Source organism: Xiphophorus maculatus, chromosome 1 (assembly GCF_002775205.1).
Source record: "Xiphophorus maculatus strain JP 163 A chromosome 1, X_maculatus-5.0-male, whole genome shotgun sequence".
Lineage (NCBI taxonomy): Eukaryota > Metazoa > Chordata > Actinopteri > Cyprinodontiformes > Poeciliidae > Xiphophorus > Xiphophorus maculatus.
The window spans coordinates 2,035,121-2,150,145 of record NC_036443.1 but is presented as its reverse complement, the minus strand read 5'-3'; the positions used below and the strand labels follow the sequence as shown (position 1 = coordinate 2,150,145).

The window sequence follows — 115,025 nt, the reverse complement described above, 5'->3', positions numbered from 1 at the left end:
CACCTCAACTGCTCAACAAGTTACCACCTTAACATTTTACCTGCATTCAACCATAAATAGCTAATGCAAAGTTCCTCATAAACTTTAAGGTGTATTTAAATGAGCCAGCAGATAAGTGTTGCTTCATGGTCACCAATGGCAACCACAGAGAGAAAAGTAAAAAAAAAAATTCACAAGACAGAAATCGGTATGAGTAAGGGGTAGAGTATAATATAAATATAAATATAAATAATATAAAAAAAATTGGCATCCACAGTAGTGGTGCAACAAAAGTTACACATTACAGATCTGACTAAAGTTACACACCGCCACAAGCATTTGAGGAGGCCAATGACACGCTCCACAGTGGTGTGGTATTAGGTATTAGGGGCCAGCGCCTGAGGGAGAAGCCATTGTCCACTCCAGGTTAAATGATGAGTATTATTGTGATGATGTGCTGAAGGCCTGTGATGGACTGGTGACCTGTCCACGGTGACCCCGCATCTTGCCTGAAATGTCTCGCTGGAAATAGGCACCAGCAGCCCTCCAGACCCCACTAGGGACAAAATGGATGAATGGATGGATGTGCTTAAGGCTGCATGTCGGAGAGCTGGATCATCTTAAAGAGACAAAGGCGTCAAATTGTAAAGTCTTCAAAATGACCGTACACATGGCTCAAAGTTTGCGTGAGGGACTGCGCATTCTCCTGTCATGTTTGTTTTTTCTAGATCACAACCTATCTGATTAAAGTGATTTATACCAGTTTCAGACTCTGTTTTGTGTGTATGGAAACATTGTAAATTGAGATTAACTACTTTTAACCACAAATATTAATTGATGAAGGTGATGTATTTCAGATCAAACTCTCTACTGCAGATGCAGCATGATTACAAAAACAGAAGAATGTTTGAGCTTTACATTCAATGCTCAATGGTAGAACATGTCTTATTGTTTATTTTCCATTTTGTTTGTTTTAAAAAAAAATTCAGTTCAAGCCTAATATTTATTCATATAGTCTAAAAAACAATAAATTTTTTTTATTAAAAGTAATAATAATATAATAGATAAAAATGGTCAGCTTTATCCTGCTCGGCTGTTCCTGTCAAGGTCAAGTTTAAAGTCCAATATGAAAATGTTTCGGAAACAAGCAGAGAGTCCGAGCAGAGGCTATGTCTGAGCACGAGGAGAAGTTTTGAGAAGAAAGACATGAAGTCCTGCTTTCAAAATAACAATGTAAGCAAAAGTATTAAAAGTTTTGAGAACAAAAGACATGAAATCCTGTTTTCAGACTGAACATGTGTGCTCTTGGATTATGCCAGGAAAATTCCTCCATATAAAGAGGGTTTAACAATAAGGCAAGAAAGTCTAACAATAAGCTACTTTCACAAAGAACAAATTGCAAGAATAAACTAAGAAACTAAATACAGAGGAATTAACTAGTATGGCAAGATTTTTGAGCAATAATTATTACAGAGCATTAAACAGAATACGGCAAACACCTGAACTGAAGTAAAAACACAGTAGAAAATGATAGAAAAAATTCTAATGAGAATAATATTCATGATGAGGAAAACAATAATCCATGACAACAAACCTCACTGACAGAACTAATATGGCACAAAATATGAAGCATAAATTACCCACAGGAAATAATCAAACCAAAAGTCAATAATCCAAGAATTGTGACACCAGTGTATTCAAGATAACATTAACCTTTTATCTGGTAAATATTGTAGATACCACAAGTTGGAGCTTGTGGGTTTAAAGAAAAATTATATCTAGAATACAGCAAGTTATAACTGTGATATTTCACACAATCTGGGGAAGATGGGGAATAAAAGAGTCATTTTCAGTGTCTTTAAATGTCACCTTCTTTGTCATTCTGTGTACAAAATATATCTATTCTGTTGTTTATAAAGCCAAAAGGCTGGATATTGGATGGTAGTGTATTTGAATTTTATGCAGTTTCAAACATAAAGACAGATTCCTTTGCAGATTTCCTTTTGACTTTTAAAAGCCCAGCGATGGTGGTGCTGAGTTGTGAAGCCTCAGTGAGAGAGGGGGCAGGGCAATGCCTTGCTTTGGAGGAAATCTGGAACCAATAAACTTGAGCAGCTTCTGGGACAAGGAGGCAAACGTCACAACATTTAGATCTGGTTGGCTGTGCAACAGATCTCTCTCTCCGCCTCGTCGCTTCGACTGGACCAATCAGTTAGGACTCACTCCTCTTGCGTCCTGAAGCTTCACTGTCCTAAAATCCATTTCAGGCCAATCAGGGAACTGAGTGGGAGGGCAGCTGAAACATTCACAGTTGCCTGCCTTTAAAAATGTACACTCACTATGCTCTTGTTTCACATGCTGCTTTAGGAGAATAACGTGAGAGAGTTTGTGCCTCATAATGCATTCTTACAGAGACTGGAAGAGATTATTGTCGGGTTTTCATATGTGTGGATGAAGGAGATGACACTGAGTGCTTGCTCTTCCACTTTGGCTTGATTAAATATTCCCCAGGGAGAAGCTGTAAGGAAAAGGACAACAGCAGAAGAAAGACAAAGCAGAGAAGCAGAGGGAGGATCTCAAGAAGAACAGAACAGAGAAAAAAGACAATACACTTGAAAAAACTAGGTAAGCACAAGAGCGGAGCACATAGAGCAATTGAAATAACTAAAGGGGAGGAAGAGTGTGTCAAAGTATGAGAGAGGATGAACTGTCCAGAGATGATCACCCTAAAGGAAGGGTGGTTCCCAAAGAGAAGTTGGCAAGACCACTTTCTAATGCCTGTCCTGTTGTTGTAGCCACTCCAGGCATTACCGGACGTAAACGTCAGATTGGCTCACACACAGAGGATCACCTTACTCCACTCACCCCTACCTCATCGGACAACAGCAACAAAGTCACACCAGAGGGCAACATTCAGATATACACCTCAACAGGCCCCAAAAAACTCAAACAGAGCCCTCAGCATCGGCCGCCTTCTTCCAGCCCCTCGCTTTCTCCCCTGCCAGGTCACAGTCCTGGAGGACTCCCAGCCCTTGAAGACCCACAAGCTCAACGGGCCATCGCCAACATCCGTGAACGCCAGCGGACTCAGTCGCTAAACGAAGCGTTTGCCTCGCTGCGCAAGATCATTCCAACACTTCCCTCGGACAAATTGAGCAAAATTCAGACTCTCAAGTTGGCATCCCGCTATATTGACTTTCTGTACCAGGTTCTGCAAAGTAACGAGATGGACAGCAAGCTTGCCGGGTGCAACTACCTGGCACATGAGAGACTGAGCTATGCCTTCTCTGTGTGGCGGATGGAAGGGGCATGGTCAACTATGTCTGCAGGTCACTAGCTGGGTCTGAAAGGTCAACAAAGTTCACAGGGAAGCATTCAAATATAAAGAGAGATTCCTTTTCAGATTTCCTTTTGACTTTTAAAAGACCAGCGATGCTGAGGGCTTTCTGTAAGCCACATTAGCCTTAAACCTCTTCAGGCTTGTGAATCAGATAGCCTCTGGACTGTTATTTAAATGTTTCAAGTGATTATTGGGGAGGGACACTAGAACACACTCAAAGTAAGACCTCCGTATGAATGTGTATTCTGTTTACATTGTATCTAATTAAGCTTAGAAAACTGGTCTTCATTGAAGAAGTTCAAAGACTATCTCTCCAAACGTTTCTCCACATGAGAAGAAATAATTTTACTTAAGGTCTTTTAATCTATTTGTTTTCTTTGGATCTGAAGTCAGACTGCTGTTTAAATATAGCTGCTCTCCCCTAATTTTATCACTGCATCCATAAGCCTAATTTAAACTTTACGTTGAGTATTTTTCTGTGTGTCTGCTATATCTTGGGTTAGCAAGAGGAAATTTGTGTGAGATATATAAAACCCAGCAGCTGTAGGGTTTAGATGAAACTCTTAAAACTGATCCTGGACCTTTGCCTTACCCAAATCCTTTCAACTTTTAATTTTCCAGCCCTTGAAATCCCTTGGCCACCTCAGAACTCGAGTAACAGCGGAAAATGTAGCCATGGGCAGTTGCCTCTTTTAAAACAAAACCAAGCCCCTTTGTGTTTTCTCCTGGTTCTAAAGAGAAACTCCTGTTGAAATATTTTCCTCCAGTTCTGGCTCAAATTTAGCTTGCATGGCACAAATCTCTGATACAGCTACAGTTCGAGGACGAGGAGGCGTAATGAAAACAAACAGTCTTTTTACAGCCATTAATCATGTGTGTCATCATCAAAGGGGAGGCTGATGTGGCTCCCCACTGGGCTTAGCATAAACCATGGGCAGTGATGGAGGAGGTGAGAGCTGATTTATGCACACAAACGTGGACGTGTGCATAGGTGTAGCCGTTTGCATGTACGCATTCCCTGCAAATTGCATGTTCTTCATGTATTAGGTTCTAAAAATACCTCTGCAGTATATGTTTAAAGTCAGAAGTATTACCAGAGTAAAGTTCACTTTTTTGCCCCATTGAAGCACCATGGTTATTATTCTTACTGTTGCTTTTATTTTAACAAGAGAAGTACAAAGAGAAATGAGCAGGCAGGTTGTTAGCTTCCAAAACAAACCAATGACAAACCTGACAAACCACTTCTTACTTCAGTGCCAGCATGCAAAAAGATCAGCAACCTATCATTTGTCACAAGGAAAAGTTTCCAACCGAGATGAATAATTGTAATTTTTTTTAGCCCTGCAGTCAGTCCAGTGTGGTCTCAGAAGGCTTAAGGTCTCTGGCATATTAGAAGATGCTTGACTTTTCAAAATGACTCATCATCCAGGAGAGATAATATTGAATAACTTGCAAAAGAGCTGCTAAAATGTTCCAAATTACTTTTCTATATTTTTTAAGTATATTTGTTAAAGCAAATTGTATGTCAATTTCCTTTGCGGATTTGCAGAGGGTTTCTGATGTGTATGGCCCCATTTGTATCTGGGTTACCTCGAAACAGGTATTTGCATGAATTAAAACTGTTCATCTCGATTCTTGAATATATAGAACAGCATCTGTAAACTTTACAGATTCTAAAAATCCATATTTGTGTTCCTTCCATAACATTTTGCCGTTTTTTTTTACTTCAAGCTGATAAATAAAGTCTGATGTTTCAAATTATTTGGCAAAAAGTGGCACTTCATTACAGGCTGGTAAGAAATGTGTGTCTTTTTACCTCTGCTGTCAAGTTATCTCCATTATTGCCTCTTTACCATGATTTGCTGCAATAGTAAATATTGTGCTAATTTCAGCTTGCTTATATTAATACAGCTATAAAAACACAAAAATATCTTTGGAATTAGATATGCATTCACCTAATTTGTATGAAGACTAAAAATTTTGGGATATTTCTTTAAACCAAATACATGTTATTGAGGGCAGAAACATAAATTTAAATATCCTGCTCACACCTGACAGTAACATTTTTGGATATATTAGAGAAAAGACTAGAAGACGATTTGTCATTCATTTCTGGATGAAATAATGAATTGTAAAATAGTAAAATGATTTTAATGCTAGTGGGATGTATTTATGACTTCAAATCGCAATAGAAAACCTGGTTCACTTAAGTCAGTGGTTCCCAAAGTGTGTGGCACGCCCCCTAGGAGGGGTGCCGTGCCATTGCAGGGTGGGCGCGGGAAGCGGTTTGGATGAATGAAAAAAACAAAACAGTTACACAAAAGTGTTTCACTGTACAGATGGTTTGTAGTGTGTTTTGTTGCAACTTAAAGTGTGAAATAAACTTCAGCGGAGGTTGAACACAAAATATGTGTATAGGTTTATGTCTGATGTGTGTGCCCAGTTGATTTTTTTTGGGTGGATTTTATTGTAATTCATAGGGGGGCCCAGAAAATCTTTGGGAACCACTGGGGGGGCCCAGAAGAAAATCTTTGGGAACCACTGACTTAAGCTAACATTCCCTGTCAAGCTGCTAGTTAGCATAAACTAGCGTTAGCCATATTCAACATTCACACTTTGACCGAAGAACTGATCAAGAAGCTAAGGAAAGCTATATCAAAAGTGTGCTAAATGGAAGATGTATTTTGTTGTCCAAATTCTATTATTTATGACTAAAAGACGTAATACTTTAGTTTATGGTTTTGAATTCAAAATAACCTACCCTCTTAAAACTGCATGGTGAAATCAATCTTCAACAATCTTCTGCACTTCTATTCTTTGACGATAAACCCTGTAAATATTTATTCGGCCACTATGCCCTCTCTGTCTCCTGGTTCTCTTGTTAAACCGTCTCCCTCTGTTCCTGGTCTGCTCTCCCTGGTCTCTTTTTTTAACGAGGTCCCGGTGCCTTTGCCTGGTCAATCACGAACAGTTAATAACTCTACAAAAGAACAAGGTAGTGTGCAATTACAGCGTGCCGAACATTTATAGCCTGCTTGGTCCTGAGTATGTTATTCTTGCATTATATGTTTTCATTGAAGCAGCAGTGACCTGCTTGACACTTTTACAAAAACTGAATTTTGAGATTGACGAGACTAGAAAGTAAAAAATAAAAAGTAAAGTTACAAAGGATTCTGCATTAGAAATATGAAAGCAGGGTATGTTTTGTGTAGTAAAAGTTATAACAATCATAATTTTAAAGTTTCTAATTTAAACATATGACTGCAACATTTCTCCATCAAGGACATTTATTTTCAGTCCACCTTTTCGTTTTAACTATATTTCATTATGAGAGGTGATAAAAGCTGCAGCCACCTCAGTTTAAGTAATACAACATTTTTGCTGTAAGAAATTTATGTTCATGGCCTAAAAGTTTTGGCAGTGGTATAAAAAACTTGCAAACTCTGTAGTTTAGAGTTTTTCTGCTGACAGTTATTGTTTCTAGGTTACTGTTCATCATGATGAGAGGCATGATAATACACTGCTGAACAGGGTTTTGGGGGACTTAAAAAGTTTATTTTCAAGCAAAAAAATATGATTTGAATTTGCGACACACAGTTTGTTCACTTTATTTCAGTCACATCACAGATGGAGCTACAAAAAAGTCCAACTAAAATCACTAGCAATCTAATTAGCAGATTCTATATACAAGAGGTGTAGATGTCAGCAGTATATACCTCTAAAGAAAAGACTGCTGCTTTTGTTCTTCTACTAAGATCTTTAAAAAGTTCACTGGCAGCGAAAATGTTTTACAAGAAAAAAATGATTTTCTACTGAGAGAGAGCTCCCCACCAGCGCAAAGTTAAGCAGGTTGGTTACTTACTAAAAAAACATAATCTCACAGTATGATGCTGCCACAACCACATTTAACCAAAAGAATATTTTGTTCAGGGTGATGTCCCCCCAATACGCCTTGTAGCAAACTGTAAACAGGAGCTTTTACATCTGTCTTTTAACAATGGCTTTCTTCTTGCCTCTTTTCCACAAAGTCTGGATTTCATGAAATGCACAGCTTATAGTTGAGCTCTTCCACCGAGTCATAGAAAAACCACAAAGGGCAAAGTTCTGCAGAAAATACCAGGACGAACACTAATAAGCAGGTGTAAGATTGTTTGCTCTAAAGAAATGAATCCCCCTTCTGATTGCTTTGGACATTTTGGAAAATCAGGGAACAAGCCAGGGCTACCAAGAGCCCCGTGTTATGATGCAACCCATGTGTCACGCTGCTTCTCATCCAACGGAGACGGCTGACTCCCAGTTCTACCCCAAAATCTCTGCCATCAATAAAAAGTGGGATCAAAACATCCTCCAAAAACAACCATTTCCAACGATGACGGTCAGGGAGTGTTTCCATATGATGGAGCACAATATCACAATGTAATACTGATAAAGTAGAAGATGAAAAGATTTAAGCTTTTGACTCTGCTGAAAATTTCAAATTTTTGAACTCAGTTTAAAACTTCTACACTGTAGAACCTTAATTAGTTCTCCTAATTTTGGTACATGTAGATAAACCCAAAGATTTCTAAAGGCACTTTTTTAAAACTTGAAACTATTTACATAAAAAGAAATTACATGATCGAAACGGTTCCTGGCTCCTGCTTTTTATTTGTTTCTTCTACTCAAACTTTGACAAAAAATACAGAAATCGGTTGCTCGCTTTTTCCAGTAAAACAAACACAATAGTAGGCTGAGTGGGGTACTAATGAGGACCAACAAACAACTCACTCGTAGTTCTATATATGCAGATAAGACTGAGCTCTGAAAGAGACTCAGTCTTGATGATTCCATGAATGAAGCTTTTCACTTTAAACATCTTAAAACTAATTCTTGTGACAAAAAAGTGGTTAGCTGCTGCTGGCACAATGCATTGTGGGATACCTTGCTGGCCAATTCTGACTGTCATATACTCCTTGATATAACTTCAAATTAAGTAAGTTAATTTTTAAAACATTTTTACCTCAAAAAGCCCTCAGTGTATTTAAATTAAGTGCTTAGTATAACAATGTAAAAAAATAAAATAAAATAAATTCACTCAACTTCACTAATTCACCATACACCCAAAGGTTCACTGGACATCGAGTGTTACCAAACCTTGACCAAAGTCAAGTTATAATCACTAATCTTTTTCAATTAAATACAGTGTTACAGTTTACAGTGTAAGTCAAAGCAGTAAGTCAAGACAGAGAGCATAGAGCATGTTTGTACAAGAATTAACACAAAAATAAGCCTTAGAGCAGAGAATTTTTTTAATCAAGAAAAGGCAAAAAGTATAAAATAGACAATCTTTCTATACATACACATGGTAGGAAATGTGAATGAAAAATACAAGTTAAGTAAGAATGAAAAAGATTTCAATGTCATGTTTTGAGATACAAAGTTACTGTAAGTCCAGTTAGTTTAAAAACTACCAATACACATGCTACTGAATGCGTCAAGGCACACGTGTGACGTGTATTTTGGTCTCAGTTTCTATTTACAGCGTCTTTCTTTAAGAAGAATGTACAAATTACATCAGTAATGAAAGGAATGAAGAGCTGAGGCAGAACCGGCCTCTTCGTAAGACAAATACAAGGGGGGAACTATCATACAAAGGTCATTTACAGTATTCGACGGACGCACTCGGACACTTTAATACTTGCCAACGCATGCACAAAACACATGAGAAGTGCACACACAATCACAGACAACATTTTACCTCACAGACGACACGCAGGCAGCTGCTGGCCACGCTGGATGAGACAGACGCAGCGCTTTGTTTCAATGCTGACACCTCCCACCGAGAAAATTACGAACAAATTCCAACCAGACTCACCATGACAGAAAACAGACTTATCTCAGTTCTGCAGAAATAGTCCAACCTTTGCTGGGAAGAAAATCTGCAGGATTTGATTGTAAAAAAGGCCGGCACAGTTTTCTGTCTGAGTGACAAACCCATATTTCCTTCAGTACAAGTCTCCTTCATCTCTAAACACGGAAGGAGTTTAAAAAAACAAAATAATAATAATAAAAAAAACAATACTCCGAGTATACTGTCAAACTGTGAGAAAAGATTAAAAGTAGAATTTCTGAGTAAAAAAAAATCGCAAAGAGAAACTATGAAGCCACATTTGCTTTTAATTAGTATAAGTTTTAGGAGGTTAGTGTCTAGAAGTATGAGAAGTTTGAACCATTTTCATCCAGAAATTACACTCAGCCAACCAGAGCTCTCGTCTAAAACAACATTAGCACGACTCATCCAAACCCAACGTAGGATGCATAGAACAAAGTCTGACAATCTCCGTTTTGTGATACAACACTAACAAACACAATCTTGCTTTCCATAGATTTGGAATGCAAAGTCCTGAACAGATTCGATTGCTCACCATCAGCTTCTGTGGTAAACTGTAGCTGTTTGATAAGAGGAGTTGCTACAAATACACAGAAGATTCTCACATGGAGATACAGCTACCAACATTGTTTTTCTTCAACAAACAAAAACCGTTTTCTTAATTAAAACAAGACTCGTTTCTTAAAAAAATCTAAACAGAGTGAGTCATTATAGTCACAAGCAAAAAGTTTAGAAAAGACTGTATATGTGACGTGAGCCTTAGTCCAAAAGTTAGAATATTATGTTCCAAAGTTTAGACCTGTTCTCATGTCACTTCCATACAGCAGCAGGTTGCTTTAAGGCAGATTTTTCTTTGGGTTGCGTTTAGAGATGCACCAGAAAATCGGCCTGTGGCTGGAATCTTCCCAAGTTCAGCTTGATCCCCCCACCACACCTGGTGCTAATTACAACTCTCTTTGGTGTGGAACTTGTTTCTTAAGAGTAGAATCCTCAAAGTTAACAACTTCTGATCTCTGTGAAGTGTTTAAAATGTAAGAAAAATGAAGAACAAAAGTAGGAGCTGGATTGATTGTTTACCAATGCTAGTCATGCTAATTGCTAATACAGGATGCTACAAGCTAAATAACAATTCTGAAATTATTTCGTCATTGTTTTAAAATAGTAAAAAGCCCATATTACAGCGAGTGTTCTCTCACCCAGGCAGGCTTTTAATTACAGGTTCTAGAAGCTTCATTATGCCGAGGCTAACCTGAGCTTACCTTCACCGTCCTCCTGGAGTGATAAGTGTGATTCAACTGAAGAGGTCCTCCTGCACCATCATCCAAAGCTAAATGCAATTTTTTCCTCACAAGAATATAATACTCAATATATTCAAAAGAAGAAGAAGCTTGGGAAGCTGAAATTGGCTGTTTTTTGTAACAGCCGATCCAGGAGTTGCATTTCTTTTTTGTGATGCTAATTGGATGAAACCCCAAAGGGTGGAAATAAGGAGGACTGCAATATTAGCTTCTAAGATGGTTTCCGATGTATATTATATGATGTACATTACGATATATTTGATGTTTCAGTTATTAAAATAGGCAGCTATAGGCATGTTTAGAAGGCGTCTCATGTGTTCATGGTCCTTAACCCCAGGAAACACCCGGGGTCGGCCGTACAGATTGACTGAAAGTGTTGATGCTTTTCTAGTTCATTGTTTCACAGAACCTCATCTACAAAGTTTATGCCTCCATATTCCATTTCAGTATCATCTTATATAACCCTTTGTTTAAAGACTTTAGAGATTTATTTATGGTCCCAACGTCAGCAATGTCATGTCAACACTATGCTTTCATTTTTGGGGTTTTTGTGGTTGGTCCTTTAGATCTTGCAGCCAACATGTCTGCTTGCGTTTGCTGATTTTGTCTTGCTTTGCTGTACTGAATGCACAAAATATTTCAAAACTAATAAAAGAGGTTTTAAACAGAAATTGGGTCACATTGACATTAGTAGGTGGGAGCTTTACATAAAACTGGATATCGGAAATTGGCCACAGAAATCTGATCGGTGCATCTCTAGTCATCATAAGTGCTTCAACAGTACTGCTTATATAGAACAATACAATATAGTCTTCAGTGGTGCCAGGGTGGAATGATCACGCCTTTAGTCTCAAAAATAAAACATCAACATATAGCATTCAATACTAGTGGTACAATAACAGTTTGTCTTTGCTTTGTACATGTCGGAATGAGTTTTATGTCTGTATGCAAGACAGAATAAGACGCTGAACAGCAGTGAAAAAAGATATTCTTGCCTACTTTTATGGTTTGGTTGGCAGGAAATACAACTCTACAGTATTTCGGCCAGCATAAAAAGAGTGAGAAAGGAGAAAAAAAGAATTTGGAAACAATATAACAAACACTATTTTATCCAAATTTTCGGGGAAAAAAACTACAAAGAGGAATTGTGTGATCCCAGAGCTTTGGAATTTCTTATGGTTCACATTAAGGACTGAACAGTGCAATAAAACAACAAAGGACAATTGTCCTTTTTTTCCCCCTAAAAACCACAGTTGTCCATTTTGTGTCTTCATTCACTCTCTTTCCTTGAGTTCTTTACCGTCATGGTCTAGTGGTTAAACTGTCTCAGCACGCTTCTCTTTGTCGCCGTCTTCGTTGCGATGCTGTCGTGTATTGACCGGTCGGGCATCCGACGCGGTGTGTCCATTCATCGTCCCGTTTGGTCAGCGTTTGCTCAGCGTTTGCTCAGCATTTGCTCCAGCTCTCACATGTGAAGTCCTCCTCACTGTGAAACCTGATGCTGGGGCTTTACAAAGAAAAAAAAAACACGAGGGTGAAGTTAAGGCATCAAATCAGCTGCTGGTGCACAGTGCTTCAAGGAGAATCCCAGCTGATCTCCAAAACTGTTTATTTATTTATTTTTTTGTGTTCCATAGCTCTTTGAGTGGCTGTCAGTCAGGAGAGATGAGGAGTCTGTCAGAGTGAACTTGTATTGCTCTTTGGTGAGGTTTCCCAAGGTTTCTCAGCTGCAGGTAGTGCTACAAGTGGTTACCAGCTCTGAGGTTCGATCTTGTGTGTCGGCTGGTGTGGTTGAGTGTGAAGAAGGCTAACTGGTGTGAGGAGGAAGGGGAAGGGCTCAGTGGCATTGCAAAAAACCCAGACAGCGCCATGGAGAACCCATGGTTGTTGAGGCACATGTTTTTCTTGAATTTCTGCGAGTTTTCCTACATGGAGTTGCTTTCGTGATCCATCGGCTCGTCCAGGAGCCTGGAGGGAATCAGCGCGTGTTAGTTGGATGGCATTGTGTGTGAGTGTGTTTTTGGTGTGTTGGGAGGAATGTGTACCTCTTGTTGGAGATGACTCCCACAGAGAGCGAGGCCAAAGCGTTTACGGCGTCCGTCTCCTCGCAGTCCTTACTCTGAGCGGCAGCGTACGACCTGCCCACCGATCCGCTGTGGGCCTTCACACTCTGCCAGTACTGACCTGCAGCACGAACACGCACACACACACATCTCAGTGTTAACTCATCCTTTAAAGTAGAAGTGCCCAAACTTTTTGTCAAAATCGTCAGCTTAAAAGTACTCAAATATATAATTTTTACAAACTAAAATCAACAAAAATGTTGATTTTTTGGGACCTACTCACCAGTGAACAAAGCATGAACTATTTCAATTAAACAAATAAACTAATCAGATTTTCTTTTGTAGGAATGGGATTACAGATCCAAAACTTCAAATGGTTCTTCCTTATTCAATGAAAGGCAGTTAAATATTAGTTTGCTTATTAGTTCATGTAACAATTCAAATTCAGTTAATTTATATAGCGCCAATTCACAACAAATGTGGTCTGATGGCATTTACAACAAAGTCCTTTAAATTTAATCACACATACATTTCAGTTGATCCTCGTTATTAAACAGTAAGCTCAATTAATTATTCAAAGTAGGTTATTAAAGTTTCTATCGAAGGAAACTCAGGAGATTACATCGAGTCGATGACTTGCAGAATTCACTCTTCGTGTTTCAGGTTTAACTGAAGAAATCAGAAAAAAATATGTTGTCTATTCTCAGCAATAAACACAGGTTCTAGGTCAGTCTTTATTTGAAAAGACTTGTTGTATTGAGATACATTTCAAAACAACAATTAACAGCAGATTTAGGTGCACCAATGTAAACGTCGTAGTGTAAGTAAATGAGAAGATACTTTGTGCTGAACCTAACATCTTATAGGTAGATTTTAACTCTATATGTCATAGTTTATTAAATTTTTAAAATCAGGTCAGGGACTGTAGATGGCCCCCAGGCCTCACTTTGAACACTCCTGCTTTAAACGAAGGGGCAGCTGTTAATTGTTAATGCAAGAAAAAGGCAGAGAGTGGATAAGTTAAAGTTAAAGTGTTGCTGCTGCTCACTTTGTATTTCTATCACAGTCTGGAGGGAGCGCACTGCGTTGGCGTTGGGTTTTTGGAGCAGAACATCCTCTGACATTGCATCCTGCAAGACACAGACAAAGCCACGACAGAAAAAAATCTGTTAAATCAGAGAAAATAGCAGCATACTTACATCACTGCACTAGACCTAAAAAAGTAGTTTTAGGACATAAGTTAGTTACTTTAAAAAAATTAAATTACCCAGGATGCCTTACCTGTATACCCAGTAGTTCACTGACGCAGGCTTCAGAGGCGTCACAGATGGCTGTGAGGTCATGACCTCCCTCAAGGGCCAGAATCAGACGGCCTCCAGCGAGGGACATGAGCTGGCGGGTCAGGAAGCCAAAGCCTGAAGCAAACACAGAAACATTCACAGGAGGAATGGCTTAGCTCAAACATGAGGAGCAGTAAGGCTGGCAGGTGAGCTATAGTTACAACACCAACAGCTACAAAAACTGTTACGGAAACAGTGAGAAAGCTAAAGTTGCGATGAAAGGAGCCACTTCAAGTGTTTTCCAACAACATAGAATCAGTTTGTAGCACAATTAAGTAGTTCTGTTACCTTCAGTTGTTATAAAAGAAATATGACGTAGAAATTTAACGCCTTTAAATTAGGTCTCTGTCTCTTTAAGAAGCTCTTGTTCTTTCTAAAACTCTGTCTTCAGAAAGTCATCACAACAACTTTTTTACCAGCGTTCTGAGAAGTAACTCACTTAATGAGCTCATCAGGAGTTTGCTAATTGCAGCTGGCTAGTCTGAAGGAGCTGACTGGCGTTTTTTGTTTTTTTTTCTTTTTTTAGTTGAATGGTTGTCATGGAGATTAAGAGGTATGTTTTTGATGAGGGAATAACATTATAACATGATGTTAAGCTTAAAAAAGTAAACTTTACATGATACTGCCTCTTTAGTTTCAAATAGAAAGTACACCAGAGCTTTCATGTTTGCAGTGTCTTGCTTAATTAATGTTACCACCATGTCTCAGACGTTATAAATAAAAATGTATGTTTCATACATGGTGGCATAGCAACAAAGTTAAACTATGAATTAACCACATAATAAATGAGGTGAGATGTGGTCCTGCTCTTTGCCCCACACTGGACACGAGACGCAACTATCAATTTTGTCCCAAGGACTGTAATAAATATCAGGCAATTCAAGTTTCAAAGAAGACAAGACCACACTGGCTGTGGTTGGAGAGCTGTGCTTACACTTGGCAGAGACTTTGTACCCGCCCAGAGGAGCAGGGTTTCCCTCAGCTGCGTCAAACCCGGCCGACACCAAAACCACATCTGGAGAGAATTCCTGAGCGATGGGCATCACCACAGACCTGCAGGGACACAAACAGGTGATCCGTCACCCCATGGAGCAAAGACAGGATGATGCTAGCACCAACCCAAAAGGTTCCTAACTTCAACATTAAATCCTGTTCTAAAGAATTTGAGGACGCCTTGTTTTATTTTTGGCCTTTTCAACTAATAAAAAGTAAATACAATGTTTGCACCATGTTGTTTGATTGCATTGTTGTTTTTATGTAATATTAGTGTACTATCGGAGTAATTTTTACTAAAGGAATCATAGGAATAAAGAATTCTACCCTGGCCTGTAACGATAACCAATTTTGCTTGATGATAAATTGACGTTATTACAATAAACGATAACATTGTTTTGTTTTTTTACCATTTTCAATTATTATAATATTATGACATAATAATCTCATAAAAGTGCAAGAACGGATTCTCAAAGATCCATAAACTTTCAATTCTAACAAACATTTAACACTGGAACAGGACGACATTTTAAATATCCAAAATAAATAAACAAAAACAACAGAAACAACAAATAAAATAAATTATGAAGTCTCTAAATGAAATTGTTATTCAGAAAAAGGGCAAGTTGAGACCAAAGCACCAAACTGAAGACTTTTATCATCCAGTTTATAAAAGAAAGAGACGACAGGAAACAAACATAAATCATGAAAATTGAAATTACTAAACTCATTTTAATTTTTCATGCGATCAATTCTGTTACTGTTTATTGAAACAGGCCTAATTCTACCTTTACATTTTGTCTGATTATGACCACAACGTTCAATGTTTTTGGCATTGATCATCACGAAGTAGAGCATATTTCTAAAGTGGAAAGAGAATTTTATCAAAATGTTCATCAAAATTGAATAAATCTAAGTTCATCATTCATTTGTTCATAGCATCCTTTACTTTGATATCTTTAAATAAAAATTCTGTGCAACAAATTGACTTTGGAAGCCACTTTATTACTTAATCCAAGTGCACATGTGTAATTTGAAGCCAGCATAAACAAAACAACTTAATTGTGCACTTCACAAATGTGGTCTTTATACAAGAGAAGGTTGAAAGGGTTTCCCAAATAACAATGCAGATTACAATAAACACAGCATCCCCATGGTGAAACGTGGTCCTGCCAGTTTTTCTGCCTCTTGCAGCTGCAACAGCAGCAAAATGTGATTTTAACAAAGTGCTAACTCATGAGGGGTGAATACAAGCCGCACTCATCATAAAAACTTTTAGAAATCATCTAAGTACCTCCTTTATTGCAAACGCACAATTATCTTTGGACAGGTTCACAATCATGCACTGCTTTGCCTTGTTCTACCCTCAGATAGAAAGACCTTAAAGCTCATGGGTGTAAGCACTTCAGTGAGTATATTTATCTAGTCTCAAGAATAGAAAGATGTTCTACAAGGTAGAAGATAAAAATAATAGAGGGACCATTACTTTCTTCAAAACAAAATGTATTTCAAATATTTAAACAGTCAATCTTTTCAAATAAATGTAAAACAGGAGTAACTATTGCAGTACTTTTATGTATTTCTAACATTTACGCCTCGTATCCACTGAGCGGTATGGCCCGGGTCTGTACTCTATTTTGTTTGTTTCTATTGAAACAGACAAAGTAGTGCCCCCTATCACAGCATTTCAGGCCACATTCAGTTGTAAATGTATATGAAAACGGGGCATCTGTGACATGTACTTTGTAAATCCTGTTTTGCTTTGATTCTATCTACTGGTTGTAGTTTTTGTTTTTGCCAGCATGTGGTGCTGTTATTACATAGAGAGTTGTGGAGATACAGGAAGTTGAAAAAAAATACTCATGTTTTTGCTGGTTAGGAGCTTCAAACTAGATGGCAATTCACATAATAAATTACTTTTAATCTGTATATTTAACTTCAATTTTCCGTCTACCCATTGAGAGTCCAATGGCGGTGGAAATACTCTCCTGAATACGCCGGACCACATTTTTAACTGAAATAAATAACGTCAATCAATAGGGAAAAACTATCACTAACTGGAATTATATTGTGCATTTATAAAATTAACTTAAACATACAAAAGTTATAGATGTAATCTTCTTCATTTTCTTGTTTATGAGTCCATATATTAGCCTTTTGAACTGATGTAAAATAGATTTTTTCCCCCCCTGCACAAGCAGTTTACGTCAGCTGTTGGCAAATTATGGCACTCCATAATCCTCCCAGTCGCAAAATGGCGGCAGCAAAAGTTGTGAGAAAACACGGGTCAGTTGATAATTTAATACGCTTCTTCACAATGAGATCTTCTGTTGAGTGTTCATGACCCAACTCAATGTATACAAAATAAAAAGAATACTTTGACCTTTTTGAATTCTGCACGTAAAAATAAAGCAAAGTATCTAAAACTAAAACAATCTAAAACTATTACTGTGACTAATAAAAACTAAACTAAAACTAAACACTATTTAACTAAAAATAACTAATAAAAACTAGCAAACACACTCTAAAAACTAATTAAAGCTATCTAATTAAGACAAAAGAGGCCACAATGAAATAAAACTAAACTATGATGAAAAAATCCAAACTATTGTAAGTCCGTACGGATCCGACACATGTTGTACCACTCAGTGTAAATAAGGCATTAGATTAAAGTGAAGTGTTGTGGGAGAACAATTTAAGAATGAAGAATATAAACACATTAAAGGAGTTATTATGTGCCTAATTGAAAAGCTACAACTACAATGAGTCTCTTCAACTGTAAGTCAGCTCAACAGTAAATAATGATATAAATAAAAGACATATAAATAAAGCTATATCTTCTGATTTATCAGCATTTTACCTGGACAGCCTCATAAAGATAACAAATACTTATGATCCAATGTAAAGACTCATTAACTTGACAAGTGACACAAACTGTGGCAGATCCCAAACTCAGCAGCTCAAACTGCGTTGACAAAGGACTATTGTTTCTCTGTTGGACGAGCTGCAGCGCCTGTGAGACAGGTCCGCTTGACGGAGTGGGTTTGCTGTCAGCTCTTATGCACGATGCATATTTCCTCAACGCTGTTGTTGTTACGAGGAAAAAAAAAATTAAAAACCACATTGGGGCTAAGAGGTGGAAAGAGGCTCGACTAATGCAGCCCCACGCTGCAGGTCGGTGAAGTTCAAAGCCGCGGAACACGGGTCTGTTTCCCATTAGAGGCTTGTCACTCTCTTCACGTCATTGGACACAGAAAGAGAGAGAGGAAAATCAGTCCATCTGGGATCCATTTACTTTCATTATTCTGCCTGGGGACTAAGTAGACCTCCCTTCCCCTTCATACCACCGTGCAAACGGACAACATGAGCTCAGAGGATGCAAAGAGTCAAAAAGTACAAACGAGTTTCAGAATTTGCATAGAAACGTAAACACAAATCGTACAAACACAGAAAGATTTTGATTCCCACAAGGATTCCTTGAAGCAAAGAGCATGAGCCCACTCTTCACTCGCTCTCGTAAACAACAGTAAACCGCAAAAAAACCAACCCCACCTCCTCTGTAGGCCCATTAAAAACTAGCACAGTCCCCCCAGAGTGCGTAACTACAGGCATCCTGATGGGAACAGGGAGGGGTGAGGTTAAAGGAGAGGAGGGGATGCTTATTAAAGATCAATAAGGAGAGAGGACAGGAAGGGGGAGAACGTGCCGGTTATTGGCGAGGCTTGGCGTGATGGAAACTGAGGGGGTGGGGAGGCAGGAGTGCAGGGAAACGGTGAAAAGGCAGCAAAGCAGCCTCTTTCAAGCATGAATGCACACAAACTTTTCCTTGTAAAACACATTTTGGTAAAGATTTTTTTTCATTCAAACCATAAAATGTTTGAAAGCGTTGTATGCTACAAACCGGCTCTAAGAAGTGGTGGTGAAGAGTTAGGGGACTTTAAAGCACCTTGTTAGGGTCTAGCACAATAAATATACTTTGAAGATCAGAATGCATATCTTAAAATCTTAAACTGTAACTAAGTGTGTTATGATTAAATGCTATAAACTAAATACAGGGCAATTCCAGGAGGAAATCTGTTTGCAGCTACAAGGTTGAGACTAGGGTGGAAGTCCATCCTCCAACAGGAGGGCAAAAAGCTGCTCACTGATGATGATTAGCTAGCACTGGTTTTAGCCGTGAAGTTGTCAATATAACACGCCAAATCTTAAATGTGTGTATCATATATAAAAGAAAAAGGGACACAATGTGTTGCTGCTAATTGTCAACACTACGACAACTGGAAAACAACGTCAAGGGTATCACAATTTCACAGGTAGATAAAAAGTTGTAATTAAAAAAATAGTGAGGGAGAGGGAAGTGCGTCAGTTATGCTAGCTTGACTTTGACAACCTTAACATGCAGATGTGCTACTGAATTCAGTTTCTTTTCAATTAAAACAAAAGTGAGCCACAACTCTACTCTCTAGCAGAACATCAGAAGAGCAGGTGTTTAAATTAGCTAATCAGCCATCGCTGTGATCATACCATCACTTATTAATAATTGCAAAATAAACGCAGAGCCTGAAAATACTGTAACGGATTTTTCTGTTCTTTGTGCAGTAAATGTTTGTGTGTCTTTTTGGTGTTGAACACTGATACGCTAGTGAAACTTTTGTCAGTTGGTTGCTATGGTAACAGGCCTATGTGTAGCACATCCGACCCAGAGAACGAGAGAAAAAGAATACGAGTGGTTTTGAGTTATCCTTCCGTTTGCTGTGGGATACTGCGATACATTAGTAATAGCCACATGTACAGATTTCATTTAGGTAACGAAATTGTTCTACAGAGGCAGCGCAGTTACGGTTAGCATGTTAAAAAATTGGCTTTTTTCCCTCCGGCGTTATGCCCGTGTGCATAATTTTTGGATGTAAACAATAACATGCAACGTGTCTAAAAACTGGACACTTATTGTTTACTGTCATTAAACATGACCTGCTTTGTCTCAGAAACACTCTAGAGTGGGAACGCCGTCACACTGAACATCTCTATCTTTCTACCGGTGCAGTCAGCAGAAACGCCAGCGGTCAGGTTCATACTAAACAGGGTCAGTCTTAACAGAATACGGTTCAGTTTTTCTTAAAACTAGCTTTAAGAGTAATATAAAAGCTATTACATCTACAGGATCGACACATTTCAAGCAGATTGTCAGCAGACATTCAACTGTTTTCTATTCATTTTGATCCATTCCTTAGAAGAATCATAGAAAAGTGGATTTGGTTTGTTTCTATGCGAAAACAAGTAAGCAGGTGTGTGTCTGTCAACTCTCTGCTGCAGCCCTTTTTCCCATAACAACACAGTTTCCCCATGTTTCCTCGAGGTTTAATATCGCAGACGACCAAAACGACCACACGACTGAATCTTTATTGGTGCTAAACACCCACCAATGACAATTACCCAACCCACCATCAGGAAGTCAGACATCCGCAGTCTATCAAAAACGAGACCTGGAGAGTAGTTACAGCATAACATCTGAGGCTGCTGGAAAAACCAGGGAGCAGCCAACACATGCTCTCCAAATGACAAATATTCTGAATTACGCCAGAAGTGCGTCAGAGACAATGTGGAGCCAAGACGGTGATCGGCCAGGCTGTTTGTTGTGGCTCGGTGTGAAGGAAACGAGGGGAAATTTTCTAATTAAGGCTTGTGTGGATGATTCTAGTGCTAATCAATAAAAATGTCAAACCAATTAACTGAGATAAATGTCCCTTGTTTCAGTGAGTTGCGGTGAAACAAAAAGGAGCCGCTTGTACCTGAACGCAGCAAGATACTCAGCATCTCCCATGGGTGGCTCCAAGCCTCCGGTCCAGGCTATGTTCACATTGAAGCCCTCACCGGCTCCAGAACCAACCTAAAACCCAGAAAACAGAGTCAGACCCAGTGTTTCTCTGACGCTTTGCTTTTCACTAAAGATACGACCGATTTTCACCCAACCTCTGTTGGTGAACCGCTGCCAGGGAAGAAGTTTGCGTCATCATAGCGATGAAGTGAAATGTACAGAACGCTGGGGTCGCTGTAGAACACCTCCTGGGTGCCGTTACCATGGTGAACATCCTATAGAAAGAATATCCACTAATTAAATAAATAAAACACAGAGAGGATATAAATTTTTATTAAGGCTTTGCTGACAGAGTTAAAACTGGGCGACATCTCACCCAGTCGACGATGAGGATCTTGCTGACATTGAGCTTCTGCTGGAGCTGCTTGGCAGCTATGGCAACAGAGTTAAAATAACAGAAACCCCTAAAACACAAACACAGAAAATTAAAAGCTAAATAAAAACATGAAAAATAACAAGCTTAGTTAGAACAGAAATCCTAAAATTATGAACTAATTTGTGTTACTATTTCCTTTTGCTTGTTTGATTATTTTTATAATTCATGTTTGATGAAAGCATTAAAATGTTTTTATTAAGACGTTGTTAGTAATAGATGGTACAGAATCAGTTTTATTGGAAAATTAAAGAAATTAAATATATGACTTTTTCTTGATTGAAATGTAAAATTGGATCAGATCAAGGGAAGATTAAAAATTAGAAATAAATTATGGTTTGTTGGTTTTAAAGCCAAACATAAATTATAAAATGCATAAAAAGATGAATATATCTAATATCCATATTTTTTTATCAAAGCAATATTCTAAGCCTAAATTAGATGGACTGTTGTCATAAGGCCCTGCTAAAATTAGTAATATCTTACATTCACTTCTGTAAATTCTGATCACAGACACATTTCTCAAAATATTACCTAAAGGTTTATTGCATTGGTTTCTATTGCTTTGTCAAGTTTCTATTACTAAGAAATGGTTTTGTAGTATTTTCAAAGGAAAAGTTGTTGAAAATAGTCTCAAAACAAATAAAGAGTATTCCAAAAAAGGTTTTCAAAGAAAAAAACCCCATAAATGAACAACAACAAAAGAAAGAGTGGTGCTGCATAAACGACAAGAAAGAAAAAAAAGTACATTTACTGTGGTTGTATAAAACACAGAGCATATATTCACACTCACATTGGGTTGGAGGGGTCGGCGTGATGTCCTGGCGGTCTGACCACAGCAAAGCCGTTCTGTGCAGCAGATAAAGACGTGTTAACCTGCGTCTCATTAATTATGATGCTACTGTTAGCATGATGCATTCTAACCTGCCATATCAAATCTAATATTAAATGATTTGTTTTAGTTTTCCATCTGTAATATTCTTTACTACTAACAGTAAAACAAATCTTTTATGAACAATTAAGATCACCTGAAGTAGTCATGGCAAAAACAGATGTGATTCTTTCTACCAGTGACAAACTTGTTCTTCCACTAAACAACCTAGCTCCTGCAAAGAAGTAAATTAATATATGTGCAAATTAAAAACGGGCATCTATTGTGTCCTTAATGGGAAAAACATTTATCCTGGAAAGAAATGTGACTTCTGATGATAAAAATAAATGGCTATGATTGTTAATTTTGTGTTTAAACTATAATTTTCTCTACTTTGATTCCATAAAAGCATGCATATTAAAACTAAACAAAGGCAATAAAATGTTAATTTCATATCATCCGTCCAAATTTATAGGCTAATTTTACATTGAAGGACACTGATTCTGATTGGATTGTAACTGCTGCTTCCTCCTGCTTATTGTTCTGCTACAGTTATTTTATGTTCAACAAACAGAAAAAATACATAGCAGAGCAGGTAATCCATGCCTTAATCTGGATTGTAGATGTACTTTACATCAAGTTTCAACATTAATTGTAACTGAAGGAAACATTTTTATCCGACTTCAGCAACGGTTTAGTACGGCTGCTCTCTGGTTTCTGACCTTGAGCTCTCCTTTGGCCACCCTGAATGACAGCTCAACGACGCTGCCCGCCGCCATGCGTGATGCTGTGGAAGTATGTGACTCATTCCAGATGGTGTCATTGTCCACCTGTCCATCACAACAAACATATCAACATTTAGACACACACAAAAAAATTAAATTATACCTTTAATGTCATCATTTTATGTTTCCACATTCCATAATTCTATTTTTGTTTTCTCCTTTTCTGTCCATCTGGCTGACAATAAAAATCCAAAGCATATTTTTCATCGCTGGTCACGGACATGCTGCTTTCATTAGTCTGAACTGTCACGATTCGACACAGGCTGTCAGGAGGACCAAGTCCACTTGCTTTCTTTCTCACTTTGATGTCTTTCCTGTCATCTTTCTTTTGCTCATTTTTTCCGTCTTTCTTTAAAACAATATCACCTTTCATCAAAACAACAATCTGGACGTATTAAGCAGCTTCTACTAAAAGATGAGCGTTTCCTCTTACCCCGACTCCGCCGCATGGCAACATGACAAACATCCTTTGCGAGAGAATTCCTGCATTACAGAAACAGTTGAATCTATTTTTAGCATATTTTATCTTCAATGTAGATTTGATGGCTCTGAATAGAGAACACATTTCTAAAACGTTTGGATCTATTGGTGCAGGGCGTGACCTACCAGCCAGTTTGCGGTTGTCCAGTTTCAGCCTGTTGAGGGGGTTTGTGCCGTAAAGCAACACGTGGCGCTCCGTGTGGACTGACTGCAGCTCCTCTAGGTTGGCCTTCCGACCGCGGATACTCTGCAAGAGCAAAACATGAAGGCTTCTCTGAAAACTCTGCAGATTTACATTAAATTCTACAAGGAGGGGGAAGTGGTAGAACACAGATATTTGTACACAGTACCCTGCAAAGTCATTCCTTAAATGCTAACTGTGAGTATGAGTGTGTGTTTTACCTCACACTGCCCTCTCAGGCCTCTCTCTTGCAGTCGTGACCAGATGCTCTGTATTCTCCCAGCATGCTCTGGGTGACTGCTGTTGTCTCCACATGTGCATTGGTGTTTTAGCATCTGAGAGTCATAAACCAGCCCTGAAGAAAACGAAAAATAGACAACAAAATAATGATTAATATTCAGTAACATGTTCAATACACTCATATCCAGGAAAGGTCCAGGCCTGAAGTAAAAATCTTATCACTGTACAGAAAATCTTTTTAAAAAATTCTGTCACTTCCAAAAAGAATCCTATATTTACATCTACCCTGTCTGATGTTTAAAACAAGGAATATTCAGATATTATGAAAATTAAAAGTGTTACAAATAGGGATGCATTTGATTTCTGATACCAATGCCGATATCTGAGGTTCAGCATTCGTTGATACTGATCCGATACAGAAAAACTGTGGCTAAATTGACTTTAAATGTTTTTTGGGGGGGGGTTAATATAGACAAAAATGTACTGACTTATGATTCTGCACCAGAACAGCAAAATGAAATACATCAATAGCTTAACAAACTCAGTCAAGCATGTAAAGGCAAATTTAATGTGTGCAGTAGTAAATTTGGGCCTGTCAAAATAACTTTTTCTGAACAATCAATTGCTCCAGAAATTATTGCAAAAAACGACACTATAATGTCAAGTAGATTTTCTCAAAGATCAATAAAATTTTTAAACAACACTTAACACTAGAACTTTTAAATATCTCAAATAAACAAAAACAATAAATAAAATAGTAATAAAGTCACTCACAATGGAAAGCATTAATAAAATGGACTATATAGTCTCAATAAACAAAATCATCCTTCAAAAAATATTAATCATTATGAAAAACAACCAAAACTGCCAGTTAAGCATCGGAGTGACGCCTTTTGTCATCCGGTCCATTTGGAAGTGAATGAGACTCATAAGGAAAATAAACAATTGTGTGACTGGAAATTAATGAGCTAACTTTGATTTATCACATAAGCAAAAATGTGATAAATGATCAACTGATTTTTTGCTTATTGTGACAGGCTTATCTGTATCCTACCTGTCAACAAATTTACTATAATGTGGCCAGAATATGAGTTAAAATATCAATCAACCTTATTTGAGTATCTAATTTCAGCAGCAAGGCAGGTCAAAGTGCTTTACATCTTAAAAACACAAAATAAAAAGTGATAAAAACATCATACAGTAACTAAATGAGAAAACCAGTAACAAACATGTTGGTCAATGTTTCATTTATTAGGATTCAAAGCAACACTAAGCAGGTGGGTTTTTAGTTTAGATTTAAAGATACTCAGTGTTTCAGCTGTTTTTCAGTTTTCTGGATGTTTGTTCCAGATTAGTGGTGCATAGAAGCTGAATGCTGCTTCTACAGAACCAGAAGACCTGAGAGGTCTGGAAGGTTGAAACAACAGCCACCTCAATATGATTATATATAATTAAATCAACTATTATTTTCAACTCTAATATTATTTTAGTTCATAGAATAATAGTCTGTGAGGTTGGTGTAAAATATGGACTGTATTGCTTGAAAGCATGACATTTTGCACAAATGCTAGCAGAGCCACAAAAATATTCTAATTATCTTACCAATGTTTACTAGGAAATAATTTCATTATAGTGATTGGTTATTTACAGTCATATTTTGATGTAGAAGATGTTTTTATTACCCTGAACATTATTTTAAAAGTGGAATTTGTCCATTTGGTTGCTGTTTGAGAAATGTACTATCCTGTTTGCCTCCTGGGGGCTGAGCCCCTCTTTTCCTTAAAATCTAGTGACGCCCCTGCTGAAGAGAAATGAGATTTGTGTCCTCTCATATTTACGTCAGCACCTTTGGGACACGTGACTCACCGGTGGTGAAGCGGGGTTTGCTGACAGTGTCCTGCGGCGTCAGGCTCAGGGTGTTCTCAGGCGGAGTGAGCGAGGTGGAGGCCGGCAACGAGCGTGTACGCGACAGCGCCCGATGAACGCCAGGCCCGCAGGCCGGCCCGCCGCCGCGGAACACAGGCACAGCCAGGGTTTCCATCTGCTGATGCATCTGCTGCAGCTGCTTCTGCTGTTCATATAGCAACGACTGGTCGGAGGGAAAGACACAGAGCAGCGTCAAGGAGAGACACAACAGAGAATCTGCTTTTTAAAGAGTTATGTCGCCATCTAGAGGACTAAAGATAAACAGCAGACGATCTGCCTGCTTCTTCTGAACTCTCTGTGGAGGAATGTTTGTGATTTTTTCCCCCAAACCTGGTTGAGTATGAGAGCATGCTGTAGGTTGATTTGCTCTTGGGCTTTGGATCCGGTTGGCTCCGCCTCCCTCAGTGACTCCGCCCGCACTCTGCTCTGGTAGCTGGTCTCCGTGGGTGAAGCTCCACCGCCATCCTCAGAATCCATATCCTCAGATGGGATCTGATGCAGTCTGGGCTTCTCGCTGGACTTGGACATCAGCTGCAGACAGATGGAACGCCGAGATCATTCAGGATGTGAAAAAGACGATGAATTAAGAGACAGAGGGGAGAACTAAATCACATTTTTGTGGGAAAGTACACCTCTGATGTACTACTAATAATAATGAAACTGTATTTTTATTTTATTTTTTTTAATCAACTGTCACACTGGAGTCATCGCTGTAGTGCTAAAAACATAGCAGTGAAACTACATGTGAAACTGAAACTGAGGTGCACAGATTTAAAACTGCAACCTTAAGATTGTCAGAACATCCTGAATGTTGCTTATTATTTTTTAAAAGCATACACAACACAGCACAGCACAGCACTTCTCACTGAATATTTAAGGCTGTTTCTTTTGTATATTCCTGACATGGTGCAGGTCTTAGATTTTATTCATAATTGTCTTAAAAGGTATGAAATTTGAGTTGATGAAACTTGCAGAAACTCTATATGCAAACATATGTAACATGTCTGTTAAAGTTCTGTTATAACACCAACAAAAGCAGGATTTAAACTCATATTTTATAACTTTTGAATTTTTTATTTTAAAATAAAAAGATTTGTAACGCTTTTAAACTTCAACTGAAAGTATTGATAACCATTAAATCTTGACATACTTACAAAGAAATACTCCTGTTTAGAGACACTATTCCTCCCAGTCTGATAGATTCTGAACCATTTTGCAAAGATTACGCAGCAAAAAGCTCTAAAACTGCAGCAGAACGTGATTCTACAGAGCACTGACTTAGAAAAGGCTGAATATATTAACTCATATATATTTTTATTTAAAAACATATTTTCTTTTCACTCCACTTTATGTTAATCAACCATAAACATGCTGCATATACATATAAAACACACAGAACTCTGTGGTTGATAAAACATTAAATAATTCAGGGTCCTACATAAATCCTTTATACACTGCAAAACCACAAAATTCTACCAAGTATTTTTGGTCTAGTTTCTAGACTTAGTACACTTGAAATGAGACAAAGCTAACTTATAAGTAACTTTTCAGCAAAAAAAGTGAGTTTAAGTCAATAATTCCTTGATAGTGATGAAAAATACAGTTCCCCAGTCAAATTATTTCACATATAACTAAAACTTTTTCATCCATAGTATGAATTATTGACTTAAAACAAGCTCACATTTCTTGCTGAAAATCTACTTCTAAGTTAGTTTTGTCTTGTTTCATCTGTAATGATATGTTTGCACTAGAAACCAGACCAAAACTACTTGGTAGGACTTTGTATTTTTTCTTGAACAGATTTTATGAAACGTGGCTCAGAATGTGTCGGTACCTTTCCCAGGTGCGTCTGCTGCTTGAGCCTCTCCAGCAGCTGCGCGTTGTGCTGCTGCTGGAGGAGATGGTTGTGGAGGGCCCGGGGGCTCTGAGGAAGGGGTTCCGAGCGGGTTCTGCTCAGCGGCTTGTGGGCCTGAACGCCCCCTGGAGACAGACGGTCTAACTGTGGCGCGAACTGCAAAGGGACGGGGTCGAGGCCCGGCACTGTTGAGAGGCAAGTGGAGAGAGGAAAATGGCAAATTTATGCAATATGGATCAGATTAGCACATATATGTGCAAAACTGCACCTACAGTTGCAGTTTTTAAAGTAATTCATAAAATTACTTTATGAATTTTACAGCATATAATTTGACAACCTATTAATTCAGTTTAAAGAATTTTAAGATGGGTGTATTAATTCAGATGTTATTTGCTGTAGGAGAAACATTTTCAAAGGTAAGCAGTTGGTGATGCTCTAACTTGTCAGAAAGTGAAACTTTGTGGAAACAGTCCATTTACAAATCATAGATGCACAAGTTAAAAATGGAACTAGAAGTGAGAATAAAATAGCTCATTTATTATGCGACTTCTGCAACTGAGGTTGCAAAGCTTTGCAGCTTGAGATGCGTTTGAGGAAGTGTATGAAATAAAGATACAGACTAATATTTAGGCAGCCCTGGGACTGATGTGTAAAAAGCCTTAAAATAAAAATGATCTCTTATTTTAGAAACATGGCTTCACATTAAAAATGCATAAAAGATTCATATTTAGCCCAGAGTTAAAGTGCTGCAGATGTACTGCTGATCTGCATGTCAGGATAAAGGAGCAGCCGCTCAGCTCAGAAACTAAACTATTGGAGAAAAAGAAAGTCTGAACAGGATGACAGGAAGAGAACTGCAGCATGGACGGGGATCTTGAAGGTCACTGAATCGCCATGACAACTATCAGATGCTAGCTATATGCCGAGAAGTTGTTCGAGAAAGATGAGAGAAAAAGTACAAACTAGTTTCCATGTAAGTCTTTTCTTACTTTGTACTATTACCTATCCTGAGTTTGTGAACCTTATGTTCACTTTAATATATTAAATAGTAATGTTCACTATGAAATTATGGTGGATGATTCTATAGTGGGTTTGATTTGGAGAAACAGGAAGAAAGGAAAGAAAGAAGCAAAGAAGGAAGGAAGGAAGAAAGAAAGAGAGAAAGAAAATGAAAGGCACAAAGAAAGAAGGAAGAGCAGAGATGTAATGGAGGTAGAACAACAAAAGGAATGAAAAAAAGAAGGAAGGAAGGAAGAACAGCAGGAAAGAAGGACTTGAGGGATGGAGGAAAAACAGAAAAGGAAGGCAACAAACAAATATGGAGTAAGGATAACTAATAAATATCTTTCTTTCTTCATAATGATCCAACCCAGAAAAATATTGCAGTGAAACGATATATTTTTACAGGAACCTGTTGCCACTGAAGACATAAACACTGAGGCGAACAAAAACAAGATAACTCATGAAAGCATCAAATGGCCGCAAAGAACGTGTGACCTGGTTCTGTTCTGAGACATGAATATGAACCCTAAAAACAACAAGACATCTTAAATGAACTGTTACAGTAACAAGAGCTTTTAAGGAATCTACATATCTTTACCAGAGGTGTCAACAAATAGGTGTGTGTGAGTGTGTTTGTCTCACCACCCAGAGTATGCATGAGTCCAGAAGGCTCCAGGATGATGACAGGCAGGTGTGGGTTCATCTGGCCCGCCTGGTCGTCTCTGCTGAGCGGCAGGAAGACAGGCGAGCCCCCGGCAGTGACCACGGGAATATGGCTGACCTTCAGCGAGGAGAGCTCCACCTCAGCCTGAAACACAGAACAGAAACCTAGAGTTCAGCACTGACTGGAGCTAGAGGTAAAAACTGACTAGATCACAAAGCCTGCAACAATGAGCTGATTAAAAAAAAACGTACAACAAAAAAAAAACCCTCAGTGAGTTTAACAACATCAACAATGCTCCCGTCAACCCGTCGACTTCCCTTTTCAAAAACAAGATATTGGAGAGCTAAGTTTCATATGTATTTATGAGCTACAATGAGATTTTCAATGACAGTTCAAGGACGGGCTTTACTGCTGCACAGCCAACGCACATAAACACAACATCCTCCACACTTATTAAAATCCCAGATGAAGACGAGCAAAAACTAATTCAGTTATGAATGTTACCCTGAAAAAAATGAGAGTTACGTTTTTACTAAATCACCTGAACTGTAAAACTTGCAATACGTTGGAAAATACAGAGAGGGAAATCTCTGACTATGTTTATTAGGCCAGATGTTTTGAATTATTATCCTGTTAAATATCATGAGCAGAGGGCACCAAAACAAATCTACATCTATTTTTGTTTCAAAGTGTCTTGGGAACCATGCGTATATATAAACCTGAATTATGAACCTTTAATAAAAAACATGTTTTTTTGTTTGGTTTTTTTTTTTTCTTTTTACATATTTGTTAAAACTATCACCATGTTGTGACAGTATAATATGAGACAGATAATCTATAAAAGATGGAGCTCTTCCAGAAATAAACTGCTAGGTCAAAAACAACCAATTAGAGCAAGGAGGAGGGTCTTCGTCACGCAAATCATGGTTGTGTACATGCTGCTCAGACCTTCCCCCTTGCTTTCTGCTACACTACAGCTGGTTCACTAGTTAGCTAGTTAGCATGGCCTCGATGTCAGCAGATGAATGCTAAATGGTCTCCCACCATTACGACATGTAGCAGCATACATGAGGATGATTGACAGCTCTAACACCCTCCTCCACGCTCTGATTGCTAGTTTCCAACTACATCTATATATTAACAAATATGTGAAAGCCATGTTGTTTATAAAAGTTACATACTGAAGCTTTAAACCATGTTCCAAGGACTGGGAGAAAAACAGGCCCACAGAACTACAGATCCTCCACTGTACTTTCCAACACATTTATCCTTTTCGATCTCCATCTTACGTGTGAAAGGTGCTGTTAGGGTTGGCATATATGGACTTAAAGTTTTATCACAATAATGTGTGGTACTGTTATGGTCACAATTAATGTGATAATAACTATTTATTGCTTCTTTCTTAGGGAACTGTATGACTCTGACCACATGACAGCACACATATTTTAAACTGTATTGACATCTATACAAACTTTCATTTAAAAAAAGCATGTTTAAAATAGTAAAACTAACAATCCTGACAGTTTTGAGGAATTTCAAACATTAACTGGAATTTATTGTGATAACGATAAATCAAAATTCTTATCATTTTAAGAAATTTATTGCAATAAATGATAAAAGAAGGAGGTAATCTGAATAAAGGCTACATAAACCAAACATGCGCTTACCCTGGGGTTGACTGGCAGTCCCAGTGTGATGGTGGGCAGAGTGGATGGATTCTGGATGGTGAAGTTAGACAAGGTCCCATCTCTGAGCAGCAACTTCTGAGCCTGGCAACACCAAAGAGGTACTGCTAAAGTAATCAACATGAACTCAACACTTCTTTTTAACATGATTAATACTGCATTTACTTTATTTTTTATCTGTTCACAAGGCGGACAGTTTGTCCTGACAATATCTCCAGAGTTGTTCAGTAGTTAGTATTCAGTAGTCTGAGGACTGGCAGTGCAGGCTGATGAAAACCTCCGTCTCTGATTTAACCGACCCGACACCCGACACGGCAGCCCATGAGTCAAACAGTGAGGCAGGTGTAACAGAGGCCGACTTTCCATGATTAAATGAATTATGCGCAACCAGCTGACAAACAAGCTCCTGTGTCGCTGCTTTAAACATGTCATTACTCAAAGTCCTGACAAAGTTAATGTTTGCAGAGAAGCTTCTCACCTCAATCAAGGTATGTTTACTTTTTTTTCTGGCTTTGACACTTAAAAATGAGCCAGTGTGAAGATTCTAGATCAGAGATGTTCAAACGTTTTGTAACATTGACCAAAATCCTCAACAAGACAGTAATTGCAGACCAAAAAATCCCAACATTTTAAAAAAATTAAATTCACAAATTAATCAATTTTATTAAACAGTAAACCTACCATAAAATAAATGAACAAACAAATAAAATATATTTTTCATAGGAAAGGAATGTGTAAAGCTTTCTATATCCAAAACTTAATATTTTTCTTATTTATAAAAACAGAAGGCCGCCACATTCAAAATTTATTTTGGAATCAGCTGAAAAAAACGGAAAAACATTTTGTCTATTTCCAGCAATAAAAACACAAATTAGATCACTCTTTTTTTTGAAACTCTGTGTTCAGCTGAGTTTTAAGTATTGTAATTAAAAGCAGGTTTGGGTACACTAAGGTCTGCTTCCGTGTTTACGGGTCATATTTCCCATGAAATTAAAGGGAAAAGTAGGAAGCTTGATTTTTAAAAGATGAATACTTTTAATAGAATGTTGTATATGACATTTTTGTGATAAGATTTTAATTAGTGGGTCATAGTTTTATCCTAATTTTAAAAAAGTCTTCATGTGCATTGACCCATCAACCCTAATGGCTCCCAACCTTTGTTCCACAAAAGCTCATTAATTCATCTTCATATTTTAGTTTTTCTTCTTCTATCAACAACTTAAAATATTGGCATATCTTTGAATCAGTTTCCTATCAAATCTGTGAAAACCCTAAAAACACAGCAGCTTGGTATAAATCATTGGGAATGTTTGATATTTTTAATGAAGTTTTTGCTAACCTCATGCAGAGGCCCGCCTGCAGAGGGCAGCAGTCCATTCTCATTGGGCAGACTGTCATTAGGAGAACTACAGCCAGAGACCGGAGTGCTGCTGCTGCTGGGGGAAGAGTCTAGTGAAACACACACACACACACCCACACACACACCCACGCACACAGCAGCTGAGTTGGAGATCTGATCATCAGTTACGTATAAGATAAACAAATCTTCATCAAACTCGCAGATTAAAGCAGCAATGTGGCATGATGCGCTCCCTCTGCTGCATTTGCCTGTGCGGGGTTTACCTAGCACGTCCGATGCTCGGTGCTTGATGGTGGGCGGGGCGCTTTCCTTGCGGGTGAGTGGACTCTTTCGTGTTTTCAGGTGGTCCTTCAGCTTGTTCTTCACCTTCAGGTTGGGCTCAGATGCTGACAAATTAAACATGTGCAAGTCATTAAAGCTATGTAGTATGTAACTTTTACAAAAATATGCTTTTACCATATTTTTTAAAACTGCCTCCATGTCGTGACAGTGTGGTATCATACAGATAATCTGTTACAAATATCAAACTTCTCCACCTCCCTGTGCTACTATTGCTATCTAGAGAACTGCTGGTCAAAAACAATGAGAATCAGGATGAGGGTCTTAGCGCTGTCAATCAATCTCGTGAACACACTGCTAAATGTGCTAAAGGAAATGACTGACGGTGAATAAACGGAAAACCGCTTATCCACTGCCATCTGTGCCTATGCTCTATTTTTTTCAGTAAGAATTTTAATCTGCTCTGAAATAGCAAAGAAAGTTTAACTTTCAAATCTATGTTGTTAAAATCTCACCACTTTCTCTAGAGGTTATAAATGTATAATTAAGTAGTTGATTATTCTGACTTTATTGTGTAGAGTCAAATTGCTGCTGAACTCTTTATCTCTGTATTTTTTTTAATTGAGGAAATAACTTTAACTATTTCACTTCGTAATCTCATACATCCTCTGCAGAAAGGTTTTATTGGTTATTTAGGACATGGGACATGTAGCTGGTGTGTTACCTGCTCTGCGCAGCGGCGTCCCCTCCAGGCCGTCAGATGGAGGTTGTGGTGGAGATGAGACCAGAGGCTGGGCGGGGACGTTGGGGTCTGGACCAAGCTTTCTGTAAAAACACAGCACAGAAAAATGCACACAATTACTACAGTAATTAATGACATCACATTCAAGTAATGAATACTTGACAGAAGATCAGTTTTGAAAAATATATTATGTACAGTATATACGGTACATATGATATATACATAATATATTATGTATAAATAGATTTAGAAAAATACATTATGTATATATGCATAATATATGTATATAGTTGAACTGGAGCTGGTGTCTTATGTCAATTTTTGCTATCGTCATCTTGCTGACTAGCGTTAGCTCCGATGTAATTTGCCAACAGCTGATGGTCAGGGGAACAAATGAATTTCACTTAAGGCTGTTGAACAGATTCATAAACACAAAAACATTGGATATTATACTTGAAATTTCAGTATGTTTTATTTTTAGAAGTCTATGATTTAGTTCTAGTTACTTATAGTTTTTCCCCATTTTTTACCATTTATATTTATTTCAGCTAACAAAAATATTTTCTCAATTTCAGTGTTTGTTATTTCTTTCATTTTAGTTAACTATAATAAACTTTGTCTGGACTGATTATTTTTATAATTTTATTAATGTGTTAACTCGGAATTGAAAGCCTGTAGTTTTCTTTTTATCCCGAATCTATGTTAGAACTATTTCAGAATTTAAGATTTTTCTGTGGCAGAGATAAGTTGATGAAAACAAATGCAGCACGATAAATAAGTTGAGAATGATTTCGTCACCTGTAAGGTACAGGATGTGCATTCAAGGCGTTTGAGTTTGTTCTTTCAAGCGCTGCCTGTTTCTGCTTCTTGAGAATCACCTCCTGGAGTTTCTGTTTCACCGCCGAACTCGCTACAGCGCCTGCAGATCGACAGCAGCGACCAGTTACACACACACACACACACGCACGCCCCCACAAAACAACACACAGATGGAAAAATTACAACATAAAGTAAGCAGTCCAATCCACATGACTCATGTTAGTGTTTTACGTCGGGATATAATTAGTCACATCAATAAAAAGTGTTTTAAAAAAACAACAATGGTTTCGGCCAACAAAAGCACACTTTTCATACGTGTTTTTGAGAGTCAGTCTTTTCTGTGGGTGTGTTTGCTGTCATTTGGGTGTGTTTTCAGTGCAAAAGCAAATGTGTGCACACACAGGTGACAGCAGGTGCTAGAAGCGATCAAGTCAATATTGACCCACTGACTTTATGCGCCCAGACCCAACTCTATATTTAACTCCCCTGGTGTAGCTCCACTTGTCAGGTTATATTTAGCCGTTGTTTCAAAGCAAACAGCTCTGAGAAGTGAAGTGACGCAGTTCTGTCACTATTCAAAGCCACAGATCTCCTGTGGGGACTTTCCTCTACGGCCACGATTAGCACTCTGAGAAATGCTTATTTTTAAAGATCAGATGAAGAACGGCAGTTTGGAACCTTAATTTAAACTTGCAGAAACATGTCATTAAAGTAAAGGCTTGAGAGAGAGAGAGAGAGAGAGAGAGAGAGAGAGAGAGAGAGAGAGAGAGAGAGAGAGAGAGAGAGAGAGAGAGAGTGTGTGTGTGTGTGTGTGTATGTGTGTGTACAGACTCACTCTGCTGGCTTCTGTCTTTGTGCATTAGCTGTTGCAGTTCCTGATGTTTCTCATGGTGCTCCTGCTCCCGTCTCCTCTGCTCCATGTTAAACTGCAGCCGAAAACACACACACGAAGAAAAATCTTGGGTTATTACCTTGAAGAAGTTCGTCTATCTATGCTTTTCAGAGTTACAACACATTTTTTAATTTCAAAATTCCATATTTTCCTTTTTTTCCCCCAAAGTTAAATGGATGGATGGATACATAAGTTGCTGGTTGGATGGATGGATGGATGGATGGATGGATGGATGAACATTCTGAAGAATGTAACATCCTTAACAAATATTTTTCCTTTCTATTTTTCTGTTTTAAACTCACGCTGCCCCTGATTGGTCAGAAACTCTTGGCATTGCAGTGATCTTTACCCTGATTTGCTGATGCAGCTGCTGCTGCTGGGAGAAGGTGCTGCGGCCTTGTGAGGAGAAGGGTGTGAGGAGCAGTGGCTGGTGCAGCGGGGTCCCCCGCTCTCCCACCCGGAGGTCCATGGGAAGGAACGCGGCGCAGGACGCTGACAGGGCGCTGGAAAAACCTGGAAGAGACGGACAACAGAAAGAGCATATTCTCCTCACTAACAACATCCAATACATAAAACAAGGCTCTGATAAAAAGAAGCATTATAGACATATCAGAGAAGTTGTAATAGAAAGCAGTTTTTTATGTAATCTTTAGGTAAAATTGGAACTCTTGGATTCAGTAATGTCACAATGGAAAGTCAGAAAACAAAAGGAATCTACCATTTGTTCTGCTTCGAGACCAGGCTACCTAGCATTAGCGTTCCAAACCAATAATGATGAATTCTCTAGATTTTATCCATTTGAACGTTCAAATATAATTGTGTGCCAATGATTGTTTCAGACGCAAATGATCAGAAGTTGGTGCTTGTGACTACTGCAATGTGTTACACATGTGGCAGGCATGTTGGATTTGAACTTTGATGAACTTTGATGTAAATTTCCCACTACATAACTCTAGTTTTTATTATATATAAACTGAATGTTCTGCAGTCTAAGACTTGGAAAGAGTAAATACTTTTAAACTCTAAATTATTTTAATAAAATTAAATATTTTTGAAAACTTAGGCAGAAAAAAATGTTAGAATTTGGGGCTTTTAAGCAAAACCATGAGAGAAAACTCAATAAAAACTGAGATATGTCCAAAACAAACATAAAAAATTCAGCTTTGTGGTTTGATTTTTCCTTTTCAGCAAACAAATAGAATTAATAAGGATATTTAAAACATTGACAAGTTTTTACCTGGGAATCCCTTATCTATTTTATTGAAATATCCACTTCCTAGATCAGAATCACACAAACTTGCAGCTGGCATCGTTCCCAGAGGAGGAGCCTGCAGATAATTTGGTTCCAGATTGACAACAAGCAAACCGCTTTATGATATCTATATTTAAACATGAGATCTAGTCACTGCAGCAGTAATAAAAAAGCCTCGACAGATTTCAATAAAAATATGTCGCACAAATTAGCAACGACGCAGAAGATATGAACATTCTGGGCTATGCACTCTTTACCGTATCATAGTTACAGTTGATTTGTGGTGCAATACTCAACAGTAGACTTCCTCTTAAAATCCACTGAAAACCTTTTTTGTAAAGTTTACTGACAGCAGCTGTTACGGTTCCTTATAGCTACAGTAATACAGAATTAAAGTGCAAAATTACATTCACTGCAAAAACACAGAATCTGAAGTATTTTTGTCTAGTTTCTAGTGTAAATATCTTACACTTAAAATCAGACAAAACTAAATTACAAGAAGCTTTTCAGCAAGACATGGGAGCTTGTTTTAAGTCAATTATTTCATAATATTGATAAAAAAAAATAGTAGTTCCACAAGCAGATTATTTCATTTATGATTTTGAGTGAAATAATTTGCCAGTGAAGCTACAATTTTTATCAATATTAAAGACGTATTGACTTAAAACAAGCTCCTATATCTGGTTGAACTTATAAGCTAGTTTTCTCTTATTTCAAGTGTGCTAAGATATTTACACTAGAAACTAGACAAAAATACTTAAGTTTTTATGTTTTTGCAATGTAATAAGCTTAGTTTGGCTGCTGCACTCTGCACATTTCCATGCCCTTTGCATGCAGTCGGGGCTATTTGCATAGCATGGCTGAGTCACTGGGAAACATCGCTTCAACCGGTGCTAAATGCAGGATCAAGGAAGGAAAGAGCTTGGGAAAAGGCAGAGTGGGAGGTGAGGGAAGGCAGTTTATGTCCATGACACACAGAGATGTTCCTGATACACAGAAAAAAAAGTGACTCAGATCAGCAGCAGCTGTAAAAAACCGTCGCATAAGCTGCACCAGGAGCGAGCAAGAATAAACACACAAAAGCGACGCTCTTTCCTCCACCCACTCACTATTTCACACTACTTCCATCACTTTTACATTCACCTGAATGACACTTCCTTGTGAGCAAACCTTTGTAAACATTCCAAAAACCCACACCCCACTCATAAACAGATGCATCTGCACACGTTCTCATGAGGCGCACAAACACTGAAACAGGCTGGAGCAGACACTGATTGCTCAAACCTGCCTGACGGTGAAACCACACTTTCAAGCGCACGCATACGTGCACACGCGCACTGACGATTATTAAAAATAACTTCATCTGACATCATCAAGCTGCTTCTGGAGAAGTAAATGTCACTCATAAAGAGGTCTGGTCTGCCGCCAGCAGGCGCAGCGGAAATACAGTGAAATGAAAGCGACTGTCTCAAAAGTTCTGTTTTGGTTGATCTTTTGCATGCGGGGTGTGTGTGTGTGTGTGTGTGTGTGTGTGTGTGTGTGTGTGTGTGTGTGTGTGTGTGTGTGTGTGTGTGTGTGTGTGTGGGTGTGCGTGTGTGTGTGTGTGTGTGTTTGCGTGTGTGTGTGTGTGTGTGTGTGTGTGTGCGTGTGTGTGAGTGAGTGTGTGTGAATGATTGCGTGCAGGTCAGTGCCCCTCCATATTAGGAAGTACAAACACAGCCCGGATGCAGACTCTGGCTGGAATGATAGAGGTCTCATGGCAAGAGATGCACATTCACACATCGCAGAGCGCTGGGAGCATTTGCTTTTCTCCAGTGACATCCAGGAATAATTCTCTCTCTTACATGTTCTCTCTGAGAGAGAGAGAAGATGCTTATAAAAGGAAATGAAGAATGAAACAGTGAGTCTGTTTCTGCTTCTTGCTCTCCTGTCCTGAAATTTGGGGAAACCAGAAGCAGAAGCACATGGTGATGTCACCACAGATTCTCTGAAACACAAATGAATCTGATAACTAAAAGTGTTTCTAATTAGATTAGTTCTGTCAATTGACTTAAAAATGTAATCAGATTAATCACATTCTAGCTCTATACGTAATCAATATGAACTAACTTTGTAAGCTTGAGCCACAAGCCAAGCCCAACCTTCCTCTGCACTCCAACCAATTACTAAACAAATAATTATCTCTTTTTTATGTTTTTGTAGCAGAAAGCAAGTAATGCAGTCTCCCAGCACTCAACAGCAATTAAGGGAAACTTGCAAACAACTTAGCAAACTTATTCAGGGGATAACTGACAGATAAGATACATTTTATTTTCTAGTACTCGGGTGCCCCTCCCCTTTCTGATGCCACCCTGGCATCAGAATATGGGCTAAATGGGCAAATACCCATCCAGCTAATACCTGTAGACATGCTGCATCGCAACAAGTTGAAAAATGTCAAACTTCTGTTTATGTCACGGAAAAACTTTCAAGCTACTGTGAACTAGGAAACCCTCTGTGGGAGAGAGGCTCTTAGTCAAAACAGGTTGTTCAATTAATTATGTAATAAAGTTATTAATTCATTATGTAATAAACAGGTGTTCACAATTTCAGATCAACTGTATGTGTCAATGCATTAATGTTGACAGCCCTAAATTAGATATGAAATCCAATGTGACTAAATGATGGAGATTTTTACTGATTAGCCTTTCATTTGAAAACTTTGTTTCTCATTTCCCACAAACAGAATGCATCTCAACTGAACCCAAATGTTTCTTTTAAACTTTTCCATAGCTGGGTTTGGATTAGCTCAAACTTTCTGAAATGACGGAACTGAGGAAAATCTTTCTGACCGTTTGGCTGATGAACGACTTGACCCATGATGAACTCTGGTCCTGCAGACAGACTAAAGGTTTTGTATGAAAATACAGTTTGAGTTCCCATGTTTACAACGTGACCCTTCGCTCACAGACTGGCTGTAAACTCCTGAATCCACATGACCTCTCTCTGCAGGTTTCTCCAAGCAACTCCATGTTCATATTGCAGAATCATATCATGTTTCTGCTCAGAATCACAACTTCACTGTTTTCTCTTGTGGGAGTTTACCTGATTTGCATGTAGGGATGAAAAACTTAAGTGTTTCATATCAGTCGACATCAATAATTATTGATTATATTTGCTGCTGCCCTGCGACAGACTGGCGACCTGTCCGGGGTGTACCCCGCCTCTCACCCGAAACATTCGCTGAAGATAGGCACCAGCACCCCTCCCAAACCTGCTAGGGACAAGGATGTACAGAAAATGGATGGATGGATGGATGGATGGAATGGTGGATATGTTTGCTGCCAAACTGGTGGCATGACCTTTCCTGTTTTTCATATTTAAGTAGTTATGAGGGAAAGTTATGACAAAACATGAAACTGCTGCTGTGCAAGTTACTCAACAGGTCGTTGCTAGGTAACCTAAGATTGAGTGAGTTAATTGACATCACCAACCTAGCTTAGCTCCCCTGCCTACATCTCTCAGAATGTTGTGCGGTTATGTACAGGAGTTCAGTGAATATTCTATATATTGAATATTCTATCAGACATGTCTATTGATACTGATCACATATCTGTCAAAATATTGTTGTCTAGACTTATTTGCTTGTTTTTTTTTTTTTTTGTTTTTTTTTTCAAAAGCAAACTCCTGCAAAAAGACATGCTGGAATAACGCACAAAGAAAATCTGAACAAGAAAAAAGTCACATGTCTGACTTTAAAGACACAGATGGGACACTTAAACTGATCAAATTTTTGATCTGGATGATTTTCTTTTGCTGAAAGAAATTATTTTTGCTTCAGTCAATTAAACTATATCATTTGAGTTCTGTTTTTCTTTAATTGTACATTATTTTACAGCTTTAAAACACCCATTGAGACGAACATGGCGCTCCTGGTAATCTCACTGTTACTTTATTTCTATTGTCAGAAGAACAAACAGAGGATTAGGTGAGCGCAAACAGAACATAATGCAACATTAGGTTCTGAACTCCAAAGCTCCAGTTGAATCTACAGAGACAGACACACAAAAAGAAGCAACAAAAGCTACAATGACTGTGTGAGTGGGACAATGTGTGATATTATGGAAATCGCCATGGCAGCAGTGAAGACGCCATTTGCCTGGTAAAGCAGAACCGTTGGGAATGTGCTGATTTGTTGGGCAGATTAGGCGAGTGTTTTTCAGACGGGCCAAATGAAACACAGGTGTGTTTGTCTGAGATAGTCGCTCCCACACAGTTGTAAAGGTAATGCCTCTCCTTTGATTCCTCCCAGCTGTTTCTACTTTATTTTAAGCGAGTGCACAGTTTAATCGGGACTGGTTTTACAGGTCGGGTCAGAGCGTGCAATAGTTGCTCTCTCTGTCTCATCAGATTATTTTGTTCTCAGAGAGTGGGAAGGTGTTGCCGTATGATGCAGACGACAGATGACACGTGCTTTTCAAGGTTTGTTGAAAAAATCCCATTTGCCAGTTTGCCACATGCAGTGTAGGGGACAAAGAGCCATGCAGAGCTCTGAGGGCCCGTCCACAGGGAAACCATTCCTTTAAAAAACTGGAACTTTTTAACCTTTTATGTCCTAGGAAACCGTAAACAAGTTGATTTTTTAAAGCTGTTAAAATGTCACCCTCACATATTCATGTTGCTAACAAAAATGCCTCTTGTGAAAACGCAGATGAATGGATCTAACCTTACCTATGACTCCGAACGCATCATTCATAACAACAACAATGGTGGTTTACATGTTCATGGTTGTGATGCAGCTGTTGCAGAACCTCCTTCATCTCATTAAAGCCCAGTTTCTGTGCTTTAACTGGGCACAGAAACTGGGCTTTCTGTGCCCAGTTTCCAAGATAAGTTGGAACATATCTTGTTCCAACTTCCAGAAAAATGCAAAACTGTGGGAACACTGAGTTCCTTAAAATCAAGATTAAAAACCCACCTGTTTAGAGCTTCCTTTGATCCATAATAAGTGGAAAATTGATCAACATGTTTGATGTATATCTGCTTGGTGAAGGCATCTGACAAAATATAATGTTAGTGCAATTTCATAATTGTTTACTTTATTATGTTTTTATGGAGTGAAGCACTTTGAACTGTCTTGTTGCTGAAATGTGCTAAACGAATCGACTTGACTTAATCAACTTTAAGACACGGATAAAGTCCAGAGCTGAATCCAAATATGAAATATGTTTCACGATGTGAAAAATGATGCTCAGATTCTCTGCATGTCTGTAGGGAAACTTTTTTTAAAGCACTTTCTTTCGACTTCACAACTACACTAATTCCTAGTGAAATACATTAATGTTGTATTTTTGTCAGAGCACAATGCCACATGGCAGAACACAGGCAGCAAAACTTAAGTTTGTGCAAAACAGAGTAAAGAAAAAAAATACAAACTGCTCAGCCTAAAGCAAAGGGAGAGGGCAGGAAAAAGACAAGAAAAGCAAGTTGCTCAGCAATCTTTGGCTACCTGCGTGTTAGTGAATCTCTCTTGTGCTGACAGAGACGACACTCGGGACAGTGCGGCCAGCTTTAGAAAACAAAGTTATGATGCACAGAGCTGACACCGCCTCTTGTTTTGTCACATGTCCAAATATAGCCGTAACATGGCCGCCTGTTCTCACTGTACCGACAGGAGCGCCTGTGGCTCAATCACTCATCCCCAACAGCTACTTTCAATAGATGAATATCTCATTACGTTTGGAGTGTTTGAGTCAGCATGCAAAAAATTTTAAAATATGAATGCAAATGAGACCCCTTTAAAGTGGTAAACGGAGGAGATAAAAAGGTATGAGTAGTAACTTTATAAAATCAAATCTTTGGGTCAAATTTTACAAGAAAAACACTGAGTGCTCAGTAAAGTATGGTAGTGGCAGGATTATGCTCTGGGGTTACTTTTCTTTTGATGGATAAAGCATAAATCTAAATGTACAAAACAATGACATCGTGAGAGGAAAATGAGCCAGAACTAAATCTGAATGATGAAACTGGATCAATGGTTGCTTTAAAAAAGGGTGTGAACACTTATGTAACAGGCTTTGGAAGATATTTTTCCTTCTGACATATTTGTTTGTTTTTCAGTTGGATTGGACAGGATGAATGTTTTAAAAGGCTTGAAATGACTCATCATGGTGTGTTTTTCTATATCAAAACAATCTGGTATTATACTAGAGGTGTGTGTACTTTTCAGACCAACTCTGTGTGATATTTGTTGCTTGTTCTCTGGTACCAAAAATACAGTTGAAGGTTATCTCACTCTAACTTAGGAACTTATCAGCTGATGATATGCAAATGTCAAAATAAGACACTAATGAAGCACAAAGAGGTCCATTAGAATAACATGAAACCTATTTTAAGTAAAAGCACATTTATAGCAATACACTAGAAAATCTCACTGCAGCCTGAAGCAGAACAGAAATAACTGCCACTAAGCGTCTCAACAGTGCAGCTCGTCAAATTCTTACTATTGTCCATTTCCTCATTTGGCAAAGTCAAATTTGAACTTTATGCTGAAAGTGCAATTTAACTTCTGCAGATAATGCAACATATGTCACGACAGAAGTATAGAAAAAAGAAAGCCAACTGAAAATGATTCAAGCTTTAATTTGCTTTTCCTGTTAGTGGCATGTTCTCTCTTGGGCATTATTCTGAAAAAAAACAACAAATATTATGCGTTTAAAAAATAATTACAATGTATTGAATTAGATAAAAAAAGAAAAACATATTATTTAGATCCTCTAACCCCTACATGTTGCACAATTATGTCAGAAGGGAAGAAGTCCCAACTGCTTCTGTAGTGTAGGGTGAAGTGGCACACTTAAAAACTCAGCACACCATCCATCCATCCATCCATCCATCCATCCATCCATTCTCTATAGTGCTTGTTCTTGCCTCTCTTTCATTGGGCGAGTGGTCTGAGCACACCCTGGTCATGCCATAAATCCCTTCTTACATTTCTAGTCATAAAAAGCTGCTCTGCATCGACTTCTGGTGTTTGTCAATTGACTAGTGAACGAAACTGGAAAGTTTTCTGTCTGCTCACTGGTAAACCCTCCAGTTGGAAAAGTAAAAATCCTATCAGTCAGTGAACACACTATGACTAACTGCTAACAGGCTGTTGCAACAACACTCCTCAGTGTGGTAGTCGTTAATGAGGGAAAGAGACTCAAAGTTAGCCGTTTGATCAGTGGTTTTACTTTAAAGTCAATGGAAACATAAAATAAAGTCTTATATTGTTTTTAAGGTATGTTAGCAGTTCATATATTCTTTACCATTTCTACTGTTGCTGTTTGTGTTGTTCTTGAGCAGATGTGATGCAGTAGCGCAAAACTTTGTATTGAAAAACATGTTTTTTCAAAATTGCAGTATTTGTATTAAGTGAATTTATTTTTGTAATTCTAATTTGAGCAATTTTACGATTAATAGAAACGCAGCTACTGACTGTTCTCCCACATTGACGCTGCTGCTAATATAAATGCTTAATGACCAAACACAGGAGGAAATCTAGTCAAAAGTCATTTTCTTACTAATTGTCTTGTGGGAGCTACTTACTGCCTTGCAGGAAGAGGAGGTTGGCTCTTTAGCCAGTGGATGTCTGGGTTCTCCCTGTGCAGTCTGGCTTCCTCACACAGTCCAAAAACTTGACTTTTAGGTTAACTGGTTACTTAAAATACTTGAATGATTTGGATGACAAAAATCTTTTAAAATGTACACCATTTTAAAGAGAAGTGTTTGTGAGCACTGTAAAAATAAGGAATATTTATGTTTTTAAGAACTAGAAATGTTTGCGAATATACAGGAAATTTGCTGTAAAAAATATGGAAAATTTTAGTTTGTGAGTAATTTTAATATGAAAACCTGTTAAATTACAGCAAAAATCAGATTTTTGGAAATGGAGATGTTTGTACAATTAACCATAAAGAAACACAGAAAAAGTCCTGGCAGAAAATTACCAGAACATTCTCTGTGGGGTTTTTTTTACTGTTTTTTTTTTCTTCTTCTTTACAGTGTATTTACTGTATAATCAGACTTTGCTTTGGTTGATATGTACCATCCACCTCACCTTACCTATAGGTATGCACTTAATATTAACAGACAATTAATGAATAAATGTCAAACAAACAGAAGGACAAATTTTTAGTTCTGAAATTGGTATTGTGCGACTAGAAACCAGAGTAAAAGCAATCCACAACTAATCTTTTTGATCAGCACATCTCTGGCTTTATTTCGAGTTTGAGTGATGGAGGACCTTGGATGCGATATAAAGTGCAGGTCCAGTTTCCAAAGTTGTCACAGAGTTTCCACAAACATCTGGCGCTGCTCTCTGTTCTCTCGCTGCGCAAATCTGCTGTTTTTGTTTTAACATCAAATGCAGCAGACGAGAATGACAGCTAAGAAGAACGTTTCTTCTCTCCATACCTTTAAAATGCTTATATGCAGTTTTAAAGTCCCTCCACTGGCTCCCTGTAGCTCAAAGAATAGACTTTAAAATATTGTTGTTAGTTTATAAATCACTGAACGGCTTAGCACCACAATACATCAAAGATCTGCTGTTGTTGTATCAACTTTCCAGACCTCTCAGGTCTTCCGGTTCTGGTTCTGCTCTGCATCCCCAGAACCAGAACCAAACGAGGAGAAGCAGCTTTCAGCATCTATGCACCACAAATTTGGAACAAACTTCCAGAAAACTGTAAAACAGCTGAAACACTGACTTCTTTTAAATCTCAACTAAAAACCCACCTGTTTAGGATTGTATTTGAAATGTAATCAATTACAAATTTATTGATGGAACTTGACTTAATGCTGTGTTTTGATTGTTGATTCTATGTTGCACTGTGTTTCTGTTTGTAATGATGTAAAGCACTTTGAAATGCCTTGCTGCTTAAATGTGCTATACAAATAAAATTTGATTGATTGATTGATTGATTGATTGATTCAACCAAACACACAGCAACAACCCTTCAAATTCCTGGAAGACTCCTTCAACTTGTTGCATGTCTTTCTCTAAAGTTGTAAAAATCCTAAAAAAGAAAATGCACATAAACGTACACGTCGTAATCTCCAAATTCAAAGTCAAAAGGCACATACCCGTGTTTGTCATGTAAATATCCGGCAGTGTAAAACCCCCAGTAGCACTTCTGCCTCAGCCAGCTCACAGCAGGGTCTATAATTAGACAGAGAGCTCTACTCCCCTCCAGTCATCTTTTACTGCTGGCCACATCCTCTTTTTTTCTTTAACTCCTTCCCTTTCTTACCCTTCACTCCCTGCTTCTCTCGATTTCTGCAACCATCGCTTGACTCTGTCCAACAACAAGCTGTTTGATTCGTTCATTTCTCTTGCTCCCAGCTTAAAACGGAACAGTCAGATAAATGGAGCATGCTATTAAGATTACAAAAAAGAAAACCTCAATGAGAGGACTAACTGACCAGACTAACATAAATAGGTTTTTCTTTCTAAACTGTTTTTTCTTTGTTTTTTGTGGGGGTTTTTTAACCATTTGCGACTTTCACTCAGGTACCTCTGAGTGTCCATCTCGTTAACAGCAGGGATGGTAACTATGGTGACACCAGCGGTACACTCGACAGGAAGTTGAGTCTATAAAAGCTCAACAATGACAGAACCGGGGTGGCTTCCTGTCTGAGAGCTCAGTTTAGACTCCCATTTCCTCCCATCTCCCTTCCTAGCTGTTGTGACGCAGTGGACGCTGCTGCTGCTGCAGTGCTTTTGAGCACAGTCACCGTGAACTCTATTATCAAGAGTAAAATCGCCACCAACTGGAGCATGGTGAAGAATTACCGCATCCCCCCACCTCTGACCCCTCCATCACACAAAGCAAATCACTGCTCCGACGCTGAGCATATGACTGAAAAGCAGAGAACTCTGACATCATTTAATGACTCTGATTAATGGCTAAACGCTGCCCGAAGGCAACGGGCTAATGCGACAAACACACACTTGCTTACTAACACATCCATTATAGGAACATGGAAAACTACTAAGTAAGCTATTGACAACCCTGTTAGGCTGTGCCTCATTTATTCCACATGCTTTTCAGACTAAATGGATTCAGAATTTTTTATTTTTTTTAAAGCACTTGGGGATCAAAGGTAAAAAAAAATGGTTGAAAAAATTTCTTGGTGGCATCGTTGCAGATTGTTACTGATTTTGCTTACTGCAGTTTTAGGGAAGTGTTGTGGTTTGTTATTTCTGCAGAAATCCGTCGTGACTCACACTGGCTGCAGGAATTAATTGTACATTTTTTTTATTGTTGATGGGGTTTTTTTTCTCAGTAGCAAAGCCTATTAGATTTTGCTTATTTATTTATGTAAGACCTTCTTATTACACGATGGAAAAAATGCACACTCTCAGGTGAATCACGTTCTCCGGTAAGATTCCTCGGACATTTATGGATCAGACCTGTCGATTTGTCAACTCAATGGGTTTTATTCTCGGAGCTAAAGGTCAGTGAATGATGGGAAAGGTGATTTTTTAAAATTGACTATAAGGTTTTGAGTGTATACACTTAAAAAAAAAGAAAAAAGAAATCCACCCTATTGCTAAATCGGCCTTGTGCAACACAGGATTTCTATGAATAGTCTAATACTGACAGTTAGGATCACATGTTCGTTTACTCTGTCGGCCTGCACTCCCTTTGTCATCAGGACTGCTGCTCATACTACCAGTAAACACCAGGCCAGATTCCTCAAGATTTGCCAATCCTCACTGTGTCTTGCAAAATTATTCATACAGCTTGAACTCCTTCACATTTTTCTTTCACCAAAAACCACAGACTTGAATAAATTTGGTGATTTTTACATGGCAGATCAACAGCCAAAAGTAAAACAAATGTGAAGTTGAAAAAAATTGAAAATAATGACATTTATTTTAAAAAAACAGTCATGCTGTTTAGTTCAGCTCCCCTTTACTCTGATACCCCTAAATGATAACCATCAGCTCTGTCATGAACAAACAGAATAATAAAGACAAAGGAACGGAAAAGAGAGTCAGAGTTAAAGTTGTGGAGAAGTTTAAAGAAAATAAATAGTGCTGTCATTAGTCTGACTCTCTTCGCTCATCTTTCTGCTCTTGTTTGTGACTGACTGCAGTACAAGACCGTGTAGCACGCTGCTGCAAAGTAGGTAACCCTCCACAGCTTTTAGGTCAAAATAGGTCATATGCGTTATTTAACATTAACGTGTTAAGCTTTTTAGATTAATCACATGTGGTAACGCATTAATGTTGACAGTCCTACTTATAAAACAATAACACAATTATCTGAAACTTTGAAAGAGTGTGGCGTAAGTGCAAAGTCATCCAGGAACTGTAACTCTGAAGCTGCAGAGGGAGAACCTGTTGACAGGACAGAATGGATTTAGCTAAATATGGAGTAATAATGTAAAAAACAAATACCATTACAAGCTTTAATACTCGAGATCGAGGTTGAGGTTTAAGTTTCAGCAGAACAATGGCCCTAAATACGCAGGCAGAGCTGAAACAGTTTACATTAAAACATCCAAGTGTTAGAGGCTTGGTGCTTTAGCTGCAGAAGAAATACTTCTACATAGTCTGGATACAGGTGGTTGGATGGACTGCATCAAAGCTTTTTTTAGTCTGTCACATAAAACCCCAACAAACTCATGACAAATTGAGAAAAGTCCAACAGGTATGGATATTTTTGTAAGGAATGCATATAAATCTGTTGAGGCAAAATAAAACTCTTTAAATTAAAGGAACTTTGATGTCAGAACAGCTTTTACTGTATTATTAAAGTCCTGTTTTATGCTTAACAACTAACTTCATCTTCCAGCCTCAGAGTTCTTTAGCCGGATCCGTTTCTTTTCCCCAACCTCTCCAGAAGTCGCTCACCCTTCTCTGACACAATCACTCCACACAGATCTGTGAGTTATCTGCTTTTCGTACTTTCCGCTGCTTTCTCATCTCTCTCTCTTCCTCCTTCATCCTGAGGAATCTGCAGCTGTCACTCCCATTCAAATCCCTTTCGTCTTCTCATAGCAGCTGGTCCGACGGGGTGTATGCGTGTGTGCGTGTTGGCATTTGTGTGTATCTGCCTGCCTTCAACTGTCGCCAAACTATTTCTATATATACGGCCCTACTTTGCTGGTACAAACTCAAGTGGTAAATGGTGGTGTGTACTGCTGTCAACAGCTTTCACAACTACTTCATGGCTCGTGTGTCTCTGTGCCTGTGTGTTGGGGTGTGTAGGGGTGTGTGTGTGTTACGAGGACAGATAGTTGAGGACCGGGCTCTTGACTGAGAACAAAACACAGTGTTAAGTGAGGACACCAGAGGAACCTAAATCATCCACGTGTCTCTGGACGGTATCTGGCTCCGTCTCCGTCCCATACCAGACTGCTTTTGAAGGAGGCTCTGATTTTATGTTCCAGTCTAGGACAAAATGGAAATTTCTCTCACTGCTCAAAATCAGATGTGGATTCAAAACTTTAGCAAGAATTTCATAAATGGTAAGCAGGGTGAATGAATGGGGCTTCGAGGTTTATCATGATATTTTGCGGTAGAATTATGATCGCAATAAATGTGACAATAAGTATTTATTGCTTCTTTCTGAGGGAACTGTATGATTCTGACTGCATGACAGCAATCACAGACACACAAACATGGAAAAACATTCCCATTTGTAATACGCTTCTTTTGGACACCAGTAATATACAGAAGTGTAATTTGCATGACTAAACTGCTCATATATTTGAAAATGTATCGACATTTATTGATACGTTCATTGAAAAAACAACGACAAAAATAAGAACACTTCCTGGGTTTCAAACATTAACTGGAATTTATTGTGACAACAATAAATCAAAATTCTTATCATGATAAAAAAAATTAATTAACATCTGCTAAACTTAGCAGGAGTTTTCATGTTTATTTTACATGTTTACAACAATGTTCTTGTTATACTGGACATCTAACAAACTGATTCTCACTGTTTAGTCGGTTGACCATGGCTTATTTTAGTTTTAAGAATGCATCACACAGCCAAGAGTAAAATGTGGAATTCATTTGTTTCCCACCGTGACTCTGTTTTTCACGACAATGAAATATGGTTTTTCTGTTAGCAAGGAAAACTGTACAGCCATTCCTCAGCCAGTTAATCTGGAGTGACAGCAACCGGTGAAAACAGGGACTGCACTAGTCTGTCCGCATCATAGGTGTTCTGGAAAATTTTGGTGGTTTTGAAACTTTTTCAAACCTTGGTGTACTTTGATCCTGGCAACCATCTCACCTACCTAATGAAAGTAAGAAAAATAAAAACATTCCTTGGAAATTCCCTCTTTCAGTAAAACACACTTCCAGTAAGGAGGTCTGTTAATGTTTTATATCTTACATGAAAGGAATATTTGCCAAAAGTTTTTACTGGGTTTAGTTTGGTTATAAAAAGATTTGAAAACATACAAGTAAAAGTCATCATAAAAAAACTCTACAACAGTGCATAGAATACAAATGAACACTGTTCTGCAGAAAATGTCAAAATCATCATAGCAATGTTTATGAGTGATGACCTCACCATTAATGTTTCTATTAATGTTTCTCAACATACAGCGTTTATAAGTACACAACAGTCTCCACTGCATCTGAAACCCTGACTAAAACCAAATCTATTGCAGTGCTAAGCCACTCGCTGAGCATAAGTCTATTGTTTTTCCACTGCAGGAACGCTGACTCTGGTACCTAAAAACCGGTGCTATCTCTACATATTTCAAGTATTTGCTGGACCAGAACAAAGAACCAGTTTTGCAAGGTGCAGCTTTTAGAGATGAACAGCCAAAAATGCTGCAAGTTTAAAACTTCCGACTTCCTCTAAACATTCAACTTTACACTTAATAACAGCCAGATCTTGAACTGTTGGTTTTATTATCACCAGTTACATAGTAAATGTAATTCGGAACATTTAGTAGGACAGCATTCATGAACATTATTTTAAGCTTAATTTATTGCCAGCAGCTCTTTTAATGATCACTTTCTGCTCTTAACACCATCAGCTGGTGTTACACTGGAATAGTACTGGTGGAAAAAAATAACATTTGGACCACCCAGTTTTCACACCGCACAACTGCAAAATGTTAAAACAACATTTTGCAGTTGTTTTAGCTCAAACAACTGCAAAATGTTACAACACCAACTCAAGCCGTTGTAAATAAATTCAATAATCGTGGAAATTTCATAGACATGCAAAAACACCTGAAGATCCAATCAAAGTAACAGGACTTAAGGCAGATGTAGAATTGTTAGATACAGTCTGTCAAGTTTATAAACCTGACAGACAAATCTAATGATTGGTTTATCTGAAAAAATAAATAAATACAAATAAAATAAAATCCCCCAAAATCAAAGTTGCAGCACACCATAATCTGATCTGTTGGAAAGATGTCTTCTTTTTTCACTTTTTGTGACCAACTCACAAAAGGTGTGAATTGAAAGAGTGTGAGTAAATCTCAAGACAAGAAGAAAGGAAGGAGAAACTAAATCAGAGTAAAAATACTTCCTTAAATGTATAGGGTTTTTTTTACCTTGTTTCAGTTCCTTAGTCAGTACAACAGCTGAATCCAGGAGATGATCTTCCTCTCGTATCTGAGGAGGGAGAGGAATAGATTAGGATCATATCATACAGATGTTACAAGAAGATCAAAATTACATAATATTTTTGACCAAAGTGACAGTTTTGCAAAGTGGTATCTAGTGGTATCCAGAAAGCATATGATTTTCTCTAATAAAATAAGGTCAAGTTATCAGCTCCGAATATGAAAGTGAGTGTTTTGAGACTCTCATCGAGACTCTTAGAAAAACTGATCATCCATCTGTCTGAAACCTCCGTCATTTTGAAATTCTTTATCTGGTAGCACTTTGGGTAAAAAAAGGGTGAAAGCATAAAAAAACAAATTAAGGCAGTTTAATAACACTGTATGAATATGATGACAAGCTAACCGTTAACTGCTAAAACCCCTAAGAATAGCATCTACTTCAGTGCTACCCATGAGATTTTTTATTACATTAGCACCAATTAAATATTTCAATTTCAAGTCCTACTTAAACTGGTTTGAACAGTCCTAAAAATGATTATTTAAAGCAGAGGATGCTCAAATCTTTCTTTAGGGTCTTAAACACAAAGAGAACAGCCATTTTGGCACTATGATAGAAAAAAAGCACCAAAACAACAACATTTGAAAATATGAACTTGTCAAATGTGTCAGGAATTCTCTATGAAATCTTTATTGTATTTCTGAAAATGAAAAAAAAAAATATATATATATATTCAGTTTCTCTAAAAACAGTGATTAAAAACTCTTTATTTTTCACTATATTGTGCATCTTATTAGCTTGTGAAATGGAGGCATTGTTACACTCATAGAAAACAAAAGAAAGTATTAAATAATAAATGGCATTCATGACTGTCCATTTTCGTAAAAAGTTTTAATATAGTCAAGGATTTGGTATGGAGTAGGGAACCACAAGCTTATTTTAAATGTAAAGGTTTGGATATTAACCCACTCTTCCTCGTAAACGAGCAGTCATCATAAGTTACAACATCCTGTTTGGTTGCATCCTAGGCACTTTAACATTCCACCAACATGCCAATAATAGATGTATTTACATAACTCACGCAGGCCTTGCTCACACACTGCATAAACAAATGGATGTCTGTCATTCTGTCATACGCCACTCAGTGTTGCAATTCAGCTAGAGCTGTAAGCCCTGAAACAACAATCATTGCAGGCATTGCTCCGTCATCCACAGAGAGAACCCCAGGTGTGCAGTCCGGTTGGACAAATGGCTGCAGTTCCCAAAACCCACACGTCTAAAGAGTCTCACTCAGCATAGGTCCATAGGTCTTCTAATCAAGACCTATGGAGCAATAAACTCTGAACTCTAGATTGAAATTCCATCAAAGCATGTTAATTTGATGCTTTGATTCTGAAAATTGTCAAACAAAGAGGGAAATGATTTAATTCACCAAGATTGTTTAGAATGTAAGAACTGGTTGGAATCAACAGAGATAACCACAACGACAAAGCAAAGATGCTTTATTTGGCTGATGTCAAAGAATCAGTCAAATAAAGCTGAAATAATAATAATAAATAATAATTATCAGTCAATTACTATTGACTGATTATTATCAGTCAATAATTATAATAATCAGTTAATAATAACTGATAATTATTCTAGGAATGAGGAAAACTCAGGAACTGAGCAATACTGTTAGATACTCAGTTCTTCTTTCACTGGAATCACTGCAGACCAGAAACATGTCAGAAAAGATGATGGACCAAAGCAAAAACAATCTCTCAACTCCTGAGAGAGGTTAACCCAAACCACAGGAGCTGTTCTGGATCCTGTAAAGAGATCGATAGCTGGTAGAAACACAGGCCATAGACACAAGAAAGAAGCAAAACCACCCAGCACATCCACCAGTGTTCGTCTCAGATGATCCATATATTAATCCCAAAGTGAAAGAAAATGTTGCGGTGTTGTCAAGACCTGAAAAAATAAAGTTATATTCACAAATATTTTGTGTGGTTTTTACAATCAATATATATTAATTTACTAACTTTCTTTTTGTTGGCCTAAGTACGTTTTATGTGTACGTTTTTCATGCTATCAAACTGTTGAAGCTACTTTTACTTCTGACATTTTTAATCTAATCAATTACTTCAAAGAAAATAACAAATATAGCTCTCTGTTCAAAATGAAGTTAGATGTTAAGATGCTGACAGGCTAACTTTAGATATAATACGTTGTTTCATATTATAAACTCATGTCATGTCATATTACAGCTTTGTGCAATATTGTATTACATTTTCTATTGTTTTCTTTCCTTTTTGTTTTTGTTTCTTTTTTTAATCGTTATGGCTAACCTACTATAGAAGTATTTGGTTAAACCTGGTAAATCAACGTTTCCTCCGGTGTATCATCACCCTGGCAGCCCACCAGGCTTTACTTGCCCCCCTTCAGGCTAAGAGTGGTTTGTTTATTTTAAATACATGTGTGACAGTGAAGAAGGATTAAGTTAGGTTTACAGTTGATGCATTGAACTGGGCACAAGGTGATGTGTCCTTGCACCTGATGTTGGCCTTACATGCTATTATTTCCAAATTATGATGCACCTCAGAAAATTTGTATCTTAACATTTTTTAACACAAAAACATGGTGGGCTGCTGATGGACTGCCCTAGCGCCTCTACCATTGAGTTTAGGAGGTTTTCTAGGAGAAATCCTGCAGATACAGTAATTAGTCCAACTATTGCTGTTTTCAAGGCTTTAAACTGCAATGTATATAAAACAACTTTCATATATAGAGTGATTTTGTATGACAAAGATTTTGCATGAGTAATAAATGATGACTTGAAATAACTGATAAATAATATAGCAGCTATTTGATAGTTAAAAAGTCCCATGGAACTATTTGAATTTAAAAATGGCCACTTTATCTGACTGTCTGAGATTATTCAAAGGAGAATTCCTTAGCATGTGAAGCCAAATAACAACAACCCAATCACATTTGGTGACAGGCTATAAATCAGTGACGCACCAAGCGATCCCAGGCAGTGAGTTGGTACATGAAAGGTTAAGAGGTCAGGTAAACAACCAGGGGTCTAACGGTTTAAAAACAAGCAATAAAGTCCTGAAATCTACTCCAGAACTCAGAGAGGCAGGCCATGAGGGGGCTGGGAGGGTTGGTGTGCCTGGCCTCTAACAGTTGTAAATTGCAGGAGTCAAGTCTGGACAAGATAGAAACTGGCTGCCTAATTTTGATCAGCGTTGAAGAGGAAATACATGATCTTGAAAAACAATGTCTGTGGACTAAATCAAAACGGTTAAAAAATGTCTTACTTAAAAGCAAAACTCTTGCTATTAGTAGTAGAGTAAAAAGGAAACAAGAGTCACATTTCCATCAACGTTTGGCAAAATTAAAAAAAACTTCATCAATCTCACAAAAAAAGTGATTTTTAGCTTTTCCGAAAAAGAGTTAATGCACTTGCAGCACATTAACTCTGTAGTAACTGTTTACTACAGACATACGTAGGATCGACCTCTGACAAAATCCACTTTGTGTATCTGGTTGATGAAAACACACCTACTTCACATTTTCTTTTTTGCGACATTCTAAAACTTCACTCAAAATTTACATGACAGTTAGATAGAAACATAGTTACTAACACTTGGGAGGACATGATTCAATTGTTTTTTACACAGTGCATAAAAATCGCCACTGGCTAACTGCTAGCAAGCATCAGGGGCTTTCTAACAGTGAGTCTGGACTGCATTTGATTGTCTCCAGTTACAAATCAATATTAATCAGAGTGTTCACATCTGAACTGGATAATTTTACACTGCACTTTGAGATTTCAAAAAATCTTTATCATGCTAAAAAGCATTAGGATCCTGGTTGAATTAGACCAATTTAAAAGGAAAAGAAATGTATAGAGAAGCAAAATTATTTTTCTGTACCAATTATTGATTTTTTTGAAAACGCAGTCTGTGTTTTGTGAAGCTGCTATTTGCAAAAAAGAAAAGTGTTTCTGAAAAATAATGCCATAATCTTTACCCAGTTTATGAGCTGGATGTATTATTACATCCATAATATTTATAGTTCCACATTGGTGCGAATAATTATGTGCTTACACCACAACAAAGGAGATACATGCCGCTATCACTGATCCCACCATCTATGCTGGATTACCATGTGCTAATGTAAAACATTTTTAAAAAGTCAAAATAATCTAAATCCTGCATCAAGTGATTGTCCATTTCTCTAACATTCTCTCACTTATGTTCGCTCCAACATCAAACGCATTCTCCACATTTCCCAAAACAGACAAAACCACTCAACATCAGCTCATTCAACGGGAACCCCACTCCCTCCCTTTTATCTGTTCACAAACATCTCAGTCCACCTTATCATTCCAAGTCACACAAACGTGGATACCTTTTAGCTGCACAAAGGCGGGCCAGACAAACAGATGCCAATTCAACTGCACATCTGTTGCTCAAAGCTGTTCTCACAAGCACTCTGCGACACACAAAAAGGAAAATTTATTTGACATGAACCAAATGATCTAGCAGGTTATCAAAACAGTGAGTCATGAAGACAACAGCGGAACAGAGTGTGGATGAAAGGCTGGTAGCTTAAAGAAACAACAATCTACTTAAGTTTTGCTGCTGATAAGAATGAGAGAAAACTTGTGCTAATCCTCCTGAAGCCTCTATAAGCACTAGAGGCAGAATACAGTTTGGTTTCTCTCCACAAAGTGACATAAAGCGCCCTCTCTCCAACTCCTTTTCATTTTTAAAGTGTCGGTTGTTGTATTGAGTCATGGTACAGTAAAAGTTTCTGTCTGCACAGAAAAACAATGTGAGATGGAAGTCTCTGCTTTCCAAATGAGAAGAAAGATTTTAGGACACAATATTGAAGGCATGACCTTTTCACTCTGAGATATTTTGGTGTGAGTGCAACATGTTGAGTTGGCCACCTGCCACACCGGAACGGGTTTGGTTCCTGGTACGATTACAAAACAATTGTGAGTTGGAGCGCACGGACGAGGGAAGTGGGATTTCGTTGACAAACTTTGACATTAACCTACGTGTCTTACTTGCGCTCTTGTGAGTTTTGTGTTTTTTAAAACTCTTTATGACTAAAACGAATAAAGAAGCTGTAACTCTATGTGGCTAAGTCTTTTTACCTTCTTTTCCATTTTAGCTAATTTTTGGTTATTTTCCTTAATCTATATCCTTTTCTTGGTAAAGGTTAACGTCTTCCAGGAAAATAAAAGTTTCTTGAATATGCACCGTCACACTCGACAGTCTGCCAGGACAACAAAGGAAGAAGAGATTAGCATTCCTGCACATAATTTGTACTCTGGTCAGGGATGACTACAGACACAGACACATGCATGGCGCGGCCAAAGGAAAAGGGAAAGACAAAAAAAAGTCTTCTGTTTTGCTGAATCCACATTATATGCTTGCAAATTCAGTATTTGTTTTAAAGTACTGGGCAATTGCACTACTGGGGTAAGATATTTGTATAAAATTAGTTCAAGGGCTTAAAAACAAACCAACACTTGATACACTCAAAACGTCTTGAGTTTAAGCTAAAGCAACTAAATGAACCCTAAGAGACACAATATTCATAGAGAAAAATATGACATAAAGATTACACCATTAAACCCGTTATAAAAGTGTATAATTTGACGTGCAGTGATTATCTATTCCATGTTTCTTATTGTGTCATACTCCCACAAGAGTCCTTAAGATGTAATGTGGAGCAAAGTCGTAAAATGTGTCTCAAAGGAGGATCACAAAATGACTGAATTACTGCAAACAATTATTATTAACACAATGAAGGTACTTTGATGCTGGTAGCAAGTAGTTTATCTTGCAGTTCAGCTTCTATGTTGTTTAAGGTTGAAGAAGAAGAGGAAGTACAGAATGTTCTTATGATGCTGGTTGTCAGGAAGAGGAAGAAAACACACCTCTGTTGATATCATGTAGAGCAAATATTAGGTTATTTAATTAGACATTTTTATACATTTTTAGTTTAAATTAGTCATGTATTTGGAACACTATAAAACATGAGCCGTAATAGCAGATTAATAGGACACTGGCAGAGCCTTTAAAATGTCCAGAGATGGACCGAATCTCAAAGCAAAGAGCAAAAAAAGACATGCTGATGAAAGAAGCAGAAATTTTAAGATCCCAGAACAAAATACCTTATTTTTAACATGTTGCTACTGTTTAAATGTTGCTCTCAAAGATGAACATGTAGTTAGTCACACAGCAAAGAGAAGCCAGACATTAAAAATGAGCCAGGTATTTCTCTAATGTATACATTTCTGCACAATCAGAATGAAAGTACTTAACATATAATGCTCCATCACTGGCACTAACATAATGTCTCACACTAAGAAGTACCAGTAAATAAACATGAATTGTGTTGCAGTTGTCCAACCGAGCCTGAAGCTGCAAGCCTGAGTTGAGACAATCCATCACTCACATGCACACACTCGCAGTCACATGTAAATTCAGGAGTCTGGCCGGATGAAAGGAGATCCTGTTACATCCGAGCCCACAGCAAGCCATCCGATCCGAGGTCAGTGTCAGCCACCTCGCTGATCTGGAGTGAATGTGAGCTGAATCATTATTCTGTCCCGCGCTTTAGGCCAGACAATATCAGGATACAATGAGGGCTCTACTTTGGAAAACTTGTGACTAAGGCCAGACTGGTATGTGAGCAGCACTGGTCTCTACAGAGTCAGGTAACGGATTTTTGTCTCATCTGTGAACAAGATGAGAAGCATTCCTAGAATGCAAAAGTGAGTAAAAACATACAACAGGGGCTGAATAATAGGCATCAGTTGCTACTGTACTCAGTTTACAAGACTTTGGGTTTATTCCCCAATGTCATTTAAAGAACAATTTCTTGAAGCTAAAAAAAAATATATATTTTTTTTTATCCAAAGAAGAAGAAGGGTGGGACTGAGGTTGAAATTAAAAGGTTATTCCCCCCACCACCCACAACCCTCACAAACACCAAATGCCACAAAAATAAATCCCTGGCAAAAATAATCCCATCGACTTGAGTGAATTTCAAATGGATCAAGAGCGTCGACATGCATGTGCTTGTGAAAAAGGCAGAGAAAGACAAAAGGGGAAGGGGGCAGCGGGGCGTGTTGAGGGGGATCCAGACGGTGGGTGGAGGCCAGTAACAGAACAGATTCTCAGCTGACCACAGCAAGAAGCTGTCAGCTCAAAGCTTAATGCCACATAAATTGATTTGACACACTAATAAAATCTTACAGACAGGGTTACCTCAGGTCACACCGCATGCACTTAGTCTCCTTATCCCATTTACACCACAATACAGCTAATATGTTCAGCACACACACCGAAGAGAAATAAAACTATTAGATGACTCCATACACACACACACACACGCAAGCACGCCCACCCCCGCACACACACACACATACACAGTCTTGTGGGGCCCCACTGAGAGTATTATATAACATTAACCCTGACATATCAAGTGATTTCATGCACCTAGAAGCAGGACAATTGAGCCATTTGTTCAGCAGGGCAAAAATAGCCACCCCCCTCTTCAACGCCGTCTACTATTACTAGCATTACTACCATAACTGTGGCGCAGCTTGACTGTGCACTGCAGCTCAGCTTTAAGAGTCCCCATGGTTAAATATTACTTTAATGCCTCTGCAGAAGCTGATGTGGCCATTAAATCAGAATGATGAAGCCAATCAATTTTTGGGTGGAAACTACCATGACTTAATGACGTTATCCTATTAAGTACGGGGGGGGGTACCCTCCAAAAAAAAAACGCCACAAAAAACACTTTTCGCAGGGTAAATTTGAGAAAGTACAATTAAGTGCTAATCGAACCACTGACCCCCAGCTCCCAGAATATACCATAGTGATATATTTGCTGTTCACTGAAAGGCCGTCAAGCCTGTTGATTTAAAGTTAAAGTGTGGTCAGGTTACTTATTTTAAAAGAACACAGAATGAAAAAAAGATTAACAGAACTTTCTTTTGTTTTCACCAAGCTTTTTATGTTCTACTTAAAGGGATGATTAGTATATTTGAAATGGGGTTTTGTGAAGTCTTTATGGGTTACCAGAGTATAAACTGGAGGGGGAAAAGTGTTCAGAGTGCTCTTTGTTTGGAGAATCGGACTGAAACTCCATTGGTCGAAGGTGATTCAGCAATCTAAAACTTTCATTGCACCTTCAAGAACTTGCTAAATTCAGAGTTATATTTATTCAGGATCTGACTTCTACAACTCTAGGTTACAGGGTCCGTGGACCATGTTGGAAACACAGACTTCAACTAAAAAAAAAAAACTGTGTACTGTCAGTAATCAGCAAATTGGAAATCATATTGACTTTCCTAAAAAAAAAACATTTAGAAAATATTGAAACTGTGTAGTTACGGATGATTACTGACCAACTTAAAGACTGAGAGTACCCTACTTTGTACAATGTCTTTAAATAACCTTTTTTGACATTTTTAATCATTCTTTCTCTTTCTTTTTCATGATTGCAGTGTGAGGCCTGTAAATAACTCTTCCTCCTTTGGCTCTACAATGCAGCAGGAACAAGAACCAGCAGCTGACCAAAGTATTTGGAAACCACAACCAGGAGATACGTGATCTCAACTGCAGCTATTACAATCGACCCTGTTGTTATCTGTCCCTGAAGCTTTTCATACTCTGGTTTTGTGAACCAAAAGGAAAGAAAAAAGGGAATACATTTTAAAAAAAGGAAAAGGGACAAAGAAAAAGGGAAAAAAACATTTAAAACAAAGAGTTCAAGATTACTTTGTATTTTACTGTGGAGAGCTTATATTGAAGATTTTAGGGATTTTTTCCAACAGTATGTTAAAAATATATTTATATATTTGAAAGGTCTGCAATGGTACAAAATCTACAAGACTACGTATGTGGCATAAAAGTCTAATTAGTTGTTCAAACTATGTTGTTCAGAAACTGGAGATTTGAATAATCAATCGTAGCTGTTGAGTTCACAGACACAGAGCTACAACTACAAAATAACAATTTGCAGAAAATCTGCTGTCTTACTGAAGGGATGCTAAAGGCAATGCAGGCTAAATTTCCTTAATATAACACTTAATGTGAAATACATCCATCACACATCATTTGTGTCTTCAGTCAGACTCAATAAATTAAAATATGCACTCAGATGAGGCTCGTTTGGTAAATTAAAAGTACATTTTGGAAATAAAAACCTTCAAACAGATATTAAACATACTTTTCATTAGGCCCATATTCCTTGATTAAAAATTATTTCTTTATTACTGTAATATTCTATTCATCATATTAAGTGTATTATTCCAATGTAATATTCTAATCCTAAATGTTGTTTTTTGTTAGCAGCAAACAGAAAATCATCATAACTAACAAAAACTTGAATTGAGTTATTGAAACAAATTAACTAAACATTTTATTGCACTCTTCAATAATATTCATATTCATGAAATATGACAGCATGTTTCTAAAAAAAAAGAAAAAGGAAATGGACAACAGCATTTTAAAATCTACCATGTTTGGCACTTAAGATTTAGCAAAGGCGTCTGAAAAGCTCTGCATCAACTAAATAGACCTTTAGTTCTTTTTCAGGCACGGAAAAAGTAAAGACCAGCGTACCTTCAGAGGAACTAAGACATTGTGGTACAAACAGGATGTTCTCCTGGTAATCTGAAAGTATTTGGATGCAGTCTGTCAGGTTAGAACAGTTCTCTAAGCCTTAGCAATTAGTAAAATGGTGGTTTCTCATGTTGAACACGTCTAGACTCACACTGCTTCCACATTCAACTGCTTATAGCCATAATGGTCTAAAACCTCACAGGTAGATGTGACTGTGTGCTTTTGTTAACATAGAGAAGAGAAATAAATATTTTAAAAACAAGACAAAGGCAAAAAAGGTCCCTGTGTCCGTTGCCCTGCATGGACAACATACATGTAACCAGACTCTACAGCCACGCCATGACCTCACCGGGTTTTTCCACAGACACACACACGCACACACACACGCCCACACACGCAGAGTGGGTCCTGGGTTAGTGTACAGTCAGCGGAGCCTGGCACAGTGAGAGCCAGCTTCAATTCAGGGACATGTATTGTAATCCTACACAGTGTGATCACACAGGCGTGCTTCACAGAAAAGAAAACTAATCTAAAGTAAAAAGCAGGGACACAAAGAGACAACCGGGTGACTTGTTTCTTCATGGGTGGAGCGTTGGATCAAATTTTTGATCCACTGATCTGAGGTGAAGTGAAAAACAGTGAAGTCAACTCCATTCCAAGTTGCTGCACTGCCTCTAGAATCCCTGAGTCCGAGGAGGAAGCATGGAGGAAATATTTGGCATGGGGAAAAAGAGGAGCTGCTGTCATGGCAGGAAAATTTGATGATTATCATCTTAGTATCATATTCTGTTGTAGAACTAGGTGTCTCTTGAGATAAAAGATATCACAGGTTCACACCATGTCATACCAGTGGGAAGTCCTGAATTGTTCAATGTCTAACATTCAGAAGCTAAAAAATGGGGGAACTGCTTTGTAGGAAAATGGTTCATAATCTTTTTCTAACTAAGACCATTTTAGGAAACACTAAAGTTTCTAAGTGATATCATACTGACAGACATTTGGAAACAGTGGTACAACAGGATTTGAACCTTTTTTCTTTATTGGTGTTAGATGTCTATTTGAAGAGACCAATTTTCTGTTTCATTTTTCACAAAATTTGAAATTTCCAAGTTATAAGTTTAAAACTAAATTTCTCTCCAACCCTAGACTCAAAATCCAATATGACTGCTTTGTGTTTAAAACAAGGTGAGAGCTGAAGTGATAACAATTTATTTGCGTTTTTTGTATCCTATTAAACCTACAAACATCTTGGGATTGAAAGTGTTTCTTCATTACTTAAATGAATAAAATACAAAGAAAAACAATGCAGTTAACTTTTAATGCTCATGGTAATTAGCTTGTCACTTAGAATATCAATTAGCATGTTTACCCAAGTTTAAAATTAAAAGACAGTGAAACTATCTTAAATGTAATTCTCAGATCAATATTCCCCCTGATTAAGGGGTCACTTATTCTTGGGGGTGTTTTCTGGTGGTGAAGGTTAGGGTTGGTCTTATGCTTTATGTAAGGTACACAGGAACATTGTCAGGATTTATTTGTGCACAGACAACTTAACACAATAATAAATCTGAAGTAAGGAAACCTAGAAAAGAAACTTCTAAATTGTAAAGCTACATTGTACATGTCCACTGAGACAATTAAAACTCAACCTTTTAAACTAAAAGCAGCTTCAAACTTTCTAATTTGTTATGTGTTATATTTAACTTCAAACTTAAATATAACTTTCACACCTACGTTTTTAAGTGTCTGAGACCTGAACAACATGACCTGTGGTAAAACCCACACATCAACCAAAATGACAGAAGATCCTACTTAGCAAACTGCATCTTTCCAACTAGGCCAACACCTGTTCTGAACTTTTTATAGCACGACTTACAGAAGCATGAAGTTTAGATCATGTTGGAAAAACTGCTGTCACCCAAACGATGTAATGCTTGTGTACACGCCTCAAAATAAAAACACTGTTAAAGATGACAAGATGTCCCGAGGGCCTGACTGCAGACTGGCAGCATTTTTCCACATTAAGGTTCCACCGCTGAGGGCTGTGGCCTACCTTTCTTTGACTTACGGAGAATTTTAACACTTCGCAACACAGCTACTTATTAGGTTAGAGTCTGCATTTAGTACATTGTCCTTTAAAGGTTAAAAGTCCAACCTGTCACTGTGGTGAAGTATGGTGTCCTGTTTGTTTCTACGGTCTTCCCAGGGGGCCTGAATCCATCTGAAAATAAAAGAAGAGAAATAAAGTGTGAGAACAGCAGCATCCTTCCTTCAACTCGTTACAAGCAAAGAAAGTCTGACAAAATGTGACCATGTAAAGATCTGGCAACACCCCAATATTTCTCATCAAAGTGAAATTTGTCTTTCTAAGCAACATCTAGTTGCTTTTATTATGCAACTTTGCCGAAAGCAATCACTATGATCTCCAGGTGTGACTTGTTGGCTTTCACATGAAGAATAAAAGTAAGTAGTTCTTGAGTTGCTGTGTTGACAAAATCCATTACTAAACACTTCTTGCCTGGCAGAAGAACAAAGCTTGATTACGAGAGGACAAAGGGAACCTCTGTAATTTTTGAATTGTTGAATTCTTAGAGACTAAAGTTAGCATTTGCTTTATAGCTTTCTGTCACCACAAAACTAAGTGGCTAATTTAGATGTTTAATAAGGCAAGACTTGGCTTGAGATGGTTACTGGTGGTTTCCAAAGCACCATGATTTTCTGTCCTCCAGAGCTATACATAGTTAAAAGTCTTTTTCATTAAAACGAGAAAAAGTGCCAGAGTGAAGAAAGAGACTCTCACTTGTTGATTAGCTGGCTAAAGGAAGGATACTGCACTTTCTCTTTCTAAGAAGGAAAAAACATCAACACGTGTATTTCTAGTAGCCTAAAGCATGGACAGTGATGATATCCACCCTCTCAGTAAAGGTAACACTGTTGTCTGTTCAGCAGGATGTACCTGAGCAAATCACCTGACTATTTTAGCAAACAAAAGATTGCTTGTATGAAGAGTAAAACAACAAAAAGTTACAATATTCTTTTCAAACAAGCACATCAAAACTATAGGGGGTGATTTTTTTTCTGCATTTTTACTTTATGCCTCAAAATAACAACAAATACATTTTATGGACAAGAGATTGTAAAACTCAATATATAGGAATAATTGCTATATATTGTGCCTTATTTCAAAACACTTTTATGTTGCTCTGATGTTTTGGTTGTGTTAATACATTTAATAAAATAAAAGTGTGGTATTTTTTTCTCAATGTTATCATGCAGGATTTCACAGTACTAGGCTGGGCCAATCTGCACTACATTTGATAAACTCTTAGTCTGGTAAAAACCAGACCGTGTTCTACTTCACGTTGTCCAGAAGGTCTGAGCTCTGGGCTACCCAGAAACAACTGTTTTCTGGATGCATGGACTGTGTTGACATTTTAAATGTTATGTAATTAGCCAGTTCAACGTTATGCAGCTTACCGGAATCTGCCTGCACTGTAAACAGCCATCCTCCTCTTCAAAGAGAGAAGCTCGATCCGAATGAGGCAGCTGTTAATGTTAGTACAATATCTGGCAGTGTGACCAACACACACTGAATGGCTTTGTTCACCTCCTCTGCTGCTATTGTTCAAACTACAGGCAGACTACAATTCTAAAACAGTACAGGTATTCGGCATCATCATTGACAACTTCTTCTGTTTGCTGATTGGCCCAGAAATTCTACTTGAGGGAATCAAAGTGAATGGGAGAAAACCCAGACTGTGCTGTAAATGAGATATGAATCAGGTGGAATAGTGCAGGAAGGCGATGGCCAGGCTAACAAAATGTTGCTCAGAATCTAAAATGCTAAGATTGATCAAACCTCACTGGGATAATATTTTAGTTAATGGAAATTTCAACACAATAGATTTATGAAACTTTTATTATATTTCTAAAAATACACACACATAGAGACAAATACACAAATATAATTTTCAATAATTTTTTTGTAGCATTACAGCACATTATGGTGTAACTTCTGGTCTGAGCTGAACGTATAGTTACTCCACAACTCTAAGTGATCTAGGGTTTGTTTTGCACAATGGGAGATTCTATAATGTTAGGGCATGTGCAGCTGGGCACAGTGAGCTGCTCTTGCGATGCACAGTTCTGATATTTGGCCCAGATCTGGATGAAAACCACATACGGATCCTATAAAATGAGCGCACACTGCACCTGCATCTCTGAAATGCTAAGATCCTCCCTGTTGGACGAGTTGCTGCAAGGCTAAACTGACTTAAACAAACTTCAAACTGAAAAAAGACTTAAGATAATGATGTAAAGGCAAATAGCTAAGTTCAAAGTTTATTTATATGTTTTTTATACATAAAGGAAAGCAAATGTTCTAGCATATCCTCAGTGATTTACGCTGTCTCAACGGCACTTTTGCGTAAAAGTGCCTTTTTTCTGTCACTATTTAAACTCTGCTATTATTTGCATGATCCCCCATTGGGAATCTTACTGTAATAAAGGGATCGAGTGACCTGTGTACCAAGTTGAACCAAAAGCAACATGTTGCATTACCTTGAGAAGGTAGAGAGCTCAGAAAAAGAAGTTGATTAGTGGAAATCGTTGCGCTTCGCCGTGCGCTCATAAACAATAAAAACAAAGCAAAAAACCAGCGCAGGCAGCGACAAAACCTCATCTACTTTTACAGGCACAACAGCAGACCTGTGACACTCTAAAAACACAGTTCTCATCAGAGCGTTAAACCGGAGTTGCCTCCTACCTTGTGCGTAAAAAAGCAGAAACAAGCCACTTGATGGAAGTCCACACACTATGGAAATAATCCTGTACAAATGTCGAGTCAGTTGTAGAGCCGAAACGCAAGTCCGTTTACATCCGGGGGAAGCGTTAGTAATCTAAGGCGAAGTGATGGAGAGATCAGCTGGTGTCGGTGGAGTCGGCAGCATAAGAGGAACTGAAAGGGGGACTTAACTGAGACAAGTTGCGGAGAAGAAAGTCCGGCCCCTCCAGGGCTGCTCCCTCCCCTCCTTTTCTCCTCCCCTCCCCTGCGCAGCGCGACGCTCTCCCGTTGACAGAAATAGCAGGCGAGGCGGGCCCCACCAAAAATAGCCTCGACTTCACACACAGGACTTTAAAGACTATTGTTTTCCCCTGCGCGCACATGTGGGCCCCGAACAGTGCGCTGAGAGACTGGACTCCACGGCACTTCTGTGCTCACAGAATGTGAGGTGGGACTTTAGTGACCCCAACCCTGTAGCTCCATCTGCTGACGAAAACTTTTAAACATCTTTAAATGTCCACCAGAAAGTTGGGGACTGCTACAAATCTTAGGGTGGAGCACCGAAGACAAAAGCAAGAAAAGATGTTTTCCGATGTCAAAATTTGATATTTGGGTCCAATCAATGTTCAGAAACAAACAAAAAACGCCCTAATAGTTAATGTTTTCTAGAAACAACAGAATCCCCAAAATATTTTTACTCCTGGCAAGTTTAAATTTCTTTGGGTGTCGCCATGGCACCCCGGTCAGATCCAAATTCATTTTGATCATAAATGTTTGGTGATGAACTTTCTGGTTAAAAGATCTCCTTGCCATCACCCTAATGTTTAGTGTATGGATCATTTTGGCTGATTTGGCTAACATCAAATCAGCTGATTAACAAAGTTACTTTTGGCTCCATTAAAATTTAGTATTTTAAAATACGGCAACACTCCAAATTTCTAAACCAAAGCTCAAAAAGAGACAGAATGTTGGACAGCATATTTAATACAAAAAGACAAAAGTAATTAAACTTTTAAAACATGTTTTGTACATTAGATAAAAGATAGATAGATAGATGTTTTTCTCTGATTATGCCTCAGATATAAAAATGTTTACACTACTGTTTGCTGACATATTACTTTAAAGTTTTTTATTAACTGAATTCATTTGTTTTGCCTATATAATTGTCAAAAACTACAAACAAAAAACTGAACAAGCTTCTGTGCTCGCTAAAGATGCAGTAGGTAAAAAAATTCTCTGCAAAATAGACCCATAAAGGTCTGCAAATAACATCTCAGGAAACTTAACACATATTTAACCTCATTTGGCTTCCTTTTATATTTTTGACTTCCTGCCAGTAATGACTGTAGCCGAGAGCTTTAATCAGAAATGGGTCAAAATTGTAGGTTATTATAGAAGATAAAAAAGAATACACCGGATTCTCGCTCTCAATATTGTAACTTAATTTTTAAGTTCTAGAAGAAGGTCAATTTTAAAATCTAATGTAATGACTTGCTTTTTTTTAATGATACAACATATATACATATAACAGAGCAATTAAATATTGCTTTATTATTGTTTTTATTTTTTATGTGATGTGACTTTATATCTTGGTGTGGGTTGCATTAATTTCACTGTATAATTGCATATGATTGGAAAAAAATCTCAACGTTAATAAATTGAATGAATTTGTTTTTTCAAATATGTGTATCAAAAAACATATATACAAAGTTAAAACATTGATTACTATAACTGAAATAATCAGTGTTACACCATATTTCAGCAGCTGTGGGTATAATTGTTGTTTGTTTTAAATATTAGTTAAATTACATAATCGGATACATGTTTGGCTATGTATTGTAAAGCCATGATCTTTTCACTCCTGCTCATATCGCATCAGAATCTCTGCTTTACGCTTATGACTGAGTTACAATTATTTTTACTGAATCGTCACCAATAGCGGATGCAGAAAGGTGAAGCAAAAAGGTCTTCCAATCTACAAGAGGACTGAACTTCTGTATTCTTTAGTCATATTTTATACTGACCATCCATAGCATTCATTTATACCATATGCATTCATTCACATACCAAAATGCTGCTTGCCCAAAGACAACCTAACAACCTTTTTCTTTTCCCTATTATGGCTCCAAAATTTCTCAGAACTAAACAAAACATGCAGCATTACATTGTTTAGGGTTAAAACTGCACCTAATTTGCTCATGTGGTCAGATTAAAGCGTAATCTGTACAGTACTGAAGTTAATACAGGGCTGTGGTGAAACTAAACCCACCAGAGTACCATAACTCCCACTGGATAATCTGTGGAGAAAAACATAATGAAGATTTGTAGGAACCAGTACTGTAAAAAAATGTCCAATAATGTCATAAGTTGGGTTTCCGTAAATGTATTAAAGCCAATAATATAAATTGTCTTGAAAGCGAATGACAATAAAGATTTGCTAATTTAATAATAATAATAATAATAATAATAATGATGATGATGAGGTTAAAATTTGTTGACAATGTAACTACAGTAGAAGCAGGACTGTATGTCCTAGCATTTTTTCTCTTTTTTTAACAGTTTACTGATCAAAAACAGGGATAGTGATTGTCATAATTATAATTGCAGAGATGTTTACTCGGGCCCCACCATGTTTCCTTAATTATGGCTGTATGAGCCAATTGTTTTTTTTAATAGTTCTTCCACAGCATTTTTATTTAGAGTATTGTTTTGTTTGCTTAGATAACCAAGCCTATGAGTTCGCTTAAATCACATAAATCAGATAATTTTTGCTCAGTAAATTTGGTAATTAAATTATTTAGTGCAGAGGCCTTAAACTCCAGCAGAGTAACCTAACTCAGCTGCAACAAACCTGAAACAGATATTTGGTTATTAGCAAATATCTATAGAACATAACTACATGCTGAGGAAGTAAATCCATTCATTTGATTCAGGGGTTTGATCAGGGATGCATGTGAAAGCTAATGGACCCTGGGATTGGAGTTCAAGAGCTCTGATTTAGTGGAGTCCAAGAAGAGTCATGTGACTTATATGGTTTTTTTTAGTAACCACCAACTAATACTTAAACAGATTTTATATTATTGGGAGAATGTTTTTACAATAGAGGCAAGTTTTAAGTTTTATTACACTTTGAATACCAACATCTATGACATTTTTTGCAGGTTGATGCGGTAAGTTGCTTTGCAGCAAAGTCATATCTGTTAAACTTGATTGCAGTTAACAGTTATTCTCTCTGCAGTATGAATAAAAATGGCACTCTCAATCTATTACTGTTTGGTTCGTAACAGTGACAGGCTGGATGCCGTGCGTGTGAATGGACTGGAATTGGTCCGGCAGTTTGACACCAGCAAACGTCGTTAATTCTGCGCTCAGAACAAATCTGTACTTGCCGTTGTCAGACGCCCCCGCAGAGCAAGCTTGGCGGCCCCTGCTTGAGGAAGTGGAGCATCCTGTCAGCGCTAACACACTCGAGCACACCCCGTCACAGTCACCATGCAAGGGCTGCGGCAAACAATTTGACGCAATGCCTATGTACCGTCTCGGTCTTCCAAGAATCAGACGGCAGTTTTGCTCGCAGCAGTTACGGACAATGAGCGAGTAAACGCACTGAAATGTGGTCAGCAAGATCCTGTAAAATGTTTAGCTTAAATGTGAATCTAGGAAATTTAATAACATTTAGAACACATCAATCGACAGGAAATAAGCCACAGAATAAAAACTTAGTTTTAATTAAACAAGGAAACAAGGACAACCGCACTAAGTTGAGTTTGCAGATGCAAAATAAGCATAAAAATATTTTTAGAAATTGTCTTCACATTTAATCTTGCATCCTTGTGTGTTTTGTCCTTGAGGTACGTGTTTTTTTTCTTCATTTTGATGGATGAGAATCTGACCTTTTATAAGAGTTTCACTAGCAGTTGTGAATGTTTTTCCCCACTTTTAACCGTCCGCGAGTTTCCACAGAGTTCTAGCATCTGCATGCGTTTTATCCTTTTTTCCGATCTTCGCGTCAGCCGGGTCATCAAGTGATGCTTCAGACCAATACTGAAACCAAGAAGCGTGTGTCTGTCTTATGCTGGTGCTGCTGCACCGTCCGCTCGGGGTGCCTCATCAAGCAGGGGGTGAGGGGGGAACCCAAGGCCGTTCCCAGAAACCCTCAGTGTGCCTGTGTGTGTGGGGGGGGGGGTGTACAAAGCTATGCAACAGTGTATGAGAGAGAGTCCTCTCTCTCTCCGTGTGTGTGTTTTATCTGTTTGTGTGTGCAACAATATATGTTTATGGTGTGTATGTGTGGGGGTGCACACATGTGTGTATGTGGTTAGTCCATTGAATTACACAATCTACCATGCAGTCTGAATCACATCCGGTTTGAAGCCAAAAATAACAAAAACCACAGGGTGACAGAAAAGCAGCACAGCAGGCATCCGCCTACAGGGAGCGAGGAATACATCCATACACTCTCACACACGCACACACACACACACACGCACGCACGCACACACACACACACACACACACACGCACACACGCACACATACACGCACACACACACACACACACACACACACACACACACACACACACACACACACACACACACACACACACACACACACACCATCTAGCACTGGTCAGTTGCTATTTTCCTCAAACAACATCTAGAAAAGGTTATTTCTTGCACAAAAAGACTGACATACAGGACAGTTAGTGGTTTATTTCACTTATCAAACTACAAAAACTTAACAGAATATTGCATAATTTTTTGCTAGATGAATGACTGCATAGGGAAACATGGTAAATGCTTTCCTGTCAAAAAATTATGCAGAAACTTGGGGGAGTATGGGTGGTGTTGAGGTGGATGAGGACCCCGATTTACGGAGGTCCTAGAAACTAGTCTAGGGTTTGGTTTCCGACCATACCATCCTCACTGCACGTCTTCCCCCACCTTCTGTCTGAGCCCACTCTGTGTCTGATTACTGTCAATAAAGGCCCACTATAAGATTTTTCACACTTTGTATCATAAACTCTGAGTCTTTTTGGAATTCCTTTTGTCATGAACCAGCATCACTACCAATAAGAAGTGATTTGGAAAGAAAACCATAATTTTATTTTTGCTTGCAAATAATCTGAACAGTAGCATAAATGTTGTATTTGGAACCCATACTCTGATATGCCTGTGTAACAAATTATCTTTATAGGTTCATCTTTTGTGTAATTTAGGGTGATTTAGCACTTGATGGTCCAGTGGACTCTGTTCCATTGGGGACCAAAATTACAGCATTTGTTACATTTTCAGCTCCTGCGGTTCGCGTTCATGCTGCATTGTGTCAAACCAACCAAACTAGTTAAAAAAAACGGTTTCTCCTCCTTGCCTGTGGTGGTGCTACACCAAGAATGACTGAAGGAAACATGGACACCTCAGAAGACTGAACGCAACAACTTTCTTCATGAAATGTAACCAAATGGAGTGGCATCAGATTTTAGTGGTTTTATGATTTCTATTTTGTCTGGTAAAAGACCACGAGCCATTAGTCCTGCTAGCGTGAGACTAGCATGTTTGTTTGGCTGTCCAAATAACCCGACAGGCCGGACAGGGGAACATTAATCATATCAGCAAGTAGTCAGTAAGTCTGGAGGAGTGAGAGACAACTATTAGTCATGTGCTCCACATACCTGACCTTTATGGAACATTTTGAAGTACATGCAAGTCATTATGTGTATTGGAAAACTAACACTTAACATCATGCCGAATGGACCATTGTCAACATTGTCACATGGAGTGGGCTGAACCACCTGCAGCTCAATGTGACAAAGACCAAGGAACTGATGGTGAATCTGGTGGAGGAGGACCAGGATGCCGGCGACCCCTGTTACCGTCCAGGGCGTCAGTGTGGACATTGTGGAGAACTATAAATATCTGGTTTTCCACATTGACAAAAAACTTGACTGGGTTAAGAACACTGACGCTGCAGGAAGGGCCAAAGTCGCCTCTACTTTCTGAGGCGGCTGAGGTCCTTCAACATCTGCCAGACTTTGCTCAGAATGCTCTATGGGTCTGTGGTTGTCAGTGCCATCCTGTATGCTATGGTGTGCTGGGCAGCAGGCTGAAGGTGGAGGACACTAACAGACTGAACAAACTGATCCGGAAGGCCAGCAACATTGTTGCTTGGCCACCTTGGACAACGAGTCTCATCCACTCCATGATGAGATACAGGCTGGCTGGATACAGGAGCACCTCCAGCCAGAGACTCTATCAAAGTGAACCACAGAGTGCCACAGAAAATCATTTCTGCCTGCAGCCATTAGGCTTTATAATTCCCGGGTCGGAGCTAATTAATTAAATTTTTTTTTGCACTCATTTATAGATTATTTATTGATTAATATATTTGCATGTGAATGCTTGATATTTATTTATTTACATATATTTAGTCATTTTAAACTCTCTCATCACTCTTAGGTGTGTATATATTTTCTAAACTTTGTCTCATAAGCCTATATTTGCATTATTGATATTTAATACCTCAGAGGGAGTAGCTTGTCAATGAATAAGCAATTTCCCCTTGGGAATCAATAAAGTATATTCTATTCTATTCTATAATGCTGTGGGATGGGAAACCTGGTCATACATGATGTGAAGACAGATGGAGCTAAACAAAGGGAAGAAATCTTCAAGGTAAAAATGACTAAAAACGTACGCCACAAGTTCCAAATTAGAATTTTTGTTTTAAATGTGTGGAACTTGTACAAATTTCTTTTACCTCATTGTAGTTAAGTGTTGTGTCTCTGTGTATGTTTGCTGTCTGGAAACTTATTTGAGGGTTAAAATCTGCTAAAAAAAAAAAAAAAAGATAGCTATGGTTTTGTACCATATCTATTTCTAAGAATTAATAAAAAGACATTTGAAAGAATAAATGTGTGGAACACATTGAATTATTGTCCATCCTCTTCACATTCAAGCACTGCTTACAATCTGTAAATTACATCAATAAAATAAATACATGGTTGCAATGTTGCCAAATATGTAATGAGGGTGAGCGGTACTGATAAAGAGAAAACGGTCCAGAACTGAAGCAATGTCAGCTTGTGCAAAGAAAAACTGCAGTGTTAGAAACCTGATCAGTCATCCTTCAGATGTAAATTAAAATGAAGTGATACAGTTAAAAACAGCCAGTCTGACGTACACGGTGCTTTTTTTCGGTACTATATGGGGCAGGATGTGGTCAACTGTGTGCTACAAAGTTGCCTCCCACCTGCAGAGACGTGCTTCAGCTTCTACACAACAACTGACAACAAGAAGTCTGTAGAAAACTGGAAAGCTGAGACTTTACTCTGTCTCACATTCATATGCCATCATGAGACGTTACGAGGTCAGGTTTCATTTTTTACTTGAGTAAACATGAATGAGCCTCTTTTTATGTAATCTTGAATGATAAGACCCCTAATTTCTTGTAATTAGGGAAGATAGAAGTTTCGGTGAACGGCTCGTACTTTCCTGAAGCAAATATCTGGAAAAAATTGAATTAACACAAATGCAAGAGAACGAAAGGTCACAGAGGAAAAGAAGAGAAGGGATCAGATGGGGGGGAGAGAACTGTAATAATGTTTGGCCTTGGTCTGCCAGCGGGGTCTTTCCCCTTAAGAAGCCAGAAGGAATGCAAAGAATGCTGCATGAGAGACAGAGAGAGAGGAAAGAGCAGATGAGAGGGGGAGCAGACAGGGAGGAGAGCAGGAACAAGAAACGAGGAGAGAGGAAAGGAAGAAGGGAAGGAGCCGGGGAATCCAGAGGAAGACAACATGATGAAGTCAGGGAGAGAGAGATAGAAACGAGGAAGAGGTTTCTTATCTGTGCTGGGCTAAGTAAACACAAGAGCAAAGAAGATAAAAATAATAAGCCTGGAAAATATTTGGAAAGAGGAAAAACGTGTAATCTCTGCATGTTTTTATTTTCTGTGCTGATGGACATCAACGTACACGTGTGTGTTTACATATTTGAGTCTCTTCCTGAAAGATGGAATCGGGGTGTGTGTTACACTGCAAAACACAAAATCTTGCCATGAAAGTTTAGTCTAGTGTCTAGTGCAAATATCTTTGTACACATGAAATAAGACCAAACTAATTTACAAGTAACTTTTCAATGAGATAGGAGATTCGTTTTAGTAAACAATTCCTTAATATTAATAAAAAGTTACACTGGTAGGTAACAAAACATTATTCCCATACATTAATCTGCCAATGGAACTTGTACTTTTTAATCAATATTAAGGGTTGACTTAAAACAAGCTTCTACTTGCTGAACAGTTACTTATAAATTAGTTTTATCTTATTTCAAGTGTACTAACATTTGCACTAGAAACTAGACAAAAATACTTGGTGTCACTGCGTTTTGCAGTGTAGTTAGTTTCTGGTAATGTCAGCACTGGGAAATTTTTCACTTTCCAGAAAGAGAAGATTTTTTTTCCTCTTTTCTTTAGGTCTGCCTCAGCTAGCTGATGAAAGCTGCAGAGGCTACAGGTCTGCTTAAAGTAACAAGTGCGCATAATGCTGCTATTAAGGAAGATTACACGTTTACACGTCACGGGTCCGATCTCCCTGAAAATGCGCTGAAGCCGCAAAATAAAACTCTGTAGCGAAGGGATTTAAAATTTCAGACATTATCCTGCCATCGAGCGTATAATTTCTGTAAAAGCATAAGATTTGTAGTAACAACACTGATTTAGACATCAGCCTAAACAGCAGCCTCGCAGTGCAAAGCAACACATGTTTGAAGCTGGTTGTTGAGGTTGTCACAGCCTGTCCTGCAGCACATGCTACTGTAAATGAGTTCATGTTGGTACAAGCTTGTGATGTTCAACCCAGAGATCAAAATCTGACAGTTTCACTTGATCAACAGGTTAAATAAAGAAAATTTCAAACTCTTCTTCAACACTGTTCAGTTGCAGAATGTAACTGGTGAAGGTTACATGAAGCATCTTTTTAAAGCTGCTTCATGTAACCTTTAAAAAAAGTCTTTTACATATATTTTTTAAAACTGTCACCATCATGATGATTTAATATGAGACAGATAATCTGTGAAAAGATTAATATCCTCCACCTCCTCCCTGAGCTCTTAAAACTACATCCTTTATCATTGGACTTGTATTCATTTCCTCTCTTTTTACCTTGTTATTTGTGACATTTAACAGTTTGTACACAAGTTTATAAGTGCCGAGAAAGTAAATTAAGATTAGGATGTCAGACATCAATAAAAATTTGGAATTGATACAGGCCAGGAGAGGCCTGGTCGGTGCAGATGTTACACAAACCATCACAAATTTCTGCTGCTGGCTGAAATCCTTAGCGCTGTCAATCACTCTTGTGCTCACCCTTTCCACTTGCTCTTTGCTAAGCTACAGCTGGTTCACCACAACATATCTAGTTAGCGTGGCCACTAATGATTGCGGATAAATGGATTTCCTGGATGGATAAGTCGTTTTTACTCCATTAGCATAAGGTAGATTGACAGTGCTAAGACCCTCCCACTGGTTTTGATTGGTTGTTTTTGACCGGGATTTTTTTTTTTTTTTTCATTTTTTCATAAAGCAATAGCAGCACAAAGAGGAGTTGGAGGAGATCCATTTTTTAACACACTGTTTCAAAACATACTGCACAACATAATGGCAGTTTTAATTAATGTAGAAAAAATATATTTTTGTAAATGTTACATATTGCAACTTTAAAGTGATTTATAAGTAAGATAGTATTGCATTGTATTGTACTGTAATATTGAACCAATAAATAAATGAACTGTTGTACCAGGTGGATAAAGGATAAGAGTGAAGATAATACATGTAAAAACTCTTGGTTGCACACAAATGGTAATTTACAATTAGTGGTCAGATAGGCTGAAAGTCAAAAACAGAGATGATTAATAATTTATCTAAATTTGTTTAGTCTATCCATGAATCGTAATGTATGAAATGGGAACATCATAGCACTTTTTGAAAAAATCAGTTTTTCCCCATCAAAGTGATTTTTGTTTGTGCTTGTGAGTGCTGTCAGATATATCAGCGTTTCAACTGAGAGCTACAAAAATCGGAAGCCATTGGAGGATTTAGTCACATTCTTGATTCTGTGCAGATCTTTAAATCAATGACCAAAAAAAACCATATTTAAAGAGTAATCAAAAATGGACATGTTCCTGAAAAGGCTGTGCATTCTTTAGTGTGTTCAAGCTGTTACTATGGTGTGTGACTTTGAAGAGATTAGCCCCACAGAGGGCCCCGATGACATGTGCACAGAAAAACAGCAAGTTGCTGACAGACATTTTCCACAACTTTACAGCCATATCATCACCTCTTAACAACGCTCAAAAGTTCAGAGAAAGAAATGTTAACTCTTTTTCATTTTTTAAATCAAAAACCACCTAAATTGTTAATCTCAAAAGAGAATTTTGGTGATAACAAATTTGAAACTGCTTAATTTTTTATTTTAAAGTATTGTTCATTTTAAGCTAATTTGAACCTGTTAAAAAAATCACTTAAACTGTGAGTGAACTCAGGCTCAACGTCCACAGCAGAGAAAAAACGAGTGTGTAATGAAAGGCTGTAGATCTTTTACACCCTCGAGATATTTAGAGCTTTTAAGTTGGCCAAAACAAAGCAGGAAGCCATGGCAACCACAAGAAAATCCCGGATATATCTCGGCAGCAGACACCCATGCAGAGAGAAACTCTCAATATTCTAATCGTATCAAAACTCAACCCTTATAACACCCACCAATCTGAACAACAACAACCCTGAGAAGCGTGAGAGTATGACTAGGAAACACCCAGACAGGCCTAAAAATAGCTCTAAACTCATTCCTCTTCTCTCGTTTTCAGTCCTGCACTCTCCGTCTAATTTTGTTTTCACCTTTGTCATGATAAAACCCAACAGTAGGAAAGAAAAAAAATGAGATAAGTTGATGTTCCTCTACGGAAAATATTACCTTACCGAAGAGCACATGAATGTGAGAACAGCAGACATGACTAAATGATGGAGAGACTAACGAGTATTCAGCCAGAACCGTTGCACCAGGGGAAATTCATCGTCTCACTGAAGGGGAAAAAATACTCGTTGGAAGCATGTTCAGTTGACACGATAAAACTGATGATGCATTATCAAAATGTGTTTGAAAATGTGGAGATTGTTGGAGGGTACTGGAGCGCTACTTTTCCACAGTACTGTCCAATTCTAGGGGTTTGTTGTTTCTTGGTGACAAAGTTGTGAGTTTGTTTGGATTCGGGAAGCCTAATTAGGCTGCAAGTGAAGCAACAAAAAGTCACATGGACTCACAAGTAGAGTGTTTACAATGCAGTTTTTGCAACCTGTCATCCTTCGGGGAACCATTTAAACAAACCCAATTGCAGCCTTTGTTCAAATTTGAGCAGAACATCACGGGGGGAAATGTTGAACTTCTCCTGTTGAGGTTTATCGGAAAGGGTTTAAAACTTATTTATACAGCAAAAACACAAAATCTTACCAAGTATTTTAGGTCTAGTCTGTAGTGTAAATATCTTAGTAAAGTTGAAATACGGTAAAACAAATTTACACGTCACATTTCATCAAGATATAGAGCCTTGGTCAGAGTAAATATTTCCTTTATATTGATGAAAAGGTGATAGTTCTGTTGGCAGATTATTTCATTTATAACTTGGGAAAATGTCTTGTTAGATTATAATAAAAGGTTTTTAATCCCTTCCAGCAGACTAGGGTTTATTTAGTTCAGTTGAAATATTTTAAGGTTTTATTGGCTCTTGTGGTCTTTATTTGATGGTGAATTGACAGAAAAGTGTGTAGAAGACATGGGGCAAAGGTCACCAGGCCGGGAATTGAACCTGCAACGACCGTGTCAAGAACCAAGGCCTCCATAAGTGGGTTGTGCTTAACCCCTACACCATCACAGCACCCCTACTTCAGTGGAAATGCATTTCAACAATATTTGTGGAAAAAAAATTTTTACAAGATAATCTTTTTCTATTACAAAAACATGCCATCATTTCAACAGGTGGGTGTATACTTTTCAGAGATACTGTAGCATTTTAATTCATTAACATTAAAGTTAATGTTAAAGAATTTAAAAAAAAATTAAATAAAAATATTAATTTAATTTTTTTTATTAAAATTTAATTTTTTTTTTTTTTATTGTGATTCTGTTTCAAATAAAAGCAACTACATACATTTTATGATAATGCCTGTGTATTACCATAAAAGTTTTATTTTGGTGTATGAAGAAAATAAAATACTGTTTCATGTTTCATTTAGAGTGCAGATGTGTTGCTGCATTAGTTTTTATTTCATAAATGATAAAATATTTTTAGACTTGGTCTATTCACAATGTCTCGGCTGAGACAATTTCACACACTATGCTAATGAACATGCGGTGACATATGTAGGGGTTTTCCATCAAAGCAGTTCTGGTGTCAAAACAAGGATGGTGCTAAACCCAGTTCATAAGGCAATGAAGTTCACACTGAACTGAAAACAAACTGAACTGAACTGATCGCAGTGAAGGGAGACGGTTTGAATGAATCTTATCAGTTGGTTTTCCCTGTTAACAGATGTCTTAAAATCTCTCAGTTGGAAAATGCTGTTTCACACATCAGTTGATGTTTATGTGAAACACAGATTGGAATTTTGTGAATGACGCTGGAAGTGAGAGATACAAACAATCAAGTGAAGTCTGTAAACACCAGCTGGTCGTGTTCATAAAAATGCTGACTAATTCCTCCTGATTCACCAGACAGTTTTGTCCTGAATTAAAGTAAAACATCCTGTCACTTCTGAATTTTCTATCCGACTAAGCCCAGATAACACCACAGACTTTGTCTTTGAGGATGTTATCTGCAGAGGTTCACCCTGTAGTGCTTTAAAAGTCTCAACTGGCCACTTTTCAAAGGGTGAATGTGAATTTCTGGCAACTTAAACAGAAAACTAGGGTAATATTAACTTTGATGGTGTCTTTAAGTACACTTTATATAAGCAAAGAGAGGAGACGATGGAATTCATATGCTAATTAATGCATGATGCCATCCATAAATACTTAACTGTTGTTGTAAGAGTTCATCTTGTGAAAAAAAAAGAATGAGTGTGACTCAGTTAAATTTAAAACTAGTTTAGATTTTTTTTAAAGGTGCAGTATAATGTATTTTCCAGGCACACTGTGCCATTTTAAACGACTATAAAATAACTATGCAAAAAATGCTACTGTATATAGGTCAAATATGGCTTAAAAGAAATCTTACTTTGTAATTTATTGACTTGAAATTGGGCCCTTTTCTCTTTAAAAGCTTCTGCTCTTTCTGAAACTCCGCCTTCAGGAAGTCATCATAAGATGGTTCTTCTATTAACCCTCTAACAACGTTTTTACCTGCCTTGCAATGTGAAGCAGCTGATATTATTAGTTCAGCAAATTTATAGTTCCTCCAGCTGTTTGCTAATTGTTGCTGGCTAGTCTGCAGGAGCTGAATGGGGGAGCTATGGGGGAGAGCTGCTCTGTGAGGCAGGAGCTCAGAGGTTTGGAAACTGTAAATCAGAAGAGGAGTTGCGTCTCAAAGGCGGGGCTAGGTCCACCCAGGCGTTTTGCACAGCTGAATGGTTGCCATGGATATTAATTGGGGTTTGCGATGAGCCTTTCTGACTATGTCTACAGGTTTATATCTACCATTCTGGAAGAAGAATATTATTTCCAAGCAAATAAACCAGAATGTATTTAATCTTAGAATGTTCCTGTTAGATGTGCAATAAAAAAAAAAAGCTCTAACTATAACAGAGTTACTATAACTCTGTGATTATCTGGTATTGCAAGAGATTGAATAACTTTGTTGTGATTGGATCTTTGGAAAAGCAACAGATCTGCACAACTTCAGCAACTGATTGCATTGGGCAGAGTCCCATTCCTGTTCAGAGATCTGAAGCAGCCAGATTAAAAAAACTGAAAAAACGTAGGAGTGGTTCTGGGATAATTTTTCAACTCAACTGTTTTCTTAGCTCTCAGCCAGATAATATCAATGTTATGTTTGACTATGATTCTAATAAAACAGGGATGATTCATAATCTTCACACACAACCTGTCTGGCTAAGATAAGGTGCAGGAAGATAAACTAGCAGGGAAATTTGCCTTGGCTGCTGATGATACAAGTGGATGGTAACAGCATAAAACATCTTAGTGTTTAAATTACACACTATAAAAAGCCTTTATTCCACACTACTAGTTTATTAGGAGAGGGAGAACGGCACATCTGTGTCTACTATCTGTCACTGATGAATGATGAACTTGGGTTTTCTCCAGGGCTTTCAGTGAAAGCTTACACTTCTCCTCGCTGCTGTGCCCTCTGTGGGAAACTTTAGAGAGCGTATGAGGGAGAAAGAGAGACAGATGACTTTTCCTCACAGGATATCCTGTTCTAAGTTGAGCTGCCGGGCCTATTCTGACCCCTCGACCCCTCTTGACTCCTGACCCGACCGTAGTTTAGACTCACATCTCCAATATTTCCTAATCACCTCAAATCTCGCAAGCTTTGTTGTCATCTTTGTTTTCTCTTAGGTTTATTAAACAGAGTGGCTCTGATTGGAAAGCAGCTTCAGTCTATCGGATGTAATGACATGGGCAAATCTTTAAACTGCAAAAACACAAAATCTTACCAAGTATTTTTGGTCAAGTTTCTATTGAAAATCTCTTTGTGTACTTGAAATAAGACCAAACTAACTTAAAAGTAGCTTTTCAGCAAGATACATGGGCTTGTTATATGTCAATAATTCTTTACTGTTGAAGAAAAATTTACAGATATAAGTGGAATAATATGTCAGTGGAACAAGACATTAAAGTTAATAATATTGGAAAAATGTCTTGTTACATTGGCAGAATATTTCACTTCCAAAAAACTATTTCATCAATATTAGGGAATGATTGACCTAAAACGAGCTCCTATCCTACTGAAGAGTTATTTGTAAGTGAGTTTTGTCTTATTTCAAGAGTACTAAGACATTGTCACTGGAAACTACACAAAAATACTTTGTACGATTTTGTGCTTTTACAGTGTAGGATTAATGCACATGGCTGCTCATTTTGTTTGCATGACTATTATTTTACACATAGTCCAAACATATTAAACTTTGCTCTAGAATTTTGCTTTTATGATGCTGTTTATTTACTGATAGACTTTAATAAAATTACAAGACCTTCACAGAACTCTGCATTAAACTAAAAATTACAGTGTAATACAACGTTTTTATTTTTTATTTAGTAGTATCAGAGTAAAGGGGGCCAAATGCAAACTTTTACTGATTTTGATTTGTTAAAAAAATATGTATTTTCTTTCCGCCTACCACACCATGAAGTGTTTCTCTGTGTTGGTCTATCACATCCCAAAAACTTCAGTTTTTCATTTTAACATGACAGTTATACAAGGCACAGTAAATGCAGGAAAATCTACCACTTGCACGTATTTTGACCATTTTTTTCTTTTCCTGTCTGATAAATGACCTCATAAGCCACACAGCAGATAGAATAGAAAAACACAAAACACACACACCGAAAAGATTATACCCCTTCCCTGTGAATTCTTTCCTTATTCCACTCTAATAAAATCCCTAAATATTATGCTCACATCATAATTATCCTTGTTTTCCAACCACAGATGTCATATAGTGGAAAGATTATTTTGGAATAACTTAGTAAGGAAACTTGTCAGCCAATTTTGGACAGCACCAGACATAAAGAAAAATGAATACTAATATAATATATCCCATCATTTGTTGTGCCAGTTTGTTGTTTTCTGGCTCCACAGATAATTCATCCAAGATGCAAACTGGAAAGTAGGTACTGAACGGTTGTTTGTGTTTTTATAAGCTCGATAGCGCCACCCTTGGCCTCTGTGGCCAAAGTGGGCGCAAACAAAACACAGTCTGTGATTAGAGAAATAATTAGCCAATCATCCTCTGACCTGAGATCCAAACCCAGAGGTCAAAGAGGCATAAAGTGTTCTGCTTCCCAGGTGCTTTCCCATTAAAAAAAAAAAAAACTTTTCAGTGGAGCAACGACATACTGAAGTCATTGTCAGTGCAGAGGTGCTTGTGTGTGTGCGTGGATGTGCGTGTGTGAGGTGGACGGAGTGCAGCGTTCGTCCAGAGGGGCTGTGGTGGAAAAGCAACACTTCCTGCTTCCTGTGGCAAGAGGAAGTGCTACCGTTGATGTCCCCTTATCGCTATGGACACACAGGCTGAGTGGAAGGAGGAAGGCAGAGAAGAGGAAGAGGAGGAGGAAGAGGAGCTGAGAGGGTGGTCAAGTAAGCTCGACAAAGAGAGGGGACTGAAGAGGCAGTCAAGGTTTGGTTTTTTTTTTCTCTACTTTTGTTTGGAAATAAGGAAATGAAAAAACATCTATAGAAGTAGGTGTTGCTTTTGGTTCCTTTCATTTACTTGTTAGTTTATTTTTACATAAAATGCCTTTCAAAAGTCTTGTATAACCTCAAACTTTTTCATAATAACGTTACACCAAAACTCAATGCTTTTCACTCAGATGTTAAATGATAGAGAAACATAAAGTAGAGTGCATTTTAAAATGGAGGGAAATATGTTTTGTTTTTTCCTTTTTAATATTGTTTTATAAAATGTGAAATGTTTGCTATTTCTTCTTTGAAATTTAGCCTAAGCTCAGACAAGTTATACATTAATTTCCAACTTTTTCCACAGATTATCTTTATTTCTTCAGGAAGGAAATCCATTGAGACGATTCATCTATTTTAAGTATTTTCTGGCCAAGATAAAACAAAAACAAAGTACAAAAGCATCAAATATATTTAGATCTGGACTTTGACTAGACCACTCTAACATGTAAATATTACATGTTAGAGTAATATGTCTAACATACATATTACTGCAGAATGTTTCAGAGAAGCATTTTCTTCATTTACCTCCATTCAACTTTCTATCAAATCTCAACAGCATGTCTGTCTAAAGAAAAGCATCCCACAGCATGTTGCTGCCACCGTCATGTTTCACTGTAGGAGCAGTGTGTTCAGTCAGAATGCAATGTTAGTTTTCTGACACATTGTTTTCTATAAGGATATTTTTTTCTTGCCAATTTTCCATGAGGAAGTGCACAATTAATAGCTTTCCTATGGATTTATGACATAATCCTGCTTTTAACTTCACCACAACTGGCTTGTCTGCTGTGTTCCCTGATCTTTGTGATGTTTTCTGTTCTCTAATATTCTCTAATGAACCTTGGAAGCTTTCACAGAAAAGCTGGATCTCTACAGAGATTCAATTACACACAATAAGTGGTAAAATTATTGGATTTTTTGGGGGGGTTTAACAGAGTACATGGGGCTCAATAAAAAAATGCTCGCCATTCTTTGCAGATTTTAATTAGCTTGACAGCATTGACTTTTCCCTACATAACAATAGGACTTCAGAAGACTTGAGCCGTTGCAAAATTTGGTTAAAATAATCTATGATCTCTTGCCAGGTCTTTAAAAAAGATAAATATGACATCAAAGGAACAAAAACATGGTATACGCACATCATACGCAAGTGTGAAAACTAAACTTTTGTTGTTTTTGTTGCGGGATTAGGAAAGTAAGTAGCAGTCAGGTCATCAGCACCTATGTCAGTCTTCTATAACAGACTTATTATGTCGGTTTGCTGGCCTGGAGCATTCAGGTGTGTGCTGGCCCAAAGCCAAGGCAAAACATGACAGCAATTAAAGAAGCAATCACTCTTCTAAATAGTGACTTTTTCACTCACCTTATAATTGTGCAATTTCACATTTCAATAATAAATTTGCTTAATGGAAACACAGCAGTTTTGAAAAAAACAGGGTTTTATGTAGAAAAACTCTTGAAAGGGTGAGGTGGTTTTTGGCCATATCAAAATTTGCGTATTTTGCAAAAGTGCAATAGAAACACTCTCTTCACATCATGAGTCATGTGATCAAAAACCAGATGTACTACTATTAAACTTAATGCAACCAAGTGGCCTTCCTTATCCAGACAATGTTTTACACCTTGGCATTATGCAAGGAGTTTTCCTGCGTTGTATAGTTTTTGGGGTCAAACTGGAATAGACATAACTCAACTGGGATTTGATATGATAGGACTGAGCTCATAATCTAGTTATGCAAGTAAATTTGATTTGTTAGTTTTATAAGCTGCCTTGAGGTAGCATGTGTAGTAAATTGTTCCTATATAACCAAAGTTATTTGAACTACACTTAATGGCCACAGGAACTCAGTATTTGCAGACTTTAAATCCATCATGAACTCCTCTGTAACTCTAAGTATTCTGCAGTCCAAGCCTGGTCACCTGGTCCATGTTTGCAGCTTGGTTTCATCTATGCATCAATGGGAAAATACCTAAATACACAAAAGTTATGTTTTTTAAAAATGGATGAAGATAAAGTTCTTTTGATGGCTTAAGAGTCAAATTCAAGACCTCTGCCTGATCTTAAAAAATATCTGCATAAATTCTAAGATATGTTAAAGTTTTTTCTGCTCCCTCTTACAGAAATACACACATTTCTTTTGCATTCATTGCACTCTGAGATGAACGTTTGTTTTGTGTTGATAGAAAGTAGAGTGAATGCTTACCCACAAGGTGAGTTGAGGAAGAAGAACTGTGTGACCACAAAGGTGAAATTGAAACAAGCACTGCTGGAATCTGGATCCATTTTGCAGAAACAAAGGAAATGTGTCATTGTGTAGTTTATTACGAAGAATGAAAAGAGAGTAAACTAGGAAGACATCGACAGAGGAGGAGAGGGGAAGAGATGTTTGGGATCAGGGTGGGGAAGCTTTCAGCACTTGGGGATTGTCCCAGATGGACACAGGCTGCTCCCTCCCTTTACAAACAGCCCCTGGCTGCCACTTCTCCTCCTCCCTTCTCTTTCTTCTGTCCATCTCTTCCTCGCCTGACGCTTGCAACTCAAAAGTTTGGAGACCACTCAGCAAAAAATGTGAACAAATAGACACTTAATGGATCACTTTTCTTCTGACACTATATATAACCCCCCATACCTCAAACACATGCACCCCCCCACCTCAATCTCTGCCATTTCCAAAGTCAACACACCACTAAATGCTGGGCTGACTCACTTCCACTGTGGGTGGCTCTGTTTCCAATTTTCTCACCACCTCGGCCTCTCCACCACCTTGGAGGAAAAGGGGAAGGTTTTGTCCAGAATACACACACACACATAAAAAAAACAGCCAAAGAGGCATGCTATAGTGACAAACATTATTTACACATGTTAAAGGTACGTTGGCACGGATAAGGACATCCCAGAGGAGATGTGGGGGTTAAAAACCAAGCGTGCATCTCCCACTTCTTTTGGAGTTGTGAAATGCTTGTCGCTGTTTTCCTTCCTATCTTTCTCTTTGGGGGAGCGTGGGAGCGCCCTAAGAGCGCTGCACACAAACCGCAGGGCTCAAAACAACAGGAGGAAGCCGGTAACTTGAGTAACTCCAACCGGCCGAAGCAAAGGAAGAGAAGAGAGAGAGATGGAAAGAGAGGTATTTTGCATCTTTTGCTCCTCTCCAGATAGCAGAACAAAAGTCAAATCTGACAGATTTCCCAGTTTCTTGCCTTACCAGTTTGCGTTGCGCATCGTGGGGAGTGTGCTACGAAGTCTCATCAGTCATGTTCACGCACGGTTCAATCCACAAAGCTCTGAAGTGGAGACAAGGCACTCAAACAAGTCATTCACAGTGGTCCAGGCGCAGTATCAGTTCCCTCTGGCCAAGTGTTGAGAAAGTGAGGGGCCGCAACAAAAGGCGAAGAGGGAGGGAGCGACTGAGGCACGGAGTAAACGAGAGAGAGAAAGAGAGAGACGGAGAGAGAGAAAGAGATTAACCTCTGAGAAGACGGGTGGACTCTCTCTCTCTCTCCCTCCCTTCCTCACACACACACAAACACCCCCACACACCAAGCTGGTTTGCTGTATCACTGACTTCTTGTGTTTTCTCTCATGTGCCAAGAGGAGGTAGAGAAAAAGAACAGGGAGAGCAAAGAGTATTTGTGTTCACAGTCATGAATGTGTGTTGGGGTGTGTGTGGGCGTGCACGCGTGTGTGTGTGTGTTAAGGTAGGAGGGACTGGCTGGCACAAGTCCAGAGACAGCCAGCCTGGTAGAAAAAGACAATAGCAGGAAACACTATATCAGAAGGAGGCTAAATACCAGCACAAAAATAATTAACAGACAGCGAAAAAACAATGACATCCGCAGTGGAAAACAGAGTTTGCAGTCTGTGCTCAACAATGATACTGGAAACATCCAGGAGGTTATTCTTATTCCCACTGTCATTACCACTGGATGTTGATATACCATTTCAGGAAAAAAATATAACTGTTTAAGTGTTAATCAAAAGATGAAAGTGCTGGTATTAGGTTCACAAGTGTGAAACGTCGAGGCATTCCTACAGAAGCACGCAATGGATAACTGATATATTTTTTCAAGGTGTTGAAGGATATAATTTTGGTTATTTGACTGGATTTTAAGCTTAGAATGTATATTTACAAAGGGGTGGAGGTTGGGGCCATTCCAGAAGGTTCATGCTAGCCTGTTTCATCCATTCCAAAATCAGCTTTGATGAGTGTTTGAGATTATTGGCCTGATAAAACAACCATTTGCGTTCATCCCTCTCTACCTGTTGATTTTAAGTTTAATTACAGTGAATCCCCAGGATTCATGGCGACCACAGCTGTCTGTGAAGAGCTCAAATCTGTGAATACTTGAGTCCTCTCTGTAAAAACGCTTATAACTGCCCATTTTAATCATTCAAACACCAAGTATACCTTAATATGCATTAATATGCTAAGTGGAAACCATCATGCTGCTACCAAAAAAGCTAACATCCTCTGGCTTTCTTATCGCCACTCCTCAGGGTACAGCCAATCAACACCAAGCAAAATGAATGGCACTCCTGAATTGGCTGGATTTTGCTAACACCAGTCACTAGCATATTAAGTACGATGGCACCAAAGTATTTTAGCTTCCTTTTCTTTCAAATATTTTCCGCAAATAATTAGGAGTTACATTCTACAGAAAAATCCACAAGTACTGAAATGAAAGTACTTTTGTCCAATGCATCAGTTCAGAATTTGCAATTTAACAAACTCTTATTACACCACTACCATGCTTCACAGTACCTTCTGTCATGGTCAAATAGTTTACTCCGTGTCTCATCTGGCCAAAAAACTTTCCATCAAAAGGGCATTTGGGTTGTCCATGTGGGCAGATGCAAACGTCAGTCCAACTTGAAGATTTGAATGTTTGAGTAGGAAATTCTTCCTTGGTTAGCACTCTTTCAGTCCCTGTTTATGGCAAACTTGTTTCACTGTGGACAGTAACACTGGTATTCCAGCATCTTCCAGTTTTTGATAAGCTAACATTATGATAATGTTCCTGGACATCATATCTGATTTCCTTTCAAGTAGCTTAAAAGGTGACAGTATGAATGAGATTTTTTAAAGGTGGGCACAGTTTGTTTTGTGAAAACTGGACACCAATATTAAGCAACATAAAAAAGATAAGCTTCTGGATAACCCTGACATTAACCCTATGAAAAATTCCCCAGCTGTGCTTTACATCCATGTCCATGAGTGGTCAAATTTCCTGTCATAATTATTAACACATTTGAGCCTTTATATAGTGGAGAAAATCAACAATAAATTCGAACATGTGCTCCCAATTTTCACTTCTGAAAAGCCTTTAAGTTGTCTGTTGTATTGACAGTCCATCCATCCATCCATCCATCCATCCATCCATCCATCCATCCATCCATCCATCCATTTTCTAACACCCTTGTCCCTAGGGGGGTAGGGAGGGTTGCTGGTGCCTATCTCCAGCTAACGTTTCGGGCGAGAGGTGGGGTTCACCCTGGACAGGACGCCAGTCTGTTGCAGTATTAACAGTCCATCCCCCCAAAAAACATTTGAAATTTGTTATTAAGAGGCCAAAATTTTAAAGAAATGCTAAGACTGTAAATGTCTGACTGGAACTGCCTAATGGTATGTGAAGTTAAGCATTTGTAACGTGTTGTTTCGTGTTCCTTGATGTGATATTTTCAGTTTAATTGGGAGTAGTATGATTGAACTTATCTTTGATAAAGAAGAAACTCATGTTTTAATGTGATTTCAAAATCCTTTGTTGTTATCACAAGAAACCCAACCTTTCAAGGAAAATAATTAAATACTCAATTGCATAGACTCAGTGGGCTTCAGTACATTTCTGTGCCTCTGTAGGAAAAAATTTCAAAAATAGTTTTTAACTGTTTTGCACATTTTTATCCATATTTGTGATACCATCAGGCTCACCCAAACACCATTTCAAGCACGAACACACACATTCCCTGTGCAATCATGACTTCCACACATACCTCGCCACTACCCACCCACAAACACAGCTATAACCATATCTACTGATAAGCCAGCTTGGCCCAGTGGTTACTGGCTGTCTAAGCTCTGACCACAGCAACTTACAATGGCCCTGTATCCTCAGCCTGCACTGATTACACTCACAAGGAGCTGTAATACACTCCACTAATTCAATTTCCGGCCCTGGAGGTCGACCTCTGTGTGTCTTTGAGAATGTGTATCAGAGTGAACAAGAAGTTAGAAGAACAAGATGGTTGCTAAAGAACCGGCTAGCATTTTATGAATGTATGAGTTCTTAGGTAGCGTATGATTATTCTCGCTCAGTCTGATGCTGTCAGATACTTGACTATCACCTGGAAATAAAATACAGTCTGTCAGCATTAGTGATTCTATTTCTAATTGTGTAGAAAGTAGAAGTCTGCCAATCGATCAGCCACCAATCATAATCGGCCGATTTCTGTGAAAAAGTGTGTGATTATCGATGGCCGATCATGGTCTCGTGTTGCCGATCACCCAAACCAATCACCTGTATCTTACTTTGTAGCCTGCATGTGCAGCTCATCTCCTCTTTTCTTCACGCTGCACAAGCGCGCAGCAACTAATCCTAAGGAATGTGGTGTGAAACTTTTAACACTCTGGGAGTGAATGGGGAAGTTTGCGTGTTGCAACGGAAAATTTCCTAGGGGGTGAAACACGTCAAAATACATTAACACAACAAATCTAATATGACATTTATAAAACAAGCACTGGATAGAGTAGGGGTGGGCAATCCTGGTCCTCGAGGGACGGTGTGCTGCAACTCTTAGATGTCTCCCTGATCCAACACACTTGAATCCAACAGCTGAATCATCTCCTAAATGCAGTCAAGTTCTCCAGAGTCCTCCTAATGACCTCATTATTTGACTCAGGTGTGTTGAAGTAGAGACGCATCTAAAAGTTGCAGGAGACTGGCCCTCGAGGCCTGGAGTTGCCCACCCCTGGGATAGAGTATAGCTATATCAAGACTCACTGCAAGGGGAAAAAAAGACATCCAGAGTGGTCACACAGCAGGTAAAGCAGCGCACAACCACCAACACTTACCTGGAACACTATGATGGTCAGAAAGCTAAACAAATAACCCGAAAATAACTCACGTCAACGAGTTACCGGTATAAGATGCTGGTTCTGCTCTTGTTATTGGACTGCCGCTACGCGCTGCTGGTAGTAATATTTCACAGACGGAGCGCCACTCAGCCTCCACCCAGCAGTGAACTCTCACACCGAACGTCTGCTTAAAGTTGCAGCATGTAACTGAAACAACAACAAAAAAGATTTTAGATATGTATTAAAACTTTCCTTATGTCCTTACATAAGGCGATAAAAAAATCGATCTGTGTTCTATAGAATTACTCCACTCTATCAGAAATAACCAATCAGAACCAGCATTAATTAGCTAGCCATACTCTCAGGAAGTTTTGATTTAATAACACAGGATTGTTTATTTTGATGCAACCTACATTTGACTTTGAATGATTGTTTCCTTTATTACTTGACATTATTTGATATAGGCTGTGTTGTGAGAGTTATTTGTGCTGTTGGTGAGCAAATGCTTCAGATTTAAATGTTATACAGTATATCCCCTTTCTTACTTTTTTGGAGGGTTAGGCTAGGGCTCAAATAATAACAATTTGGAATGAAGTCGGGGAATATAAATATTCTTTCACACTTGTTTTTTCTTCCCTACATAGGAACCCTGCGCCACTGGAAATGATGATGATAATTGCTTAGGAGATGATGAAGGAAGTGATGATGGAATCTCTGGAGAGAATGATGGAGATGATAAACAGGTTGTTGCTCAGGTGAAGAGGTTGACAACAAATTGCCAGGCAACTCATTCTCTTTTCTCTTAAGAAGAAGAGAATGAGTGGTGTGGAGTAGATTGACATCCTTAAGGATCGTTGCTCCAATAAGACAAAGATGTCTGCTGTGAAGTTAAACTGAAAGACGTACCGGATGGACCGGATGGACCAGGGACCATCATCCCACACAGTCACAACTCCCACACATGTGAGCCCTCTCCTTACGTTATGGTCCTTTCTCTCAGATCCTCTGAAGAATCTTTGATTCTATATGATGCAAATTTAATCAAGAACATGTTAATGTTCTTTGGCCTTTTGTGTTTACTTGATTCTTAACAAAGAATGGAAGACCAAGAAAAGGTTGCAAGTCTTGATTCTGGTAGGTCTCACAAAAACACAAGCTGGCCATATGTTGCCTTGTGTCCCACACTGTGAAAGGAACATGCTGATTTAATTTAATGAAAATCTATGTTTTATATTAAAACAGCAGGACAGAACGCCAGACTTTTCCTATGACTCTGTAACGCTTCCTGATGCACAGCCTGGCCGGCTGCAGGTTGTTTATCCGGCCCTTTCAACACATCTGAGTTTCATTTTGGCCAAATAAAACTGTACAGTGCATCACTGTCAAATGCATGGCAAACATAAGCAGACTGTGTGTATGTGTGTGTTGAAAGAGGAAAAAAAATGTGTTTGCTATTAAACTGACTGAAACAGAGGGTGAGGTCGCTCTGGTTCCGGAGGGTTAGCTACATATCTGGGGCGCACACGCAAAACGCAGATGCAAAGTTTCCATTAATGTGATTTTTCAGCTCCTCCAGCTGACATTGCTTCATCTAACTAGAACGCAACTGGAAATCAGACTAGCGACTTTTCTGCCACCTACACAACCACGAAGAGAAATCCATTTTTAAAACTGAGCGTTTTATTCCTAACCAAACAATTCGTCTCACACCTTTGCTGTCACACACTCCTGTTCACCCCCTCTTGTCTCCTGCAAACATTCATGGAAAGTTGTCTCCAGGTGTGGGTGTGTGTGAACATGTTGTGCTTTTCCACCTCATCTCTGTTTTCGTTGCCAGCTTCTTCTCAGCCTCAATAATGTGTCCTGCTGTCGGACGAAATGGAGAAAGTATCCATACCCTTTGAACTTTCTCAACTTTTGTCATATTACAACCACAAACCACCATGTGACGGACCAAAACAAACTTGGAAGAACATTTTTTGCTCAGATCAAGATTATCTAAAATGTTTTATTTTTTATTCTAAAAGCAAAGTTCCAAAGAAGATACTAACACTGCACATCAAAACATACTGATGTGCAACACACTGATACTCTATTAACCTCTATGCATAGAGGTGGCGTTATCATGCAGGGTAATCCTATGTGAAGAATATCTGTTAGAGGCTGCAAAGGACTTTAGACTGGCCCAGAGATTCACCAAGGACAATAAAAATGCATGCTGAAAGGTTTAGATCAAAGTATTTTTGCTTTCGAATGGGTCAGTCAAAGTCCCAAATCTACGTCCAGTTGAGAATGTGTGGCAAATTGACCTTCACAGGTGAAGGTCTTCCAATCAGAATGAGCTTGGCTGTATATCACCTGGAGAACGTATTGACTCGAGGGGTTGAATACAAATCATAATATTTTACTGATTTTTATTTAAGAAAAAATATAATCAATCTTTCCTTGACGTTAAACTTATGTATAACTTTACATTGGTCCATCACAAAAATTATACAAATAATTAAAACGTAAAAAATATTTATCAAAAAGAACACTCAGATATATCCTGCTAAATATTAATGTGCTTTCTAAACTTGTAAATAAAAATGCAATCATCCTACAGCTAGCGAGTTTTGTATAGCAGAAACTCATTGTGATCTGCCACAATAATGAAGACCGAAAAGGAAAGGAAAGGAAAAGAAAAGAAAAGAAAGGGAACCTGGGGTCCAGCCCCCCTGACTAAAGCAGCTGCTGCTGTTTTGCCGGTCAGCATTACATCAGTAAGTTTATGGAAAAGGCTCTACTTGACCTACTTAAAGAATGTTAGTGTTTGATGACATATAATACTCCCTGGCTTCCCAGCACTCACTCATTCACTTCCTACCCAACTCGAAGCAACACACATTGTTTTGTCATTTTGTTTTATTAGCACTCGCTGAAAGACCGCATCATTTAGGAAGCTGTGGCTGAAAATGTTTCTGAATAAGTGCTGCTTGGTTCTGTTTAGCTGGGAGGATTCATGGAACATCAAGTGTTTTTTATATTTTTTATGCAATCCTACAGAGTAGGTTGTCCTTGCTGTCTGCAAGGCAAATTACCCCTTGGGGACAAAGTTTACCTGATCTGAAAGTATTCAAATTCAAAGTGTATTTTTGGACAACTTTAAAGTACTTTTTCTACAAATCACTGGAAAAATTAGCTTTTCTCTTGCCTCTGATCAAGTGTTGGACCTGCAAAAATATTCATGCCCTTTGTCACAATCCTTGGATGTTAGGGTTTTTCTTTCTTTTGTGTTTTCATAATTTTCCTGCTATTTATATTTGCACAGGTCTTGCCCTGTTCTATTCACCTCTCTGTATCGATAATTGTTTAAATGGTGTTGCTATAAAAATGAAATCTTCCTAGCTTAAAATTGTGTTCAGTTTCTTTTACATTTGAATTTATTTTCTTACATTATTGACAGCTCTTTGTCTTTGGTTGCATTCCTATGGAAGAGCATTAGGGCCACCAAAAAAAAAAAAAGAATTCTGACTTTAAAGTCAGACTTTAATCTGACTTTAATCTCAGAATTCTGACTTTAAAGTCAGAATTCTTTTTATTTTTGTTTATATTTGTTTATTTTTTTTCGGTGGCCCTAATCCTCTTCCGTACATTCCAGTTGTACTCAGAACTAGGAAATTCCAACTTTCCTGTTAAAATAGAATCAACTGGAACACCCTCAGAAGTTGGATTTCCCATTGAGAAACTGGGAGCAACTATCCTGTGGAGGTTCCTCCATCTTTTCCCCAGTGTTAGTATTTATCTAAATGTTTTCACATAATATATTTAGAAATTTTACATAATATATTTATAATTTCACTCTTTTTGTGGTGGTTGTTCCACAGATTAGATTGTTTACTATTATGGGTTCACACATTTAGTAAACACCTTATGTTTATTTGAATCATCAGTTTTGGTTTGTTATCCTGAGTTAGGTATGCCTTAGTTGATGATTTCTTTTGGGCCCATTTTGCTATATTTTTTAGATTTGTTGTTGAAAGTCTTTTGTTTTTGGCTTATTGTTTGGAAAAATAAATAGAAAATATTATTTTATATATGCCTTTATCCTTGTGTCTTACTGGTCGGACCGTAACATATCCCCAGTTGCAACTTTTATGGCCCACTACGTGATTGAATATGTCAACTCCTCGCATCAACAGTAGTAAGCTGAAGTGGAGACGTGTTTACTTTACCAGACAAGCATGTAAAATAGCGTGTAAAATCAATGGTACATCTAGAACCCCTCAACTCTACACTGAACAAATTAAAAGTGGCGTTTGCTTAGGGAAAGTAAAGCTATACATCTCACCAGTGAAGCTCACTATAGCTTCACTAGCTATAGCTCACTATAGCTATAGCTTAGCTCACTATAAGCTATATAATGAGCTATAGCTATAGTAGCTATAGCTATAGTAGCTATAGCTATAGTGATGCTATAGCTAGTGAAGCTATAGCTCTCACTAGCTTCTTAAGCAGGAATTACGATTTTAGCTTCTAATTAATTTTTATGGGCGTCGCCATTTTGAAATTCAGTCAGGGAAACCGGCTAACCACAGCTCTTCTAGCAGACAGCATGGAGATCACATTTAAGTAGATCAGGAACACCAACATCGAAAAAAAAGGATAAAAAAAACACACAAACATTTCCCACACAAACAGAACATTCAGTCCGTTACAGTGTTATGTTTTCAGGCTTGATGTGTATTTAGCAATTATTGATAAGTGATGTTTGATTAGCTGGTGAGCACCTGTCAGGAGAAACATAAATTGGTTTCCATGCTCCATACCGAGGGTCTGTTCAGGTTGATGTGCAGACTTAGGTTTCCCTAACTTCTGACCTCATGCAGAAATAACCCCCCATAAATTTATCAAGAATTATTTTATTTACAATAAATCATTAAGATGCTCAAAATCTGAGTACAGAAAGGTTTGGAACAATGTCCTGCAGCTGGTTGATCTGATTATGAGCGAAAGAGTAGAGGAGGCCAAATACAAATGCAGGGTGGAACTTTCTGAATTTTATTTCTGAGCATTTTTTCCTTTCATTTTACAGTTGTGTGCTACATTTTACTTTGCTGCTTATTTTCTATCACATGAAATCCCAATAAAACACACAGAAGTTAGTGGTCGTAAGGTGACAAAATGTGGAAGAGTTTAAAGGGTACAAATATTTTTGTATAGGTTGTCAATGTCATGGCCGATATAAACAGGCGGCTGTCGTTTTTGGGCAGGAATTACGGTTTTAGCTTCTTATTAAAACCCGTGTCAAACCCAAAGGAGTCACAACGATTCAACCTAAAAACTCAAATGAGTGGCACAGGAATTTATAGGTCTGTTTGAATTTATGGTATCCATATGTTGGGGTATTTTTTTACAGTGTATAAATGTGGCGAGGACTCTCTGTGTGCGAGTCGGGGTTAAGTGTTGCGGTTCTGGCCTCTCAGGCGGGAGCCTTCCAGCGAGGGTCATGTCTTTTTCTTCACTGCAAACCACACTGGGCACAACACACACCGAGAGACACAGAGCTGAGATCATCACGGATTTAAAGCTGCCGCAGTAAAAATAAATGTCTGATGGACGGAGTGAATTATGAAGAGAGGGATGGGTCCAAATCCACAGCTGTCATTTGTTCCCTCGTCGCTACTAATCCACCATTTATTTCTTGATGAAATCATAAAAAAAAATTCAAAAAACTTTTCTAGAACAAAACATTGCTCATATTCACAATTAAGGTCAAAAATTACACTTTGAGTTTAACTGCTTTTCCCAAAGTTATGGGAATGTGATCACTCCAGTACCAGTTTAAATGCTAACAAGGTGATGATTTGATGACTGATGAAAGGGAAAATCAGTGGCCTAATGGGAAGGCAGCATAAAACTGTGTCTCACTCTGTCTAAAAGCGTCTAGTTTGTGGCCCTCTGAGTAAGTTTGACCTCAGTTCTAGAATAAAGCCAATTTGGCTCATAATCAGAGGCAGCTGATGGAGCCAGACACCCGATTTATCCTTCAGGATGAAATTTTTGCAGACAGAATCTTGCAATAAAAAAGTTTTAGAAGCAACACAAACTAATCCTCATTTATCTCTGAACCTTCAGAGTCGCATAAAGACAGTTACAAAGTCAGCCTTCCACCACCTGGAGAAAGTTTGCAAGATTAAAGGACGAATAATAACATCAAGAAAAAGTCATCTGCTTATCTTAGAGATGCATGAATGATCACATTTTTTCATTTTCATTAATTCATTATATTGTTTTAATCTTGTTTTCTGTGGTGTGAATTTGCCACCGTTAAGTCCTTTTCCTTTTTTCTTCTTTTTTTAAATGTGTTTTATTAAGAGCAACTCATGCATTTATTCCATTGCAGTAATCAGTGTCTAATTAAAAACAATTAAAAAATCAATAAGACATTCTGGTCTGCTCTACATCCGAAGAACCAGAATCAAACATAGAGAAGCAGCATTCAGCTTCTATGCCCCACAAAGCTGAAAAAAACTTCCAGAAAACTGCAAAACAGCTGAAACACTGAGTTCCTTTAAATCTAAACTAACACCCCATGTGGTTAGAGCTGCCTTTGAAACAATAAATGGAACATTGGCAGACATATTTGGTGTGCATTGATGATGATGGCACCTGAAAAAATGTATTGTTATTGGTTTTCACAACTGTTGAAGATAATATGTGTTTATGATGAGTTTAGTTATGTTTAATTATGTAAAGCACTACTGAAATGTACTTTACAAATATTATTGATTAATTGTTTATTAACCAGATTTCGTCAGTTATATTAAAGCACTTCAAATGAAACATTAACCCACGTCTTGGTCTTGTTGTAGACAAAAAAAATTCCTACCCTGGCTCTCCAAAAAAAAATCAATCAAAAACAATCTGGAAATTGTGACCTTGTCCTATAAAAATACAATTGTGAAAGTCCCAGTGTTTATGTTTTGCATGATGGATCTACAATGCTCTACAAATTGCTTTTCCAAAACAATTTGACTATTGTTTCATAGCTCTTTTCTCAACGGCGGCAAATTTTGCATGCTTAGTTTATTATTGAGGACATAATAATACAAGAAATGTATTATTAAAATTTTAATTTTAGTGACTTTTGTGGCCCTCAAGAGCTTTTAATTGGATGATCTTGGCTGTCGTGGCAAAAGTTTGGATTCAGCTTCTCTAGTTATAGGTACATGAGGTAGCATAAGAACATGTTTTACAGTAGTAGAATTATTATCTCTTTCTCCTTACGATAAACCAATTGTTGATGAGAAAAATCAATCAGTACGCCTAAGTAAGTCTACAAAAAACAACAAGACATTATTAAAATTTTCAGTCAAAAGCCAGAGCAGGAAGCTGACATTTACACATTCACACCCATCTGTGACAAATTACCAGGTATAACCGATATCATCTGCCTGATGACTGAATTTGAGTCATGACCCACAAGAGAAACCACTCACATGAGAATGCACATATACATCTATTTTTAATAAAGAAAGTGCATCATCATGGCAATCAATCAACTCCTGACCAGGATACCCATTGGTAAAGAAAAGTCTAATATTTGAAAAGCTTTGATTCAATTCTGGCCCTGCTATTGGCTTAAAAACAGTCACTGATAAGCTGATTGCAGGACTGATTTTTGTAGGACATGACAAAAAGCAGCTAAGGTTAATCTGAACTGTGGTAAGTTGGGAGCAAATACTTTTCACTGATTTCACAGAAACATCATGTGGACCTGTTGATGGTGATGTTAACAGCCCTCTGTGTGTGTGTGTGTGGGTGTGTGTGTGTGCTGTAATACAGATTGTGAAACAAGATGCAGAAAGCTTTCCAGCTACATTTGATTCAGAAGGAAGAGGTGTTTAAACCTAAGTTCAGGAGGTACAATGCATTCTGAAACCAGCTTTAGTGTGTGTGGGTGTGTGACCACCATCTAGGTAAGTTCTGATCAGGGTTTTTGATGCCGATTCCAATTCCGATCATCCATGAGATCGATCATTGCCGATCACCAATCACTGCCGATCACCTGGATTGGCTGTTAACTTTTTGCGTTAGGTATAAATGCTACTATGTGATCTGGCAAAATTTAAAAATGATTTGGCAATAAATTCACCTAATTTAGACATTAACATGCATTATACTTGCGGACACAATATAGCAGCTATTCAATCAAAAGGACAACTGAAAAACCTGCAAAAAATAAAACAATATCTGACAGTAAGGTTCTCAGTACCATAAATCATTAGTCAAATAAATCTGCCTGTATCAAATAATGTCAAGTAATAAAGGAAACATTCATTCAAAGTTAAACGCAGGTTGCATCAAAATAAACAATCCCGAGTCACTAAATCAAAACTTCCTGTGAGCATTGCTAGCTGATCAATGCTGTTTCTGACTGAGCTGAATAATTCTGCAAAACATAGGGAGGAGGCAGAGGAGATCTCTGATTTTTTTTTCCAGAGATTATCTGTCTTATCTTAGCACAGCGAAAGTTTTAATGCATATGTAAAATCTCTTTTTTGTTGTTTAGGTTACATGCTGCAGCTTTAAGCAGAGCAGACGTTCAGTGTGAGAGTTCACAGCTGGGTGGAGGCTGAACGGCGCTTCGTCTGTGGAATATTACTGCCAGAACCAGCGTCTTACAATGCTTGTCATCAAGCTCATTGACTGAAATTATTTTTCAGGTTAACGCTTGAAAGATTTCTCTTTTGTCTTTGTCAAAAGACCACGAGTCATTTCTCAACACAAGACACAAGCATTTGTTTTGGTTGTACTTACCCAGAATGCCCTGTGCTATAGTACTGACATATAGTCCTGATCTTGGAGAGGTCTCTGATTTGTTTGGGATTCACATATGCATTCAAACTGCGCCAGTGCACAAACCGCATTGAAACCGAACCCAGACCTAGATTTAGACCGACCAAATTTCCCTTTTGTGGTCCATATCAGAGTGCGATTATGCATTCACACCTCCCCAAACAAACCAGACTTTCTAGGCAAACAAACTTGAGTTTGATTAAAATGGACTAAACTTGGCTGGTGTGAGTGAACTCTCAGATTGTGCTGTGCTCAACTATAACCCTGGAATAAACAGATCTTTAGAAAGACCTTCAGGACCAAACCAAAGACAATCAAGTACCAACATGTGAACAGTCAAGGGAATTTGAGATCATCATGACTCGAGTGCAGAAGAAGAAAGAAGTGCTTGCCCCAATGTCTACTGGAAATTGCAACCGGCCACATCCAACCCAATCAAAACCAGATAAAACTTGAATGCTCAGAGATTTCAAGATGAGGCTCTCAGAACTAAGATCATAGTGCCAGGTCACTTATAGCAGTAGTATTAGTGCCTTGCACAAAGTGAATGGAAGAGGACGGAGAGCTACCTGCATATCAGTTAACTTCACTGATATGCAGGTAACATATCAATAACTGGATGGCAGATATTGATTTGATCCAGTTGTCCAGTTGTGATCATTGGAGTAAAGTAGACAAACAGTCTGAATTGACTCAGCTTAAATTAACACTGGGAGGGCCAGGTTTTTAAGACCTGCCAGGTTTTTAAGACCTGGTCTTGAAAAACCAGTGTTAAATTAAACTTTGTAGACGATGATCAGGACTTTTTGTTAACTTAAACCTTGAAAGACATCTCCATCTTTTAGGGCTGCAGGAGTCTAAAAGTTCACCAGATGTTTTTTCTGACCCAAAACTGATGAGCAGAGCACGGAAAGCGAATTCTTACACCAACGTTAACTTTGACATGGAAACAAACCGTTTTTGTCAGCGTGTTTGGTTTCAACACCACTGAAAGGAACACAGTCCAAAACCTCAACCATTTCTGAAAGATGTAATATCCCTGTTTTATATTTAGCTATAACTTGCGCCCTGCCAAGTCTCCGCTTGACATTCACGTTGGCGCCAGATGCAGCTGAGAGATTTGTGATATCCGAATGCAGAAACCCCGAGGATGTGGAGATGGATGCATGGAGGAAGGAGGTGAAGAGAGAACACAATGGATCTGGGAGAGAGAGGGAAGACCGAGGCTCCCTCGGGGGGAAACTTGAGGGGGATATTTTATTTTCTCCCACAACTCCGTTTTACCCTCCAACTCATCTACATCGCGCCCTCGACAGTCGGTTTTTGAGCCCCCTGTTTCACTCAGAAAGCATCCTGCCCCGTCCCCAAAAACACGAGCACACACACGCACACACACACAAGGTTTTGTCTGGAGGAGGCAGCGGTGTGAGTAAGAGCAACAGCTGCAGGGATTACAGACGAGGGAGGGAAAAGGAGGAGGGATTGTGTGTATTTCTTTGCGTGGGTGGATGTGTAGAGGGTGGACAGAGGAAAATGTCATAGGGAGAGGAGTGAGAATATATGTGTGAAAAGACAGAAACATTTTAGCCCAGACGGACAAGAGATGCAACATGTGAGAAGTGAAATATTTAACCTGTCTCTTTAAATGTGTGGGTTTTTTTTGTTTGTTTTTTTTGCTTTTCTTGCATATAGTGTGTGCAGAGCCAAATGTACAGATAATGAGAGCAGTTCGCAGCCGTACCACAAACTTTGTTCACCCCACAGTTCTAAACTGAGCGTCTACATCGCGGTGGGCTTGTGGTTTTACAGCTAAGTGGGTGGAAGTCTGAGCGAGAGCATGCTCTTTGTAGATGGAAACACCTGTAATTTCACTCAATTCACAGCATAAAGTTCCTATCAGCTCCCAGCTGAGGCATTCTGCTTTTCTGAAACTATTTCTCTTTTTTTCATTTTCATTTTTATGTGTAAAGTATCAAAAAATAATATAGTTTTGCTTAAGACGTGATGGAAAACAGATATTCACAAAACTGCATAAAAATAATGTTTTTTTACTATCTGACATTAAATAATACTAAACATTTCTTGTTTCCTGTTCTGTTGTCTTAATGTCATAATAACATGCAAGTCAATTTTTCCCCCGTTTGTAAAACTCAAATGTTTCCACACTGAGGGAGTTTTCACACCTGATAGTTCAACAGACTCGGTTCAATTGGGAAACAAAATTGCAATATTTGCTAAAATTTAGTCGGTGTGGTTTGCTTTCACACTTCACTGTATCAAACAATCCAAACTAATTGAAAAACCTGTTCCCCTTACCTTTGGTGGCGCTGCACCAAGAATTGTTGAAGAAAACAACATGAAAACTTCCTTCTGCATGAAATGTAAACAAAAATGGAGTGGTATCACATTTTAGAGGTTGTAGGATTTGTTTTTAGTCATTGACAAAAGACTATAAGCCATTTTTCCCATTAGCGTTACAATTACATGTTTGCTGTGGTTGCATTTATCCATAATTCCCTACACCATACAGTTTATGGATTTCCACTGCTTTATTCCATGGAATCTTGTAAAACTGAAATAAACAGACAAATAAAGCACTTTAGTGTATTGTTTTACAAATATGTTCTTAACAATTGTAATTCTGACTAAACTCAACCATTCTGTGCAGAATGACATAAGCATACACAAAAAGACCACACAACTGTACTGTACATGTGAACGTTAACATAATGCTAACTAACATGTAAACCAGTAAGCTAATAGCCCGGTTCGCTAGCATGCTAACGCTAAATCCATGAAATTCAATATAAGTTTGGATGCACAAGTCTGAAGCTTTATCTACTTAGCACAACTTTGTTTTATGAGATCCATTCCAGGGGTCTCAAACTCCAGTCCTCAAGGGCCGCAGACCTGCAGTTTTTAGATGTGCCACAGGTACAAAACACTGGAATGAAATGGCTTAATTACCTCCTCCTTGTGTAGATCAGTTCTCCAGAGCCTTAATGACCTAATTATTCTATTCAGGTGTGGAGCAGCAGAGGCACATCTAAAAGTTGCAGGACTGCGGCCCTTGAGGACTGGAGTTTGAGACCATAAACTCGTCAAGAAATAAACTGAACAACTTAATTTTTTAACTTACAGACATCAGCAGAAGGGCCAGAGCTCTGTCATTTACGGCAGTGGTCCCCAACCACCGGGCTGCAGACCAGTACCGGGCCGCGCAAGAAATAATGAACTACTTCCGGATCTTTTATTTTGAAAATCCTAAACCGGATTTTACCGGTTACATCTTGCGCGTCAAAATTGAGCCAATTTGCAGCAGAATGAGTAACAAAACAACATCGGAGTACTGCGCGCATTCCCCAGCCCCCTCCCGAACAACAGCATCGGACTCCATACTTACGACTTAATTCAATAAATCTGTTAAACTGCATTGAGTGTCCATAGTTGTTGCTTGCCTTCGAGTCCTGGTAACGTCATGGTTTTAGTGACTTATTGTGTAAATAAACTTGTTCACGTGTGGTTTTTTTTGAATTTCTATTAGAAGCACTGAAAATGCATATTATGAACATTAGCAGAATTTCAACAAAGTTTTGCACACATTAATAATGGAAACACAGCTAGGCTTATGTAGAGAACCTAACTGCAGAAGCAAAAGAAGCATTCAAACTGCAAATAAAAACATAAAAAGGAAAACAAAAGTCTACATTTCAACAAAAGAAGACAAATTGTCAGCAAGACAAAAACTCAAATGATTTAAGAATGTGTAGGAGACATGGTTGCAACAGGATTTAAACATAGATAAGATGATTGACCTAAGATGATAAATAAGATGATTGACCTAGAAAATAAGTACTAGAGAATATGATTGCTGGATCTGTATCATGTGTGGAGAAACTGAGAAAACTAGGGGAATTTAATGTAATGACAAAACACCCAACAGAATATGAAAGAAACCTCTTCAACATAAAACCCAGAGAGAAGAAAAGATCAGAAGAAAATAAGTAGTTTCCCTAATCTCACTAAAATCATGAAAGTATAGGAACATATTTTAAGCTTTATTTTGCTCCAGTGACCTTTATTTTAGAGTGGTCAGACAGGAAAGAGTGTAATGAGAGGGGGAAGACGTGTGGTAAAGGTCATCAGGCTGGAACTCGAACCTGTGACAGCCGCGTCCAGGACTAAGGCTTCCATAGGTGGGTTGGGCTTTAACACTAGAAGTGCTGGAGTTAGTCCACGTAGACAACACTCCTATGCAGTCTAGAGATAGTCCAAATAACCTGAAGGATTGTAAGTACCCTTAAGTACCCTGGTAATGGCCTCAACGCATCTCACAGTTGCACAATTGTTCCTTAGACTTAGACTTAGACTGGATAATGCAGCACAACATCAGCTGCAAAAGGTCACATCTCTCCAAAAACACTTCATGTATGCTTCAAAACTAGACTGAAGAGCATTACCTACAGGAGATCTGATCTCCTGCTGGTATCATAGATACCCACCCCCAACATGGACTATTCACACTCCTACCTTCTGGCCTGACGGGTAATGGCCACATTTACAATTGAAGAATGGATGCTAATTTGAGCCATCAGAGCCATCAAGAGTCGTTGGTTCTTTTGGCACTGTTTCAGTAAGTCTGGGGAGAAATCGAAAACCTAGTACTTCTAATCCTGCGCCACCACAGAGGAACACATTTTTAACTTAGGGGCAACACATACTGGGAATGTCAGACGAGTGTCAGAAAATGTGGCCCTGTTACTTCTGTCAAAAAACTCACACTCGCAGTGTCTGTTTGGCTCCAACGTGCAAAACCCAGTAACCTTTTTCAAACCTGTTTTAGGCAAGTGCTAAAAAAAGACTTTACCTTAAACACATGTTTTGGTCAGTTATCAGTGTTTTTGCATATTTTTATTTGGTGATAGACCACGTTTCACTATTTATTGTTTTCATTTTGATCATTGAACCAATAGAGTTGGGCCTTTCTGCTGTGTCTGATAAATGGTGTGTGTTGTTTTTCATGCATCTGTGGTAGTGTATTCCTGTGACTGCTGTCTTCGTGTTGTTTTACGGGGAGGACTGAACCACTCGGCTACCTGCAGGGGTCTCACTGACCTGGAGCCCAAACTTGGAGTCTGAGATGCAGTCTCAGAAAGTCTAACAATTTAAGTGTTGTGAAAATAAGAGTGCAGTCTCATTAAAGCGTCGGTCCTGAGGAAGCTTTGAAATGAGGCGCAGGGCTGTCTTTCTGTTCTTGTGGTAACACGTGTGTTCACTCAGAGCGCAGATGCACAGGTAATAACATTAAAGAGGAAAATCCCCTCCACCAGCATACACATCGGCATGTGGACTGGCTAAGAAAACGCACAGCGACATCTATGTGTTCCCATTTGAGGTACATACAAACACACATAAACGCACACACAAGTTTGGTGTGTTTGAGACTATCATTATGTGGAGCTGTGGGACTATTTATCTGAGCCGGAGCTCAGGGAGAGAGTCGTCAAAACAGGAAGTGTTTTATGTAGCTGAAAAATTCCATTTTTAACTCTCACACAGGCAAAGTAAAAATAAATACCACACTGCAACGGGCCCCCCGCCCCTTTGCTCTCACCCCAGGCACCGCAAAGGTCTGATGAAGTCATTTCCCTTTCGATCAGGGGCATTAACTGAATTACAACAAACTAGGACCAACATTTTAAAAGCTACCCGTCGTTAAACAGAGCCCAGAATTTAATATATTACCCATGTATGTAGTAAGGATTAAAAGTGACTAATTAATTCATATAGATTCTTTATGGATAATATTGATAAGATTTTCCAAACTGTTCAACAAAACAAAGGCAATCTACAATGGAAATTTAACAGTCACTGGACTGTTAATATTTAGTTTGTAATCTAAATTTTTTGCTTGCCAGTTAAATTTTTAGTTTGAAACTGTGACATTCATAAATGAATAAATAACATAATTATCATAGGACTATAAAAATGAAACCAGATTTTTTTTCTCTTGTGGCAGGCTACATATTGCAAATTATTGATGTTAAATTTCAACTGTGTATCATTACAAATATGGGCTCTTCACAGAAATATAAAAAGCAAACTCCAGGAGTTATGAAACATTTATTCAAACATTCATAAAATGTACTAATTAGCATAAAATAACACAAGTGATGATGAAGTTGGCGACATAACTACTAACTGCCAATCAGAGTTTGTATCCTGTTGCATAATGTTAGGTATAAATAGATGTTCTGACCAGATTATATGTTTAATTCACTGATAGAAAAATTTAATATTTACCTAGCAGTTCTTGTGAAGCTCGTCTGATTTAATAAAAATCTATGAGCACCACTTTGTCTCTTTCATTTTGTTAAATTCTAAGTTTCTGTTTCCAGTTTTTCTGTGTGTCAGTGTGAGCAAGCACACACAGACCCCCCCCCCCCACACACACACACACAGAGTGTTAAAATACTCCTAAATGTTAGTTTGTGTTGATGCATGTGCAGATGCTTCTTATTAGTTGGTGATGGCAGTCTGCAGAGACGTGGTCACACCCAGTAGACTAGGACTGAATGCAGCTCACAAAGCGATGCATAATCCAAATAAAAACGGGAACTGGATCATAACCGCATTCGGCAACGCTTATGCATTAAATATATAATCTACCTTTCAGGAAATCAGGAACTCTACCTCTATAAGTATATTCACACAGTTTGCATATTTAAACAGGATTTCACAACTCCAACTCCTTCCTCACTGTGGCCAGGCATGTATCGCTGCTTTTGCGTCACTATTATTTGCTGATGCAAGGAGACCAACAGCTGTTAACCACATACATCCGTTATTTGTTTCCAGCTAAATATGAACTTGTCTGCACTTCTCTATATGTACATGTGGGAAGCAGTTAAAGGAAAAAGCAACAAGAGATGAGGGGGAAAAAACAATTTTTATAAACTTTTAAAACTAATAAAACTTTATTTGTATCATCATTGCACAATAGTTTATAAGGAGCTCATTCTGTCTTCATTGGTTCCAATGTAATTAGACATTAAATACTATATTATATAGTTTTTCCCAAAGTGTTTTTTTTAAGAATTCAGTGTTATATATTGAAACATAATTGAAACATTTTTTTAATTTATGGAATCATTCCATTTCATCAATTTCTGCCAAGTGTATCAGAGTCTCATTTAAAATCTGAAGGATCCAAATCCGGGCAAGGAGGATTAAAGCAGCACTGTGTAACTTTTATTAAAAATATGGGTTTTACATATTAGTTAAAACTGTCCCTATGGACCTGCTGTCATCTACAGAAATTCACCACTCCATCAGAAACAACCAACCAGTCAGGAGGAGGGTCTTAGCGTCGTCAATCACCCTTTTTTACACGCTGCTCATAACCTGCTCCTTGCTCTCTGCTATGCTGCAGCTGGTTCATCACAGTGGAGCCTGCCAAGAATGCGAAGGTTAGTTAGCATGGCCACCTATGGTGATTCACAGCACTAAGATGCTCCTCCTTGCTCTGATTGGTTTTTTTAATTAGTATGTTTGAATTGAATTAAATTAAAATCAAAAATAATTTTGCAAACAGTCTTTCCCAATAAAATGTAGAGGAAAATGTCACAATAAAAAGAGGATAACAACATCATATTTATTTAATTAAAGACAATATTCTTGAAATTTTAAACAGCTGAAATATAAAAAATATCAATTAAAATAAAATTTTGATTGTTTGGGGGAGGCAGGTGGGCTTGATTATGTCTAGCAAAGCTTCCACAACACATCAAAATGAAAGATAAAAATCTAACTCTGCTGCTTTTTAGAAGAAAAACAAACAATGGTTAAATGTCTTTTCAAGGAGGAACCCACTTCATCTTGATAGCAGCTGGGCGACTGCCAATGTCCACAATTGGAGAAATCTATCTTGCAAGGATTTATTTTTTGATTCTGGCTGAAGAAAATAATTTGCTTACTGGGTATCCCCACTGATGTAATCTGAGTGAGGCACCACTTTCTCCATGGAGAAACTTCCATGAATGCAGCAGCAGCAGCGGTGGATGGCCATAGCAGACAGCATGTTAAACACAGGTCAAACTGAGAAGTCAGAGCGGAGGAGGTTTTTATTTCCTATCCCAGAATATTTTCCCCAACCTACACACGCAGCTTACAAAAGCCATCCAAGTTACCAGCTAGAAACAAAAAACCAAAAAATATAAACAACAATAATAACAACAAAAATGGGATGAGGGAGAGAGCAAAAGTATTTTAGAAAGAGATGACAAAGAACGAAGCACCTTGTGGAGTAGATTTCCATACAAGAGGCAGAAAAAGAAGGAATGGAGGAAGAGGCAACATGATTTGTTTAATCTTTAAAGATTTGTGTAATTATGTGATTTTCTTAGGGCTAATTACGCTAGAAAATTATAGCAATAAAAAAGAGGAACAACAGATGGGAGAGAACATTACTATTGTGTCTAAAAAAAGACTAAAATTGTTGTTTTCACATAGCTGGTAGTCTAGAAAGAGGAAAAGCAGAGAAGATAAACAAAGAAATAAATGAGTGATCGTCTTTTTACAGAAGTAGACTCTGGGGAGATGCTCTCCAGTCCTTAATTCCATTGCCCCCCTTCACAAAAAAAGAAAAAAAAAAAGTCTTTCCTATTTTTACCCCCGCCTCGATGATCCCTAGAGGGAAAGCACCCGCTCCGGGCCGTTTGCTTTTCCCGCAGATATGTCGTCCCCAAAGAAAAGCCCCAAAATAAACACGCGGAAAACCGCAGGGATAAATTTGGCTGCCTATGCAGAAAGGCTTGGAGTCTCCATGATTGCGCTCCTCACATGCTTTTAAAAAAGAAAAGACAGGAGGGAGGAGGAGGAGTATGTGGGGAAAATGCAGCAAGACAGGAGTTTGGAGATGAGGAGAACAAAGAGCTGCAAACAGATGGAAGGGGGAGACGTGAAGAAAAAAAAGGAAAACAGGCTGGATGATGGCCTGTCAAAAGCTTGTGACACAAGTTGAGACTTTTGGATTGAGCACTTAAAAGTTTACATCATTAACATTTTAGGAGACATGCCGTAAATGCCTTCATATTGACGAGTTAGGGGAAACTTTGCCAGAAGGAGGGAGAAAACCTCCCGTCATACTTTTCTGTTGAGCAGATGACAACTTCAAGTTAGGCTTCAACACTCTGCAAAAATATTCATACTCCTTGACCTTCTTTACATTTTGTCCCCACATAAAATGTTGGGATTTTCATTGAAATACTAGCATAAAGTTGTCATGTTTGTGTGCAGACATGGCTAACTAACAAAAGAACTATAAAGTATTTAATGTATCCATGCCATGTCAACTCAAACCAAAACAGTGAAAGCAGCAAGTGTGGCCACACAGCTGTGCAGATCCAAGGAGGAATGAAAGAGACTAACTGGCTGGTAAGAGCAGGGAGGTGATTGGTGACACCATGGTAACCAGATCAGAATAATCAACAGAATGCATGGGAACCCACTGAGTTTAACCGAGAAGGATATGAACAAGACACAAATGGACGGAACTAAACCAAAACCTAAATACACAAAGAACTGAACAAAAACAGAAATAGAAATTAAGGAATACTGGGAGTGACAACAAACCAAATCGATCGAAATACAAAATGAGAGAGAAACAAAACACTAAGACCTGCGGATTATGACAGAGGAGTAAAATTTCACTTTTTTCTTAAAAATAACAATAAAAAACTTTAACATACATTTATATTCAGTGCATCTAAATACATACTTTGTAGAAACATTGGCCACAGATTTCAATAATTGACTAAAACCTAGTAAATATTATGATGTTTAGTGTATAGGTGTAAACTGTGATAAAATTAGGTACGTTAGGTGCAAAGAAGTTAACTTGAGCTAGCGATTAAAAATTCAATGTATTTATAATTATAATATGTAACTAAAAAATACTTGTGCCTTATGGAAATCTTTCAAAAACAGTATCAGTATACTTAGCATTGGCATGATGCATGATGCATTATTCACTAATGTTCTCTCACAAACCTCTGACATTTGAAAGCAATTGGTTGCACTGGATTTTATTTAGGGGTACCAGGGTAAGAAAGGGGTTAAACACAAACTTCCCAAACTTTTTTGACTTTTACATGGAGATGGAAATAAAAAAACATGCATCACTTTCCTCCCACCTCATATTAATGCACTGCTTTGTGCTGGTTTTATCACATAAATTCCCAATAAACTGCACCGAGGTGTGGGACTGCAACATGACAAATTGCAGAAAAGTTCAAGGGGTGTGACTCTAAATCTAAAAATAGGCGTCCCTGTAGTGTTTCTTTTTTGTTTTATGTTAACATGACCTCTGATCTGCTACATTTCTGCTTTGACAGGAAATAAACCCTGAACTTTAAGACAAACACACGAAGGCTTTCCTGCCAGGACAGCGGATCATTGAGGCAGGCTTGAATTACTCGAGATATGTGGAGAAAAATCTTTCAAAACAGAATTTAGATGGTGTTAAATGATGGCAGAGCTCAGCTGGAGAAAAAAAGGGGGGAGGGAGTGAGATTTGCAGTTAGTTAAAAAAAAACAAACGATATTTACTCCATGGTATGAATCCCTCCATCTGTCTCCTCCACCCTAAACCCAAACTTTTCTTTCCTGACAAGAGAGTACACTACAGTTCAGGACATTATGCAATAAAATAGACCTCAAAACCACAAACCTTTTTACGCAAGGAACCATTTCAAACCTTGAAATTAACCTCGCCTGGTAAAATTCTCACATTTACCAGTTTTAAATATAATTTTTGGCTTCATAACCATCTTTTGTATGTGGAGTATGATGTAAAAAACCCCAAAATGTGGGGGATTTTTTCTGTTAGCCAAGAATATTTTTTTTGTGGAAACTATTAGAATATTATTTCCAAAGAAGCAGAGAAGACGTTGACCTCCTGAGCTCTAATGACTCAGTTTAATTTTTGCATCATGGCTGGATTGTAGACATGTTAAATGTGTAAAGAAGGGAGGATCTGAGACGCCAAATACCCGAGCTGTTTACGTTGCTTATCATGATAAAAACGTCTCTGACTCTTCTCAGTCCTCCCTTGCCTGTTTTTATGACTACAACTCATCATTGCTAACTGTACAGCTTTTTTGGCTCACTTTCACTCCTGCTATGATTCACAGAACTCAAGCATTTAAGTATGATGAAATTTAGGAAACCCAAAGATCAAAAAGTAAATGGAATAAAACTGCTGATCAATTTTGTTAAGTGCAGAAGAAACAGCAATTCCTTTAGCATAGATGTTCCACTGGTCCTCGCTCCATAGAGTCAACAGGTGAGACTCCAGTCAAGGATATTTCTCCTTCTGTTCAGGTTCTGACCAGATATCTCAATCCAGATGGATCTGATGAAACTTCAACCTAAAAGAATGGAGAAGAAGCTTGCTAGTCCATGGTGATTGTTTAGTCACACAACCTTCTGAGCACACAGTAACAATTACCATCTTCCCCATGTTGTGGGTCCTAGTTCCTTTTGTTTGACAACCCCCATTAAAACCTCATGTAAATAAATTGTATCTTCATGACTCAAACTACAGGAGTGAGCAGAATGCAAAAGTAACAAAAATTAACTAAGAAAGAGAAAGGAAAGAACACCAAGAATACAGAACATGAAAAAAGAGCAATAAACTCAAAACCATAATGACCTCAACAAATATCCTGGGAAAACCCAGAAACCAAGTCACCACCCACATCATACAAACTTCCAGATTGCTTCTAACCCTGGCAGAGTTGGAAAGGCAATACCCAGTCTGAGCTGAAATGTCACATTTATAACAAATATTACATTTTTGCCTCCCTTCAATGTCTGTCTTCATCAATGATCTTTGTGTGCTGCATTCTGTCCACCATCTGGTCCAGACTCTCAGTTTTTGTCCAACTTCTTCAATGAAGTCCACGTACAGAATCTTTTCTGTCCATAATTTCAGTGGTTTTGCACTCCAACAAATTGTGGGTTCTTGTTTTGCTTTTTTTTCTCCCCCAAATGTTTGGTTTATGTTCTTGCGACTGAAACTGGACAGTTTTAGCTAAACAGTGGGTCAAAATATGTGGCTCAGTTTGTTGTGTTAAAAAAGAGACAAGAGCCATCATCTTTACATTCAGCCATTTTGACCTACACCGCCACTGAACTTCTCCCACAGGACAAAATAAAAACTTCTCATTCAAGCTAACATTGACCCCTACCTGCTAAGTGGTTAGCACAAGCTAATGCTAGCTATGATCAACACTCCTGATTTAGAAGAAGAAGAAGAATTACTTTATTCATCCCAGCAGGGAAATTATTTAGCCAAAGAACAGTCAATAAAGTTAATACAGATAAGAACTATTTAATAGAATACAGTGACAATGTTTCATAAATACACCATTTTTATAAACACTGAAGTAATTGTGCTATAAAATGACACTATGTGGCTGGAAAACACATAATGCAATTTAAGGAATGATTTTATTTGGGTATTTGGGTAGAAAGAGGACTAAATAAATCTACAACAAACTTCAGATTTTTATTTGTATATATATTAAAAATGTCAGTTTTTGGGTTTGAGGTTCACAAGTGCACACCTTTTGGTCTAAAACAGTGGTTGCCATGTGACAAAATGTGAATAAAATCAGGGCTTGAATCCACTTGCAAAGAGCTGAAAGTCAACTGACCTGCTGTTTGTCATTTTTGGTTTATTTAGACGCACTCGGAGGTCACCATGACACCCTGGTTATTTTGACTTTGTCTTCTTTAAGTGTCAGATTTATTTAGACTTGCTGATGAGTCGGTTCAGTTTCATTATTATTCGAGGGTGTGGATGAAGAGGAGGAGGAGGAGAGAAAGAGGGCAGAGTAAGAGCCTGAGGAGGAGTGTCTGGGGTTTGGTCCCAGTCCCCTGTGGTAATACTTAATAACAAACATTAAAAATACCACAGAAATCCCTCACCGCATTCCCACGCTCCAGCCGGCCAGAACACACACTTGCACGCACACACACACATGGGTAAGGCTGTCTTTTTGACTACACCTTCATATACAAACAGAGAACCATTTAGTCACATGCCTGCATTGAAATACAAACACTCACACTTTTCTAATTGTGTTGGGTTTGTTATTAGAAAATATGGTCTGGATAAAAATGCATTTGTCTTGACTGCATAATGAAAAGCAGAACAATCAAAATGATCAGTGAACGTGTCAACCACAGCTAGATAAAAACACCCTGAAGAGCAAGGAAAGAGGGTTGTTCCTCAAAGAGAGAAGGAAAAAAGGTCTGTTCAGTCCGAGTAGAAGCCAGAGAGCAGCTCCTCTGCTCTTCATGGTCATTTCCCTCCAGTCACAGGCCCGTCGTCAATTATCGCCATTTAGACTGCCATTATTCCTACTATTAGTGCTACACCACCGTGTTTGCCGGGATGGGTTTTCCTCTTGTCGCCAGTGGCTTTCTGACCTTGTCTCGAGGTTTGGGGACAGTCCAGCCAGAGATTCCTCTTTCCCTTCGTGCTTCACATGTGCGTCAGTAATGTTACCACAACCTCTCAGAGTCCCCGCCCTTCACTGTAACCCCTTCTGGCTTTAGGCGCCCCACCCGCCTGTTTTCACTCAACACTTCCCTGCTCTTTATTCCTCAATGCTTACATCGTCTTTCACATTCACCTTTGTGTTACCCTATCAGTTTTGTCCCTTTAATTCCTTGGAAGTTAGCTGGTCCAACTAAAGTCATTCCTATTTGCTCTAAGCAAGTTAGATTCTTCGCAGTTTCAAGGATGTATTTTTGTGTAACAACTTAGCCAAAGTAGTCAAAACACATTGCAGAACGTTAGTCGTAAAAAATTAGAAAAAGAAGTTCAAGCTGTGTTGTGCAAAATAATTGAGAAACAGTAGAGGTTAAGATGCTTATCTGTCGTGAAATATCACCATTGAGGAACCTGAAGAGTCCCGAATTCATTCTGCAGCATGATAATTATCAACAGCATAAAGCAACAGCCATGACAAACTGTTTTCCACACACACAGGAGAGCAGATGATAACATGAAGTATAAAGTCAAAATTATTCCGTGATAACAGACATTTATAATAATTATTTTTCTTTACATGAAACATACTTTTGAGCAGTTAAAACAATTGCATGTTGATGTTGCTGTGCATAATTTTCTTCTTTGTTCCTGTGTGGGGGGGGGTGCGCGCATGTGTGTAGTCTTGTATTCGATACACTAGGCACCATTTTCCTAACACATACATTGTGGGGACCGACTGCTCCCTGTGGGGACGAAAGTCTGGTCTCCATGCGGAGAAGTGCTGTTTTGGGGTTAGAGGTTAGGTTTAGGACTAAGATGTGAATTGAGGTCATGGTTAGGTTTAGGGTTAGGCTGTAAAAATGAATGAAACATGAATGGAAGTCAGTGCGAAGTCCCTGTGAAGATAGAAGGACATCCTGTGTGTGTCTGTGTGTGTGTGCGCATGCTGATTTATGATACTTATTGAGGACCTTCTTTGATGTTACCTCACCAAAGACCAATAGGCCATATGGGGACAAAAGCCTTCTCCTAATCCAAAGGACTCCCTTTTTTAGTGTGTGTGAAAATGAGAAAATAGAAGGTAAGTATTATCTTTTGAGGAAATATGCAAGCCTAAAATACAAACACACTCGATCAGTAAGTCCTGTAGAACATTTATGTTGGGCGGAGTAAACCACACTTTTAGACCTTTTAAATCTTTGTGTTGCAGAATGTAAATGTAGCCTGAGTTTCAAGCTTTGCTTACAGAATGAAGGTTAGTGCTGTGTGTTTTACATACATCAACTGTGAAAGATTACGAGTATGTGACTTTTATCAACAATGAGAAACCCTGAACAAACCTCTAAAAGCCATGCTGGAGACTCCCAGCTCATTCTACATTTGTCTGCTCCAACAGCTGGCTGTCCAACACTTGGCTTGGAGACACAAGAATCTTATTCACAGAAACACTCCTCCTCCTGGGAAAAGCTGCACACAACTGGGAAATAGTGATGTGAAAATGAGACAAGAAAGAAATACAGGAGGTTCCTCCCTTCTGGGGTCAGACCAAGAGATGGGGCCAACTACGGGTTGACACATGTCTTTTTTTGTACAGCATGCTTTTAGGGTGACACTATCAGCCAGTTGTTGTAAGTACTTTAGTGTAACACACCATAAGGTTCTGAAAAGATTTATTTAATTGTTAGATTACAGCTAATTCTACAATTCTTCTACATGTATTGATCTGAGTTCATTTGATGGTTTAAGTCTGAATTCTTTATTATTCAAATACATCAATTAAAACCAGATATTTACATAAACTGAATGCAAAAACACAAACACATTTTCTTTCTCACTGTCTTAAGTTAAATCTGATCATCTTTTTCTTACCCAGATGTTAGTGGACCAACATTTGGGTAATTCTAGCTTAGTTACAATTACCCAAATAATTTCTTCCATTTGCTTAAATGCCAGAAAACTTAAGGAGAAATCTTTTAGAGCTTTTTTGGCAACCTTCCTCATATGCAAAAGTTTACATACATTTGGTCAGTCTCGGGATCTTTTAAGTTGTATGACTTGGGTCAAACCTTTTAGGTTTCCTTTCACAACCTTCTCACAATAGTTTGCTGGAGTTCTGGCTCAGGCCTGACAGAACTGGTGGTACTGAGCCCATTTTGTAGGCCACCTCAGATTTCAAGTCTTCCCACAACTTCTCAGGACAGGAGGTCAGGACTTTAGTCAGTAGACTGACTTTTTTGTCATGAAGCCTCTTTGTGGCAGCTTTGGCTGTATGCTTAGGGTTCATGTATGTTTGGAAGACCAATTTGTGCCCAAGCCTTTATTTCCTGGCTAGGGTATAGAGGTGTTGCTTCAATATTTTAACATAAGGTTCTTTCATCATGGTGGCATCTCATTTATGAAGTGTACTAGTTCATAATGCTGCCACTCCCATACTTCATAGATTGGATGGTGGAAACAGCTCTCTTTTTCCTTCAAATGTAACAATGGTCTTACACCCAAATAGTTCTACTTTAGTTTAATCAGACCACAAATAATAATCACAATGAGTGTTTTTGAAAATTTTAAATCATTCTTGACTTAACTTTTATTACCTGCTGCTACATAAAACTCCAAAGTTGAGGGAGAACTCCTCCTTATGAGGAGTACATTATGAAAAGGGAAGAATGCTGTGTATTCTGGGATTCAGAGTTTCTACAACTTTTTTCTCTGTGGGCAGTTCAGCTCTTGTTCTCCACGTGGCTCTGGTGGGTCCTCAACACTAACAATTCAACATGTTTGTTCCTTTATACTTTTACTCCTGGGCAGTAAGCAATCTTCAATTTTGGCATTAAGGCATTTTCTAAAGTCCTGATTCATTGCAGTGTTACAACACATTTATATTCCAGTAAAGAGCATCAAAACAGTCACAGTGAGCAGGATGTGACTAAGTAAGCTTCGCAGAGCTGCCAATAACATTTATTTATGTTGGTGTGTGCATGCTCCTACCGCTGCATGTCTGCTGTTTTCCAACATGGCTGCATGTGGTAATTAAGCAGGAATGTAGCAGCAGCATCTCTGGCTTTTCGCTGCTGTCTTGTCCGTAGCTCTCAGAGACTCCTCTCACATAAGCCGTGAAAACCAGGGAGATAATAGCCAATCAGGCTCAGGCCATTAGCATCTGGTTGGTGGTGAGAGGAAAAATTAACATGGGGAGAAACTGTTATTACGAAAACCGCTAAGAGGGCAGCTCTGTGGAAGTACTCAGAGCGGCTTTGCTGGAGTTTATTTCAAGCTTGAGAACGAGGTTGTCCAACCATGAGGAGCCGCATAAACAAAGACGCACAGAGCTACAGCGATGGAAGCCAAAACCCTTTTTCTTTTCTAATTATTCTCATGGGTGATCAGTTTAAATATACAGTCACCGATCAGCTTTCTGGAACCTGATTGGTCAATCAGTGTTGGCCCTTTTCTCATCTGTCTCTCATTTTCCAACCCACCTCTTCCACACAATCTCCGCCTTTTGCGCCTCTTTCCAAGAAGTTGTGCATGTGAAGTATCTTCTGCTGGGTCACATGGATCAGGCTGCTCTAATGATGTTTGGATGACTCTCATTAGACCAGTGCTTCTCAATTCCAGTCCCCAGGCCCCCCTGCTATGCATGTTTTAGATGTGCCTTTATTCCAGAACAGCTGATTCAAATGATTGCATGACCATCAAGTACTGCAGAAGGCTGTTAATCACTCACAGATTCAATTCAGGTGTGTGGCAGAAAGGAAACACCTATAACATGCAGGGCAGGGGGGCGTGAGGACTGGAATTGAGAAACACTGCTTTAGAGTGCTCTGTCAGTGTCTTCTGACCCAGATATGAAGGGAGATTTGCAAAAGAAAAACAACTCTGAGGGCTTATTTGATTCTTGAAACGTATGGTTGTAGTGTCACAAAATGTGAAAAGATTTGAGTGAAGTGTCCATTAGGAAGATCTGAAATTACTGGTGT

The 115,025-nt window shown here is 38.3% G+C and overlaps 2 protein-coding genes across 4 annotated transcripts; one reads left to right on the top strand and one right to left on the bottom strand.

Annotated features, from left to right (window-relative positions):
- The first annotated feature begins 2,515 nt into the window (after window positions 1–2,515).
- LOC102231189 (twist-related protein 2-like) lies at window positions 2,516–5,606 on the top strand. The gene has a single exon (XM_023329218.1). It carries the CDS (start codon window positions 2,672–2,674, stop codon window positions 3,314–3,316), a length of 645 nt encoding a protein of 214 aa, XP_023184986.1. The 5' UTR covers window positions 2,516–2,671; the 3' UTR covers window positions 3,317–5,606.
- Window positions 5,607–8,587: 2,981 nt separating this feature from the next.
- hdac7 (histone deacetylase 7) lies at window positions 8,588–85,078 on the bottom strand. 3 transcript variants are annotated; one of them, XM_023331667.1, is made up of 27 exons: window positions 84,777–85,078; window positions 62,544–62,609; window positions 50,729–50,789; window positions 35,261–35,424; window positions 34,855–34,945; window positions 33,999–34,119; window positions 33,183–33,283; window positions 32,443–32,565; window positions 32,159–32,268; window positions 30,802–30,903; window positions 29,113–29,278; window positions 27,448–27,653; window positions 25,944–26,144; window positions 25,554–25,776; window positions 23,669–23,802; window positions 23,393–23,513; window positions 23,220–23,269; window positions 22,724–22,831; window positions 21,924–21,979; window positions 21,074–21,161; window positions 20,853–20,972; window positions 20,672–20,769; window positions 14,824–14,942; window positions 13,831–13,964; window positions 13,598–13,679; window positions 12,532–12,670; window positions 8,588–12,454 (listed from the first exon to the last, which is right to left on the bottom strand). In XM_023331667.1, the coding sequence occupies exons 4-27, from the start codon at window positions 35,378–35,380 to the stop codon at window positions 12,412–12,414; spliced, it is 2,856 nt and encodes a 951-aa protein (XP_023187435.1). In that variant the 5' UTR covers window positions 35,381–35,424; window positions 50,729–50,789; window positions 62,544–62,609; window positions 84,777–85,078; the 3' UTR covers window positions 8,588–12,411. The 3 variants fall into 3 exon arrangements, with proteins under 3 accessions (XP_023187435.1, XP_023187437.1, XP_023187436.1); XM_023331669.1 differs by lacking the exon at window positions 84,777–85,078 and adding an exon at window positions 83,778–83,844; XM_023331668.1 differs by lacking the exon at window positions 84,777–85,078 and adding an exon at window positions 65,154–65,344.
- Between the last annotated feature and the right edge of the window lie 29,947 nt (window positions 85,079–115,025).

Excerpts from the sequence above, each read along its gene's own strand:
- hdac7 (XM_023331667.1), bottom strand. The coding sequence starts at position 35,380 with ATGGACCTCCGGGTGGGAGAGCGGGGGACCCCGCTGCACCAGCCACTG. Across the intron at positions 34,120-34,854 it reads CAAAGACAGAAGCCAGCAGA|GCGCTGTAGCGAGTTCGGCG; the intron begins GTGAGTCTGTAC and ends GTCGATCTGCAG. Across the intron at positions 21,980-22,723 it reads TGGCCAAAGGAGAGCTCAAG|AACGGCTTTGCTGTGGTCAG; the intron begins GTCAGAAACCAG and ends TCTGCTGCACAG.
- LOC102231189 (XM_023329218.1), top strand. The coding sequence starts at position 2,672 with ATGAGAGAGGATGAACTGTCCAGAGATGATCACCCTAAAGGAAGGGTG.